At 44.7% G+C, this 121,896-nt stretch overlaps 6 protein-coding genes and 1 long non-coding RNA gene across 9 annotated transcripts; 5 read left to right on the top strand and 2 right to left on the bottom strand.

Annotated features, from left to right (window-relative positions):
- Positions 1-2,075: 2,075 nt before the first annotated feature.
- Positions 2,076-10,224, top strand: shisa7b (shisa family member 7; the record flags this gene model as incomplete). The annotated part of the gene is made up of 5 exons (XM_083680262.1): positions 2,076-2,809; positions 3,277-3,431; positions 3,768-3,833; positions 8,519-8,770; positions 9,362-10,224. The coding sequence occupies 5 exons, from the start codon at positions 2,076-2,078 to the stop codon at positions 10,222-10,224; spliced, it is 2,070 nt and encodes a 689-aa protein (XP_083536388.1).
- A 7,119-nt stretch (positions 10,225-17,343) lies between these two features.
- On the top strand, positions 17,344-31,284 carry znf865 (zinc finger protein 865). 2 transcript variants are annotated; one of them, XM_083680147.1, is made up of 3 exons: positions 17,344-18,144; positions 24,725-24,795; positions 24,947-31,284. In XM_083680147.1, the coding sequence occupies exon 3, from the start codon at positions 25,432-25,434 to the stop codon at positions 29,695-29,697; it is 4,266 nt and encodes a 1,421-aa protein (XP_083536273.1). In that variant the 5' UTR covers positions 17,344-18,144; positions 24,725-24,795; positions 24,947-25,431; the 3' UTR covers positions 29,698-31,284. The 2 variants fall into 2 exon arrangements, with proteins under 2 accessions (XP_083536273.1, XP_083536272.1); XM_083680146.1 differs by having other exon boundaries at positions 17,344-18,148.
- A 2,865-nt stretch (positions 31,285-34,149) lies between these two features.
- On the top strand, positions 34,150-40,944 carry dbpa (D site albumin promoter binding protein a; the record flags this gene model as incomplete). The annotated part of the gene is made up of 4 exons (XM_083680257.1): positions 34,150-35,177; positions 37,096-37,608; positions 39,880-40,139; positions 40,729-40,944. Exons 1-4 carry the CDS (start codon positions 34,988-34,990, stop codon positions 40,942-40,944), a joined length of 1,179 nt encoding a protein of 392 aa, XP_083536383.1. The 5' UTR covers positions 34,150-34,987.
- Positions 40,945-42,142: 1,198 nt separating this feature from the next.
- LOC310811807 lies at positions 42,143-43,849 on the bottom strand. The gene is made up of 2 exons (XR_014554485.1): positions 42,564-43,849; positions 42,143-42,492 (listed from the first exon to the last, which is right to left on the bottom strand). It is a non-coding gene; the product is annotated as an uncharacterized lncRNA (long non-coding RNA).
- Positions 43,850-54,238: 10,389 nt separating this feature from the next.
- depdc1a (DEP domain containing 1a) lies at positions 54,239-63,206 on the top strand (the record flags this gene model as incomplete). Its single annotated transcript, XM_083680560.1, has 13 exons — positions 54,239-54,376; positions 55,176-55,441; positions 55,679-55,811; positions 56,059-56,171; positions 56,301-56,431; positions 56,951-56,998; positions 57,146-57,283; positions 57,952-58,383; positions 58,519-58,956; positions 59,949-60,121; positions 61,795-61,971; positions 62,755-62,937; positions 63,063-63,206. The coding sequence occupies exons 1-13, from the start codon at positions 54,329-54,331 to the stop codon at positions 63,204-63,206; spliced, it is 2,424 nt and encodes an 807-aa protein (XP_083536686.1). The 5' UTR covers positions 54,239-54,328.
- A 2,503-nt stretch (positions 63,207-65,709) lies between these two features.
- Positions 65,710-74,516, top strand: LOC310811767 (retinal Mueller cells isomerohydrolase; the record flags this gene model as incomplete). 2 transcript variants are annotated; one of them, XM_083680063.1, is made up of 13 exons in its annotated part: positions 65,710-65,738; positions 66,453-66,603; positions 67,320-67,427; positions 70,593-70,734; positions 71,095-71,242; positions 71,527-71,608; positions 71,756-71,888; positions 72,928-73,067; positions 73,270-73,399; positions 73,483-73,597; positions 73,917-74,011; positions 74,147-74,258; positions 74,368-74,516. In XM_083680063.1, the coding sequence occupies exons 3-13, from the start codon at positions 67,351-67,353 to the stop codon at positions 74,514-74,516; spliced, it is 1,323 nt and encodes a 440-aa protein (XP_083536189.1). In that variant the 5' UTR covers positions 65,710-65,738; positions 66,453-66,603; positions 67,320-67,350. The 2 variants fall into 2 exon arrangements, with proteins under 2 accessions (XP_083536189.1, XP_083536188.1); XM_083680062.1 differs by lacking the exon at positions 65,710-65,738.
- Positions 74,517-74,966: 450 nt separating this feature from the next.
- LOC310811768 (dehydrogenase/reductase SDR family member 13-like) lies at positions 74,967-78,902 on the bottom strand. The gene is made up of 4 exons (XM_083680064.1): positions 78,746-78,902; positions 78,061-78,179; positions 76,179-76,226; positions 74,967-75,897 (listed from the first exon to the last, which is right to left on the bottom strand). The coding sequence occupies exons 1-3, from the start codon at positions 78,870-78,872 to the stop codon at positions 76,212-76,214; spliced, it is 261 nt and encodes an 86-aa protein (XP_083536190.1). The 5' UTR covers positions 78,873-78,902; the 3' UTR covers positions 74,967-75,897; positions 76,179-76,211.
- Between the last annotated feature and the right edge of the window lie 42,994 nt (positions 78,903-121,896).

The raw sequence follows: 121,896 nt of genomic DNA, 5'->3' as shown, positions 1-121,896 counted from the left end.
AAAGGCCCTCTTATCCTTTAACCCAAATTATATTCATCCCTTCTTCTTCTTTTCTTCCTCTCAAACCATGCAACACAACCCCGCCAGCGTATTCATGTTGTCTGTTGAAGTGGATCAAGTCTATGACAGAAACACCTAAGCCATATAACACTAGCCATAGACAGTATGATGACCAAACATTTAGCACCATCTCACTATGTTTAAGCTGTCTTTGCACAGACGATTTCTATCGTAGTGATCTTTGTATATACCAGAAGGTGCATACAGTACACGCATTCAGGGATTGTTGAGTTTGCATACAGAAAGAATTCCATTCCCCAGGTTTTGGATAAGTACAGTAGATAGCTTGTAAAGCCACATAATATGATGACTTTTACCACATATTTGTAATTATCAGCCCGCGTTCAGTTTGGCTGGAAAGGGACAATATTTTGTGCACTTTTCATCCTTATATTCTACATCGACGGATGAATCCAGACATTTTCATGTCTGTTCTGTGGGCTGAGCCGTGTTGTCCTGCAAGAACTGGGCCTAAGCCCATCTTTGTTCTGTTCTGTTGGGCCGAGTTAAACTCAGAGCAGAGACACTCGCGTAAGGGGATCAAACACATATAGATCCTGGGGCACTTTCTCCCTTTCTCTTCCTGACCCCCATCGCCAGCCTCTCCCTTACTCACCGACCTGCAACTTGTCTATCACATTTTGTACAATCTCTGGCTGCCTTTTTATAAATTTTCATTATCCATCTCCATTTCCCATTTATTGTTTACTTAGCTGTGAGCTGTGTTGTCCAGTCTGTCTCAAATACAGAAGCTGCTCGGTGCATTTCCGCTGTGCCCTCTTTCACCAGACCTTGTGATACGTTTTTGCGAGGACCTTTCTCTTAGTGCAACCCCCCTAATCACTGTATTTGGAACTCAGAATTCCAAATTTCTCTAAAGAATACTTCCTCTATTGACCCCCCCCCCCACTTGCTTTCCCTCTGAATATATTCAGATATCTTTTATTGAGTTTTCTTGTGAACAAATATAAATTGCAGTGCAGCAGAAATTACACTAGCATGCTAGTATAGTGAAACAGTGTCAAAATCAGATGAGCAATTCTCTACAATTTGTTTACAAGACTATGTAGAGATCCCTGAAGCTGCCAGCATAATCGTTTACAACTCACACAAAGAGCAAAAAATTTACTTAAAAGTTGGAATTGTTTGTATTTATAGTTTTTTCAGAAAGGTTTACAGGCCAAATATTTACAAAGGGTAACTGAAGTGCCAATTGTAAGTGATAGATACATAGGTGAAAACAAAGTACAGTACAAAAAAAAAAGTTTACATTGAACAATAAGTGTTTACAGACTATGTTTTCCCTCTAAAGACGATTTGCTACATCATTCATAAATGTGCCATACTTTGGATGAGTTTAAGACGCACACAAAGACTCTTGAGGTCTTTGTAGGGTTTTAAACGTTTACAGTTTTTAAACATTGATATTGTTTACAGGACAATACTGCCTAACAGAAAGAAAGGAAGCCCATAAGGAAACCCATACTTTTGGGTTGTGTGGTCTACACAGTGGAGACCACCGTTATTAAGAGGGTTTTAGTCTTTCTCTTATCATTCCATAGAACAACACTTTGGCTGGTGTTTACAATTTAACCCCTTATCCTTTATAAGCAAATCTAAATTGTTAAGTTGTACTTCAATTAGTCCTTTCACCAGTATAGCCATAGCACACGCAGTCAAAAAAGTAGAACTCTAGAAATATATAAACCTCAATGTTTACATAAGCTGCTTTCAAGGATGAATTTGTATTTATATTGAAAGCTTGTGAGATATGTTTACATTACGACACAACAGTTTAATACCAAACATGCATATCGCTTGAACAAACTAAAACTCCTCCGAGTGTGTATGTGTTTGTGCATGGAGCACTAATTAGTTCATTGTATTGAAGTTGAAACCTTGAGCAGAACCTTTTGATATTATTACCCTTTTACTCTTGGAAGAGGACATTGATGTTTTAACACCTCACAGGCCTTTTTAGTTTATTCTTATATCCACTGAGAAACTTTGAAAAAATGAGGCCTGCAACTTATAGACTGATGTTTTCCACCTCCCTGATATTCTTCCTGCTGTCTGACTTCGTCCTGTTCGCGGTGTCGACCGCCACGGACCGGCGCACATCCACCGGGGGCTCCAATGGGGGCACCACCATGTTCCTCCTCACCGGCTTCAGGAACACGCCCCTGCCGCCTCCCCCGGCGGGGCAGAAGGTGCCCCCCAAAGAGGCAGAGACAGAGGACAGTGTTCCCCGCGGGGCCGAGCTGCCCCCGAAGCCCCTGCCTCAGATAATGCTCCCCAGGAACCTGACATCCGACGCCCTGAAGCCTCCGCTGGGCGCGGCCCAGGTGGCGCCCCCGCCCCGGCGCCTGGTGGACGTGGACGTCTGCAGGGGCTACTATGACGTCATGGGCCAGTTCGACCACACCTTCAACTGCTCCAGAGGCACCTACATCTACTGCTGCGGGACGTGCCACTACCGCTTCTGCTGCGAGCACCAGCGTGACCGCCTGGACCAGGAGTCCTGTAACAACTACATCTCCCCCGTATGGGCCAACACCCAGATGCCCGGGACGGCCCCCCAAGGGAACCGGCCGGACCCCGATTTCGACCCCCTGCAGCAGCAGAGCAACAGCACGGCCTATGTCATCGGCGGGGTGATCTCCTTCACGCTGGTAGTGGCTGTGGGCATCAAGGTGGCCTTCCACAAGGTGTCACGTAGACCCAGGAACAGAGACATCAACATGCCCAGGTGAGGAGGGAGTTGGGGAGGAGTGAGAAGGGAGTTGAGAAGGAGTTTTTTTTTAGTTAGGAGTTCAAAGATGACTATTACTCTTATTTTCTTTACAAAAAAATAGAAAGGGACTAGAAATTATGCAATCAATGCTATGTGATAGAACTTCTATTCTATTGCCTAATTTCAAAGCTGATCTACCTAATAAGACGACTATTGCTAAGTGGTATGTGAGAAGGCGGTTTGTCCTCTGGCTCAGTATGGTCACAAGTCAGACCAACGGCTGCAGCCAAACGTATCAATCTTAAGATTTGCACATTTTTCTGTATAAGGAGCAATTTAGATGTTTGAGTAGGTTTAAAGCATTGCATGTAACAATAGTGATTACAGAAAAACTAGAGTATTGAACATTATAAACAAAGGTTTTATGGAGGGGTATGACTTATCTATGGCTCGTCTTTCCTCCAACCTTACATCTCTCTCAGAGCCCTGGTAGACATCTTGCGTCACCAGTCCAGCCCGGTCCAACCGGGCGAGAGAAACAACAGTACCGTCCTGACCACCTCCACCTCCGAAGCCGGACTGGGGCGACCGCCAAAGAATCTCTACACTCCAGTGCTCCAGAGCAAAGACAACCGCAGTGAGTGACTCACCAGGAATCTCGGGAGGACAGTTATAGCGTTATAACACCTGTTATAATGCAGCTTTTATTCAGAAACTAAATGAACCGTGTGGACAGGTGTGGTGGACATTGTAACAATGTTGACTGAACCCCAAGTCACATGCAACATAATCACACTCATAACAACATAACTCATTCATGTAATCCTACACACTCTCTCACACACACACACACACACACACACACTCATTCTCTCATACTCTCTCACTCACACACACACACACACACACACACACACACACACACACACACACACAATAGCTGTCCATCAGTGTTCGCTCTGCTCTTTTGCAGTTGGAAATTTGCACCACAATTTTGTCCAGGTGTCTGGTCCCAGCCCCAAACACACTGCTTCCATGGGTAAGCCTAACAGAGGCAACGGGGTGTGTGAGTGGCCTCATCACGCATCTGTTGTTGTGTTTCACTATCAGTGTTTTAACCTAGTCACTGAGTCAGTGCCCCCTCACACTGTGTGTGTTTCCCTCCAGTGGTGTGCTTCCTTTGTGTATCAGTGTATAAGGGCTCTATTTTCGTCAAACGCGAGCATGTTGGCTATTTCATCTTGTAAAAGTCGCTGTTGTAGTATTATCACATCATAACGCCACGATTGGCAATTAACCAGTCTCATATCCGCTGCTGTGCTTTGTGGGAGGGGTGGCATTATTTCAGGTGGGTCCTTCAAAACATTTTCCAAGGTGCCAGTTTCAGGCAACGCAAGTGGGGGCATTTAAGACCCACCAAAACCACGTCTTATCACAAATGCAGCTGTTTATGACAGGAATTTTGACAGCGGTGGTGCATAAAATGATGCTATTCATTTGAAAGGTAGGCTAGTCCAAAGGCTACCCTCTCCTATCGTGTTTCCTCTATGGCTAGTGGTATATTAGAAGAGTGATGCCACTGAAATTACTGGAGGCTTTACATAGTTCCAAAAAGTCCTTCCTGATTTACCCAATATTGATTTGATATTGATTTTATTTATTGGGACAAAGATATGTAAGTGGCGGAGCTAACAAGACTTCAGACGGGGGAAATGGCGGAAAAAAAAGAAGCAGTTTCAGCCCCAAAACGTCATGGCCACTGTCATGTAAAACAATAAGACTGCCATGGAAAATATCTATCTTGAATTGGTTTAACCACACAGGTTTTAGTATAACTAAGAAGTTTTGCAGTTAAAATTGCAGTATCTATTCAGTTGTAAAAAAAAACCTAACCTAGCAATATTTGTCAGACTGGCTACCCAGGCAAGCGGTTGCCTGGCAACTTGCTCCTTAGGTTTGCATGAAGGAACTATTTGAGTCTCCATAAGCGTTAGCCAATAGAAAATGGACCCCTTCATTGACGCCACTCTTCTAATAAACCACCCTGGCTAGAACCAGAGAAGGATGAGAAGCGAGAGACCCAACTCAGCCTCTTCTTCTGTCCCAGGTGAAATTTTACACTATGCAGACAAAGTTGTGTTTTATTGGACTGGAAGTCAATGACATTTGTCATATTTGGTCAACAAAATTATGTATTGTTCATTAATAACGTTGGGCTTAGCTAAGCGACCTCCACTTTAATGATGCCTAGTACTGGGATGAGTTAGCAAGTATGTCATGTCGCTAGCTAGCAAAACTACATTCCCTTATATCGGAGTTCTGCCTGTCAGTAGTTCATGAATATGCATATTGCTCTCGCCGTGGTGCTTACTCCCGCTCCTGAATGAAATCAATATTCATGAGCCTACCCTTCCATGTTGGCGGACAACGATTCCCATGTAAAATGAGCCCATGTACAGTATATACATATGGTCTTTGCTAGAACTTGTCAGCGGTAATTCTTGGGCTCGTTATTTACATAAATGTATGTACATTCACATTATGTGGTCCAGAACTTCTGAAAGCTGCATGTTTAAAGATGTTGAGTTGAGCCGCTTGGCCTCCTGAATATACGCCAGGTTTTTATGGTCTGTCCAAACAATGGAGGGATGCATGGTGCCCTCCAACCAATGCCTCCATTCTTCCAGTGCAAGCTTGACTGCCACACATCGTAGTTCTGTTCCGCTGGCGAGAGCCGGTGTGAAAAGAACGCACAAGGATGCGTCTTGTTATCCGTAGGTAATCGTTAAGACAGAACTGCCCCTACTGTTACGTCTGAGGCATCCACCTCCACCATGAAAGGTAGAGAAGGGTCAGGATGCACTAGAACAGGTGCTGAGGTGAAGCACCGCGTTAGCACATTGAATGTGTCCTCCGCCTCCTGAGACCAGGAAAAAGGAAGAGGGCTCTTCTGGGTGAGGGCTGTCAGTGGAGCGGCTAGGGCGCTAAAATTCCTAATGAATCGTCTATAGAAGTTCACAAATCCCAGAAAACATTCCACTTGCTTCACTGAAGAGGGTTGGGGCCAGTCCAGCACCGCACTTACCTTAGTGGGGTCCATCTGAAGATGTCCCTGGGTCACAATGAACCCCAGGAAAGCAAGTGTCGACATGAAATTTACATTTTTCAGCCTTAACGAAAAACTGATGTTCCAAAAGACGATGCTCACGTTGGCCGATGTCCTTAGAAAAGATGAGTATATCGTCTCATCTCTCTATTATTCAAAAATAAACGTTTCTTTACTTGAAGAAAGTTTCTGGTTAACACAGGATACAAAACACAAACTTTACATGGAAATCAAATGGGAGAAAGCAACATCTCCAAAACAGAAATAGTAGGTAACTAAAGGCAGCAGACTTAATTCAAAAAAATAAAGAAAAGAGAACAACGTCTGATTACTCGAACTCGATATATATCAAAGGCTTACTTCTCTTAGGTGAACGTACAAACGGTGCACACACTGTGAAGACTGAGCGGGGAGTGCGGGCACAAAAAGGCATAGATGACCATCAAACACAGGTGCAGGTAACAAGTCCATAATGATAGATGGAGTGAGTGAGTGAGAGGGGAGGTGGTCCAGTGAGCAGCTGAAGGGGGACACCTAGGGCTCACACTGGGAATAGCGACCGCATCCGTAACATTTAAAACAGTAACAAAAATAAATAATAATAATAATTGTGTGTGAGGTGGGACCTCGATCTCCGTGTGGCATACCGTGTACATAACTACGACTCTTGTGTCTCTCGATGTTCTCAGTGTGTTTTATCATATAGGAACTTGCTTGTTTTGCACATATTGCAAATCACTGAGACACCCCACGGTGACCTGTCTATCAGGCTGTGATCGTTGCTATAATCTCTGGTAGTTTACAGATGCACACTGACATTCAGCATATTTTGCTGAGATGAAAGTAATGCGATATTCATGTAAACAACATGTCAACTTGAGTATTCAAGTTATTTCAGTCAGAATAAGCTATGTCTCCCATGAGTCACCGACTGAAATGAACTGAACGCTTGGACATGTCAACAGTCTTAACAGTGGAAATATTATTTCGAAGTGTGATATTTGACTCGTGAAGACGACACACTAATGAACTTAAAGTTCGAGTGCATTTCTTGATTAGGCATTCCAACATCCGTGGTAGTATACAGATAGCTGATTGGCTATAGCACAAGTTATTTCAGCCGCATATGCACCGACAGATATCATCATAAAACTTATTTCTGAAACCCCCCCCCCCCCCCGGGCGATCACGGCATGCTATAGCAAGGTCAACAATCGCGTTTGGGTTGAAATAGAGCCCTCCGTGTGCTTCCACAGTGGCCTGTGTGTATGTGATTCCACTGTAGTCAATGTGTCAGTCATGATTGTGAATGGATATCATTGGCCATCATTGCTGATTATAGTGAATGGTCATTGGTCAGGGACATGTGTTAGACAGTAATCTTGAGTTATTCTATAGAATCACTTCAAGGGATGTTTATTTTGTACTCATTGTCTGACCGCAGTGCTACACTGGGAAGCAGCGTGTCAGAGCAGTAATTGAACCTGCTACACCAGAAATGTGAACAGTTGCAAGCGTGGACGCAGAATAAATTGCCCTCCCTTCTGTTTCTGCATGGAACTGGTGAAAATGTTTTCATTCCTGACATTGAACTTGTTGTTTTATGTTGAGAGTCTTGTCAAATCTGAATGTCTTCGAATTGGGTTTTGTCCTTTAAGTGTATATATAAATGTATATTACATATATATAATATAAATGAGGACTGTATTTCTCTTTATCAGCTTGTTTTTCAAACAGGTACTATTAGTAGTAAATTAATGTAAAGTACATGCATACAATACTACTCCTATTGTATGCATGTACTGCTAATATCAATGTTCAGTGACATTACCATACTATAAAACTGAGTGATAAAGTGTCCAAAAAAGCATTGAAAAATTATCATTTCAGACGCATTGATCAGAGAAAAATAGACTCCATGGCTAATTTGACGTTGCCGCTGCAGCATCCACACAACGTCTCTGCTTCACGCATGTGCGGGTGTAGCAGGTAACCTTGACGACAATAGGAGTCGATCAGCTCCATCTCATGCTCGTCTCATGGACGTGGATGTAGCAGGGCTGTTAGAATGACTTCTAAATGGCAAAAGGCAGCAAAAGTCTTGGGCTAATCTGTGAGGAATTGACATGTTTCGTGAATGTGAATTTCCTGTACATGTATGGTCTTTTAAATGTACCTATACATGTTAGGTTACTATAAATGTATCCCCTATTTATGTTATAAATGTGTTATAAATGTACTGTATGTTAGACTATTATAATGTACCACTTATAGATAGTTAGTTTTAAGTGTCACTCCACAATAATGCAACAATTGCACTTGTATACAAAAATACAGATTTAAAAATCACATTGTGGACCATTCAGAACAAGTTTTGAGAAACTGTGTAGAACTATAAATACAATACATAATCTATACGTAATTTATATCAATATATATCTATGTATACAGTATATATATTATACATTAAATCATCTATACATATGCATATAAAATAATAAAATATATATATATATATATAATATCTGAAATATAAACAGACTAAATGTAGGAATTTATAGAGAAAGATGTTCCTGTAGGTGTTGTCTTTGACGACATCCTGGTGTGTTTCTCTTCAGAGCGCGTCCCCCGTATGAACAACGCCCAGCTGGCCTCCACAGGGTCCCTCCTCTCCAGCAAACACAACAACAGCTCCGGCCCACACCCCCCCTTCTCTGCCCCACACCCCCCTTTCTCTGCCCCGCACCCCCTCTTCTCTGCCCCGCACCCCTCCTTCTCCCACTCCTTCCACAACCTGGCCCAGCTGCCCCCCTCCTACGAGGCCGCCATGAAACCCGAGATCAACCGCTACTCCTCCCTGAAGAGGCTCGGTGAGCAAGGGCCAGGGGTGGAGGGTGGGGGAGGGGTGATGGGGGAGGGGTGATGGGCGGTGGGGCCTGCGCCAGATACGGGAAGTGGGGGGGGCTTTCTGTCTGGGTGGCAGTCACTAGAAAGGGGAAGGGAACTGGAGGGGGGAAGGGACTGGTGGATGGGTGGATGATGGATAGATGCTAGATGGGGTGGATTGTGTGTGTGTGTGTGTGTGTGTGTGTGTGTGCGTGCACGCGTGTGTGTGATGACAGGCGAAACGCGGTGACCAACGAGTGCCAGACATGTTCCTTTAGAACTGAATGTAAAGAGAAAGGGCTTTGATAAAGGCTTCTTTGTCTCCTGTGCTAACCGAAGAAACCTAGAGATAATGTGGATGTATCGGGGGGTTGTAGAATAAACATGGGTGGGGAAAGGTCACATTTAAATTGGCTCTCAGGGAACTCAATCCAGGGAAAGGCTTTGAAGATTAAAAGACTCCTATGTCTAGGTACATGGAACGGTGTGTTTCAATAATAATGAATGTCACTAACTGTTATTTCTGCGATTTTGTTTCATCCTCTCCCTTTTCCCCTCAAACATTTGGACACCAGAGAAAGATCTGGATGAGTACACAGGCTACTACTCCTCCAAGCGACGGCCCAACAATGCTCCCCCCTCGTTCCACTCCTCCCAGCACCACCTCCACTGGGGCGGAGACTACACCCTGGGAGCCAGGGGCACCCTCCCACTCCAAACCTCCCGCCCCCGGATCCACGTGCCCACGTCCACCCCCAACCCTTACCCCCTCCCGGCCCAGTCCCAGCCCCATTACAGCACCACCTTCGACAAGCCTCCGCGGAGGGTGATGTCTCAGGACCAGCTCCTGGCGCTGGGGGAGGGCAACACCCTCTCCAGGCTGTCCAAGAACCAGCAGCACCAGTACTACAAAGCCATGACCACCAGCAAGAGCTCCAACTCTCAGGCGCTGCGCAAGTCCCATGAGCGCCTCCTGGTCTCCCCTGACCGCCTGGAGGAGAGGATGGGGGGGATGGGGGGCATGGGGAACTTTGGGGGGATGGTCCCCAGCATGCCGCACCTCACCCAGCACCAGAAGGCGCAGTCGCAGCAGAACATCTGTGTCACGCCCTCCCTGGACCGACATCACATGATCAAGATGAACTCCCACCCCGCCTCGGGGCACGAGCACGAGAGGAGCTCGGTGGTGCCGGGGGGGATGTGTGGCCACGGGGGGGGCTGGGGGGACCCCCACGGCCCGGGGGCCGGAGGAGCAGGCAGCGGTCCGGGGGGGGCCGGGGGTCACAGCGCCCGCAGGATGGCCTTCGCCAGCAAGAGGCAGAACACCATCGAGCAGCTACACTTCATCCCTGGTGGAGGAGGGGGTGGAGGGGGAGGAGGGGGAGGAGGAGGGGGACAGGGATTGAGGACGGCCAGTAAGAACGAGGTGACCGTGTGAGAAAGAAAAGGAGAGAGTGACAAAGGAGGAGAGATGAAGGTCAAGTTAAGAATGTTCAAGCAGAGGAAAGGAAGAGAGAAGAAAGGACCACACTGGGACATGAAGCCCAGAGAGAGACGTGAGAGAGGAAATGCTTGTCAACTCCCTGTTGCCAGTTAACACAGAAAAAGAAAAAGAAATTATTGGTGAGAAAGATTTTATTCAAGTTGCTGTGTTTTGAAAAAAGAGAATATTTGGCTATATAATTGAAGGAGAGTGGAAAAGGCCAACACTTTGAGATGTTTCTCCCAGTGAGGGCATTTGAAAAATAATACTGGAACTTTAGGACTTTGATGAGTGGCTCTTGAAGGGTCAATGTTGTTAAATAGTCACTAAGTTTGTGGCACCATCTTGTGAAGAAGCTTCTAGTGTTCTGACAGGGAGAACACGCCTGTCTTTGAATCCAAACAGAAAATGGAATGGAAATGGAAAACAGAGAAACGTTGTGGTTTGACTTTTGTAAAAAAAAAAAGAAAAAAAAGAAGAAGAAGATTAAAGACTGGAAAATATTGAAAATTGTTGTTCTTTTGATGGAATTAATATAATAAGCCCTGTTGGACAGAACGTCATGTCTTCTGGAACAAATCACATTGTCAGACAAATGACAAACACTGATTGGACGTTTGAGTTGCCCATAATCTCTTTCTTAGATTGTGAATGGACAATAAGAAAATAGCCACATTTGGAATACTGTTGCTCCAACTGATACTACAGCCATACCTTAGTCTGCAGGCGTTAATGTAAGGTCACGTATTAGGGTAATTAAATAGCTGGATTTACTCAGCTATCAGAATGGTTTGACATCATATCGCTGCATCACCTGTCCCCCCGCCTGACCTCTGCATGTGATGTCTGCAGTAGAGGCTGGTGGAAGTAGAAATCAGAGGACTGGCTCATTGTAATGCATGGAATGGAATGAAGAATGGTATCTTGAGAAATGGTGTTTGATACCATTCCTGATTCCATTCCATGCATTACAATGAGCCCGTCCTCCGATCTCTATTTCCACCAGCCTCCCCTGCAGACATCACATTACCCATAAGCCACTGTGGTCAGTACCATCACATTGCATTCAGTCTTAAAACTGGAAATGATTCTGATCATGTCTCTAGTCAACCAGAGCATGCTGGTAGTTGACACCGTGTCAGTCATTAGCCTTAGGGGTTTAAAATTAAAACAAAACTGGCAGTTGACCATATGAAGTGAAAATGAAAGCTCTGACGTTTAATTTGGAGTAGTGTACATAGAGCCACTGTCCCCTGGGGGAGACTGTTGACTGCTCTTCTTGGCTTATTCAAGGGGGCTAAACCCTAAAACCAGCGAGGCTCCACAGCCATTGGTCATCCTTTTCATCACAGGTTTGTGTTGTTCATCACAAGTTTGTGTTGTTCATCACAAGTTTGTGTTGTTCATCACAGGTTGGTGAGGTAACAAATGTATTGTTATGTATATGAATCACTCTATGTTCTGTCTTTTATGAATGCCACATATTATCTGAAACTGCAGCTGTTCACGATGTTTGGAGGGCGAGAAAAGGCGAGCAGCGGACAATGGACACTTCACACCAAGGGCTATTCTGAAAATTCTGTGTATGTCTGTGATATGTATTATGTCATCTTTTCATTTTTTATTTTTTATTTGTGTCAACATTGCAGACACAGCTGTGTGTAAACTGCAGAAATGACTGACACGTTGTGCTTTTGTGCGATTAACATTGAGTGTGACAAAAAGCCATCCTATAAATTATACATTGTAGGGGTGGCGGTGGACCTGGAGTCATATTTTGTAAATCGCAAGTTCCTTTTCTTTTTTCTGTGCGTTTTGACAGGTATCTAATTATATGATAAACAAAACGGTTGTAACTGACTGTTGTTGGAAGGGTTAGAGTCTCTGTGTTGGGGTATGATAAAAGGCCTAAACAGGCCACCGTACCTGTACAGTGAACTCTGCGTAGTATTTTCGCTTTCCCCTGGAACTGTGACTGGATTAAGACAAATTTGATGGATTATAGATGGAACCTTCAGCCATGATGTTTGTACTCAATGACATGTGTTTGTGTTTATAGTCATGATTCTGATTACTTAACTTGATTATTATTATTATTATCATGATTATTAGTTGCCGTATTTTTTTCCTCTGTGAATCTAAATGTTTCCTGAATTCACCTAATATTCAACCTTCTGGTGGATTTTAAACCTTTGTATTCTTGACTAAAAAAGCAGATGCAATCAGTGAATAGAACCGCATGAAGATGTCAAAGCCAGTGTTGATGATGTCATAGTGCTGACTTATGATGTCATGGCGTGTATGTGTAATGTACATGCGTCTGTATTTGTGTGCCTGTGTATGTATTTCAATGTCTTTTCAGGGATGCTGAATCTCATATTTGATCTAACTTCATTACAAGTAAGACAATGTGTTTTTCAGGGATTCCACAAATTTATTTAAAAACCCAAGCTATGATCTAACTGTTCATATTGGCTTTTTGAATTCAAAAGGCTTCTATCACAAAGGACCTCATCCATCAGACACAGCTTTTCTTGTTAAGCTATGTTCACCAAAGCAATTGTTACAAAAAACTTTTTCTCACTGTTCAAAGTGTAAAGTAAAGGCTACTCAAATTACATTGTTTCATTTTTGGCAGAAATGCGTGCATTCAGTTATAATATGACATTTGTGTGACCAGATTGCCACTTTTTCGAGAACCTATTTATTGTAAAGTTGGGGCTAGAATATACTGGAGAATGTATTGTGATTTGCCTTGTTTGACATGAATATGGAACACCAATCATGGGACTAGGATGGCCCAATGATTTTTACCATGAGAAAACAACGTCACGATTCTGAAACGGGAATCTTGTTAACTTTAAAATAGAGACAACAAATGTACATGCCACACGAAGATTCAGTTATATTTTCGATGTAGCCAGTTTTTCTTGTACTTTTGAAAGTGTGCTGATGTTGTGTTCATGTTCAGTTGAGTACGCCCTGACTTCTGTGTGCCTGTACATGTTATGTTGATTCATACTTTGTGTGTGCGTGCGTGCGTGCGTACGTGTGTGTGTGTGTGTGCGTGCGCGTGTGGAGATGTGTGTGTGGTTTGAGGAATTAATGTCAGAGGATGTGTGTGTGTGTGTTGGTTGGGTGGGGGGGGGGGGTCTTATGATGGTCACTGGGTTGCTGGGACTTGGTTGACATTGTGGCATAATGTTTTCATGATGAAGCAAAGTGAGAGTGCGAGCTTAATTGACCCATATCTGTTTGTGGGGGAGGTACATTTGTATTCTCCAAGTTACTTGGCATACCTCAGAAAACTGTATAGCGATTTGTTTAATACATAAACCCCATGTCTGTTTCCAAGAATATTAAGTGAAGATCTCACAAGCCTGCAACCCTTATTTTGATTATTGGTGATAAATTCTCGCATTTGTAGAATCATAATGGTCAATTGATAATAACAATAAAAAAAAAAAATCCCCACAATGATTTGTTTTTGTCCATTGCTGTGGTCATGATTCCATTTATATATTCATGAATATAACTGTCCCATGTAAAATCACTGTGGCTCTTATTTGTATGGATGGATTAAGTGACCAATTATGGAAAGACAGACAGACCAGACAGACAGACCAGACGTATGGACAGAAAGATAGATTGACTTTTGATGCTCTTTATTGAGACATCATCACTTTAGAAATTATAACAGCCTGCTGACTTAAATGAATACCTGGACCCCAAGATGAACAACCCAACAGAGAACACCTCCCCCAGCCTCAGACACAGTTGTTGCGGTAATCCAATGTATTAGATGTGCACATTCAGAAAAAAATAAACATGGGTCACATGTTCTAGCACAGCACAGAATGGACATCCACCTCTACCTCTTGGTCAAAGGGACACATGCTTATTTGTTGCCAGGGCAACGTGAATGATCCCCAGAACTCCTGGACACCCATCACCCACCACTAAAACCCCGCGCTACTCTGACCTCCCAAGGCCCCCTGCCACTGGTGCTCTCTTACACCCTGATCCTGGATGTTCCTGATCTGAACACACATACTGTAGAACGCCTGCCCCCCCCCCACCTGCTCTAAATCACCCAGGCTCAGAGAGGAGAAGGTTAGCAGGGGCCCCACACCCTCTTGCCAGTCCCTCACAGCAGCTGCCACCTGGGCAGGGTTACACTTTAGACTCTACCCCAGGCTGCTGTTCTAAAGACTCCTTGACAGAGGCCAACAGCACCTGCCTCACCTCTACATAGATAGATAGGTAGATAGATACATAGATAGATAGTTACAGTTAGGTCCATATATATTTGGACTCTGACACAATTTTTGTTATTTTAGCTGTTTACCAAAACATATTCAAGTTACAGTTATATAATGAATATGGGCTTAAAGTGCAGACTCTCAGCTTTAATTTGAGGGTATTCACATCCAAATTGGAGGAACGGTTTAGGTATTACAGCTCTTTTATATGTAGCCCCCTCTTTCTCAAGGGACCAAAGGTAATTGGACAATTGACTCAACAAAAAAAAAAATAGAAAGGCCAGATTAGACTTTGCCAAAATACATCTAAAAAAAGCCAGCTCTATTCTGGAACAGCATTCTTTGGACAAATGAAACTAAGATCAACCTGTACCAGAATTAAGGGAAGAAAAAAGTATGGAGAAGGCTTGGAACTGCTCATGATCTGAAGCATACCACATCATCTATAAAACACGGTGGAGGCAGTGTGATGGCATGGGCATGCATGGCTTCCAATGGCACTGGGTCACTTGTGTTTAATGATGATGTGACAGAGGACAGGAGCAGCCGGATGAATTCTGAAGTGTTTAGGGATATACTGTCTGCTCAGATTCAGCCAAATTCAGCAAAGTTGATTGGATAGCGCTTCACAGTACAGATGGACAATGACCCAAAATATACTGCAAAAGCAACCCAGGAGTTTTTTAAGGCAAAGAAGTGGAATATTCTGCAACAGCCGAGTCAGTCACCTGATCTCAACCCGATCGAGCATGCATTTCACTTACTGAAGACAAAACTAAAGGCAGAAAGACCCACGAACAAACAACAACTGAAGACAGTTGCAGTAAAGGCCTGGCAAAGCATCACAAAGGAGGAAACCCAGCATTTGGTGGTGTCCATGGGATCCATACTTCAGGCAGTCATTGCCTGCAAAGGATTCTCAACAAAGTATTAAAAATGAACATTTTATTTATGATTGTTAATTTGTCTGATTACATTTGAGCCACTGAAAATGGGGGACTGTGTATAAATATGGTTGCAATTCATAAACATTTCATACAATATTTTTGTTCAACCCCTTGAATTAAAGCTGAAAGTCTGCCCTTCAATTGCATCTTGATAGTTTCATTTCAAATCGATTGTGGTGGCGTACAGAGCCAAAATTATGAAAATTGTGTCACTGTCCAAATATTTCCGGACCGAACTGTATGTAGATAGACAGATGGATAGATATGTAGATAGTTAGATAATTAGATAGATAGATGGTTACGTAGTTAGAGAGATACTTCGATATATAGATACGTAGATAGATAGGTAGGTAGATAAGTAAATAGATACGCAAAGACATAAGAGAGGTAGATAGATAAGTAAATAGATAGATAAATAGATAGAGCATTCTCAAATTGGCCCCAGAATATATGATTGGTTATAATTCAGGGAACATAAATCATTTGGACTCGACTCTGAACTAATTATTTCAATTTGTTGTCAACATACTGTATGTTACGTATGGCTGTTAGAGTGGGTATTTGTGTGGGTTTCTCACAGTTATATTCCCGGACATATTCTGAAATGTTTCAATTAATGTTTTAGAATGTTACGCACAGGTTCATATACAGGTTAACAGTCCTAAAACATCTTTCATTTTCAGATTATATTTTAAAATAGTGTTGGCTAAAGTTGTTTCAAAGTTGTTGTTTTCATGAGAAGACAAAGACAATGTCGGTGTGGTAAGGCATACTCCGCTGATATCTCCTGAACATTTAAATTATTTGTTTCAGCAAAAAGTGAATTTCCATTTATTATACAAAGAAAACTGGCACAGTAAGAGAGACGATGATGAATTCCCTCACCTATACAGGTAATCCATCAAAATATTATTTAATTTATTTAAATTATGCAAGAAGTTAATTTCGTCCTTCAACCTCTCAAAGGAAAGACAGCATTACAACCTACTAACATATTTTTTCATAAGTGACAACATAACTAACACAAGTGTTTTTTCTAACACTTTAAAACAACTGAGCGACTCATCAACACGTAAGATAAAACATTCTAGGGACATCCGTAAGATGTTCCCGCTACATTCTTGGCACACAGAAAAATGGAACCTTCAAGTAACGTTCTGGGAACGAACATTTTATAACTGCCCCCCCAAAAATTAGACAGCAAATTGATTGTTTAATGAATATGTAATGGTCCACACCATGCTGTAAATGCATACAAGCACAAACACGCACAACATCTTCGAGACGGAGCATCTGCCTCTCCCTTTAGTTGTACAGTCAGAGAAAGATATGCAAAGCGAGAGACCCGACTCCGTCCCTTCTTCCGTCCAGACTGAAATTTGACGATATGCAGACAAAGCCATGTGTTTTTGGACTGGACAGTGGTCCAAACAAAAACAATGTAAGTCAATGATATGTCGCATTTGGTCAACAAAAATACATTTTGTTCATTAATAACGTTGGGTTTAGCTACGCTACATCCACTTTAACGATGCCTAGGTTGTTAAGAAGGTACTGGTATGAGTTAGCAAGTATGTCATGTCGCTCGCTTTGACAACAAACAACTTTATATCAGAGTTGTGCTTGTCAACATTCATGCCTATTGCTCTCGCCATGGTGCTCACTCACTAGCTCCCGCTCATGAATGCAATCAATATTCATTAGCCTACCCTTCGATGTTGGTGGATAACGATTCCTATTGAAAATGAGCCCACATGAGAATCTTGTCATATATATACGGTCTTTGATATAGTGGAGCAGGTCGGACTTTTTAAACTGTGACTCTTGCCGGAAGTACAATAAAGACAGGAAACTACCATTTTAAGGCGAACATAGCTGCCGTCGGGGACACCTAAAATTGACACGGGGCGGAAAATATTTGGCCGATGAAAAATAAAGAAAATACGATAAAAACTCAAGAAAAGGCTCTTTTCGGTTAGTTCGAAGAACACACGATTCAAACATTAAATCTACTGCTTAAAAAAGGGACATATCTGTGATTGCTGGCCAACCCAACGGAAATAGTTTTTGTTAACGAGTCGAAAACAGCCCTCCCGGGCCGATGGAGAGGCAGGCCTTTAAAAGTATTTTTCCCTGGATGAAGAAAAATGGCTTGCTAACATGAAATAGGAGGCCGTTACAGTCTGTTTCTATTTCTCCGCGCCCTTTTGTTTATTATTCTCAATCTTTTTCTATTTTCGTCCGGCGATCTTATGAGGTAAAACAGCCAAATCCACCGAACTGTTAGCTCGCTAGCTAGCTGGGTTAGCATAGAGGCTACCTAGTTATATTCCCGAACGTCGTCGTCATAAGACATTTTTATTTATTAGCTACCATTAAGCAGAAAGACACTTCCATTCGGAGTGAATTATTTCTGGCTTCCACTCCCCTCTATTTTTATATATAATCTCTCGTTGCCGCATGTGTAATCAAGGTAGCTAATAACAAAGAATGCCGCGCTGCTTATTTGGAGTTTTGCCACCACCACCTGCAATTTTTTGTTTTTAAAAGTCAGCGAGTCAACCTGAAGATGAATGGAAGTCGACCCACTCCCTTCTCCCGTTTCGATCTACAATCAAGCAGGCTGTGCTCAATAGCCTTTGGTCGATAGACAGTTCACCAAACCTGTGGGTAAGATGTTACTTAATGTAAACGTAATGTAAGAATAACTGTAGCTAGCTAAATTATACAAATAAAAAAATCTCTCTATATATATCTCTTTACAAGATCACATGCAGATAAGCAGGAAGTTTAATTTTATAGTGAGAATCTGCTGCAGATCTCTTTATGTACAATAATTTGAACTAGGCCTATTAGCTACCCATCATATGCAGCAATAGGCTTTTATGTTGGTAGATTTATAGTTGATTATGATGCCTGCATCATTGAAAATGCAATGTTGTGATAGGCTATAAATACAGCATCAATTTAGCTCACAAGCTCTTTTGTGACCATATTGTGATTCTGGGAATCCCAATTTATGTATTGATAAGACAGCACTTTTGTCTTCATGTAAGAGAATTTCAGCCTAAATGTAATAAAGCTATATGTATGTCATATGAAATAGGCTAATGTATGACCTTACATTGATTGACTCATTAAAGGACAACCATGCATACCTTAATTGTCATTTCCTCAGGAATCACAAGATGTGGGCTAGGAACATTCTAATTTTCATCCTAAATTAACCTTTTAATTTTTGGTATTTGATATTTATATTTGATAGTGATATTTTCCAGCAGCAAAATACTGTTTGTTACAGGCGTCTGTAACAACTTTGCTCTCAACATTTAGGCTATGGCATGTTTGGCCTTGATATTGAATTTCCTGACTTAGGTGGGGGGCATAGTGGGTGACACACCTGTGCCCCCAATTATGAATACAGGGTGGGCTTCAGACAAGAATAGCTACGCACAGGGAAGGAAATGAAAGCATAATTTTACCCTGTAATCCAGTGGATCTGTTGTTCTTGAGTCAATAGTAGACACATTGGCAACCAATCATGTTTTAAAACGATCTCTGAATCAAGATAGCTCTTATTGAATGCCCTGTTCAATCCTGATGTTCCAAATTGCCCATTTGAGTCTATTCCTACAACTCCAAAGATTCCCCTCTCCCTCCCACCTGAGGTCCTAGGTTCTGTAGCTGTGCCAAACTCAAATAAACGTAATTTCTTGATATAAAGAGAGGCAATAAAGCCAGGATTTTTGAACAAGGTGGATTGCGTTGTCATGTCATAATAAACTAAAATGCTCAATTAACTGACACACACAACTCTTTCACTTTTAACAACAGCGATCAAAGATAGTTACTATATCATTCCTAAATATCAGCTTCATTTGTGACAAGGTGGCGCTGCACCTCACTTCCATTCTTTGGGGAGAACTCTGGAGCCATGTTTCGAAACAAAGCAGTTTGACTTGACGCACTTTTGACGATAGTTCGAACACCAAGCCCCACTATCGACAGGCAGTAGCAAGATACATTAGTGAAATACATGGGCATTTACAACAATGAAATGCATAAAAGACATATCCAAAGCACATGGATAAAAAGGCACAGACATACGATACACAAATGTGTCACTACAAATCCCTATATAGCTTTCTGTGTGTGCACGGGGGACTGTGAGTTTGTGATTGTGTCTTGCAAGCCTTTTGGTGGAGGTTTCTCTGGATGGGGGCAGCCAGTGCCTGAATTGGGATGTAAGAAGTGAGTTTGCGAAAGCCTTGCAGGTGGTTAGTCATCTCAGGGTTCTCCCCAGGATTTTTGAACAAGGTGGTGCTGGATTGCATTATCAAAACCGACTTGTGTTTATTCATGTCAAAATGTGCAAAAAATACAGCTGAAACGCTGAATTAATTGAGGAAAATACCACTTTTGCTATCCAAAAAAATTCTATCATTTACATACAGCCACAAAACATTTGGCCAATCCGGATAGCGTCTGTGTAGTCATGAATATCTTTCAATCCGATACCGGCAGATACAAATAATAGATATATATTTAAATAAAACTCATTATTCATAACCACATTCCTTATATAGCCTAGAAATAGTGTAGTTATAAAGCAGGGGACGCTGGTGGAGGTAGAAATCGGAGGACGGGCTCATTGTAAAGCATGGAATAGGGAATAGAATCAAGAGAAATGGAATGTGGAATGGTACCATTACTTTCCATTAATTACGATGAGCCCATATTTCCACCTCCACCAGCCTCCCCTGATCTACCTCCACCAGCCTCCCCTGTATAAAGGACACATGTTTTACTGCATGATTGATGATGATGATTTAGCCAGGAATGATGCCCTGAGGGTAGTGTCAGTATCAGTCAATAGGGGTTGTTGTTTCACTGATATTGTTATGCTCTCTTCCAAATCATCTACCCTGCATCCCTATTCCCCCTTTTTTTTTTATTAGATTTATTTTTGCTACAGGTGACAATAGAAATTTGAGTATTTCATCACCGCCGTCCATGTTTTGTCTTATTGCCGTGCCTACTGCATGTCTGTGTTTTAGGTGCGTCTGTCTGAAACAAATTCCAATGTTGAAGGCTCTTTGCCACACCAGCCCGTTCTCAATTGCGTTTTAGTTCACCTCGTCACAGGTCGACCCCTGAACTTACTTAGTATTTTGGCTTGTGAAATGTGTACCAAACTAACAAACCTGCCAGACGAGTTGAAGTTATCAAGGATCAGTGAGTGTGAAAAATGTGTTGTTTCGCACTAATCTAAGCTTAGATTACATTACCTGCTACATTATGCCTCCTGCAGATGGGAAACAACACGGATACACATTTTTCAACATTTCGTTACCGATACAAGCCTAATATGATGCGGGCATACTTGTGTAGAAGACATTCATGGAGATGACATGGTAGAAGCAGCCACGCCCCTCGGAGGGGACAACGAAGCATTCCAACAATCTGCCTCAATGTAAAACAGCCTATTTTTGTCTACCTTACATTTTCGCTGTGATTACCTTTTTGTGTTTCAATGAACTTTGTAGAATGCCTGTGGTGCAGGGTTCCATAGTGCGACCATTTGAATTTGCGGTGCAAATTTTTTAAAAAAAAGAAAAAAGAATTGTAAAAGTGCGACCTGCAAAAACCGAGACGGCTCATTAGCCTACATAATGTTTTTTATAACGCAATGTTTGATATTCATTCAGCCCTCTCCTTCTAATAGCAACCTAATAGCCTATAGTGACGCATCATATATGATATTATATATTCAGCTATTTACCAGACCTCAGCCAAAGATCCTAGACCCTAGTCATATCGCCACTATTGCAAAGCTATTCTCCAGTAGTTTTCGTCTGCTAAAGTGAAAGCCAGAGGCCTACATGAAAACATCTGTTATCTGCTGATAAATGATTCACTATAGACTGAACAATCTGTCCAATCTTTGAAAACCGAGGGACTAAAATGATTAAGCTTGTGATGATGTCTCAACACACTGCCATTCACAAGTGGCAGGGGATCACTGTGAGATTTACCTGTCACAAGGAAAATGTAGACCAATCCGTATTTAGTGTTTGGCCGGTGTTTATTTCGGACCCTGCAAGTTGTGGCAATACAAGGATATTATATTATGCACCATTATCATTTGGCTTTCACCAAAGCAGCACAACATGTCCAGTAAGAAAATATATTTTATTTATCTCATGAGATCTCATGATCTGCGGTCATATGTATAGACACTCCTTAATTTTGTGTGGATGTTTGTAAGTCAGTGTTATACATGCTGCCTGGAAGGCAACAACTAAATTAGGCTTTTAAACAACTATCCACACAGAGTTATGGAGTGTCAGAAATACAAATTTATAAGGCACAGCAGATCATGAGATCTCATGAGAGACGAGATAAATATATTTTCTTACTGGACATTTCGTGCTGCTTTGGTGAAAGCCTCCGCTCTGTATACCTAATGTGCATAATACAGAGTGATGTAATGATCAAACAATGTTGTTTTTTATTATCAAAGAATAGGCGATGTAGTTATGTCATGCGTTTTTGTATTTTTGTTTGTAAGACCATTGTCATGAGAAGAGGAATGTTTAGCACACATGGCACAAGTTGTCTCTGAATGCAACAACAAGTTCATGAAATATTTATCAGTCGTTGTTGCCCAACAACTGCAAAATCATTGAAAGATGATTGGCCAGCAACCACAAAATGCTAGCTGGCTAACCGTCACGTCGAACTCAGTGGCAGTTTACAGTTTACCAGCTAGCATTTTGAGGTTGGCCAATCATCTTTTAATGAGTTTGCAGTTGTTGGACGACAATGACCGATAAATATGTTATTAATGATGTCACAGGCATGCTAGAAAGTTTATTGAAACACAATAAAAGCAATCACTTTTGAAAAACTCCCCGAAGGCCGTGTCTGCCGTCTGAAATGTCAGTCTGTGGATGTATATGAGGGGGGAGTAAAATTAATGATAGCAGACTAACAGAGAAGCAAATTGGATTTAATCCAACTTTAATCGTCTGATAATGACTCAATCTAAATGTGTGGCCATATGGGCTGTGTGATTGGTTACCCACATCACTTCTGTGTGCATGGTAACCCGCACTAAACTGATTGCCCGCCTGGATGCATCATTTTTAAACATGTTGTTTTTTTCTTTCCTACAATTGGATGGATTGTGTGTTTTACAGAGCCTGTATTGTGATTGTTTTCTAAATGTTGCGGCTTACAAGGACAGTTTGTCGTGGATGAGAAGTTGTGCAAAACATCTGATCAAAAAGTAATACTTTCAAAAGTATACAGAAAATAAATAGCTTGCTTACAACTGAAAAACATTTTGGAAATGGGTAAAACATTTCAAAAGCCTTTGCCCATTGATAAAACTTGGCCGGCTAGCTAGCTTAACCAATGGAGACCACATCAACAACAACAACATGCACAAATCCTAGCTAATACATCATTTCAATGTGGTTGCTGACTTTTGCCCCACTATCTACTCAACAATATATGCAATAATACATCCTTAAAGAAAATACAAATAAAAGTAGAACACTGCAGCTAGTTAGCTAACCAGCTATGTTATGTAAATGGTCAAGGCTAACAAGCTAGCATCAACAATGAAACGTAAAAACAAACTTCTGAAATGTTCTGCTCAGCTGGGTGGCTAAAACAGTTCACAAATTCTTTAGAGGTCATTGAACTGTTTTAAAAATCTAAGGCAAATGTAGCGACACTGTCTGATGCCATGTACTAGATAGAAGATGGAGCCTCAGCCTGGTCCCGCTGTCCAGGGCATTGCATTGTGGGATATGTAGTTGACTTGAGCTCCAACAGATACCCCACAGCAATTTCTCATGTTGCTTCCAACCTCATTATAACGACCAAATGCAACATTTGTTCACATATTATATATTGCTCTCATATATTAGTGTTATTTAATATTGAAAATCATAGGCGTTAGACATTTGGAGTGTGTTATTAATTTATGGGGCAGATAATGAGTCGCTGAACATTTTGGTCATACAATGTGAAACGATTTAACTCCAGAAAAGTCAAGGGTTTTATTAGAAGTTAGAATAAATGAAAGTTTCAACCTGCAAAAAACCCTCCCCTCTGTTAGGGTATTTTTTTTGGTAGCATTGTTTCACTGCTATTTAGCCTACCAAGTATTCACTTGGAAATTATGGCAGGGCACTATAGTGTGAGTGTTATGCTTACATTTGCACCTAGAATTGTGACGTATAATCTAGGAGCACAGAAAAGAATGCATAGCTTGGGCTACTTATTTGCTCCAAAAAGTGTCAGAAATGGTCATTGAAGCTGTTTACCTTTAACTAACTTAACTTTGACTGTTTTTAGTTGACTCGTTGCGCGCATAATTAATGACAATGCCACACCCAAGGAAAATAAGCTAACATTTGAGGCAGACCTTTCTAACTGCTGTCATAGTCAAGGGACAGGCATCACTAATTGCTGCCTGGACCAGACAGCTGGTTGACTAGGGTGGGACAACAGGCAGCCTACCTCTAATGTGGGCTGTTCACCTGTTATGCAAACAAATGTATAATTATAAACAACAATATAATACTGTGGTTTGTGTGAAATTCATGATGAATTACTTTAGATAGATATTTATATTTATAAAACGGGGGATATGTATGGACATTACAGTATAGGCCCAATGCCACAGTGAGTACAACCTGCTGTGTTGGCTATTTGATACTAGTTGTTTCAGCCCAACAATAGATTACGTTTGTGGTTTATTGAACACCAACATTGAAACACACTAATTGAACACTAGATGAAAACAAATTGCAATCAATTGGTGTAGTCATGTGTGTTAGTGTTGGGCTAGAACAATAGTGGGGTACACATCCACTGGCTCTCTAGGATTGGAGTTGCCTACCCCTGGGTTAGGGTATGTGTTAGGAATGCCAATAAAAACAGTAAAAGTCATGATGCATTATGTGTGCTACTGAATTTCATTATGTGCTCATAGATTTCTCAATTTAAGAGCGTTGGGATAAGGCTTAGCGCAGAGCTCTGGATGGGTGTTTTGAAACACAGTGAAACTCAAAGAATCAAACTCAATTGATATGTACCCGGTACTAAATTGTATGTAGTGATACTTGTGATAACTGAATCCCAAAGAAACAAGCATGTAATTATTCGTTTATTATCTATAATATCTGTAACATGACAGTGAAATAATATTGTTCTTTTTCTGATTTACAGATTGCACCGCCTCTTATGCTTCGCTGTGGTTATGATGAGGACAGTTCCTGGGATTTGTGAAAAATGAAGAGGTTTGTGTTACCATTAATGGTCTTCTAGGCTTGAGCTGTATTCAAATAAAATAATAAAAAATAAATGATAGCACTTGGTAAATTATCTCCGGCCTTGGTGCTATCAGACTCTATTTGACCAAGGCACTGTGTGTTTTTTCTTTTTCTTTAGACTCCTAGAGGTTGAGATCAACCGGCAGACAAAGAAGAGAAACAACGTTTTTACCTGCTCTACCCCTGCGACGGATGCTGACATCTGCACCTTTTAAGGAGTTCTATTTCACACCTGGACAAGTTACAAAAACAGATCTACAACTAGGGAAGGAGTCCCAAAACACTACAAACTATATACCTTTGTGCGTAGACCATTAGAATATTCCAAATATAGGAACAGTATTTATTGTATAAAAGAACGCCCAGGTGCCCTCCAGAACCATTGCTCGATCCCCTTGAATGGAGAGTGGTAGCAGTAAGCATTCATTTGTATCTGTAAGAGGGGAACAGTAACAGGGAAGTTGTAGTAGAAGTGGGAATCCTTCTGGAGGAAGTGTTTCTAGAACTACTAGAAACAGCAGCTGCTACTCATCAGGTAGGAGAGGTGGGATTATAACAACAGGGGAAGTCGCCCCGGGACAACCTCCCATCTGTGTGTGGGAGATGTTCCAGTTCAGTAAATACCCTATGGACATTCTAGAGATGCTGAGTGGACACCAAGCCCACCAGTTTAAAGGCCTGGGATTGGAGAGACAACTGCAACACCAACAACAAGTCCAACTTCAGCACCAGCAACAACTCCAGCAACAGAACCAACAGCCGGGGGAGTCCTCCGGGGCGCTTCTGTCTGGGCTTGGTCTAGGGTCTCTTCAAGGGTCTAGTCGGCAAGCATTTGCTGATTCCTCATCTATATTTGCCAAAATGAGCGCCCCACCTCCACCAATATCACACCAGTCCCAGTCCTCCTCACATAGTTCACGAAAATCCAGCAAGATGAGTAGCAGCAGTGGCAGTGGCAGCTCTTCTGCAGGATACCCACAGTTCTTACGTCCGTTTCACCCTGCAGAGGCAGCATTAGCCCAGGAGCAGTTGCACTCAGGAATGGGACGTTTTGACTTTGGGGGAAGTGGCAGTGGAGGGGGTGCAGGTGTTATTGGAGGAGTAGTTACATCTGCTCCCCCACCACCACCGTTACACCCGGGCCTCTCTGTTCCCCAACCCTCACCTGGACCCTCCTCCTCCCCCGCCCCCTCATCCTCTGCATCTGCCTCTAATAACCCCTCTGGCAGCAGTGCAGTCGCCTCATTAGGGCAACCACTTGTAGGGCCCCAGTCTGATCCACGTAGCTTACATCAGCAGTTTAGTTGCATGCTTGCTGCTAATCAGTACTTTCTCTCTGGTGTCCCGACTAACAGTAGTTTGGAGCAGTTTCTGGTTCAACAGGGGAGTCATAACCATCTAGGCTTGGGTTTGGGCCAAGGATCCAGTGATTCAAACTCAGCTCTTGCTCCACCACCAGCTCTTCACTCCTCTCACAGTCATAGCCACCCTGCTCCCCAGCCTCAACAGCAGCAGCAGCAACTGCCACCCCATGCCTTATCCCACCCTCACAGCCATGCCCACCCACACCATCCTCTTCATCCAGCACCCCAGCCGTCACCTCTGGGTGGCTTTGATTTCCAAGGTATTCCAGTTCTCTCCTCCAATCAGCTTGCTTCATTAATGCAACAAGAGGCTGGCCTGCCACTCCCTCTACCGCTCCATTTATCACTGTCTAAAGACGAGGGGAAAGGAGATAGTGGATCTGGGTCCGGTGGAAGTGGAGGCAGCAGGAGAAAGAAAGCAATGGCTGGTTACCTGCCTCAAAGAAAGTCGGATAGCAGCAGTCATAGCAGTAGCAGTGTAGTTAACTCACACAGCAGCTCAAGTGGTCACGCTCAAAATGCAACCTCAAGCCTTGTAGGAGGGTCTGGAGGTGTTGGCATAACCGGTATTAGTGGTGATCATTCATCTCTCCTCTCTCCCTCAACACAATCCTCAGTTTCCGCAGTTTCCTCTTCCTCAGCTCCCTCGTCATCTGCTGCCTCAGTGCTGGTAGCCAATGGTTCACAGCTATCCAAACCTGAGAACCTAAATCCTATGGCTTCCATTGCTAGTCAGCCTGAACCTGAACCAATCTACCACTGTGGGGAATGTGGCAAAACCTTCACTCATCTGTCAAGCCTTCGTAGGCATCTCCGTAGTCATGGTTTGTCTTCTGAAGATGCTGCTGCAAGCAGTGGCACACCTTCAAATTCCAACCATCAACCCCACTCTACTACCAACACCCACCGTCAACAGTCAGACCCAAGTTCATCATCATCTTGCCCAAGCCCAGATAAGACCTTTTTCTGCTCTGAATGTGGCAAAGGATTCAAGAAAAGGGGGCACCTCCTCCAGCATGGTGTTATCCATTCATCGGCTCGTCCATTTGGATGTGGTGTCTGTCAGCGATCTTTCAATCGTCGCGAGTCCCTCACCAGGCATGAGAAGATCCATGATGAAAAGCCTTTCCGCTGCCCTGCTTGTGGTCGCTGCTTTCGAGAGAGCACATCCTTGCTCAACCATGCAGCATCTGGCACCTGTGGCAAGCCTCCAAGGGGGTCCCGGCCCAGAAGCGCTGGTGATAATGGCTCAAGTGGTGGAAAACCTGTAATGGTGGCAGGAGGCAGTAGCGATTACAGAGGAGATGGATCAGGATTGTCTTGTGATGGCCTATATCAACAAGGTAGAGGAGGAAGTTCAAATGCTGACAGTAAAAGTGAAGGGAAATATAGCTCTGATTATTCAAGGAACCGCTATCAATCGTCCTACGCTGTGGATGACTACCGACGACAACCGGGTAACCAATGTTACTCTGGAGAGACCTCCTGTGGCAATGGGATGCCAAGTCAGACTCTTAGAAAGGCACCCTTAGCCCCCACTCTGCACCCACACCCTCAAAGCCAGCAGCAGCAACACCACCACCATCAACAGCAGCCTCATCTTCCTCTATCATCTTTACTGGATGACTCTGAGGACGAGGTCACTAGCAGTGCCATGTCTGCTATAGCTGCAGCTGCAGCTGCATCCTGTGAGATAAGTAGTGGCGAAGGCCGAGGAGAGGAGCGAAGAGATATCATTGGAGGATTGCTTGGAGGACTTGGCTTTGGGAATATGGGAGTCTCCCCAGGTGGTCCGTCGTCTACGTCAGAGATTGACAAGACTTACAGAGCAGGTAGCAGAGGGAATGAGGGAATCATTAGTGGCTCTACAATGCCTTTGACTCATCCAACGCAGCCAAACGCAAATTCTAAACCTAAAAAGCCGCGCAAGCCTCGGCAGAAGAGAGAACCAGGAACCACAGTAAGACGAAGAAGAAGTACTGGAGGATCAGATGGTGCAGAACGACCATTTGTATGCAACGTCTGTGGTAAAGGTTTCAGGCGAGGCGAGACCTTGCGTCGGCATGACCGTGTTCATACCGGTGAAAAGCCACACAGATGTGACGTTTGTGGCAAAACGTTCCGGGAATATTTCCATCTTACTAAACATTCCACTGTGCATTCTAAAGAGAAGAACTTCAAATGCAACCTGTGTGGGAAAGTGTTTGGTTATGCTCAGAGCCTGGTGAGACATGGAAGATTACACAGAAAGGGGGAATTAGAGGGTACTCCAGGAGGGAAAAATGTTAAGGGACATGTAGGAGCAATCAGCCATGGTGGTGATCAAGCAAACCCAGGATCCTATTATTCATATGGTCAAGATAAGTCTCAAGGGTCCGGCTCGTCTACCCAGCCCTCTCAAAGGCTCTACACATGCACAGTTTGCTGGAAATCTTTCCGCCATCACTTCCACTTGAGTGCCCATCAACAAACTGTCCATGGGGGAGGTGGAAAGGAAAAGCTTTTCTGCTGTGAGGTTTGTGGAAAGGCCTTTGCCTATTCCAACAGTTTGTCCAGGCACAGGTTATCACAGCACGGATTGGCTCGCTCTGTGGAAGGAAACCAGCCAGCTGGTGCAGGGAGATCTGGCTCTTCTGGAAGTGTTCAACATGGAGGACACCACCATGGTCAGCAACCATCTGGATTCTCCCCACTTTTCTATGAATCAGGCCATTCCTCCAGCTCAAATTCCACTTATCTGTCTGGCTCCAATATAATCCACTCTGGCTCTTCCCACATGTCATCCCACGGTCAACACAATCAACACTCTTTCCAGAATTACCAACACCATGGCCCCCAATCCCATGGTGGGAGAAAAAACAAGAAGAAAAGAAGAGTTGAATATCAAAGCATAATGAGAGGGGGGCAACTCGTGGGGGTTCCCTTGAGTAAAGAAAACCGCAAGAGACTCAAAATGATGAGGAGGAAAAGAGGAAGAATGCAGCAGCAGCTGAATAGAAAGAAGTTGCTTGTCCAGCTCATGAGAATCAGAGGTGGAGGGTTAAGAGTAAGAACATGGCGTGGAGGGGCAGTGAGGATCAGTGGGTTGTCTTCCATGGAAGTCCCCGTAAAACGTTTTCCATGCCCCATTTGTCCCAGCACTACATTCTCCAGACAGGCCTCTCTTTTAATCCACTTTGCTTTAAGGCACCCGCCAAGAAATACAGGCCACCAAGCCCGTCTGAAGTGCCCAGTCTGTGGGAAGCACTCTCGGACATTACGGGCAGCCCTTCGCCATCGGGGGCATCACCTTTCCCAGGGCTCTTTCTCGTGTCCCAAATGTCGCTCTCGCTTCTGGAACGGAACTCTGTTGGCGAGACACAGAGTCTCTTGCAGAGGTGTAACTGGAGGAGGGAGTGGCAACTGGGGCTTGAAGGTGAAATCGCCTACTCAAGAAGCTGTCCAGAAGAAAGAAGATGATGGCCAGATAGAGAGAACAACAGTTGTGACTGAATACAGCCACTAAATATTTTTTAGACTAGAATTTTTTTTATCCAAGAAGCAAGAAAGAACTAGCAACTTTTAAAGAAGTGGGGAGGTGGCTTAGTGTAACTACCATATAGCCCCTCTACACCCTTACTACAGCAGAGGTGTTTGAAGGTTAACATGGACTTATAAAGGCCCATATCAAAGGCACCATCCATCTCTGTCTTTGCTTCCCCAAAGGGGAAAGAGTATTCTAGATCATGTGACTGTTTTAGTAGCACCTCTGTCTTTTAAAATGCATTCAACCACAGTATCCTATTTTGTTAGCTGTGATTGCGCTGGAATTATGGATGCATACTAGTAGGAGTGGGGTACCAAAAGTACTGATGTTTTTTTAATTATGTTTTCTCATTATTCACAGTTAAACAGTATAGTCTTTGTCTGTTGTTCTGTACTATGTGTGTTTATTTGTTCCCAGTGGAGATTTTTTTGATACAGATGTTTGGCCTGAAGCTAAAAATGGCCTGTAAGAAATCTATTTCAACCAGTCACTCATGCTATTGAACTTGACTTTGTGAGTTGATTTATCACATTGAGTAACCGTACACACCTTGTCAAACAACTGGTTAAATTGTGCAAAACTGACTAGCAAAACAGGTTTGAATAGATCAGAGGGTTACAGACTATTTCCTGTACAATATTCTGTCATTTTAAGGGTGGAAAAAATAATGGGACATAAAATTGTTAAAGGGGTCTTCCACTTCTGTAACGTTTTTCCTGGTTTGCCCTGACCTTGGCTATAGTTGATGAGCCAAGGCAGGTGTTTTGTTACATATGTTGCTTCCTCAGATACTGAGTAGTCATAGTTTGGGCCCCATTTCATTCTGGAAATATGTCCGAAACACCTTGCAGACACTCCAATTCAACTAATATTGTGACAGAATCCCTCTGAAGATGTTTCTGACATGTCACTTTGTTATGCTGCATTGTCATTGTAACAGCATGCTAAAGTGGATTATAGTGTAGTTGAAGTGAATTTTCTAAAATATAAGTCTTCTGTCATCATATTAGTTGGGTTTTGGACATATTTCCAGACAAAATTGGCCCCAAAATGACTACTCAGAATCTAAGAAAGCAAAATATTTAACTAAAAACTGTCTGGGCCAATTAACTACAGACAAGGTCAGGGCCAAACCAGGAAAACATTTTTTAGTGTCAGGAATGGATAATGGGAACAACCGGAGTGTACTGTACAATTCGTATTATATTTTATTATATATTGATTATTTGCTGTTTTTTTACTCCAAGTATCATTTCTTTTATCATTGTTGCTATTGTATGGGTGGGTGGGAGTGAGTTGGGCCTTGGGACTATCGTTGTAAAACAGTGGGATGAGTATATGTATCGATGTGATTTTTCCCTCCCCCTTTTACCAACCCTATGCCACAGTTGAGCCCAATTCTGTAACACAAGCGTACACATAGTTCATTACTTAGGTCCTGTCCCTCAGTGTTTTTTTTCCTTTCAGTAACTAAAACATGAAATATTATTACTAAATAACTATCCTTTTCTTTGCCTATAGTGAATTGTTAAAACCCTCAGAAATCAAATAAAAATCTAAAATGTCTTCATGTCTTCCATTTGCTGTTATTTAATTTTAAATCAGTTAATTGTTTGCGAATGTTTAGACTGTTCATATTTGCTTTCATATAGGTTGATAATTTAAATCAACGGCTAAACTGGCATGTTCTCCACACCTGGTCCCCTGCACCTGGTACCCCACCGCACGGTCCTTCACGACGGAGATGTTTACCGCTCGCATGAGCTTGCACATGCCCTGCTCAGTGCCACACTCAATTAAAAACTGAGGGGAAAATGCCCAGAGGGGGAGTAGGGTTGTTTAGAGTCAACAGGCTCCCAACCGTCTGTCATGAGTTTTCTTCCATAGTGGAAGATTCACTTATGTTGCATTTGCAAAAATGTTTTCAGAATGTCCTGTATTTCTTACGTTTTCTGTATTCTCAGGTATGTATAATCACAACAGTCAGGTAATGGGTGTGTAGTTTGGGTCTCAATTTGCCAAACTAAGATGCATTTGAATCATATAACCTACAGCATATTCTCTTCAAACGGCATCCAGTAAGTCTCACCAGTGGTTTGGAAATTAATGGTAGTGCAATATCGTCAAGTCGCCTCTAGATGGCCACATTAGGCCCTTATTTGATAACTCATGTAGTTCCGTATGTGTGTATGCGCGCGCGCGCTCACTCCCAGGCACATTTCTCATAGTTTTATGTTTAATTGTGGCCCCCTATAGTTTTTCAGAATCAGTTGCTCTTTAAAAATAACATTGCCTTTATCCAGCTGTTCGAATGCCTTTGATGTATTCATTTCGTGCATCGTTTTATTCGATACATATAGAGCATTGAAATATCTAAAATGTAATTGCACAAGGAAAAATTGTATGTAGACTTTATGGTGTGCGCGCGTCCTCAACATACATACATTAGGTAGTACATTTGAGGCTTTGAGTCTTTCCTAGTAGATAACAGCCATTCTGAACTACACAAAGAGGTTACGCCTACACATTTTATGTTAAGATTTAGTTACTTTTAAACTTGATGTGGCCATTTTTGAAAACTGATTGGGCGTCATTCCATCTTAATTAATATCCGTAGACATGTCGAGAGACGGGCAACGTGCACCACAGCCATGGAGGATGACAGCAAAATGTTTTGTTTACACAAAATGTGTTGAAGCATCTATCTTCTTTAATGCGACATTCTTTTGACTACGTAGTTACAAAGCGAAGTGTTGTCCCACAATCTCAATTTGTAAACACAAAGTCCATACGATCTCTGGATCTTGCGAAGCAACACACTAATCCACACCAAATCTCTGGGCCGACTTGCCTGTTGTTTTACTTCGCCTGTGTCTCACGCGGCCCTAGCATGGGGAAATCTCTGGGCGGAGCGAGTGACCTAGTTTTGTCCAATCGTATTCAGCAAAGGACAGAGACTGACCTACTTTGAACCAATCGCAACAAAGCAAGTCTTCTGGTAGGCAGCACTCGCGCGTGTTGGGGCCATGTGCTCGCTTTGAGAGCAGGAATTGGTTTTCTGGTAGAAGGGAGAGAGATGTGGATTACAGGTATTCATATTGATATTGATAAGACAATAATGGTCATTTACAGTATGGTTTATATTTGCCTCATCTTCTCACATTTGTTGTGAAATCCTGCTAATAGATTAGGCCAACAATTTACACTCCATCTAAATTAAGAAGCAACTTTTCAGTCAGAACTTCACACATGGATATAGGCCATGGCAAATAGGCTATCTTTTGTTAGATTTAGGCCTGCATGCTGTCCAGACAGTTGTAGAGCCGGTATGTGCAGAAGCACAATGAGCAGAATACATTTTTCGAATAGGCTCTCCTATATCTCACAGTGCCTCCTATATCTCACAGTGCCTCCTATATATCTCACAGTGCCTCCTATATCTCACGGTGTCTCCTATTTTCTCACGGTGTCTCCTATTTCCTCGTGGTGCCTTCTAGCCCACCTCGGAAACTTGGTTGGTGATGTTAGTAAAGTCATAAATACAACTTGAGCGCGTTCAAGTGCTTCTGATGTCAGAATAACTATTCAACCATATGATTGCAGCTAGGAAGCTCACATACATTTCCTAATGTTCACAACATGGTGCTCCTTATTGCATCAGAGTGAAATCTAGCAATTACATTCTCAACCATGTTAAAACTGTAGAGAAATTATGACAACTGTTCATAATTTGGCAGCAATTGCTCCATGGAGAGGGTGAGGAACATCACAACTTGCAAATCATCCTTGTAGGCCTATTTTAAATGTTCTGTAGGATTTCACACACACACACACACACACACACACACACACACACACACACTCAAATGCAATTAGATCAAATTTTCATTCATTTCTAAATAAATGAAATGAAAATCATATAAAACTTTATTTATATAGCATAAGAGTAACAGCCATGGGCGTTCAAACAGTGAAAGCAGAGAGCAAGGGAGGACTGTAGAGACTAATGCATGGTAAATAATAAAAGCTCAAATGTAATAAAAAGAACAGACTAAAACACACACACACACACACACACACACACACACACACACATACCATTAACTTCATGGTTACAGTTGGTTGGCCTTATGACTGACAGTGTAAAACCACGTGTCTTCAGTGGGGCGTTGAAAATAAGACAGAAAGAAATGTTTAATGGGCGGGTCTCTTTCAGAATGATCTGGCTGTCATTGGTCTTAGTCGGAAGGGGCGGTGTTCAATTCTGATTTGGGGGGCGGTAGGAAAACTGTGGCTCATGAATATTGATGAGCCACGCCCCCCAGCGCCATTCCCCGTGAGAGGTGATGTCACAAGCACGGCCCGTGTTCGTTCCAGCTGACTCGCTGCTTCCGCGATGGCAGGGCACTGAAAGGCAGAGAAAGAGGGGGAGAGAGAGAGCGGGAGCGAAGGTGAACGGCAAAAATAACGAGGGAGGGAGAGAGTAGAGAGAGAGCGACAAAGTGGGGAATGAAAAATGAAAAAACAAGAGTCATCAACCTAGTTCTCATTTCATATCATTGGATATTTTCGGACGAAGCCTATATTTTTTTCATCCTTTTTTTTCTTGTAACTATTGAAGTTGATCAGTTCATGGACACCCGTCATTTGAATTTGTTTATATTTTTTGGGGAATATTTTTCGTTCAAGTCAGGAAGAAAACCAACCTAATGTGATGATTGTTATCTCCAGATAAGCGGATCAGCTAAGCAAGGGATTTTTTATTTCGAAAAACGAGCGTTATAGCTTTTACAGATCGGTCTGCAAGTCAATAAGTTTGTTTATCTGAGAGAGAGAGAGAGAGAGAGAGAGAGAGAGAGAGAGAGAGAGAGAGAGAGAGAGAGAGAGAGAGAGAGAGAGAGAGAGAGAGAGAGAGAGAGAGAGAGAGAGAGAGAGAGAGAGAGAGATTTACTCTTAAAGGGCCAACTCTCAAGATGAAGAGATAGAAAATGTTGGACAGTGGACATGGTTTCTTTTAGGACAACATTTCCACTTTTTTTTTCTTCATGGAAAGTTGAGCGGACAAGCACTATTGATGGAATCCATTGATTGCTCTCTACCAATTTTGGTTTCATAATTCATATTTTAAAAAGGTGTTCACATAGTCAGTAGAGTCGTGCTTAGCGAGCTGTCCGCGTCACTTCACTGTTGTGAATCAGTCAGTCGTTCGTGGATTAATTGGATTCCATTTTTTGCCTGATTCACCGTGGGAATCAACGGCCGTCCAGTCATGTCTAGGCCGCTCACACAGCTTCTGCCGCCTGACCTCCTGGCCGGAGCAAGCCCCCAGTACGGGACTGGCAACCCCGCGGGCAGTGCCCCGACCGGCGGACACTTGAAGTCCATGGCCAGCCTAAAGTCTCTCCTTCAGCTACCCATCAAAGACGACCAGCGGGGGAAAGACTGCTGTGAAATTAAAGGTATTGCTGGGTATGTGTGTGTGTGTTTATTTTTGCATATTAAAATAGTTGATGTGCTCCCTACTGTTCTCCACCACGCATGCACGCTTACACACACACACACACACACACACACACACACGCACGCACACACGCACGCACACACACGCACACAACCTCAGCTGCTGTCGACAAACAAAGATCACCAAATGTCTCCCCCTGGTGGCGGTGGAGGGTAACGGCTGATTTCCACCGTGGTCTTTGTGTGAGTGATGATGGTGACCAGGGCTGACAGCCCTTCCATGGGTTCAGAGCTCCAAAGGCCTGACACTACCCTGGAATGCTTAATATTGTTTTGTTTTGTGATGATGAAGCGTATGGCTATCAAATGAAATCTTAAGTTTCTTTGTGCACCCAATGTTGGTCGTAGCCAATGTTGACACATTTCTCTTTGGGTAGCCTGCGGCTGCTGCGATGCTTTCCCACAGAACAGGATATTTGTTCGACGCCCTCGCACTCTCCCACTCTTTTTGCACATCTCACTCCCAGGGGAGGCTGGTGGAGGCAGAAATCAGAGGACGGGGCTCATTGTAATGCATGGAACGGAATGTTTGATACCATGAGCCCGTCCTCTGATTTCTACCTCCACCAGCCTCCCCTGATTCCTCTCACACAACTACCGATCTTCTCCTTCACTCATCCTGCTCTTCTCTCACATCTCCCCATCACCATTTATTCCTCTCTTCTTTCTCAGTCTTTCTCAGTCTTCCTCATTTTATCTCGTCTCTCCCTCTCTCCTCAACTCTCATCTTCCCCTCTTCCCTCTCCCCTCCTCTGTCATCCCTCGTTCCTCTTATTTAAAATTCTCTTTTTTCTCTCTCATCTCTCTCCTCTCTTCCCAGTCTTCTCCCCTCACACTCTCTTTCTTCTCCTTTGCATCTCCTCTCTTTCCTCTCCTCTTGTTTTTTCTGTCATCCCTCTCTTCAACCTCCTGTCTGCTAATTTGCATCTCTCCTCTCCTCTCCTCTCCTCTCCTCTCCTCTCCTCTCCTCTCCTCTCCTCTCCTCTCCTCTCCTCTCCTCTCCTCTCTCCTCTCCCCTCTTCTCCTCTCCTCTCCTCTCCTCTCCTCTCCTCTCCTCTCCTCACCCCTCTCCCCTCCCCTCCTCCTCTCCTCCTCTGTGACCAGCTGAAGGCCTGGTGACAACACTTGCTCCTCCTCCTCTCTGGGATCTCCCCTCCTTCTGCTCCAGTCAGCAGTGCAACACTAAAAGTATTCCCCATTTAAAAAGAGTTTTAGCTCCCTCATGCACATTTCGGGGGACTGGCTTCCCCTCCTCTCCCCCTCCCTCGGCCAGCGGAGGCGGTGGAGGGATGAAACACCAGACAAAGACTTCCACCTTCGCTCGTGATGTTAGCTTGTTAGCTTAGCATCTCACCCCCCCCTCCTGGTGCTTGTGAAGCAGCCAGCCTGTGTGGGTGGGTGGGTGGGTGGGTGGGTGGGTGGGTGGGTAGGGGATCTCTCTCTGTACCCCCCTTGTGCAGTGGTGGTTGGTTGTGTGGGTGGATGGATGGATGTGTGTGTGTGTGTGTCTGTCTCTTCCTAGACTGCTGCTGCCTACACAGCCATGTAATGGTGGCTGGTTGATGCCAGTGGAGGCTGGTGAAGGTAGAAATCGGAGGACGGGCTTATTGTAATGCACAGAGCGAAATGAGGAACAGAATGAGCACGCACGTTTGATACCATTCCTCATTACGCATTACAAAGAGCCCCGTCCTCTGATCTCTACCTCCAGTAGCCTCCGGGAGGCCGGCTGTGGCGCAAGGCTCTGGGGGGCAGATAGTCACGGGACGCTGGGACGACATCTGTGATGAACATGATGCCGGATCTTTGCACTCAATAACCCTTCTCTCTCCCCCCCCCCTCCTCCTCCTCTCCAAGACAAACCCCAGGACTTTGACGAGGACTCCCAGGGCAGTGGTGGAGGAGTCCCGGGTGGTCAGGGTAACGGTGGCAGTGGCGGTGCTGGTGTTGGTGCTGGTGTTGGTGGAGGCGGCGGTGGCGGTGGCGCCCCCCTGCGGCCCTCGTCCCAGTCCGCCTTCCTGGGCCCCCTGCTGTGGGAGCGGACGCTGCCCTGCGACGGAGGCCTCTTCCAGCTGCAATACATGGACCTGGAGGAGTTCCTGATGGAGAACGGCATGGGTATGCACCCCAATGCCTCCAGCGCCCGCGCCAAGATCCCCTCCCAGAGCTCCCAGTCGGCGGTGCCCTCCCAGAGCTCCCAGTGCCCGCCCTCCTCCCCGCCGCCCTGCTCTTCCTCGTCCTCGTCCTCGTCCTCCTCTTCTTCTTCTTCTTCCTCCTCCTCCTCCTCTTCCTCGCTGCTGGGCCTGGAGGTGCAACAGCAGCCGCAGCAGCCGTCGCAAGGCATGGCGGGAGGGCCAGAGTGTTTACACAGTGAGTCTGGGGGGGTGGGGTGGAGGGTGGGTGTAGGTGTGTGGGTGCGTGTGTGTGTTTGTGTGCGTGTGGGTGTGCGCGTGCGTGTGTTTTTGTGTGTGTGTAGAGGAGGGTGCCATGAGTGTGTGTGTGTGTGTGTGTGCCTTCCAACAACCAGTTCTGTCTGAAAGCCAACCGGCTGTTCTTATTTAGACACTGGATTTGACTGAAATGAACATAAGAGAACGTGCCTGAAGACTGGTTAACCTCCTGACTGAGAGACACAGAGTTACAGTGTGTAGAAGGATGCCATTGCTGTAGAGAGATGAACAAAACATCGGAATCAATCATTGGAATTTTAAGACAGGAATGCTCAACTACTGTATTTGTCAAAAATATAGAGATGAAAGAGTTAATGAGCACACTGACTTTGCTGTACAGTAGAGAGAGAGAGAGAGAGACATGAAAGATGAGTGTTCTCCTTGCATGTTTGAAACCTCTCTCTCTCCCACTCCCACTCTCCCTCTCCCTCTCCCTCTCTCTCTCTCTCTGCTTGCCTCCCTCCCTCCAACCCCCTTGTCTTTCCCTCCGCCCCTCCCTTCCCTCTCCCTCTCTCCCTCCCTCACACGCTTGGGCCATGTGCAGGCGCCTTGTCACGTGCTGCTGCAGAGAGCAGTGGAGCGAGAGAGAGAGAGGGGGGGAGAGAGAGAGAGAGCGAAAGAGAGTGAGAGACAGAGAGACAGAGAGACAGACAGACAGATAGACAGAGAGACAGAGACAGACAGCTTTGAAGATCACTGGCATACCAGTGCATAGAGACTAGCAGAGAGAGAGAGAGAAAGTTGCTCTGCAGAGATATCACCACCACCGTCCACCATCTCCCCCTATCACTGTGACATCACATGGCAGAAGATTCCAACGTCAGAATGGCATGTTGACGTGAGCACTGTGAAACAAAATAATCTGGGGGGCTTTCATTTGGAATGTGTCTGTTTTTGTTTATACACGTGTGTGTGTGTGTGTGTGTGTGTGTGTGTGTGTGTGTTTGTGGCGGGGGGCAGGGGGTGCACTTTAGACAGCTGTGTTTTCTGAAGGAGGGAGCAGAGAGAAAGAATGTGGTGAGGGGTAGTATGTACCCTACAGATACCTTTGGGAAGGAAGGATGTTGTGGATTTTATAGAGGAGAGGACAGGTGACATTGTAAGGAACCATTTTTGTGGTGGCTATAGAGGGAGGGGAATGCATTTGATATATCACATTCTCTCTCAACAGTGTATTTCCTTTAAGTGTTTTCGACAGTCAGAGCATAAACATATTGCCCCCTCAGATAATATAGTAATGTAAATAAAAATTTGAAACAATTTAACTCACTAACTGCCGAATTCCGGAACACTCACCACCTAGAGTGCCAAGTGTTTTACGTGGTATTTACCTAGCAACAACACTTTGATTTGGTTACAAAATGAACCATCATAATTTATAAATTTTTGGTGAATAAAGTCACCCTTGGCACTCTAGAATGTTGACAATTTGGGTGACTTTATTCACCTTTGGCACTGAATGAGTTAAAACATGAACGCCAATCAAATTGTGCCGATGTAATACCTCGTTTCTGAATGCAGAGGAGGGTCAGTGTGTTGAGGAGCAGCTGGTGAGGAGATTATCCTGACGTAAAGCTGCAGTGAACGTGCAGTCGCTCACATGACTCCACAGGGACATTCAACGATGAACTGCAACCCGAGTTCATTTCATTGGTTGAAGTTAGATGTGATTGAATGCGGATCAGGGGAGGCTGGTGGAAGTAGAAATCGGAGGACGGGCTCATTGTAATGCACGGGACGGAATGAGGAATGGGATCAAAGCAACGCGTGCTATAGTTGTTACTAGGAACAGTAATATGTGTTGGAGGGTAATTGGGGTAATAGATAGATAGATAGGCGTGCCAGGGAGGAGCTGCATGGAGGACCCAAGGCTGAGCATCAGTGGTGAGTCTCCCAGACGACCCTGTCTCTGATCAGCTTCAGCTTTTTGCCCAAAATGGTTGTTATTCTGTTGGGCTTTGGGACGGCTTCCCCTGCCAGCTGAGTCCTGACTGTGGTAGCCTCTGATGCCCCCTGCTGGTGAACTAGTGTCACTGCCGGCCGCCGCACGGCCCCGAAAAAAACACGTTATGTGATGTCACATGCTATACCGTAAACCTCTTTACCGTGTCCTGGGCTGCGTGCGTTAGCCCCGACCACCGTGTGGATCACATGACCAACCCGTTTGTTGTTGTTGTTGGGTTCTCCACAGACGGCCAGGCGGTGCCTCCGGACCCGTCGTCATTGTCCTCCTCCTGCCCCCCCGGCCCTTCCGGCCCCCCCGGGCCTCCAGCCACCAATAGCACAGATGTGATGGTGAACTTTGACCCTGACCCGGCTGACCTGGCGCTGTCCAGCGTCCCAGGCCAGGAGGCCTTCGATCCCAGAAGGCACCGCTTCTCAGACGAGGAGCTCAAACCCCAGCCCATGATCAAGAAGGCCCGCAAGATGTTGGTGCCGGACGAGCAGAAGGTACTACATTTGGCATAATTACTTGCTGTCCCTGTAGTTCGCACCTGAGATGCGAGAGCATGTTTCTTTTGTAAACCATTTTGTCTTTTTTAAAACTATTATGATGTGTGTCAATCACTTCTGCACTTCAACAAATAGGTGTCTATGTCTTTGTAGTATAATACGTTTTTTCCAATCTAACACGTTGTGTATGTAATAATGATTCGAAGCAGGATGTAAGTAGCGTATTAGATGAGCACATTGCTACAATAGGCCACTAGTGTTGAGCCATCCAACAAGCTAACGCCATACGTCCATGTTCCACGTTCTTCCCGTTCCATCGATATGACACGAAAGACAACAAGTAGCACTGTCGGTTAGCTGGGAGCATATGCAACAGGGGAGGAGTACACGAGCACCTCACTAGACACAGCATCCCACTACGGCTGACAATGAACTTCTCTGTTTAGAATCCTTAAACCCAGAGAACATACAATGTTTTCAAGTGCAACTACATTCAAGTCTTTCTCTGGCTTTGATTGTTGTCTTGCTGTCTATTTTTAATGTCCCCCCCCTCCCCCCCACACACACAACACGGCGCCCCCTGCAGGACAACAAGTACTGGAGCCGGCGCTACAAGAACAACGAGGCGGCCAAGCGCTCGCGCGACGCCCGGCGTTTGAAGGAGAACCAGATCACGGTCCGCGCTGCCTTCCTGGAGCGGGAGAACGCTGCCCTGAGACAGGAAGTGGCCGACATGCGCAAGGAGCTGGGTCGCTGCCGGAACGTCCTCAACAAACACGAGAGTCGTCATGGAGACTTGTGAGGAGGAGGAGGAGGAGGAGGGGGGGGGTGGGGGAGGAAGTGGGGGAGGAGGTGGGTAGAGGGCAACCCAACATGGTTAGCACTTAAATTGAGGTGGTTCACATAAGGCCTACGCAGGCATGGCGTAAGCGTCGTTTGACACCTGGCATAAGCGGTCAGGTTGTGGGTTCATGTTGTTAAAGAATGGTGGTGTCGCGGTCGTGTCTGTTCCATGCTGTGTTCACTTGCTGTTAGAAAGTTTGTGTCGACACAGTGATGATGTCATTGAGTATTTACACCAGGTGTCATTGAATGCTTCTGCAGGTAGGTCGAAGGACGTATGCAGACCTGCTCCAATAGGCTGTTCAGATCACAGACCTGCTCCAATAGGCTGTTCAGATCACAGACCTGCTCTAGTAGGCTGTTCAGATCACACACCTGTTCTAATAGGCTGTTCAGATCACAGACCTGTTCTAATAGGCTGTTCAGATCACAGACCTGTTCTAATAGGGTGTTCAGTTCACAGTTGATGAGAATATTACAAGTGTTAAGCTAAAGACAAGGGGGCAAGCCAGGGGAGGACAGATGTGTAATTTTTTCTATGACAAAACGTGTATATTTTTGAACTGGGCAGCAAGGCAGACTAAGCTAGACTTCGAGGAGGTCAGAGGTTAGAGGTCAGACACCAGGAGCTGAAGAAGAAGAGGGTTGGAGGAGAAAAGAGAGCAATTAGATTTTGACATAGGATAACTGTATATTTTTATATTTGCAAAGACAGACAGGAGATAAGATTTTGGAAATAATCTTTTGTATATTTTCTATGTGGGCGGGCGGGGCACAGGGATTTGATAGAGAGATCGGGGCTTTACGGGGATGTTCTAAAAACGGTGATATATTTTGATCTTAGAAGCTGAGATGGAAGGGAAGTGGTGGAAATGAAGAATGTATAACGGTTGAATCCAGGTTTAAGATGGTGGGGGAGTGTTTTTGTCATGATCGTGGACATAAAAAGAAGAAGAAGAAACTAAAATGTTCTCGTTTAAATTTGGTTGTGGGCACTTAATTTGCTATCATCTCTTTGATTACTTTCTTGAATTTAATATTGAGAGAGAGAGAGAGAAAGAGAGAGAGAGAGAAAGAAAAACGAAGACACTACAGTAAATAGTTACTACAACACTTAAATATGCAGAGAATTTGTTGCCATATGGATATGTTTCACACACACACACACACACACACACACACACACACACACACACACACACACACACACACACACACACACACATACATGCATACACACGACCAAACATGACAAGCCACACATTCAATAAAAACTGGACCTTTGGACTGCATCAGCACATGTCAAACCCTATCCTAGATATTCGTCTCTCTCTCCATTTCATCCAATCCATTTTGGATCGTGAACCAATCGAATCTGGTTTGGAATGTATCGTCCAGGTGAAGTTGGCCGTGGTTAGCATGCCTGTCTGGGGACTCTGAGCATGCTGACACAGAACACATGAGTTTGATTATTACTACTATGGACTATATGGTGCTCATCATGTCCCTCCACCCCACACACACACACACACACACACACACACACACACACACACACACACACACACACACACACACACACACACACACACACACACACACACACACACACACACCCCAACACAGTACGGAACTGCCTATACCCTTTATTTGTTTTTATTTGTTATTTTTCGCGTATTGTATCGTAAAAGGAATCGTACACAGACTAACACACAGAATTATGTCTTTACCTCTCCTTAAACTTTACCCAATGAAACAATGCACCCCAATGCTACTGTACCATACAGATGTACTATTGAATATTAAAATATTCTCTCACTAGATATATGTGTGTATTTGATATATGCTTGAACATGTGACTATATATGTAATATACATAACTTTAATATATAATTATATATAATTATTTATATATAATTATATATATAAATTGATTGGAATCATTGGTAATTTCTCAGGTGTCTGGGAGATTTTTTCGGAGTTGTCCCATTTTGGCAGTACGATTCTGTAAAACTACAGAATTGAATCGTTCACTACCAACTCACCTAAGGATGGAGGGTCTATCAATACCAGTTCTGGATTTAAAGGTCTTTGTTGATTACACATAGGAATTCTATGTAATTTTTTATTCTTGTTACTATTACAATTATGATTGCTAGTATTATCATTATTGTTGTTGTTGTTGTTGTTGTGTTGTTGTTGTTGTTGTTGTTGTTATTATTACTACTCTTATATTTCTTTTCAGCATTTCTCGCAACAATTTTTCAGGAGGAGTGGAGTCCTCACTTATCTCCCTTGTATTTCAACAGACCATCTTTACTACATTCCCCATGAGCCTGTTCACTGTCAGCACCCTCCACTTAGACTGTACAAATCTCCAGGTGCATTGTGGGGGCTGTAGTCTTGTCCTTATATTTTGGGGAATTTGACAAAACCTGAAATAAACACAAACTTTGCACTATTCCCTGGAAGAATCTGAACTCCACCTCCCAATGGCATACTTCTCACACCCCCACCTGTTTGTGGGCAGAGAAGCTTTTTATTTATGGGAATTGTTTGCAAAGGCTTAGCAACTTTTTGACAGTGCTATTTTCTATGTTTCTGTGTAAGCGTACTACAATTCATTGGGCATTGGTAGCCCAACCTCACAGCAGTGATGGTATGCTACTTTACGGCATTGCGGGTCAAATGTACACAGCCTTTTCTCCTCCTAGATGTGGATAATAATAAACAACTTCCTGTTCTGTTATGAACTATGAGTGCATCACTACCCATTTGCACCAGTGATGTCATCTGATCCTTCCAACCAGGATGTTGGGGAATATGGTCTGGCTGTCCCCAAGCACCAATAAAGACTTATCCTTACCCACTGATGAAGCTGTTGTTGTGGCTTTGTGTTAACCCTATATTCATTCATGATTATGAGTTCCCTATTCATACATCTGTGGCAGGGGAGGCTGGTGGAGGTAGAAATCAGAGGACGGGCTCATTGTAATGCATGGAATGGAATGAGGAACAGTATCAAATGGTATCACGTATCATGCATTACAATGAGCCCGTCCCCCGATTCACAGGGCACCAGAAAGTATGACAGCAGACCTTTGGGATAGACCATACCGTCATCGGTTTGCCCGCAGAAAGAGAAAAAAGAATTCTGAAGTCTAATCACAATTCGGTAGTAAGGGTTAGGGCTAGGGTTAGGACTAGAGCTAGGGTTAGGGTTGGAGCTAGGGTTAAGGCTGGAGCCAGGGTTTGGGCTGGAGCTAGGGTTAGTGTTAGGCTTGGAGCTAGGGTTAGGGCTGGAGTTAGCTGTTTTGATAATTGCAGGGTTGATAATTGCAGGGGATGGTGCTACCTCTGGCAGGGTTCCTATACATTTTCCATTTCAAAATTCCACATTTTTCCAGGTGCAAATTCTTTTGTTGATTTGTGGGTTCTGTCAAAAATGTGCGTGTGTAGCATGATCTGCGTTATGACCTCTGTCAAACATAAAATAGAATTAATCAATTACAAAAAACGCAGCAACGTAGATCTGTGTCAATCATCTGTCTTCTAAAACGAATACTGAATACAAGTCTGAACTCTTCTGGTAAGAATTTGGCATAGGTCAATGTTTTTTTTGTTGTTTTTTTTTTCCATTAATTTCCAGGTCTGGAAATGGTCAATATTTGATTCCAGACCTGTGTAGGAACTGTGTTCTGAGATCATAATTAGACATGATAAATTGGTGTCTCAGAGCTCCCAGTACACCTACATCTCCTTGGTGGGTTCATCAGTTCATCAACATGGATGCTTCAACCCTCCCCTCATGATGCAATGCGACCTATCCAGTCAGTACCAACATGCCACCACCCAGGTATGGATTAAGACGGATAGAATTTATAGAGTCACGTGAGATACCACTATAGCAATTATAGATCCATGTTAGATACCACCATATAATTTAACCATGTTAGCCATTCCACTGTAGAGGCCTTGGTGTGTTAGCTGGTGTGAGATTACACAATACAGTACATTTAGTTTGCTGTTAGTCAAAATACAACAGTAGTGACTTTAGCCAATAGGAACGCAGAGTGAGGGGTCTCCCTTAGCTCCTTCAAAGAACCAGGGTCACATGTGTAACCCAAGGTTATGTCTTACTGTGAGGAGGGGTGAGTGTGAAGTGAGTGTGTGTGTGTGTGTGTGTGTGTGTGTGTGTGTGTGTTGTGTGTGTGTGTGTGTGTGTGTGTGTGTGTGTGTGTGTGTGTGTGTGTGTGTGTGTGTGTGGATGGATGTGTGTGTGTATGTGTGTCCCTCTGAGAAAACTGGTGCATTTATCTAATTTATGAGAGTGAGCAAGAGCAAGAGACGGACACAGAGAGAAAGAGACGGAGAGAGAGACAGAGAGACAGAGAGAGAGAGAGAGAGACAGAGAGACAGAGAGACAGAGAGAGACAGAGAGAGAGAGAGACACACACAGAGAGACAGAGAGACAGAGAGAGACAGAGAGAGAGAGAGAGAGAGAGAGACAGAGAGACAGAGAGAGAGAGAGAAACAGAGAGACAGAGAGACAGAGAGAGACAGAGAGAGAGAGAGAGAGAGAGAGAGAAACAGAGAGAAACAGAGACAGTATGTTTGAGAGTTTGGAGCATGAGTATCCTTGAGCATGTCCCTGTGGTCCCCCAGCTACAGCAGGGTGAGAGGTCCCTCCTTCATTACGGCTGTCTGACGGAAAACAGATGTGAGGCATTCTCACTGCCCCCCCCCCCGCCTTCTCCTCACCACCCTCCACTACTCTTCTCTCTCCCTGTACCATCTACAGTCTTTAACCCCAACTCTTCTCTCTGTTCTGTCTTGTGGTGTCCTTCTTACTTCCAATAGCCACCCTCTTTTTTTAGTTCTTCTTTCTCACTTTACCACCATCTCCTATGACTCCTCACCCCCCCCATGGGGGTTTTCTCTCCCCCCCCCCACTCCCTCTCTCTTTCTCCCCCCACCTCTCCCTCTCTCTTTTTAATAACCATCCTGACAGCTGAAAGATGGACTACAGTACTCTCTCCTCTTAGGACTTCTCTGTCTCCCTGACAACCAGCCTGCAACAGCATGTTGGGAGACTCCTGTGTGAATGGCATTATTTTCTCACCGGAGGGTGGGGGGGGGGGGTGGTGGTGGTGGCAGGGAGAGGTGGGGGGGCAGGGGTTCAAGCTGGGTCAGCTGTCACAACTCAAGCCCCAAGACTTTGCCGGCATACTGTTTCAACGCAGCATCGAGCTTCTATCCCCCTCCCTTCAAAGAGAGGCCCAGCTTTTTGTTTTAGGTCTGCAGTAAAGCCCTCTGATGTACAGCTGTGTATGTACATGGCCCTTATATATATATATGTATATATACTGTATATGTAATGTTATAATGCTAATATAACTGAATAGTTTGTTCATTATCATATGTGTGCGAGTGCGTGCGTGTGTGTTTCTCTGTGTGTGTGTGTGTGTGTGTGTGTGTGTTTCTGTGTGTGTGCATGCGTATGTGTGTGTGTGTGTGTGTGTGTGTGTGTGTGTGTTTCTCTGTGTGTATCAGGGGAGGCTGGTGGAGGCAAATGTGTGTTTGATACCATTCCTGATTCCATTCCATGCATTACAATGAACCCGTGCGATGTGTACCTCCACCAGCCTCCACTAGCCTCCACCAGCCTCCACTAGTCTCTTCTGCTGTACAGATGCATGTGGAGAGAGTTGACTGGGAATCATCAGGAGGGAGAAAAGATCTGCTTTATCCTCAAGCATGTTACCTCATGCAGTCACCTTTTACTCTTCTACCCCCATCCTTTCATCCCTCCTTTCCCTTTTTCTCCAGGTTTTACCTACGCTTTCTGATCACCACCCCTGAAACACTTCTCTCTCTCCATCTCTGTGCTTATTTCCTTTCATCTCTTCCTCCTTTTCTCCCCCCCAGCCCTCTCCTGGAATTCCACTGCCAGACCGGCTTTAAGGATGACAGACTCCCTCCTCCCTCCCTCCCTCCCTCCCCTCCTCCCCCCTCCCCCCATCTGTACTGGATTGGCTGTTGCTATGGAAACCGGTGCTGGAGTACTGTGGTGAGGGCTAGTCCCCCTGCAGGGTGGGTGAGGTGATGCTCTCTCATGTGTGATAATGTGTGTGTGTGTGTGGGGGTGTTTTATGTACAGGTATATGCTTGAGTGCATGTGCATGTCTACATACTGTTTATTAAGTCTTTACATGCGTGTGTGTGTGTGTGTGTGTGTGTGTGTGTGCATGTGTGCATGTGTGTGTGCGTGTGTCTGCGTGCATGTGTGAGTGCGTGTGTGTGTGTGTGTGTGCATGTGTGTGTGTGTGTGCATGCGTGTGTGAGTGGGTGGTGCGTGCAGGCGTCTGTTTCTACATATGTTTGTATGTACAGTGCATCTATATTTGCATCAGAGTACAAGAGTACAGTATATGCATGCCTTTTCCTCTATTTGATTCTCTGCAGGTGAGGATCTGCGTGTGTGTTTGTTTCTGTGTGTGTGTGTGTGTGTGTGTGTGTGTGTCTGCCCTGCGTGGGCGGGCATCAGCTGCAGCCTGGGTCGGCAGCGCTGCTCCTTCTCCTTCTCCTCTGGATCTCTGATGCCAGGCGTGGAGTCAACTGCTCTCTTGGAGGCTCTGGCCGTTGAGGAAACTCAGATGTTCTCTCTGCGTGGTGGGGGTCCCTGTCTGCCCTGGGCTGTAGAGGAGGGGGGGGGGGGGGGGGGGGTGTGTGTGTGGGGGGGTGTGGGGGGGGGGAGAGGCCTCCCGAGTGGTTACTATGTCCCAGCTGCAGTGGACAGAGCCCTGAAGATAATCAGTGCTTTGGATTAGTGGAGAGAGACTCTGATAGCAGTTGGGTGCAGGGGAGGTCAGGATATCTTATATGGATATAGATATGGATATGGGCTCATTGTCATGCATGGAATGGAATGTGGAATGGTATCAAACAACATGATTTCTACCTCCACCAGCCTCCCTTGTGGTACATTATCCTCTTTGTAGAGCTAATAGACTCAACATTTAGAAAACAGCATTGAAATATTATTCTCAAGAATCCACACAGAGAAAGACTACTTGTAAACCCTGTTCTATAGCCAGAGCCAATATACAGCATCTGAACACATCCGTATCTTGTTCATTTTCTCCTCCTTGTTTGATCTGCATGGCGGAGCAAGCTTCATTCATTTCATCTGTTAAGTGGCAGGCTTGGATTCTAAATTTAGATTTGTGTAACGTTGCGTATTTGAACTAAGCCTCAGTGAACCCATTCAACCCTCCCCCTCCCCCTTCCCCCTCCCCCCTCAGAGAATCAAATCATGATTTGAGCCATGTAGTATTTATTCATGTTTAACCATGTAGTATTTTGACAGAGGACAGGCTCATTGTAATGCATGGAATGGAATGAGGAATGGTATAAAATACACCCATTCCATTCCATAAATGACAATGGGCTCGTCCTCCAATTTCTACTTCTGCCAGCCTCCCCTGCAGCACGTAGCATCATCAGAACCCAGCTCCTGCTGCTGTTTAATTGGGATACGCTACGTTAGCTCCATTGGCCTCATTTGCTCTCCTCGTCATCTGTGTTTGTGCCTGGTTAGCTGGGCTTACTGGAGTGAACAGAGACTGACTGTAATATAGAACACATGCCAACAAAATGTCTGCTTTACACTGAGACCTTCTTAATGAAATAGCTTTATGGGAATAATATAAAATATGGAACCCGATATGGAGAGACTTTGCAATGGATGAGAGCTTGAGGTTGACTGTTTTGTCCCTCTCTCTGTCTCTCCATCTCTCTTCCCCTATCCCTCTCTCTCTCTCTCTCTCCCTCTCTCTTCCACTCTCTCTCTCTTACCCTCTTTCTCTCTTACCCTCTCTCTGTCTCTCCCTCTCTCTTCTCCTGTCCCTCTCTCTCTCTCTCTCTCCCTCTCTCTTCCACTCTCTCTCTTACCCTCTTTCTCTCTTACCCTCTCTCTGTCTCTCCCTCAAGCCCATCATGTGAGGTCTCTGTCAGTCTTGCTCCCTGATCTCTCTCTCACTCCCACCATCTGGTTCTTGCAGGGTGCAGGAGGCTTCGTCAGAGATGCAGAGAGAGGGAGAGAGAGAGAGAGAGAGAGAGAGAGAGAGAGAGAGAGAGAGAGAGAGAGAGAGAGAGAGAGAGAGAGCGAGCTCCTCAGATGGAGTAGCTGTGTGAGGGCCAACGTCTCCAGATGTTGGACACGTGTTTCAGACACTCATTACTGGTTAATTGCGTCTCTCTCTCCAACTCACACAGCTGTCCCATGGCATGCTCACAATCCCCCCAAACGCACGCACGCACGCACGCACGCACGCACGCACGCACGCACACACGACAGACAGACAGACAGACAGACAAACAGACAGACACACACACACACACACACACACACACAAACACACACACACACGCACGCACGCACACACGCACACACGCACACACGCACACACACACACGCACACACACACACACACACACACACACACACACACACCACACGTTCTCTCATTCTCTCATTCTCTCTGCCAGAGGATATCTTAAGCGGATTTCTCCCATGAGGAGAAGAGGAGAGGAGGGGAGGCTCACTGTAAGAGAGAGAGAGAGAGAGAAAGAGAGAGAGATTGAGATAGAGATTGAGATAGAGAGTCCAATCTGATTCAATGTGATGATTACCTTCACAATCCTTCCACTAACCCTGTAAATGCTCTCATGCAATCTCCTCCTCTCCTCACGTCTTTATACCTGATCCTTACATTCAATTGGATGTTACTCACAGTGAGACATGTAGTTGTATTTGAACTGTCTTTCATTACCCGGTATAGTCTGTGTGCCGTATAATGCTATTTTGCTTGGACAATAAACGTATTACTTGACTAAACGCTTTTGGAACTTATAACAAAAACATCTTATTCACAAGGGTGAAATTCCCAAAGTCCATTTCAATGGGTGCCAGGGCAGAAGGGACAAACTGGCCATAAAGACATTGGGAAAAAAAAGGGTAATGACGATATCTCTGGCTGATAAAGGAGGACCAACCTCCCTATTTCAATCTCCCTATTCAATCTCCTTCAATTCAAATGAATAGAGAATTCAATTAGGAAAATACAATTCACATGACTAATATGAACATAATGTTACGTTTTATTTCATAGTGGAAATACAGCCAAAATGACAAATTGAGTATTTTTTTACGACAAAAATGAATGCTCTACCAGTCTTCAGAACAATATCTACATCTCAATCAAAGTTGCCATAAAGTCTACCTTTTTCTTGTTCTCATAATTTCATGCTGCAACCTTTTTGCATTCATTTAGATGGATTCTCTCATTTATGGCTAATGCACGTTGACAGCCGGTGCATAATTATTATCGTTTTGGGCTTTTTAGGTACAGCAAAGCCTCACAGAAGTGCTCTTCAAACATTCATATTGCACCAGAACATTCTACACATAACTAGAACATATTAGCATATAAATTGTCCCTCCTCTCCCATTGATCTGCATAGCTAACTGCAGCAGATAAATGTGTCATGAATATGTCAACGAGGTTGTCATTTCAAAGCCATTAGCCACACACTAAACCAGAAAATGAGCAGAGATCAGACGCTTTCTCTTTCTCTCTCTCTCTCTCTCTCTCTCTCTCTCTCTCTGTCTCTCTCGCTCTATTCCTTTCCCTCTCTCTTTCTCTCTCCCTGTATCTCTCTCTCCCCACATCTACCTCGCTCTGTGGGTGTGTTAATGTGTCTGGGGTCTTCTGGGCCTTCTGTGTGTCATCCTCAGACACCATCCCTCCTTCCTCCTCTCTCTCAGAGATCAGACTGTTGGACTGGGATCTGGCAGGACCCTGGTCCCATCTGTTAGAGAGAGAGAGGGAGTGAGAGAGAGGAGGAGAGCATGTGTGAGTGTTTGACTGGGCTTAGCGATATGTGTGTGTGTGTGTGTGTGTGTGTGTGTGTGTGTGTGTGTGTGCATATATGAGTGTTTACACAAAGGAATGTGTTGTGTGCATGTGTATATGCTTACTTATGCGTTGGGTATAAGCTGGGAGATGGGGACGGAACTTTGCATTTGTCTTCAGTATGTGACTACCAGGGGAGGCTGGTGGAGGTAGAAATCGGAGGACAGGCTCATTGTAATGCATGGAATGGAATGAAGACTGGTATCAAACATGGACTCATGGTAATGCATGGAACGGAATGAGGAATGGTATCAATACCATTCTTCATTCCGTTCCATGCATTACAATGAGGCCGTCCTCCGATTTCTACCTCCACTAGCCTCCCCTGGTCTACTGCTTCACCAACACTCATCAGACAGTGGGATGACAGCCTTCAGAGTAAAATGTGTTTGCAGCATAGTGTTGCTACCTGCTGTTCATAAAGTGCAACTGCAGCCTTATAATTGCACTGGAGTCAGCAGACTGAGGACAGGGAAGGAACACACTGTCCCATTTACATTTACATTTACATTTACATTTTAGACATTTAGCAGACTTACAGCAAGTACATTTGGCTAAGTAAGTGAATCATCTATACAAGAGAAAAACTAATCTATGCTAGGACCAGGAGCCATTGCCAGTCACAATACTAGAAGAATGAAGAATTACTTTTTTTTTTTTTTTAGAGAGAAACTTTACAGGGGGGTAGAGGGGATGAAGAGGTCTTTAGAAGGGACAGTCAAGATGTAGCCTGAAGAGATGGTTCTTCAGTCTTTGGTGGAAGATAGGTAGTGACTGCAGTCCTGACAGCAGTGGGAAGCTTGTTCCAAGAACACTGACACCAGGGGAGGCTGGTGGAGGTAGAAATCGGAGGACGGGCTCATTGTAATGCATGGAATGGAATGAGGAATGGTATCAAACATGTATATTTGATACCATTCCTCATTCCATTCCATGCATTACAATAAGCCCGTCTTCAGAATTTCGACCTCTATCAGCCTCCACTACAACCATGGGAGACCAGTGCAACCATTGCCTACCACTGGGAAAGTAAGAAATAAAACAAAGATCCATATTTATGTTCCAAAAAACTATTGAATATGAGAAGGTGTTTCTGGGTGTTTGGGCTAAGGGGAATTGTAAGACCAACGTTGTATGCTGGAATTCACTCCAATTGGCCACATGATTATACACCAGTTGAGGCTAGTGGAGGTAGCCACCAGCCTCCACCGTTATACACTGATTAATATAAGGTAGTAAAGGGTTGATTGAATGTTGATTGTATACAGTATGGTTGCAATTTCCATCTCAGTTACATCAAATTATTGGTAAATATGAGTTATGGATGAGCTGGGAGTTGAAGATTAATGCATTTTTTACAACAACAATTTTCTAAGTTTCCATCTTGATAAATTCAGGTGCTTGGTTGATTAAAAAACAAATAAACAACAGCATGTGTACCAGGGGAGGCTGGTGGAGGCAGAAATGGAGGATGGGCTCGATGTCTCAGCTGATGTTGACACAACAGGGTCATACAGTAGAGCGGGACTGACAGACCCTCTTGGTTGGTGCTCTGAATACAAAACACTATCATTACCACACCACCAAGTCAACAACCAGCACAGAGGAGCCAGACAGCAAACAGAAATCTATACTCACCAAGCACTTTATTAAAAACACTATACTAATACTGGGTAGGGCCTCCCTTTGCTCTCAGCCTCAATTATTTGTGACATTGATTCCACAAGATGTTGGAAACATTCCTTTGAAATTCTGGTCCATGATGACATGTTTGTATCACGCAATTCCTGCAGATTTTTCAGGTGCACTTTCAAGCTGTGAATCTCCCGTTCTACCACATCCCAAAGGTGTTCTATTGGATTCAGATCCGGTGACTGCGAAGGCCACTGAAGAACACTGAACTCATTGTCATGTTCATGAAAGCAGTTTGAGACGACTTTTGCTTTGTGACATGGTGCATTATCATGCTGGAAGTAGCCATTAGAAGATGAGTAAATTGAGTAAATTTTACCTGCTTAATTGATAAAGAAATAACAAAGGAATACCCCACACATGTCCATGAAACAGCTTTTGAGTCAATTGTCCAATTACTTATGGTCCCTTGAAAAAGAGGGGTCTACATATAAAAGAGCTGTAATTCTTAAACCCTTCCTCCAATTTGGATGTGAATACCCTCAAATTAAAGCTGAGAGTCTGCACTTTAAGCCCATATTCATATATAACTGTAACTTGAACAGCTAAAATAACAAAAATTGTGTCAGAGTCCAAATATATATAGACCTAACTGTATACTGTATATGGCCTGGCCATGCTATGGTATGGAATGTATAGGAAGCTTTCTCTCCTATAAGTACTGCGCCAATTTCTTTGTTCTTTGACTACTCTGGTTATCTCTTAGAGAGAGACACTATTGTACCTCCTGCAAGCTTGTATTAAAACTTATTATTAATAATTGTATTTGATTTGTATACGTCTTCATTCACTGAATTTTGGAGTTCGATACCCAACCGAATGTATTCGGAAGAAAGGATTATTTTCATCCACACTCTCCTCCGAGGAGGGAGGTGGTGGTGCTTTTAAATAAAATGGTGGACCGTTAATTATATGAGTATTGAGAGAGTAACTCTCCAGTCAATACAGTAGTAAGGAGAGAGTAGCTGCACCATGGAGATGTAACACAAGGGGGCACTGTACTGCATGCTGCAGCAGCTGGACTACTGCCTATTTAACTCAATGTTCCCCAGGACCAATTACAATCATAACATTTACATGAATTACATTTGCAAGAATGTATCTCATACAGTAGATTACATAAACCCTACAAACTATAGTCACAGATACATATCCATCTTGTAAATGGTTGTTGTCTTTAACAATTTAATGTTGTTGTTGTTGTTGTTTTTAGTGTAATGAATTCCCTTGTATCCTTGATGTAATAGCTTATTAATGTACGCAGTGTTTCAGAGTGAATATCAGGGACTGTTATACAATTGTTTGTTCATTTATAATGCACATTATTTATGCACAAACTTGATGCACATTCTGTCATCGAATTCAGATGAGACGGGGGATGTTGATATCGGATATGTTGAACTCAAGTCAATGTAACTCGTAGCCGGCCTCCTTGCCGTAGTTTCATTGGTCCTCCAAGCTCATGGATAGTCACATGACAATAACGTCGTCCAATCGGTTGCCGGCGGAACGGGGCTCGTAATTTTGAACCGTGGAACCTTCGGAATGCAGTGTGGTGAGGCGACGACAGCTATCAAACAACGACAGCGATTATTTGTGTTTTGATGGGTCGATTTGGTACAAGTAACACCGGGGTATTGCACGTTGATTAGAGTTATTTCTAGATTTAATACAATGAGTTCTCATATCGTCACTCCGGGACCTTACAGGGCGACAAAACTGGTAAGTAAGACGATGCTAATTTTCGGAGCCAGGTCAGTGTAACGTTCGCTGTCCCAGCTAAAATAGGACATTACGAACTACCTAAACTCAGTTTTATACTGCCAGAATATGTTGCACGTTGAGTTGCCTTGCCTGTTTGCTAGATCTTAAAAATAACGAATTGTCTGTTGTTTATACCTAGCTCCATTTGGTAGCTCGTATTCATTTTATATTATTTTACACTTAGGTTTAGCTGACGAATTAATGTAGGCAAATATGCACTGTCTACATCCCATACAATTATTACGAGCCTCCAAATGGGGCCAATAAATACACCCATGATTTCTTGACAGTCGCATGTAACTAATTTGGCTGCTATTCCATGTGTCCTGCTATTGTTGTGCTGCCTGCTGGTGTCCTCTGGTGTCACACCACCAGTATCATTTCCACTGTATTCAAGCTGACTAACGTGTTAGATTGTTTCATTTCAGCAGGATATTCAAGCCCTCAAACACCACCACCACAGCACTGTTCATCATGTGTTGGTTGTTGTGGTGCCGCTCGGGCAATCAAACATTTTTATTCAGGGCCTATTTGTTGAAAAATTGTGGTTGTTTTTCTTGATTGTTTTCTAACGTTGTCATTTTGTATGATGTATGGTTGTAAACTGTGTGTATGCAGTGCTCCCTTGTAAAATAGACCTTGGACTCCCGGCCAAAATAAAGGTTAAATAAAGAAAGTAATACATGTTCTCATGTTACTGTACAGAAGCCTACAGCTAAATCTGACTGCTTAAGTGTTGTGTTTTGTGCATCTGCAGTGGAATGAAGTGACAAAGCTCTTCCGAGCGGGAATGCCTCTTCGCAAACACCGGCAGCATTTCAGAGTGCACGGGAGCTGTTTTACCGGCGCGGCCGCTGTCGACTGGCTGCACGAGCTCCTCCGGAACAATAGCAACTTCGGACCGGACGTCACGAGGCAACAGACCCTCCAGCTGTTGAAAAAGTTCCTGAAGAACCACGTGATCGAGGACGTGAAGGGCCGATGGGGGTCGGAGGAGCTGGAGGATAACGCGCAACTCTACAGGTAGCTAGGCCGAAGTCTCTCTCTCTCTCTCTCTCACTCACACACACACACACACACACACACACACACACATACTCTCTCTCTCTCAGGTGTTTATCACCTGAACAGTTGGATAGGTGTGGCGCGGTTCTGAAGAAATAAATAAGCTGTGTCTCCAACTCGCATACCAACGTCTGGGGAAGTGGTGATGTTTTAGTTGTGTGTGAAATAACTAGAATTCCTCCTGCCGTGTTTCAGGTTTGCATCGACCTCTCCCCTGAAGCCTCTCCCCGGGTGCGCTCCGTCCTCCATGAACAAGACGTTCTCCATGAGGGAGAAGGAGGGCTTCTTCAAGTTCAGGAGCTCCAAGAAGTTTGACAAGGAGACTCTTGTAAGCACTGTTGACGTTTTAGAAAGCATTCCCTGGTGGTGTGTCTGGTGGGGGTGCTGCTTCTACGTGGTTTATAGTAACCTTGCCTCAACAGGAGGGTGGGAGGTGATGCTTCTACATGATTTACAGTAACTGTCCCTCAAAAGGAGGATGGGAGGGGATGCTTCTGTGATTTAGGTAACTGTCCCTCAACAGGAGGGTGGGAGGTGATGCTTCTATGTGATTTACTGTGACTGTCCCTCAACAGGAGAATGTGGACCCATCAGCCAATCAGCTGGCTCCGGCTGTGGAGGCGGTCCAACCCAGAGAGCTGACGGAGGATTACGTGCAGGAGGTCTGGAGGGACATCACACTCACACAGTAAGACCACACACACACGCATGCACAGTAAGACCATCTACACACACTCCCTCACACTATACTCACTTAATTAAATATCTGAACATTCACATTAAAAATTATCATCAGATAGTTAATTGTGTGTGTCAGTCTGCAGAGAACGTTGGGTCTGACAGCGCTGGAGGATGTTCTGGACCCGCGTCACATCAACGCTCAAAACATTGTTTACAACATGACTAACGTCAACAAGCATGGCGTGGTCACTCTGGAGGACAAGACAGGTGTGTATGTGAGTGTGTGTGTCACACCTCTCTGAACACACCTCTTCTGCTCTCTGATGGTGTACAGTAGGCTACAGCACACATGATTGATATATACACTCACTAGGCACTTTATTAGGAACACTATACTAATACTGGGTAGGGCCTCCCTTTGCTCTCAAAACGGCCTCAATTCTTTGTGACATTGATTCCACAAGATGTTGGAAACATTCCTTTGAGATTCTGGTCCATGATGACATGATTGCATCACGCAATTCCTGCAGATTTTTCGGGTGCACTTTCAAGCTGTGAATCTCCCGTTCTACCACATCCCAAAGGTGTTCTATTGGATTCAGATCCGGTGACTGGGAAGGCCACTGAAGAACACTGAACTCATTGTCATGTTCATGAAACTAGTTTGAGATGACTTTTGCTTTGTGACATGGTGCATTATCATGCTGGAACCCTAGCCATTAGAAGACTATCTATTGTTCTATAGGAGACATTATGCTAACATGTTGCTAACTGCTACCTCCACAGATGACCTCCCACACTGGGTGCTGTCTGCTATGAAGTGTCTGGCCAACTGTGAGTATGAGATCATGTAGTCCAGGGTTTGAATGGAGGCAGTGCCTGGGTGTGTGGGTGGGGTAAGACAAGACCATCTTCCCCCACACACACACAGTAAGACATTTTGAGTATAATGAAGCGAGTGCGTCATGTTTCTCCACACAGGGCCCAAGTGTGACTCCAGCCAGCCGTCCTACCCCGGCTTTGAGAGGGACGTGTTTAAGTCGGTGTCTGACTACTTCCTCAGCCTCCCTCAGCCTCTTCTCACCTTCCAGTTCTACGAGCTGTTTGTCAACGTCCTGGGTAGGTGGTGTGTGTGCAGGGCATTCTGGGAGCTGTTGAGTGAAGACAGAGCTGTCATTGGACATCCTGAAGAAGAGGAACCATCAGTTATACTCACACACACACACACACACACACACACACACACACACTCTCCCCCCCCTAACCCAAGGTGTTAATAAAACCAGGATTCACCTCAGTGTCGTTTGTCTCCTGCCTTCTGAAACTTATCAGATGCACTCTGGTTGGTCACTTTGGTTGAGGACAAATAACACGTGGTCGTTGGGTTCAGACTAAAGTCCTGGTTTCAGACTCTTGTTCTGCGTTCAGACTATAGTTCTTGGTTCAGACTAGTTTAGGATGTGAACTGACTTTCTTACATGTAACTCTGATAAGCAGAGCTAAACTCCGACCCAATAATACCTTTGACCAAACCTGACCCCAGAAGCATGAAATGGCAGCATTTGTATTCAGTGTTAACAAAGTTGTTATTCCTGCACTCTGCTCTGTCTCTGCTGTGGCTGGTTTGAACTAACTGCTGTGTGTCCAGTTACCTGCCCCCCCCCCCCCCCCCCCCGCTCTCCCCCCCCCACTCTCTCCCGCCTGTCCTCCCTGCTTGTTGATACACTACCAGCTTCAAGACTGTTGTTGTTGTTGTTTTTGTTTCTCTCCAACCCGGCCCCTCCCAGTCCTCTGTGGCTATGTCGCGGCCCCTCAGACCCAGAGAGGGAAGAGGAAGTGTGAGGATGTGCCCGGCTGCTCCCAGCCCGCCAAGGCTGCCCTCCTGAGCCAGGCCAGGACCCCCCACGCTGGCGCCGCCCATCTGTTGAAGTCCACCGAGTGTCTGCTGCTCAGTCTGATCCGGAAGGAGGCGTACGAGGAGGTGGAGTCTCCCATGAGGGAGGTGCTGGAGGGGAGGTGGCTAGTGCGGCCCCCCCCCACGCGCAGGGCCAGCCAGGGAGACGCCCTCCTGGGAGTGGGCCAATCACAGAGCGGCGCCGTGGCGTGCCGGAGGTTGCGACCTCGGAGCTGCTCTCTGGAGAGGATCCTGGATGAGTCATGTGACGTGACGTCCCAGCAGCAGCTGTTCCAGTCCACAGAGAGTCTCGCCTCCTTCAGGAGTCACAGCAGCACCTCCTCCCCCCCCCCACCCACCACCTCCACCCCCCAGCCCCAGCCCAGCACCTCCACCCCCCCATCCCACAGTGCAACAAAGTCCGACAGCTCCTCTGTGTCCATGGAGACTCCCTCTGCAGCGTCCTGTTCGGGTGCGAATGTTCCAGAAGGAGGCAGCCTCTCGCTGGTCCCTGCGGCGACGCTGTCCGTCAGCCACAGAGCCCGCCCCCTGGGTTCCTGTCTTGACGTCCTGAGGCACCGAGAGATGACCGGCAGCCGCCTCAGCGTTAATGCCCCCGTGGCCGAGATCACCGTCCGACCGGATGGACAGATAAGGCCCGGCCTTATCAGCCTGAGGGCCAGCAGCTGTGACCTCCGGCCCCTAGGCAGCTGTGACCTCCGGCCCTTAGGCCCAGCTGTGAGAGCCAGCAGCTCTGACCTGCTCACAGGAGTCTGTAGTTCTGACCTCCTACCACTAGGAGCCGCCGTTGACAGACGCTGCCAGAGTTCTTTGGACCTTTCCAGTGCTCCCTTCTTTCAATCCACTGTGTCCTCTCGGACACGCCGCCCTGAACACAGTAAGGCCATGTCTGTGTCTTGTCTGACCTGTATGTCTGTCTGACCTGTCTGTCTGCATGCTGCATGCTGTGTGCTGTGATGTCTGGGCTCCTGCATGTCTAACATCACCTAACTAACTGATCTCAGAGAAGCTGGAATGTTGGGGCAGACATCCCAAATCCTTCAGCTGCTTTTCCACCAGTAATGTCAAGTTCACTCACACCCCATTCCTGCCTGTAGTGAGAAACTAACTTTTTTAAAGTTCGTTTACAATGTTGATTTAATGTTATAGTTGAGACCTGATTCTTCATTAGCCTCACTGGTTTCTGTGTGTGCGTGTCTAGGTGTGTGTGTGTGTGTTCGTATGATGTGTGTGTGTGTGTTCATATGGTGTGTATGCTCATATGGTGTGTGTGTGTCTTCATATGATGTGTGTGTGTTCCCATATGTGTGTGTGTGTGTGTGTGTTCATATGATGTGTGTGTGTCTTCATATGATGTGTGTGTGTGTGTGTGCACGCGTGTGTGTTCATATGATGTTTGTATGTGTGTGTATGTTCATATGATGTGTGTTCATATGGTGTGTGTCTGTCTTCATATGGTGTGTGTGTGTGTTCATATGATGTGTGTGTGTGTGTGTGTGTCTTCATATGATGTGTGTGTTCATATCATGTGTGTGTTCATATGATGTGTGTGTGTGTTCATATGATGTGTTCATATGGTGTGTGTGTGTTCATATGGTGTGTGTGTCTTCATATGGTGTGTGTGTTCACGTGTGTTCATATGACGTATGTGTGTGTCTGTCTGTCTGTCAGTCTGTCTGTCTTCATATGATGTGTGTTCAAATGATTGTGTGTTCATATAATGTGATGTGTGTGTGTGTGTGTCTGTCTGTTTGTCTTTATATGATGTGTGTGTGTGTCTTCATATGATGTGTGTGTCTGTCTGTCTGTCTTCATATGATGTCTGTGTTCATATGATGTTTGTATGTTTCATGACGTGTGTGTGTGCAGGTCTCCTTCAGCCTCAGATGGAGCGCGTGGCCATCGAGGCGTTGCAGCTGTGCAGTTTGCTCCTCCCCCCCGCCAGCCGCCGGAAGCTGCAGCTGCTCATGAGGATGATGTCACGCATGAGTCAGAACGTCGACATGCCCCGCCTCCACCACGTCATAGGCACACGCACGCTGGTGAGGTCATCGTAACACACAGGTTAACGTAGCAACATGGGTGGGGTGGTGGGCTTGTTCCTCCGTCTAGTGTGTTGTGCCTTTCTAAAGGACCTGGTCAACTTGTAGTTAAAGTGGAATTTTACTCTGTAATCCAGTGGATTTGTTGTTTTCATTCATTTTTCATTGTTGTCATTCGTAGACACATTCACAAAAAAAAATCATGTTGTAAAACAATCTCTGAGTCAAGATATCTTGCTTTAAATGCCCTGATTAGTCCTGATGTTCCAAATTGCCCATTTTAGTCAATTCCTACAACTCCCAAGATTCCCCTTTCCCTCCCACGCAAAGTCCTTCTGTTGAACAGCGCGAGAGCTAGCGGGTGCTGCTCTCTGGGAATCACTGGCAGAGTAGAGCAGGGTCAGAGTGCAAACAATCTCATTTGACATATTTTAACACAATATTTTTAGGAAGTAAACACAGACCTTGTGCTTCCAGAGCTATGATGCAGCTGCTAGTGTTGCACAATGTACTGGCTCTACAAAAGTATCACGAGAGAGATACCGTTTTTTTTATTTGAACATAACTGCCTGGCACAGTATTTTACTTTGGGCTGTGCGGAATATTATCTTATAAATGTAATTTGTCTATATACTCACGGGGGCGGGGGCATGCACTCTGCATGCGTAGTGGGCGTGTGGCTGGGAAAGACAACACTGAACAATCGCACACGTGGCGTTCACAAGGAGGAAAGAGAAGGATGGAAGCTGCAAGTGTCGATGCTGGCCCTCCCCAGCTTGTTGATCAAAAGGATGCCACAAATGAAATCTGGCATTACTTTGCTTATAAGACCCAATGATGACGGCGAGCTGACGGAAATCACAAAACCTATTTGTAAAAGTAAAGGCCATGCAGTCAAAAATGTACATTTCACATTTAGCCAAGAATTTTTCTGATAGAAGGCATCCCGACCTCTTCAAGGAGTTCAAATCATGACAGGTCAGCGAACAGGTCTGATCGCTAAAGAAATGAAAATAAGAATTTCCATGTTCTGTTATTAAATAGGATATTCTTTTACTTTGCCTGATGTTCTTTTGGTTGCCATGGTATCGTTTAAGATTCAGAATCGTGATACTTGAGGTGGTATCAGTATCAGTCAAAATGTTGGTATAGTGACAACACTAGCAGCTGCACGCAAAATGATGATAGCTCGAGCCAGTATGCATTGTGGATTGACCAGAAATACACATGAAAATGGGTTTAGGGTTAACCCTAACCTGAAACATCCCATCCTTTTTTGAATGTCCTGGTGCCGTTAGGCCTGGAGGTTGCACAATGTCAGCTGCTTTGCTTGTTTTAGATGATGTGTTAAGTTCCCTTGACTGAAAAAAAAATCACCTAGACTTCTCCAGGGCTTTCGATACGGTAAGCTGTTACCGACTCATCCAGAGGTTGTCTGAAATAGGCCAGGATCAGACTTCATGTAGATGGGTTGAAAACAACGTATGTCTTCTGATGGTGTTAAATCTGTTTTTTTTGGATATAACAAAAGATGTCCCACAAGGCTCGGTTCTTGGTCCGGTCGTCTTTAGTTTTCAATCCTGCTGGATCTAGAATGTTGTAACTCTATATTCTATACTAGAGTAGCTCGATATTCTATACTCGAGTAATTCAACATTCGATATCTATACTAGATGGTACACACGTTCTCTCGCTGCGTGCTCAGCTGTGAGGAGGAAGTGGATCTGGACGAGCTGCTGGCCACCCGCCTGGTCTCCTTCCTGCTGGACCACCATCACCAAGTCCTCCACGTCCCCCTCTACCTGCAGGACGCCGTTCACCACCACCTAGACTACCTCAGGAGGGTCCAGGTAACATACACACACACACAGGCTCAGCCCACCACCACCTAGACTACATCCGGAGGATCCAGGTAACACACACACACAGGCTCAGCCCATGACCACCTACACTACCTCGGGAGGGTCCAGGTAACACACACACACACAAACATACAGTGCCATCGGAAAGTATTCAGACCCCTTCACTTTTTCCACATTTTGTTGTGTTATAGACTCAATTTAAAATGGATTAAATTAAAAGAATTTGCCACTTTCAGAAGGCACTGTATCTATATCTAAATGTACAATATATCTGTATACTGTACATATACAAACACACACACCACTATCACCACGACCACGCCCCAACGTGTGTGTGTTTGTGTGTGTGTGTGTGTGTGTATATATATATATATATATATATATATATATATATATATATATATACACACACACACACACACACACACACACACAGAGGCTCTGCCCACGACCATCTAGACTACCTCAAGAGGGTCCTGGTAAAACGAACACACACACACAGTGTGTTGTGTTTACCTTTTCATCCAGATGTGTGTGTTGTTATTTACCTTATCTGTCTGTGTGTGTGTGTGGTGTTTACCTTCTCATCCAGATGTGTGTCTGTGTTGTTTACCTTATGTCTGTGTGTGTGTGTGGTGTTTACCTTCTCATCCAGATGTGTCTGTGTTGTTTACCTTATGTCTGTGTGTGTGTGGTGTTTACCTTCTCATCCAGATGTGTGTCTGTTGTTTACCTTACCATCCAGGCGTGTGTGTTGTCTCTCCTGCGTAGATCTCGTACCCGTGCGGAGGGGGCGTCCCAGTGCCCCTCTACTCGTTCTGCCGTCAGATCAGCAGCCAGGAGTTTGAACAGCAGAAGACCAGCGTCTCTCAGGCGGCCATCGCTGAGCTGCTGGAGAGTATTGTTAAAGACGGCCACATGTCGGCCAGGGAGAGGAGAAAGAAACTCAAACTGGTACCTTCACCCTCCATACCTCCCTTCATCCCTCCCTTCTTCCCTCCGGTCATACACCCTCCATTGTGTAGCATTGTTGTGTCCAGATATCTGACTGTAGATGAGTGTAATGTTGTTGTGTCCAGTTCCAGAAGCAGTACCCAGAGATCTACAGTCGCCGGTTCCCGACGCCGGAGAGCGAGGCACAACTGCTTGTAGACAAACCAAAGATCAAACCTCCCATGATGCTCAGCCTGAAGAAGACCAAAGCCTTCAGCATCAGGAACTAAACGACTCAAGTATGTGTGGCTGTGTGTGTGGTTGTGGGTGGGCGTGTGTGGTTGGGCGTGTGTGTGGTTGTGTGTGTGGTTGTGTGTGTGTGTGTGTGTCTGTGTCTGTGTGCGCACACGCACGTGTGTGCGTGTGTTGCCAGCTCAATGAAGGAAGGTTGACTAAAACCACAACAGAGACCGACCAGAGATCTCATTCAGAGTTGATTTTTCTTTTTCATGCAGTTTTGTTTTTAGAGTTTTGTGTCTTTTTGTAATTTTACTTCGTCAATTGTTTTTAGCAGTGTGAATATCTGGTGTCAGTCAGAAGAGTGTTTGGGACTGATGATGACGACTTCTACCAACAACAACAGAAACTGGGTCTGTGAGCTTGTGTTACGCCATCTGGTGGCCAGATGTGGACAGTTCGGGTGATTAAATCTGAATTGACATCAATGATGTTTGAATTGATTTATACACTCCTGTTGACATCAGACTAGCTTCATTATTATCTTGACCTTCCCAGCATGCTGTGTGTCTGTGTGTTACACAGCGTTATTTCAGTCCAGTTGAAGTCCTCATTGTGTGTTTTGGTACATTCTTGTCATCCCTTTTATCTGTGATGTTTCTAATTTATATTCCTCATTATTCTATCTCTCAATGTAACTCTCAAATCGCTTTATTTGGTATTTTGGGATTTTTTTGCATTTTCTTTTTTTGGCTGGTCCCGTTCAGCCGTTTAGAGGTTTTGCACTATGCTCTGACATGTTGAACGACTAGCTTAGACCAACCAATAGAACGGTTAATATATATATATTTGACAAATATCTGTCTGTTTACTGAGTGGCCTATGAAGTATTAAACCCTCTGTAAGAGGGAGGGGGGTCTGTGTTCTCTCCTTACCTCTGATTGGTCCGAAGAGCCAAGGCAACCATCACACAAAGGTGTTTTTTCTATGAACTGTCTACTATGCAACATCCTGGAAAATAAATTTGTTCAACTTTTGAAAAAGATCCTCTTTCTGTCTTTACTATGTTCGTGTGTTTGGTGTCGTATGAATTGCGGTCTTTTCTATTTCATATCTATGAGCGATGGTCTATTTCACACATATCGATCATAGCCTTGGTTGCCGCATAACTGGATGTAGCAGAGACATAAACCGCTAGAATTCTCAGAGCATCACAACCTTTACATACACATACACACACATACATACACACACACACACACACACACACACACATCCATCCAGATAAGGAGGAACAGAAGGATGATATTAATCACTCAGGACAAACAGCCTCTCTGGGCCGTGGTGCGTTTAGCTGCCCGACACATTTATATACACTCATGGGCACTTTATAAGGAACACCTGTACACCTTCTCATGGTGGGAGTGGTGTCATGGTGTGGGGAATGTTTTCTTGGCACACTTTGGGCCTGTTAATACCAATCAATCATCGCTTGAATGCCACAGCCAATTTGAGTATTGGTGCTGACCATGTGCATCCCTTCATGACCACAGTTTACCCATCTTCTAATGGCTATTACCAGCATGATAATGCACCATGTCACAAAGCAAAAGTCGTCTCAGTTGGTTTCATGAACATGACAATGACTTCAGTGTTCTTCAGTGGCCTTCCCAGTCACCGGATCTGAATCCAATAAAACACCTTCGGGATGTGGTAGAACAGGAGATTTACAGCTTGAAAGTGCACCTGAAAAATCTGGAATTGCGTGATGCAATCATGTCATCATGGACCAGAATCTCAAAGGAATGTTTCCAACATCTTGTGGAATCAATGCCACAAAGAATTGAGGCTCTTTTGAGAGCAAAGGGAGGCCCTACCCAGTATTAGTATAGAGTTCCTAAAAAGGTGCTCGTGAGTACATATATATTATTTGTGGAAATTTACTGAGTATTGTTGCTGGGCAAAACGGGATTTGAAGGTTGGAAGTAGACTGTGGGAATCATACTTGTGGCATACTTGTGGCAGTATGCTCCAACCGCCAACCTCCCTATCACTGTCCTTGGCTGGGGCACGGTGTGCTCCTACCCTCACTATAAGGGGGAAAAGTTGCTGTTATGTGCTGCTTTAGAGATTGTGTGGAGGTACAGTAGGTTGCAGACTGAAACACAATGTTATTGGTGGTCTGGATGGTGTTGAGCCCCTATAACCTGTGGGTTAGGGTTAAATGTGGTTCTGCTCAGGTTAAGATTAGGGTTAAATCTGGTTAGATTAGGGTTAGGGTTAAATGTGGTTAGGTTAGGGTTAAATGTGGTTGTGGTTAGGGTCTTAATTAGTAGCAACATTCCTGGAGGAGCTGTATTGTGCTGATGGCTAAACGTCGATGGAAACATGAATGGTCTTGAACACAAAGGCTGCTTGTCTCCCTGCCCTGAGGGAGGGTGGGGGGGGGCTGCCTGGGAAGGGAACGGGTTAGTATACGAGTATAAAAGGAACTCTGATCAGCCTCCAGCTCAGAGTGTGTGTGTCGACCGAGCCCTGTGAGTGTTAGTGTGTGTGTTTACCCTGCAAAGGAAAATGGTTAGTCGGTGAGTAACTGTCTCCTTTTTGCAAAACTTGAATTCCTTTTTCCTGTGGAGAAATAGATTTGTAACTTAGTGATGAACTGTCTTTGTAAGTTAGTGAGACTTAGTGAGGAACTTCTGTAAGTAAGTAACTTCATTTTGGTTGACAACAACCTTTTTACTGCCAGTCGATGTGAAACAGTTGGACCATACTTTTTCCAGTGGTCAGATTGAAAAAGCAGCCAGAAAGCTGTAGACAGCCAACTGGGTTTATGTTCAGGAAGGTTTTTAGTTATGTGTGTGTATGTGTATGTGTGTGTGTGTGTGTGTGTGTGTGTGTGTGTGTGTGTTTGGATCTACAGAGTTGAACACCCAGCCGGTGGCTACAAGAAGCTCTTTGAGACGTGTGAAGAGTTGAATGAACCGATCCTTGCTGTAGTCACAGGTCTGTCGCTAGCCTAACCCTAACCCTATCCATAGCTCTAACCCTAGCCCTAGCCCGAACTGCAGCCCTAACCCTAGCCCTAGCCCAAACCTAACTTCCCCAGTCTGTAGCTGGAATCCTCTGTTTAGTTCCTTCTGGTTTGTTTAGTACCAGAGGGGTAGAAGGTTTTAGAATGGTGGACAGACAGACAGCCAGACAGCCAGACAGCCAGACAGCCAGACAGACAGACAGACAGACAGGCAGGCAGGCAGACAGACAGACAGACAGATGTGTAATGTGTGTGTGCTATCCAGGGGGGATCCCGGCGTGGCTGGAGGGCAGTCTACTGCGTCTGGGCCCCGGTCTGTTTGAGGTGGGCGATGAGCCTTTCTACCACCTCTTTGATGGACAGGCTCTGTTGCACAAGTTTGACCTCCGGAACAGACACGTCACCTACTACAGGAAGTAAGACCCAGTGTGTGTGTGAGAGTGTGTGTGTGTGTGTGTGTGTGTGTGTGTGTGTGTGTGTGTGTGTGTGTGTGTGTGTGTGTGTGTGTGTGTGTGTGTGTGTGTGTGTGTGTGTGTGTGTGTGTGTGTGTGTGTGTGACACAAACACACGTATATCTCTCTCCTGATATGTACTGTATATGCAGGTTTCTGTGTCGAGCAGTATCCCGCTTGTGTGTGTGTGTGTGTGTGTGTGTGTGTGTGTGTGTGTGTGTTTGTAGTCAGAGCTGTTTTCTTCTCAGCCTGTAAAACTCATGGCTGGAATGTTTCGGGGAACCTCAAGAGGAGCTGGTTTTCATTAGTGAATACCAGAACACACACTCTCTCACACACATACACACATACACACACACACACACACACACACACACACACACACACACACACACACACACACACACACACACACACACACAACAACAACAACAACAACAACACACACACACACACACACGCACATGCACATGCACACACAGACGCAGACACACACTCACTCACACACACACACACACACACACACACACACACACACACACACACACACACAGACTCACTGGTGCTGCTCTGAAGTATGTTGTAGAGACAAAAGCATCTACTCCTGTTCTGTGATCATAACATCCAAGATGTGATGTACGTAGGTTTATGTTTAGCCGACTGTTCAACTTCCTGTGTAGGTTTGTGAAGACCGATGCATACGTGCGCGCCATGACGGAGAAGAGAATCGTGATCACAGAGTTTGGGACGGCTGCCTACCCCGACCCCTGCAAAAACATCTTCTCCAGGTCAGAGCTTTTACAACACAAAACAGAGGAGACACCCTTTCATTCTGAGTCGTCCTGTCCTTGTTATTGTTCAGGAGTGCGTGCGTGCGTGCGTGCGTGCGTGCGTGCGTGCGTGCGTGCGTGCGTGCGTGCGTGCGTGTCCTGTCCTTGGCATTTGTTCAGGCTGTTGTTCAGGCTGTATGTCCATGAGGAGTAGACAGCTCACACATGGTATTAATGAAGGGAACGGAGCCCACTAGAGCAGACTGGAGAAATACTTTTTGGAAAATGCCACGAGAGGAAAGTAGTGGTATTATACTGTGTCTTGAGAATGAAGCCGTTTATATTTGAAGTAAAAGCAGCAGTATGGATCACACACTAGCCAGTCAGTGGTTTGTCACTGTCACGCCCTCCACTTCCACCTAGCCTGTGTCAGTCCCTCTCCGTCTCCCCAGTCTGTGTGTTCCGTGTGTGGGCGTGGCTCCAGGCTCCTGCCGGCCCATTCATGTCATCATCACCACCTGCCGATCTACACACCTGCGGCTCGTCTGCTCATCACCCATCTGTGTTTTATGCCCTGGTTTTCTGTCCACTCTTTGCCAGTTCATCATAGTACTACCTGTACGTCCCAGCATTTCTAGTCTGTTGATTCCTGGTTTCGGATCTACGAGTGTTTTCAGGACTGTGCTTCTGAAACACCTGTTGGATATCTGCCTTCCCTAGAACTGCCTGCCTGTGTCTCGACCCCTGCCTGGATTCCCCTGTCGGATTATCGGCCTTTCATCATTTCATTTTCATTTATGACATTTAGCAGACGCCTTTATCCAAAGCGACTTACAACACATACATTTGTTTAAGTAAGTGAATCATCTATCCAACAGTCATCATAAGACAAAGTAATCAATGCTCACACCAGGGACCATTGGCAGTCGTAATGCCAGAAGGCATTATTTTTATTTTTTTAAATTATTTATTAACAGGAGAGAACTTGTACAGGGGGGAAGTGGGGGTGAAGAGGTCTCAATGGTTGGGGTTAGGGTTAGTACAGGGACGGTAGGAGGGGGAGAGAGGTCTTAGGAAGGACTGTTAAGATGTAGCCTGAAGAGATGGGTTTTCAATCTACAGCTGATGATCGGTAGTGACTCTGCAGTCCTGACAGTGGGGGGAAGCTCATTCCACCAGCGGGGCACCAGGACAGTGAAAAGCTGTGACCGAGTGGCGCGGCTGCTGCATCCACGTAGAGGTGGAAGAGCGGAGTGATTGTGCAGGGGTTTGGCAGCTGACCATTGCTTGCAAGTAGGGAGGGGCTGTTCCCTTTGCCGTCCGGTAGGCGAGCACCAGGGTCTTGAATCTGATGCGAGCTGCTACCGGGAGCCAGTGGAGGGTGTGGAGGAGGGGCGTGACATGGGAGAATTTGGGGAGGTACACCAGACAAGCGGCAGCGTTCTGGATGAGCTGCAGAGGTCTGATGGCGGACGCAGGGAGTCCGGCCAAGAGTGCGTTGCAGTAGTCAAGGCGGGAGATTACAAGTGTTTGGACCAAAAGTTGTGCTGCTTCTCTGGTGAGGAATGGGCGTATCCTTCTGATGTTGTAGAGGAAGAATCTACAGGAGCGTGCTGTCGCTGTGATGTTCGCCACACAGGATGGTGAAGGAAGAGCAGCTCAGTCTTGTCAAGGTTGAGTTTGAGGTGGTGGGCTAACATCCAAGCAGAAATGTCAAACCAGGAGAGTGCAGAGCCAGAGATGCCCAATTCTGAGAGGGTGGAGAGAAGGATCAAAAAGCAGTGTCAAAAGCAGCAGACAGGTCCAGAAGAATGAGAACAGAGGAGAGGTAGGAAGTGAGTGGAGGGCCTCTGTGTCAGCGAGAAGAGCAGTTTCAAACTGAGAAGGACATCCATCTCATCTAAGAAGTGGCCAAGCTGACCTGGAGGATGATAGATAACAACAATGTGAAGTTTGACAGGGGAGGTGACAGAAACAGCATGAAATTCAAAGGTGGAAATGGACAGGTGTAGCAGGGAAAGGACATTATGTGACCACTTACGCGAGATGAGGAGTCTTGTTCCTCCTCCTCGACCAGAGAGTCTAGAGGAATGAGTAAAGGAGTAGGCATCAGAGAGGGCTGCCGTAGTAGCTGTGTTATCCGGTGTAATCCATGTCTCTGTGAGAGCAAGGAAGTGGAGAGACATGAAGCAGGCATAGGCTGAGATTGCCTCTGCTTTCCGGACCACAGACTGGCAGTTCCAAAGTCCTCCCATGACAGTGAGGTCGAGGTCAGTTGAGCATGGTGGGTAAATTTGATTGGAAGGGTTGCGAGTGGAGGTGTAGCGTCGATGTGTCCTTCTGATGAATGAAATAACAGGAATGAGGAGAAAGCACATTGTGAATTTTTGCCGGTATTGAGAGAGAGGGTTAGTGGGAAAAGTAGGATATAGGTAGGCTCAATACACTCAGGGTAATGAAGAAATTATCAAAATAGAATAAAAATACTTAGTAGTATGGCCTTCCTCTCAGGCCTTCCTCGATGGACTCCACAGATAGACTGTCGCAGAGGCTGTCGCTCTGTGATCGTCACAATATAAATGCAGATTCTGTGATTGCTGATGACTAGCAGGGTAGCAACCCCTCCCACCTGACCAGACAGGTTTCACCACTCACTCAATCCCAAATGTATTAGTCCTGGTCCAGGGTGAGCAGGAGTTAAATACCTGGCAGGATAGTGTTTAGGCCCTCCCACTGGAGATTTCTTAGAACTGCCTCCCCGTGTATCAACGCCTGCTTGGACCACCTGCTATCCTGCACTGCCTGCCTACCCTGCCTGCCTGCCCTGCCTACCTGCGTGCCCAGTCTACCCTGCCTTCCCGTTCCCCCCAATTCCTTCATTAAATACTCCATTATTTTAGACCTGTCCAGACTCTGTGTTCTGCATTTGGGTTCACTAGCTCTGATTTGTAACAGTCACTAGCGTAGTGATGAGCTGTTCGCGAACGAATGAATCTTTTTTTGTGAACTGAGTGTACTGAATCACTTCTCTAAAAGATTTTGTTCAAGTGATCGCACAACAGAAAGCTGCGCAGATTTAGGCTGCCGGTGAAGTCAGAATCTAAACAGGTTCTAACACTGAGGTTCTTACAGGGTGTGTGTGTGTGTGTGTGTGTGTGTGTGTGTGTGCGTACGTGTGTGTAGGTTCTTCACCTATTTTAAAGGGATCGAGGTGACAGATAACTGCCTGGTGAACGTGTATCCGGTCGGAGAGGATTTCTACGCCTGCACGGAGACCAACTACATCACTAAGGTCGATCCTGACACTCTGGAGACGCTAAAGAAGGTGTGTGTGTGTGTGTGTGTGTGTGTGTGTGTGTGTGGAGGAGAATGGAAGTTGAATAGAACAACATGTTTCAGTAGCACAGCCTTCACATGAGCATCATACCCATCCCATTACCAGCTCTGACAGGCTGTGTTCCTCAGGTTTCCCCTTTGTGCGTGTATGTAGTATGTGTGTGTGAGAGTGTGTGTGTGTGTGTGTATCTGTGTGCGTGTGAGTGGGTGCGCGTGTGTGCGTGTGCAAGCACGTAGTATGTGTGTGTGTGCGTGCGAGCGTGTAGTGAGTGTGTACGTGCGTGCGCGTAGTATGTGTGTGTGTGTGTGTGTGTGTGTGTGTGCAACATTGACACCCTGTGTCCCCCAGGTGGACTTGTGTGACTACCTGTCCGTCAATGGAGTGACGGCCCACCCCCACGTCGAGAGCGACGGCACGGTTTTCAACATCGGAAACTGCTTTGGGAAGAACATGTCTCTGGCCTACAACATCATCAGCATCCCTCCCACACAGAAAGGTAACCCCTCCCCTTTACAGTAACCCCTCCCCTCATTAAACTGTTCCCGGTGGCTGTGTTTTATACATTAATATGTTCCCGGTGGTTGTTGTGTTTCAGACATTAAACTGTTCCCGGTGGTTGTTGTGTTTCAGACATTAAACTGTAACTGATGGTTATTGTGTTTCTTGTTGGTTGTGTTTCAGACATTAAACTGTTCCCGGTGGTTATGTTTCAGACATTAAACTGTTCCCAGTTGCTGTTGTGTTTCAGACATTAAACTGTAACTGATGGTTGTGTTTCAGATAAGTCAGACCCCATAGAGAAGTCCAAGGTCTTGGTGCAGCTGCCCTGCAGTGAGAGGTTCAAACCCTCCTACATACACAGGTTGGTGACACCCCCCCCCCCACACACACACACAGACACACACAAACACAGAAATGCCCACATCCTACATACACAGGCCAAGTATTGATTTTACTTTGAGTGTGTGTGTGTGTGTGTGTGTGTGTGTGTGTGTGTGTCCTGCTTTAGTTTCGGCATGACAGAGAAGTACTTTGTGTTGGTGGAGACCCCGGTGAAGATCAACCTTCTCAAGTTCTTGAGCTCATGGGCCATCAGAGGAACCAACTACATGGACTGTTTTGAGTCCAACGAGACGATGGGAGTAAGTGAGAGAACATCTACACTAGACCTCATACAACTGACTGGGTCATAACTAACTATGCTAACTAACTGTTAACTAGCTGCTAACTAACTGTTAACTAACTGTTAACTAGCCGCTAACTAATCGTTAACTAGCCACTAACTTGCTGCTAACTAGCTGTTAACTATCTGCTAACTAACTGTTAACTAGCTGCTAACTAGCTGCTAACCAGCTGCTAACTAACTGTTAACTAACTGTTAACTAGCCGCTAACTAATCGTTAACTAGCCACTAACTTGCTGCTAACTAGCTGTTAACTAACTGTATCATACACAGAAGAGATGTTGTCACCGAGTCAATCTCCTTGTGACCCGGGGAACCCAGAATCTAATCTCTGGAGTCTGATTTAGTGAGACTAATTTCAAATTTACAAACGTCTTCCCCCACCATCGTCTTATCTCTGATCTGGACAATATCAGTGGATGTTCCTCACCTTCCCCCGTCCTCCCCTGTCATGGTTCCATCTAACCAGCGGAGGGCGGCAGAGACCACCCAAGACACTAATTGACACACAGGTGTTTTACATCCTGACTAAGCTGGAGAGGCCCAAATACATCCCCAAATTCTGCTTTAATTTCTTTATTGATTACTTTATGTCCTTGTCAAGTGTAGTCTGTTCTGAACTATGATCTGAGCATATCCACACAAAACTTCAAGGTATTACCTATGAAATGGCATCCTGCTTTTGCATCTGATCATCATATTTCTAATGTCATAAGCAGTTTAGTTTGGGTCTGGTTTTTAGGCAGAAATTAGTTAAATAGGGCTTTCAGCAGAAGAGGTTTAGACTTCCATTAAAAGAGGTGTTTTCTGTTGATTCTTTGCAGTAGTACATCCCTAGTCAAAGACTTATTTTCTCAAGTGTTCCTTTGTACCATACTGTTGATACCTCTCCAGTAAAGTGACTAACTATTTTGACCTACACCATCGTTTCCTTGTCTTGCCTTATGTTGTCACATCCCCCTGTGTGTGTGTGTGTGTGTGTGTGTGTGTGTGTGTAGTCGTGGTTCCACCTGGCCCAGAAGGAGCCGGCAGAGTACATCAACCACCGGTTCAGGACGTCCTCCTTCAACCTCTTCCACCACATCAACACTTACGAAGAGGACGGCTTCATCGTGGTCGACCTCTGCACGTGGAAGGGGTATGCTTAGGGAGGGGGCGGGGGGGGCTGTGTGGTGTGTGTGTGTGTGTGTGTGTGTGTGTGTGTGTGTGTGTGTGTGTGTTGTATACATGGTTTGAGTTTGTGGTTAACTCCCTGTGTGTGTGTGTGCGTGCGTGTGTGGGTGCGTACATGTGTACGTGTGTGTGTGTGTGTGTTAACTCCCTGTAACTGTGTGTTCCAGATATGAGTTTGTATATAACTACCTGTACCTGGCCAACCTGAGGAAGAACTGGGAGGAGTTGAAGAAGGCGGCCCTGAGGGCTCCTCAGCCGGAAGTCCGCAGATACGTGCTGCCTATAGACATCCACAGGGTGAGATACCCTAACCATAACCCTAGCCCTAGCCCTAACACTAGCCCTGACCCCTGACCCCACCACTGTGTCCTGTCTCCTAGGAGGAGCAGGGGAAGAACCTGGTGTCCCTGCCCTACACCACTGCCACCGCTGTGATGCGGAGTGATGGAACCATTTGGCTGGAACCTGAGGTTCTGTTCTCTGGGCCACGTCAGGGTACGCAACCCCCCCCCCCCCCCACACACACACACACACACACACACACAGGCACACACGCATGGACACACACACACACACACACACACATACAGGCACGGACACAGACACAGACACCGACAGACGGACAGACAGAGACACACACACACACACACACAGGCAGACACACATGGACACACACAGACATACACAGGCACGGACACACACACAGACACGGACAGACAGACAGATAGACGTTAAAGAGGCATATGTAACATGTATCTTGACTTGATGATGATGAGGATGATGATGATGATGATGTTCATCTTCATCGCGGCAGCATTTGAGTTCCCTCAGATCAACTACAGCATGTGCAGTGGGAAGAGCTACAGCTATGCGTATGGACTGGGCCTCAACCACTTCATACCTGACAAGGTGAGCGTCATATCAATTCAGTCAGGACACTCTACGCCGGTTTAACAAGTTTAATGAAAATGGTAATACATTAGGTTTGGCGTAATTGGAAGGCTCCGCTCTGATATAGCTCCCCGTCTGAACCCGTTTCTGCAGATCTGTAAGCTGAACGTGCAGACCAAGCAGATGTGGGTGTGGCAGGAGGCGGAGTCCTATCCCTCCGAGCCGATCTTCGTCCAGACGCCGGACGCCACTGAGGAAGACGACGGTAAAAACACCATCTTCTCTGTGTGTCAGTACCAGCAGACACCCACCCACCCCCCCCCCCCCGACAGTTCTGCCATGTAATATTAATGCCCCCCCCCCTCCGACCCCAGGAGTGCTGCTGAGTATCGTGGTGAAGCCTGGTGCCGCCCAGAGACCGGGTTTCCTCCTCATCCTCAACGCCAGAGACCTGACGGAGGTGGCCCGCGCTGAGGTGGACACCATCATCCCAGTCACCTTCCATGGGATGTACAAGCCTTAGGACCGCCTCCAAGACCTGCACATTATACATTTACACAGCTGTACATTTATGGGAAATAATAATTGTGTAGTAGGTCAGATATTTGCTTAAAATTATATTTGTTATCTATTCTGTACCTTTGTTTCCTAAGGCATCAATGGCGCGTACATGTATGTTCTTAGACATGTACACTCACCGGCCACTTTATTAGGTACACCTGTTCAACTGCTCGGTAACGCAAATATCTAATCAGCCAATCACATGGCAGCAACTCAATGCATTTAGGCATGTAGACATGGGCAAGACGACCTGCTGAAGTTCAAACCGAGAATCAGAATGTGGAAGAAAGGTGATTTAAGTGACTTTGAACGTGGCATGGTTGTTGGTGCCAGACAGGCTGGTCTGAGTATTCCAGAAACTGCTGATCTACTGTGATTTTCACGCACAACCATCTCTAGGGTTTACAGAGAATGGTCCGAAAAAGAGAAAATATCCAGTGAGCGGCAGTTCTTTGGGCGAAAATGCCTTGTTGATGCCAGAGGTCAGAGGAGAATGGCCAGACTGGTTCGAGATGATAGAAAAGCAACAGTTACTCAAATAACCACTTGTTACAACCAAGGTATGCAGAAGACTATCTCTGAATGCACAACACGTCGAACCTTGAAGCAGATGGGCTACAAAAGGGGGTCCAACCCAGTACTAGCAAGGTGTACCTAATAAAGTGGCTGGTGAATGTATATAGTTGTACTAAGACGTGTTTATACTCAGTGCTCATGTATTGATGTAGCTGGTCATGTGTTTACTCTGAGTGTCGCCACATAGCTGCACTTCAGACAGTGTCCCAGGCAGGAACCATGTATGTAGCATTAGCATTAACATAGCATAGCATACACAGAATGAAGACGCATAACATGCTGGTGTCCCAGACTGGAACCATGTATGTAGCATTAGGATTAGCATAGCATTAGCATAACATTAGTACAGGCAGAATGAAAACACATGACGTGGTGGTGTCCCAGACAGGAACAATGCACCTGTATGTAGCATTAGCACTGCATAGGCAGGACGAAGACACATTTTAAACTTCTGTAAATCTTGCTTTATTTACATTTTCATTTTCTGCTACTTTTATACAAATACAATTTTATAGAAATACAATTTTATAAAAAGATAGATGAATTATGAAGGTGATTTGTTCCTCCAAAAACACTATTTGTCAAAAGACGTTCCTCTCTGGCGATTGAAGGCATTCATACATAATATCGCCAGTAAGACAGATAGGCAGTTAGCTTTGGAGAGTGGGGGTGTGGTAGTTGTTAGATCAGGGTAGAAGGGAGCGGAGCATCTCTGTGGACAGCTGGTACTGCTGCTGTTGGATGATCTTCAGACAATCACTCAGTACCTGGAGGGAGAGAACACACACACACACACACACACACACACACACACACACACACACACACACACACACACACACATACACAGGGGCGGACTGAGCGTGTGCAGATTGGTGGAGGGTGTCGCCAGGGAAAGGACCAGCAACATGGACTTTATAACAGTTACATTCAATAAATCTGTATATTCTTTAGGCCAGGTGTGTGTGTCTCTGTGTCTGTATGTGTGTGTGTGTGTGTGTCCATGCATTTATGTGTTTAGTGATGATTGTTTTTTTTGTGAATTTACTTCTTTAGCAGCTGTGGTGTTACCCAGACCTCTTCATTGTGATCCACACTGTGGGAGAGAGAGAGATGCAGAGGAACAGAGAGACAAAGAGAAAGAGAGAGAGAGAGAGAGGCAGAGGAACAGAGAGACAAAGAGAAAGAGAGAGACAGAGAGAGAGGCAGAGGAACAGACAGACAAAGAGATCATCATGATTTGACAACAGGACTGCTGCTGCCCTCTGGCGGTCAGACCTGAAGATTAACTCATCTTTTTTCACGTACAAAGACAAGTATGCACTCGTACACTCCCTCTCACGGATTGAAATGGAACGGACCGGTGTAAGGAATAAGGTGGAAACTGCCGCCCTCTGGCAGTGAAACTTTACGTTGGACCCCACGCCAATGAGTGAATACATCTTCTTCATAAAAAATCACTGTAGTGCCGTGAATTAAGAAGAAACAAGAAGAAACACTAAAATTGTATCCTGTAACCCTATAAGTAATTGTGTGATGGGACTCCTCTCCTGTTCACTAGTTACCTTTGCACTGTGATTGGATGTTTTGCTTTGCGCTCTTGTTTTCTCCATGTCCTTTCATTCTTTCACCTGCTCCTCCTTTTCACAGTATATATTTTTTTTTCTTGGTTTGTACTGGTTGGTTTGAGTCTCACTTCTATTTTTGGCATAATTCTTCATCAGTCTGGGGGACCTCTTTCTTTTCATGATACTATATTTCAGTTGTTTTCTGGGTCTTTTAAAGCCATAGTCCACCCATTCCATCATTATTGTATCTTTTTCTTATTTTGGAAGAAGACTGTGGGCCAGGAGCATCTGTAACCTTTGATAAGCCTTTATCACTTTGTTACAGTAGAGGTTGAGGTTGTTGAGGTTACTTTTGATTGATGTTAGCATGGGCCAATGTGGGCAACATTGATTTCCATTGTAGTGGCAGTGAATGCCAATGTCAGCCTGTGATGGCTGTAGCAAAGTAAAGAAGGCTTATTGTAGGTTGCAGTCCCCCCTGACGCAAGATGAAAGAATGACAACATTTGGATGAACTATCAACCAATATAAAAAATAATATAAATATAATATAAAAATAGCTGCCTTATACTCCCCACACAGTTTTTCCTCTCCATGTTTTGGTTTTCTTTTGCTAGTATCTTCCTCATCTACCCGTGTTTCATCAGTGTGGAGATCCACTTTCATCTCCTCATACCCCTTTTTTCACTGTCATCAATTTCTTGTGGTTTCTGTCTTTTTCCCTATCACTCTGGTGGTCCTCTCTTTTCCTCATTCCTGTCTTTCTTCTCATCCTTTTGGTATATTTGCTCGCTCATGCAATTCTCATTATCTTTGCATTCCTCTGCACTTTTGTCATTCCTCTTATTAGCACTAGTTTTGTCAACTAGTCAACTTCGCCATCCTCATCATCATCCTCACTTTGGTCACTCTCACTATAGTCGGTCTCTGACCATTCTTCATCACTTTCCAGCTTCTCCTCCTCCTCGCCCTCAACTTTCTCCTTTTTCTGTATTTCCTCTTCTTGTCTTCTCATTTTGTCTTCTGTTCTTCTCCTTCTATCCTCCTCAATCTTGTCATTCCACTGTGAAGCATTTATGTGGGCTCTAATCTGAGGTGCTGTTAATTTGCGGTATTAGTATTAGTGTTCCTAATAGTGCTTGGTGAGTGTATGTATGTATGTATGTATGTATGTATGTATGTATGTATGTATGTATGTATGTATGTATGTATCTATCTATCTATCTATCTATCTATCTATCTATCTAAACATTACACAAGACCTATCTTCCATCAACACATATTGGATGAATGCATTTGTATCACATATCATATGTATCACATAAATCAACAAATAGGTCCTCCAGCGTTATTTCTCCTCACCCTCTTGATGTCAGCGAGGGCAGCCTCAGCTCTCTGTTTACTGCGGCAGGCCAGGATGACTCTGGCACCCCTACTGGCCAGATCTATGGCTGTCATCTTCCCAATGCCCGTGTTACTTCCTGGAGTTGAGGAGGCAAGAATAGGCAAACAGAGCTGCATTGTGATTGATTTGTTGGTTAATCATTGACATAATAGTAGATATTGTAGTAGATATTTTTTTTTAACCATTTTGGTTATGTCAACAGATCTATAAAGAATGCCAGAAACTACCCCTTTAAATCAATGAACTGCATTTATGTTGTCTACTGAGTGATTAAGTATGATTGATTTCTTGCCTGGTTTAACGTTTACCTAAATTACCATAAGTTGCCCCCGTCACTCAGAGGGAGCAGTGGCTTTCTTTCGCTATATGTTATGCGTTAGGGAGTGTTATGCAGTGTTAGGCTGGTGGAGATAGAAATCAGAGGACGGGCTCATTGTAATGCATGGAATGGATTGTTCCAATAAAACCAATAAAAGCATAGTCTGTGAAAATGGGTGGCAACACCGTGCAGACGTCGTGCAGAAGTTGGCACTTAGTTCATGAAGGAAAACAGCATGATGTAGATACAACTAAATTCCTAAGTTGATGCTGGAAGATCCTGGCACACACGCACACTTAGAAAAACACTAGAAAAGGACTTACCAGTCACAATGACGGTTTTACCGTGTAGTTTCGCTTTACTGGTGCATATCTTTCCTTTAACAAAAACATTATGAAAAATATAACCAATACCGATGACCACACCAACAACCATCAATATGGTAGACATTGCTGTAGTCCTAATGGGGCACCAATCTTCTTGTTTTGTCTTTGCTTGTTATTAGAACAGGACAGGCAAACTACTCTTATAACTTTGTCATAGATACTGGGTGAACCTCCTTCATGATCTGGGTATTCCCAGGCGATCTCCCATCCATGGTCTGAAAGTAAAATGCAGGTGAAAACCATGACAAGATTGCTGTATCTTTGGTGATCAATTTCTGTCCTGTAATTGTTCATATTAGAGCCAATAATCCAGTGTAGTGTGTAATTCAGGGCTGTGAGTGTAGGCAGGTAATTTAGGTGAGAGCCATACTGTAGCTGGCTAGGTAGCTAATGTTTTCATCTGTAGATTTTTCACCAAATTAGTTTTATATTAACTGGCAAATCAATTGGTATCAATAATGACTAGTCTGCCAGGTTTATTTCTTGTCTTCTTTTAGTTGTAATGAGTTGTATTGCTGTCCCAATGATACCATACCATCTGATAGTGTGGTTAGGATTTATGAGAAATTGTGAAGGAGATTCTAATATGAAAATTAAGTTTAGCCTCTCATCTTTAAAAGTAAATTAACTTGTATTTGACATTTATCCTTAGATGTTGAATTATTCACCATTATTTCAGACATAGAATAATTTAAGGCAAAAACCCAGTAAACTGCAGGTATGTTCTAGAATTATATTCAGATCTAAAGGGTTAAACAGTGTTACAAAGTGTTTTACAAATGTGCAGATAAAACAGATGCAAATAAAAACATATAAAAACATATAACTCGGAACAAATCTATCAGAAACAGCCCAAACCTTAGGCTTATGTAACCCAGACAAATAGAGCCTATTAATAATGCACTTCAATTATGAAGTATTATGAAGTGAGTTAAATAAATAGTAAGAACTTGGAAAGGTGATTTGTGGATGACATCATTATTATTTAACAGTATTTCATTCGTTTTGCATAATTGAGAAACTATTCAGTCAACCAATGAGAACCCTAGTCTTGTTGTAAGTTAACCAATCAAAAGTGTAGATCCGCCATACATCATTGGATCATGGAAAAATCATATCGCTCTGTCTTTTCCGTGTTAGGTCCCGTACTGATCGGCCGTGTATGTACTATGCGCTGAAGATTCCTGCCAGTGTGTCAAGACATGCTTTAAAAGTAATTTTCCTTAGAACTGCTTCCTTCCATTATTGAGAATATGAAAGACTAGTGTTACTTTGACCAGCGTCGAGTGAACTAGAGTGTGGAGTAGCATAGCTCCGCTAGCAGATAGCCTCATAGCTAACAAAGTTATCTATGGAGTTCAGTTTTCAAAGACATACGAGCCTTCCACGAACCCACAATCTCCGAATCACCCTTCCACAGTTCCTGTTCCAAGCTCCTGTAACCATGGAAATATTTCCTTTGGTGAGTCAGCATGTTTATTATATTAGCAGCGCTAGTCACAAACTAACGTGACAACAGCAATAGCATTCAATGGTTAGCACCACCAACATACACTCGCCGGCCACTTTATTAAGTACACCCGTTCAACTGCTCGTTAACGCAAATATCTAATGGTTTGGGGGATATTTTCTTGGCACACTTTGGGCCCCTTAGTACCAATTGAGCATCGTTTAAACGCCACAGCCTACCTGAGTGTTGATGCTGACCATGTCCATCCCTTTATGACCACAGTGTACCCATCTCCTGATGGCTACTTCCAGCAGGATAACACGCCATGTCACAAAGCTCAAATCATCTCAAACTGGTTTCTTGAACATGACAATGAGTTCACTGTACTCCAGTGGTCTCCACAGTCACCAGATCTCAATCCAATAGAGCGCCTTTGGGATGTGGTGGAACAGGAAATTTGCATCATGGATGTGCAGCCGACAAATCTGCAGCAATGATGCTATCATGTCAATATGGACCAAAATCTCTGAGGAATGTTTCCAGCACCTTGTTGAATCTATGCCACAAAGAATTAAGACAGTTCTGAAGGCAAAATGGGGTCCAACCCAGTACTAGTAAGGTGTACCTAATAAAGTGGCAGGTGAGTGTATATGCCTTACTAATGTGGAGTTAAATGAGCTAACTCCAGCTAATGATACAGTATCTCCGGTTTAAACTAAGCTAAGCTAAAGCATTGGAATAAAATGAATATTCGGGTGAGTGAATACTAGTATTCAGTGGAAAGAATTGACACTTGAATTGATATGGAATTCAAATATCTTTATTGAATACATTAGAAAGGAGATTACAATGAAACAAGCATGTTGAAAGTTGAAATTAAGAGGTCAATTCAGAGAAAGGGTATAAATTATTTCTTGTGGCTTTGTTCTGCAAGGCCGGGTTTTTTGGTTGAGTTGAGTTCATTCCCTTTGGATCCTGGATTTCGTCCTCGTCCTGCTACGCTTCTGTTGGAGGAGTTGTGTGGAGCGTGGACTGGCGAGCCATTCCCAATGTTCCTTTTGTTAATTTGATCTGAGTGAAAAAAGGAGAGACACTGCATTGTGCCTTCTGGATTTCGGTAGAACAGATCCTTTGCATCCACACACACTTGAACCACTGGACGGACCCTGGTCCATGGACTGAGACTAAGTCATCACAAATCTCCTCATCCACTCATGTGGAGTGTGGTACTGTTTTTGTAATGTTACTTATTTAAGTTTATTGATGTTTGAATCCAGAGTATTCATGTATTATCACTGATATTTGATTTTGGGATGTGAATATTTGATTTTGGTACTTTACAATCTTGTGGTTGAATCCATGTCAGAATAAGTTCTGGTTAAAATATGTTCTAGGTTTAATAACTACAAAGAGGTAAATTATAACTAAAAGACCTACTGGGTAATACCAAAATAGATTAAAGTAAAAAAAATAAAAATAAAAATAAAACTAATATATTAAACTAAAATACTTAGTATTAATACAAAAGCAAGGTGTTAAATAACATAGTAAATCCCTGTTTAGAACCAGGGATGAGGTTCTAAAAGTAACTAGCCATATGGGAAAATGAATAATTAGTCATAATTCTCTCACAAGAATTGAAAAGCCTTGGGTTGTACTGTTAAAGAAAAGGGTGTTGATTGTTGGCATTTAAGAGTTACTGATATTCTCATTGAATCATTAAAAATGTTATTGTTATGTGTTGATTTTCTACTTTTCTAAAAAAAAACTAAGAACATTTGAAGGAAGAGAAAAGAAAAGAAAAACAAAGAAGAAAGGAACAAAACATTCTCTGTGTGATTAATTCTTGCTTGTGCATCCCACCCTCTCCTGAACAAATCTTTATCTTCTGATATCTGGTCCATACCCGAATTAAATATACATATTCTAGTCACCGGTGTTCATACCGAAACACAGGTTACACTTACCAAAATCAACGGTTTGGTACATCATTAAAAAGAAAAGCACTGGTGAGCTCAGAAATTGCAAATGGCCTAGTAGGCCAAAAAAGAACTACGGTGGATGGCCGAAGAATGCTCACCATGATTGAGAAAACCCCCAAACTGTCCCACAGATCAGGAACACTCTCCAGGTCGGCGTGGATGTCTCAGAGACAACCATCCGCAGAAGACTTCACCAGCAGAACTACAGAGGCTACAATTCAAACCACTAGTTAGCCCCAAAAACAGTATTAGGTTTGCAGTTTTCTAAAAAGTACCTAAAAGAGCCCGCAGTGTTCTGGAAAAAGGTCTTGTGGACAAATACAGAAAAATATTAACATGTACCAGAGTGATGGCAAGAGTAAAGTGTGGAGAAAAAAAGAACTGCCCAAGATCCACAGCATACCAACCGACACAAATTGCGATCTGTGATATCTAGGAATATTAGGTGTGTGATGCCCCCAGCAGAATGCCCCTGAATTATGTCACTGCAATGGAAATACTGTGGAAATAATGCAATGGGTAATAATACCTGTTAGTACTGTATACGTATGGAAATGTATTTTCCCATTCACTGATACTAACTGAAATCTACACACAGCTCTCATGTTCAGTTTGCAATTTAGACATTTGACTATTGGAGGTTACTCTGGCTCTATGATACAGGTAGTCAAAGTGCTATAGCAGCTAGTGCTCAACCAGAGTAGTTTCTATTGTTTTATCTTAAACAAAATAAACATCTTTATTATGTCCAAGAAGCACACTGTAACCACACCCATAAACCATAACAATCATAATAGCAGAATGTTGGTCTCTGCTGCAACTGCATTTCACATTAGAGAACTGGAGGAGAAAGATGGCCAGCTTCTTCTGAATAATTAAAGAACTTAATAGCTCTATGCTGCAGTTAAATTCTGAAGGGATAAATCATTAATGTCTTAGTTCTGCTGGATGTGGCCTCCTCTCCCGCGTCTCCCTGGCATTGTGGCCCGGCGTATTTATGTGACATTGATGATGGCCCAAGACTTGTGTCCTCAATGAAAAATCTTACATAATGCATATCGGTCTTACATAATGCATATCGGAATATCGGCAGACTATTCTTTGGCAAACTCGTCTGTGCTAGTTTTAAAGGCAGAGCCATTTGCTCTAGGCTGTTTTCTGTTTGGTTAAATGTTTTGCTATATTATGGTACATATTGAAATGTTCTTTTATTGAGATTCTACATTTTCATTACAAGAAATGCATTTCAATGAATAGACATTACATTACATTAAATCTTATGGCTCAATATTAATTACAAACACTCACGAACGGCACCAAAATATGGATGTAAAGACAATCAATTTTTCTCGATGTGTCTGAACCGGCTTCGTTGTACAATCATTTGGGGTAAAGTAATTTGCCTGTCGCTTGCCTTGGGATATCAGACATGCATTCAAGGATGTAGAAATGACTGATTTAAAAAAAAAAAAAAAGTGAATTATTTATACCGCACTGTGTATGATGGGAAACCGGAAGGGCACATATTTCAATCAAGTAATATACAATTAAGCGCTTTTCCGCAGTTCTATCCGCAGCTCAACAAACATTTTCTTTATGCGCTCTTCAATTGCAAGCGCTATTCCCAGTCGCTACAGTGACCGCACCGTCCACCCAAAGCGTATGCACTAGAGTGACTTCCTCACCTCCGACATGTACAACTCATACTTACCTGGCAAGGGAGACACCATGATCAAGAAGGTGGTTCACCCAGGGCGAGGCTCAGCCATTGCACTCCGGTTGTGCTGACCCCTGCGAATTCCCCAAATGTGGGAATCTCGATTGCATAATTTCTGGTAGTGGGGGACTGCGTTCGCGCTCTCCCCTGATAACTTGTTTCAAGGAAATATTGGGTGACTCATCGAAGCATACATGCTTGCAAGAGCTTTATGGGATAAAACGACACTGTACTTTCCGGTGCGTAATTTGACGAGGAGAAAGTGTACCTGTCTCGTTCCAGCTTTCTCCCATTCGCTCATACCGTCCCCGTTATTTAGGCTTCAGCCCTGATAACTTGCCCCGCGAACGGCACCAATATATGGATGTAAAGATAATCCATTTTTCTCGATGTGTCTGAACCGGCTTCGTTGTACAATCATTTGGGGTAAAGTAATTTGCCTGTCGCTTGCCTTGGGATATCAGACATGCATTCAAGGATGTAGAAATGACTGATTTAAAAAAAAAAAAAAAGTGAATTATTTATACCGCACTGTGTATGATGGGAAACCGGAAGGGCACATATTTCAATCAAGTAATATACAATTAAGCGCTTTTCCGCAGTTCTATCCGCAGCTCAACAAACATTTTCTTTATGCGCTCTTCAATTGCAAGCGCTATTCCCAGTCGCTACAGTGACCGCACCGTCCACCCAAAGCGTATGCACTAGAGTGACTTCCTCACCTCCGACATGTACAACTCATACTTACCTGGCAAGGGAGACACCATGATCAAGAAGGTGGTTCACCCAGGGCGAGGCTCAGCCATTGCACTCCGGTTGTGCTGACCCCTGCGAATTCCCCAAATGTGGGAATCTCGATTGCATAATTTCTGGTAGTGGGGGACTGCGTTCGTGCTCTCCCCTGATAACTTGTTTCAAGGAAATATTGGGTGACTCATCGAAGCATACATGCTTGCAAGAGCTTTATGGGATAAAACGACACTGTACTTTCCGGTGCGTAATTTGACGAGGAGAAAGTGTACCTGTCTCGTTCCAGCTTTCTCCCATTCGCTCATACCGTCCCCGTTATTTAGGCTTCAGCCCTGATAACTTGCCCCGCGAACGGCACCAATATATGGATGTAAAGATAATCCATTTTTCTCGATGTGTCTGAACCGGCTTCGTTGTACAATCATTTGGGGTAAAGTAATTTGCCTGTCGCTTGCCTTGGGATATCAGACATGCATTCAAGGATGTAGAAATGACTGATTTAAAAAAAAAAAAAAAATGAATTATTTATACCGCACTGTGTATGATGGGAAACCGGAAGGGCACATATTTCAATCAAGTAATATACAATTAAGCGCTTTTCCGCAGTTCTATCCGCAGCTCAACAAACATTTTCTTTATGCGCTCTTCAATTGCAAGCGCTATTCCCAGTCGCTACAGTGACCGCACCGTCCACCCAAAGCGTATGCACTAGAGTGACTTCCTCACCTCCGACATGTACAACTCATACTTACCTGGCAAGGGAGACACCATGATCAAGAAGGTGGTTCACCCAGGGCGAGGCTCAGCCATTGCACTCCGGTTGTGCTGACCCCTGCGAATTCCCCAAATGTGGGAATCTCGATTGCATAATTTCTGGTAGTGGGGGACTGCGTTCGCGCTCTCCCCTGATAACTTGTTTCAAGGAAATATTGGGTGACTCATCGAAGCATACATGCTTGCAAGAGCTTTATGGGATAAAACGACACTGTACATTCCGGTGCGTAATTTGACGAGGAGAAAGTGTACATGTCTCGTTCCAGCTTTCTCCCATTCGCTCATACCGTCCCCGTTATTTAGGCTTCAGCCCTGATAACTTGCCCCGCGAACGGCACCAATATATGGATGTAAAGATAATCCATTTTTCTCGATGTGTCTGAACCGGCTTCGTTGTACAATCATTTGGGGTAAAGTAATTTGCCTGTCGCTTGCCTTGGAATATCAGACATGCATTCAAGGATGTAGAATTGACTGATTTAAAAAAAAAAAGAAAAAAAAGAATTATTTATACCGCACTGTGTATGATGGGAAACCGGAAGGGCACATATTTCAATCAAGTAATATACAATTAAGCGCTTTTCTGCAGTTCTATCCGCAGCTCAACAAACATTTTCTTTATGCGCTCTTCAATTGCAAGCGCTATTCCCAGTCGCTACAGTGACCGCACCGTCCACCCAAAGCGTATGCACTAGAGTGACTTCCTCACCTCCGACATGTACAACTCATACTTACCTGGCAAGGGAGACACCATGATCAAGAAGGTGGTTCACCCAGGGCGAGGCTCAGCCATTGCACTCCGGTTGTGCTGACCCCTGCGAATTCCCCAAATGTGGGAATCTCGATTGCATAATTTCTGGTAGTGGGGGACTGCGTTCGCGCTCTCCCCTGATAACTTGTTTCAAGGAAATATTGGGTGACTCATCGAAGCATACATGCTTGCAAGAGCTTTATGGGATAAAACTACACTGTACTTTCCGGTGCGTAATTTGACGAGGAGAAAGTGTACCTGTCTCGTTCCAGCTTTCTCCCATTCGCTCATACCGTCCCCGTTATTTAGGCTTCAGCCCTGATAACTTGCCCCGCGAACGGCACCAATATATGGATGTAAAGATAATCCATTTTTCTCGATGTGTCTGAACCGGCTTCGTTGTACAATCATTTGGGGTAAAGTAATTTGCCTGTCGCTTGCCTTGGGATATCAGACATGCATTCAAGGATGTAGAAATGACTGATTTAAAAAAAAAAAAAAAGTGAATTATTTATACCGCACTGTGTATGATGGGAAACCGGAAGGGCACATATTTCAATCAAGTAATATACAATTAAGCGCTTTTCCGCAGTTCTATCCGCAGCTCAACAAACATTTTCTTTATGCGCTCTTCAATTGCAAGCGCTATTCCCAGTCGCTACAGTGACCGCACCGTCCACCCAAAGCGTATGCACTAGAGTGACTTCCTCACCTCCGACATGTACAACTCATACTTACCTGGCAAGGGAGACACCATGATCAAGAAGGTGGTTCACCCAGGGCGAGGCTCAGCCATTGCACTCCGGTTGTGCTGACCCCTGCGAATTCCCCAAATGTGGGAATCTCGATTGCATAATTTCTGGTAGTGGGGGACTGCGTTCGCGCTCTCCCCTGATAACTTGTTTCAAGGAAATATTGGGTGACTCATCGAAGCATACATGCTTGCAAGAGCTTTATGGGATAAAACGACACTGTACTTTCCGGTGCGTAATTTGACGAGGAGAAAGTGTACCTGTCTCGTTCCAGCTTTCTCCCATTCGCTCATACCGTCCCCGTTATTTAGGCTTCAGCCCTGATAACTTGCCCCGCGAACGGCACCAATATTTGGATGTAAAGATAATCCATTTTTCTCGATGTGTCTGAACCGGCTTCGTTGTACAATCATTTGGGGTAAAGTAATTTGCCTGTCGCTTGCCTTGGGATATCAGACATGCATTCAAGGATGTAGAAATGACTGATTTAAAAAAAAAAAAAAAATGAATTATTTATACCGCACTGTGTATGATGGGAAACCGGAAGGGCACATATTTCAATCAAGTAATATACAATTAAGCGCTTTTCCGCAGTTCTATCCGCAGCTCAACAAACATTTTCTATATGCGCTCTTCAATTGCAAGCGCTATTCCCAGTCGCTACAGTGACCGCACCGTCCACCCAAAGCGTATGCACTAGAGTGACTTCCTCACCTCTGACATGTACAACTTATACTTACCTGGCAAGGGAGACACCATGATCAAGAAGGTGGTTCACCCAGGGCGAGGCTCAGCCATTGCACTCCGGTTGTGCTGACCCCTGCGAATTCCCCAAATGTGGGAATCTCGATTGCATAATTTCTGGTAGTGGGGGACTGCGTTCGCGCTCTCCCCTGATAACTTGTTTCAAGGAAATATTGGGTGACTCATCGAAGCATACATGCTTGCAAGAGCTTTATGGGATAAAACGACACTGTACTTTCCGGTGCGTAATTTGACGAGGAGAAAGTGTACCTGTCTCGTTCCAGCTTTCTCCCATTCGCTCATACCGTCCCCGTTATTTAGGCTTCAGCCCTGATAACTTGCCCCGCGAACGGCACCAATATATGGATGTAAAGATAATCCATTTTTCTCGATGTGTCTGAACCGGCTTCGTTGTACAATCATTTGGGGTAAAGTAATTTGCCTGTCGCTTGCCTTGGGATATCAGACATGCATTCAAGGATGTAGAAATGACTGATTTAAAAAAAAAAAAAAATGAATTATTTATACCGCACTGTGTATGATGGGAAACCGGAAGGGCACATATTTCAATCAAGTAATATACAATTAAGCGCTTTTCCGCAGTTCTATCCGCAGCTCAACAAACATTTTCTTTATGCGCTCTTCAATTGCAAGCGCTATTCCCAGTCGCTACAGTGACCGCACCGTCCACCCAAAGCGTATGCACTAGAGTGACTTCCTCATCTCCGACATGTACAACTCATACTTACCTGGCAAGGGAGACACCATGATCAAGAAGGTGGTTCACCCAGGGCGAGGCTCAGCCATTGCACTCCGGTTGTGCTGACCCCTGCGAATTCCCCAAATGTGGGAATCTCGATTGCATAATTTCTGGTAGTGGGGGACTGTGTTCGCGCTCTCCCCTGATAACTTGTTTCAAGGAAATATTGGGTGACTCATCGAAGCATACATGCTTGCAAGAGCTTTATGGGATAAAACTACACTGTACTTTCCGGTGCGTAATTTGACGAGGAGAAAGTGTACCTGTCTCGTTCCAGCTTTCTCCCATTCGCTCATACCGTCCCCGTTATTTAGGCTTCAGCCCTGATAACTTGCCCCGCGAACGGCACCAATATATGGATGTAAAGATAATCCATTTTTCTCGATGTGTCTGAACTGGCTTCGTTGTACAATCATTTGGGGTAAAGTAATTTGCCTGTCGCTTGCCTTGGGATATCAGACATGCATTCAAGGATGTAGAAATGACTGATTTAAAAAAAAAAAAAAAATGAATTATTTATACCGCACTGTGTATGATGGGAAACCGGAAGGGCACATATTTCAATCAAGTAATATACAATTAAGCGCTTTTCTGCAGTTCTATCCGCAGCTCAACAAACATTTTCTTTATGCGCTCTTCAATTGCAAGCGCTATTCCCAGTCGCTACAGTGACCGCACCGTCCACCCAAAGCGTATGCACTAGAGTGACTTCCTCACCTCCGACATGTACAACTCATACTTACCTGGCAAGGGAGACACCATGATCAAGAAGGTGGTTCACCCAGGGCGAGGCTCAGCCATTGCACTCCGGTTGTGCTGACCCCTGCGAATTCCCCAAATGTGGGAATCTCGATTGCATAATTTCTGGTAGTGGGGGACTGCGTTCGCGCTCTCCCCTGATAACTTGTTTCAAGGAAATATTGGGTGACTCATCGAAGCATACATGCTTGCAAGAGCTTTATGGGATAAAACGACACTGTACTTTCCGGTGCGTAATTTGACGAGGAGAAAGTGTACATGTCTCGTTCCAGCTTTCTCCCATTCGCTCATACCGTCCCCGTTATTTAGGCTTCAGCCCTGATAACTTGCCCCGCGAACGGCACCAATATATGGATGTAAAGATAATCCATTTTTCTCGATGTGTCTGAACCGGCTTCGTTGTACAATCATTTGGGGTAAAGTAATTTGCCTGTCGCTTGCCTTGGGATATCAGACATGCATTCAAGGATGTAGAATTGACTGATTTAAAAAAAAAAAGAAAAAAAAGAATTATTTATACCGCACTGTGTATGATGGGAAACCGGAAGGGCACATATTTCAATCAAGTAATATACAATTAAGCGCTTTTCTGCAGTTCTATCCGCAGCTCAACAAACATTTTCTTTATGCGCTCTTCAATTGCAAGCGCTATTCCCAGTCGCTACAGTGACCGCACCGTCCACCCAAAGCGTATGCACTAGAGTGACTTCCTCACCTCCGACATGTACAACTCATACTTACCTGGCAAGGGAGACACCATGATCAAGAAGGTGGTTCACCCAGGGCGAGGCTCAGCCATTGCACTCCGGTTGTGCTGACCCCTGCGAATTCCCCAAATGTGGGAATCTCGATTGCATAATTTCTGGTAGTGGGGGACTGTGTTCGCGCTCTCCCCTGATAACTTGTTTCAAGGAAATATTGGGTGACTCATCGAAGCATACATGCTTGCAAGAGCTTTATGGGATAAAACGACACTGTACTTTCCGGTGCGTAATTTGACGAGGAGAAAGTGTACCTGTCTCGTTCCAGCTTTCTCCCATTCGCTCATACCGTCCCCGTTATTTAGGCTTCAGCCCTGATAACTTGCCCCGCGAACGGCACCAATATATGGATGTAAAGATAATCCATTTTTCTCGATGTGTCTGAACCGGCTTCGTTGTACAATCATTTGGGGTAAAGTAATTTGCCTGTCGCTTGCCTTGGGATATCAGACATGCATTCAAGGATGTAGAAATGACTGATTTAAAAAAAAAAAAAAAATGAATTATTTATACCGCACTGTGTATGATGGGAAACCGGAAGGGCACATATTTCAATCAAGTAATATACAATTAAGCGCTTTTCTGCAGTTCTATCCGCAGCTCAACAAACATTTTCTTTATGCGCTCTTCAATTGCAAGCGCTATTCCCAGTCGCTACAGTGACCGCACCGTCCACCCAAAGCGTATGCACTAGAGTGACTTCCTCACCTCCGACATGTACAACTCATACTTACCTGGCAAGGGAGACACCATGATCAAGAAGGTGGTTCACCCAGGGCGAGGCTCAGCCATTGCACTCCGGTTGTGCTGACCCCTGCGAATTCCCCAAATGTGGGAATCTCGATTGCATAATTTCTGGTAGTGGGGGACTGCGTTCGCGCTCTCCCCTGATAACTTGTTTCAAGGAAATATTGGGTGACTCATCGAAGCATACATGCTTGCAAGAGCTTTATGGGATAAAACGACACTGTACTTTCCGGTGCGTAATTTGACGAGGAGAAAGTGTACATGTCTCGTTCCAGCTTTCTCCCATTCGCTCATACCGTCCCCGTTATTTAGGCTTCAGCCCTGATAACTTGCCCCGCGAACGGCACCAATATATGGATGTAAAGATAATCCATTTTTCTCGATGTGTCTGAACCGGCTTCGTTGTACAATCATTTGGGGTAAAGTAATTTGCCTGTCGCTTGCCTTGGGATATCAGACATGCATTCAAGGATGTAGAATTGACTGATTTAAAAAAAAAAAGAAAAAAAAGAATTATTTATACCGCACTGTGTATGATGGGAAACCGGAAGGGCACATATTTCAATCAAGTAATATACAATTAAGCGCTTTTCTGCAGTTCTATCCGCAGCTCAACAAACATTTTCTTTATGCGCTCTTCAATTGCAAGCGCTATTCCCAGTCGCTACAGTGACCGCACCGTCCACCCAAAGCGTATGCACTAGAGTGACTTCCTCACCTCCGACATGTACAACTCATACTTACCTGGCAAGGGAGACACCATGATCAAGAAGGTGGTTCACCCAGGGCGAGGCTCAGCCATTGCACTCCGGTTGTGCTGACCCCTGCGAATTCCCCAAATGTGGGAATCTCGATTGCATAATTTCTGGTAGTGGGGGACTGCGTTCGCGCTCTCCCCTGATAACTTGTTTCAAGGAAATATTGGGTGACTCATCGAAGCATACATGCTTGCAAGAGCTTTATGGGATAAAACGACACTGTACTTTCCGGTGCGTAATTTGACGAGGAGAAAGTGTACCTGTCTCGTTCCAGCTTTCTCCCATTCGCTCATACCGTCCCCGTTATTTAGGCTTCAGCCCTGATAACTTGCCCCGCGAACGGCACCAATATATGGATGTAAAGATAATCCATTTTTCTCGATGTGTCTGAACCGGCTTCGTTGTACAATCATTTGGGGTAAAGTAATTTGCCTGTCGCTTGCCTTGGGATATCAGACATGCATTCAAGGATGTAGAAATGACTGATTTAAAAAAAAAAAAAAATGAATTATTTATACCGCACTGTGTATGATGGGAAACCGGAAGGGCACATATTTCAATCAAGTAATATACAATTAAGCGCTTTTCCGCAGTTCTATCCGCAGCTCAACAAACATTTTCTTTATGCGCTCTTCAATTGCAAGCGCTATTCCCAGTCGCTACAGTGACCGCACCGTCCACCCAAAGCGTATGCACTAGAGTGACTTCCTCACCTCCGACATGTACAACTCATACTTACCTGGCAAGGGAGACACCATGATCAAGAAGGTGGTTCACCCAGGGCGAGGCTCAGCCATTGCACTCCGGTTGTGCTGACCCCTGCGAATTCCCCAAATGTGGGAATCTCGATTGCATAATTTCTGGTAGTGGGGGACTGCGTTCGCGCTCTCCCCTGATAACTTGTTTCAAGGAAATATTGGGTGACTCATCGAAGCATACATGCTTGCAAGAGCTTTATGGGATAAAAAGACACTGTACTTTCTGGTGCGTAATTTGACGAGGAGAAAGTGTACCTGTCTCGTTCCAGCTTTCTCCCATTCGCTCATACCGTCCCCGTTATTTAGGCTTCAGCCCTGATAACTTGCCCCGCGAACGGCACCAATATATGGATGTAAAGATAATCCATTTTTCTCGATGTGTCTGAACCGGCTTCGTTGTACAATCATTTGGGGTAAAGTAATTTGCCTGTCGCTTGCCTTGGGATATCAGACATGCATTCAAGGATGTAGAAATGACTGATTTAAAAAAAAAAAAAAATGAATTATTTATACCGCACTGTGTATGATGGGAAACCGGAAGGGCACATATTTCAATCAAGTAATATACAATTAAGCGCTTTTCTGCAGTTCTATCCGCAGCTCAACAAACATTTTCTTTATGCGCTCTTCAATTGCAAGCGCTATTCCCAGTCGCTACAGTGACCGCACCGTCCACCCAAAGCGTATGCACTAGAGTGACTTCCTCACCTCCGACATGTACAACTCATACTTACCTGGCAAGGGAGACACCATGATCAAGAAGGTGGTTCACCCAGGGCGAGGCTCAGCCATTGCACTCCGGTTGTGCTGACCCCTGCGAATTCCCCAAATGTGGGAATCTCGATTGCATAATTTCTGGTAGTGGGGGACTGCGTTCGCGCTCTCCCCTGATAACTTGTTTCAAGGAAATATTGGGTGACTCATCGAAGCATACATGCTTGCAAGAGCTTTATGGGATAAAACGACACTGTACATTCCGGTGCGTAATTTGACGAGGAGAAAGTGTACATGTCTCGTTCCAGCTTTCTCCCATTCGCTCATACCGTCCCCGTTATTTAGGCTTCAGCCCTGATAACTTGCCCCGCGAACGGCACCAATATATGGATGTAAAGATAATCCATTTTTCTCGATGTGTCTGAACCGGCTTCGTTGTACAATCATTTGGGGTAAAGTAATTTGCCTGTCGCTTGCCTTGGGATATCAGACATGCATTCAAGGATGTAGAATTGACTGATTTAAAAAAAAAAAGAAAAAAATGAATTATTTATACCGCACTGTGTATGATGGGAAACCGGAAGGGCACATATTTCAATCAAGTAATATACAATTAAGCGCTTTTCTGCAGTTCTATCCGCAGCTCAACAAACATTTTCTTTATGCGCTCTTCAATTGCAAGCGCTATTCCCAGTCGCTACAGTGACCGCACCGTCCACCCAAAGCGTATGCACTAGAGTGACTTCCTCACCTCCGACATGTACAACTCATACTTACCTGGCAAGGGAGACACCATGATCAAGAAGGTGGTTCACCCAGGGCGAGGCTCAGCCATTGCACTCCGGTTGTGCTGACCCCTGCGAATTCCCCAAATGTGGGAATCTCGATTGCATAATTTCTGGTAGTGGGGGACTGCGTTCGCGCTCTCCCCTGATAACTTGTTTCAAGGAAATATTGGGTGACTCATCGAAGCATACATGCTTGCAAGAGCTTTATGGGATAAAACGACACTGTACATTCCGGTGCGTAATTTGACGAGGAGAAAGTGTACATGTCTCGTTCCAGCTTTCTCCCATTCGCTCATACCGTCCCCGTTATTTAGGCTTCAGCCCTGATAACTTGCCCCGCGAACGGCACCAATATATGGATGTAAAGATAATCCATTTTTCTCGATGTGTCTGAACCGGCTTCGTTGTACAATCATTTGGGGTAAAGTAATTTGCCTGTCGCTTGCCTTGGGATATCAGACATGCATTCAAGGATGTAGAATTGACTGATTTAAAAAAAAAAAGAAAAAAAAGAATTATTTATACCGCACTGTGTATGATGGGAAACCGGAAGGGCACATATTTCAATCAAGTAATATACAATTAAGCGCTTTTCTGCAGTTCTATCCGCAGCTCAACAAACATTTTCTTTATGCGCTCTTCAATTGCAAGCGCTATTCCCAGTCGCTACAGTGACCGCACCGTCCACCCAAAGCGTATGCACTAGAGTGACTTCCTCACCTCCGACATGTACAACTCATACTTACCTGGCAAGGGAGACACCATGATCAAGAAGGTGGTTCACCCAGGGCGAGGCTCAGCCATTGCACTCCGGTTGTGCTGACCCCTGCGAATTCCCCAAATGTGGGAATCTCGATTGCATAATTTCTGGTAGTGGGGGACTGCGTTCGCGCTCTCCCCTGATAACTTGTTTCAAGGAAATATTGGGTGACTCATCGAAGCATACATGCTTGCAAGAGCTTTATGGGATAAAACGACACTGTACTTTCCGGTGCGTAATTTGACGAGGAGAAAGTGTACATGTCTCGTTCCAGCTTTCTCCCATTCGCTCATACCGTCCCCGTTATTTAGGCTTCAGCCCTGATAACTTGCCCCGCGAACGGCACCAATATATGGATGTAAAGATAATCCATTTTTCTCGATGTGTCTGAACCGGCTTCGTTGTACAATCATTTGGGGTAAAGTAATTTGCCTGTCGCTTGCCTTGGGATATCAGACATGCATTCAAGGATGTAGAAATGACTGATTTAAAAAAAAAAAAAAAGTGAATTATTTATACCGCACTGTGTATGATGGGAAACCGGAAGGGCACATATTTCAATCAAGTAATATACAATTAAGCGCTTTTCCGCAGTTCTATCCGCAGCTCAACAAACATTTTCTTTATGCGCTCTTCAATTGCAAGCGCTATTCCCAGTCGCTACAGTGACCGCACCGTCCACCCAAAGCGTATGCACTAGAGTGACTTCCTCACCTCCGACATGTACAACTCATACTTACCTGGCAAGGGAGACACCATGATCAAGAAGGTGGTTCACCCAGGGCGAGGCTCAGCCATTGCACTCCGGTTGTGCTGACCCCTGCGAATTCCCCAAATGTGGGAATCTCGATTGCATAATTTCTGGTAGTGGGGGACTGCGTTCGCGCTCTCCCCTGATAACTTGTTTCAAGGAAATATTGGGTGACTCATCGAAGCATACATGCTTGCAAGAGCTTTATGGGATAAAATGACACTGTACTTTCCGGTGCGTAATTTGACGAGGAGAAAGTGTACCTGTCTCGTTCCAGCTTTCTCCCATTCGCTCATACCGTCCCCGTTATTTAGGCTTCAGCCCTGATAACTTGCCCCGCGAACGGCACCAATATATGGATGTAAAGATAATCCATTTTTCTCTATGTGTCTGAACCGGCTTCGTTGTACAATCATTTGGGGTAAAGTAATTTGCCTGTCGCTTGCCTTGGGATATCAGACATGCATTCAAGGATGTAGAAATGACTGATTTAAAAAAAAAAAAAAAGTGAATTATTTATACCGCACTGTGTATGATGGGAAACCGGAAGGGCACATATTTCAATCAAGTAATATACAATTAAGCGCTTTTCCGCAGTTCTATCCGCAGCTCAACAAACATTTTCTTTATGCGCTCTTCAATTGCAAGCGCTATTCCCAGTCGCTACAGTGACCGCACCGTCCACCCAAAGCGTATGCACTAGAGTGACTTCCTCACCTCCGACATGTACAACTCATACTTACCTGGCAAGGGAGACACCATGATCAAGAAGGTGGTTCACCCAGGGCGAGGCTCAGCCATTGCACTCCGGTTGTGCTGACCCCTGCGAATTCCCCAAATGTGGGAATCTCGATTGCATAATTTCTGGTAGTGGGGGACTGCGTTCGCGCTCTCCCCTGATAACTTGTTTCAAGGAAATATTGGGTGACTCATCGAAGCATACATGCTTGCAAGAGCTTTATGGGATAAAATGACACTGTACTTTCCGGTGCGTAATTTGACGAGGAGAAAGTGTACCTGTCTCGTTCCAGCTTTCTCCCATTCGCTCATACCGTCCCCGTTATTTAGGCTTTAGCCCTGATAACTTGCCCCGCGAACGGCACCAATATATGGATGTAAAGATAATCCATTTTTCTCGATGTGTCTGAACCGGCTTCGTTGTACAATCATTTGGGGTAAAGTAATTTGCCTGTCGCTTGCCTTGGGATATCAGACATGCATTCAAGGATGTAGAAATGACTGATTTAAAAAAAAAAAAAAAAGTGAATTATTTATACCGCACTGTGTATGATGGGAAACCGGAAGGGCACATATTTCAATCAAGTAATATACAATTAAGCGCTTTTCCGCAGTTCTATCCGCAGCTCAACAAACATTTTCTTTATGCGCTCTTCAATTGCAAGCGCTATTCCCAGTCGCTACAGTGACCGCACCGTCCACCCAAAGCGTATGCACTAGAGTGACTTCCTCACCTCCGACATGTACAACTCATACTTACCTGGCAAGGGAGACACCATGATCAAGAAGGTGGTTCACCCAGGGCGAGGCTCAGCCATTGCACTCCGGTTGTGCTGACCCCTGCGAATTCCCCAAATGTGGGAATCTCGATTGCATAATTTCTGGTAGTGGGGGACTGCGTTCGCGCTCTCCCCTGATAACTTGTTTCAAGGAAATATTGGGTGACTCATCGAAGCATACATGCTTGCAAGAGCTTTATGGGATAAAACGACACTGTACTTTCCGGTGCGTAATTTGACGAGGAGAAAGTGTACATGTCTCGTTCCAGCTTTCTCCCATTCGCTCATACCGTCCCCGTTATTTAGGCTTCAGCCCTGATAACTTGCCCCGTGAACGGCACCAATATATGGATGTAAAGATAATCCATTTTTCTCGATGTGTCTGAACCGGCTTCGTTGTACAATCATTTGGGGTAAAGTAATTTGCCTGTCGCTTGCCTTGGGATATCAGACATGCATTCAAGGATGTAGAAATGACTGATTTAAAAAAAAAAAAAAATGAATTATTTATACCGCACTGTGTATGATGGGAAACCGGAAGGGCACATATTTCAATCAAGTAATATACAATTAAGCGCTTTTCCGCAGTTCTATCCGCAGCTCAACAAACATTTTCTTTATGCGCTCTTCAATTGCAAGCGCTATTCCCAGTCGCTACAGTGACCGCACCGTCCACCCAAAGCGTATGCACTAGAGTGACTTCCTCACCTCCGACATGTACAACTCATACTTACCTGGCAAGGGAGACACCATGATCAAGAAGGTGGTTCACCCAGGGCGAGGCTCAGCCATTGCACTCCGGTTGTGCTGACCCCTGCGAATTCCCCAAATGTGGGAATCTCGATTGCATAATTTCTGGTAGTGGGGGACTGCGTTCGCGCTCTCCCCTGATAACTTGTTTCAAGGAAATATTGGGTGACTCATCGAAGCATACATGCTTGCAAGAGCTTTATGGGATAAAACGACACTGTACTTTCTGGTGCGTAATTTGACGAGGAGAAAGTGTACCTGTCTCGTTCCAGCTTTCTCCCATTCGCTCATACCGTCCCCGTTATTTAGGCTTCAGCCCTGATAACTTGCCCCGCGAACGGCACCAATATATGGATGTAAAGATAATCCATTTTTCTCGATGTGTCTGAACCGGCTTCGTTGTACAATCATTTGGGGTAAAGTAATTTGCCTGTCGCTTGCCTTGGGATATCAGACATGCATTCAAGGATGTAGAAATGACTGATTTAAAAAAAAAAAAAAAAGAATTATTTATACCGCACTGTGTATGATGGGAAACCGGAAGGGCACATATTTCAATCAAGTAATATACAATTAAGCGCTTTTCTGCAGTTCTATCCGCAGCTCAACAAACATTTTCTTTATGCGCTCTTCAATTGCAAGCGCTATTCCCAGTCGCTACAGTGACCGCACCGTCCACCCAAAGCGTATGCACTAGAGTGACTTCCTCACCTCCGACATGTACAACTCATACTTACCTGGCAAGGGAGACACCATGATCAAGAAGGTGGTTCACCCAGGGCGAGGCTCAGCCATTGCACTCCGGTTGTGCTGACCCCTGCGAATTCCCCAAATGTGGGAATCTCGATTGCATAATTTCTGGTAGTGGGGGACTGCGTTCGCGCTCTCCCCTGATAACTTGTTTCAAGGAAATATTGGGTGACTCATCGAAGCATACATGCTTGCAAGCGCTTTATGGGATAAAACGACACTGTACATTCCGGTGCGTAATTTGACGAGGAGAAAGTGTACATGTCTCGTTCCAGCTTTCTCCCATTCGCTCATACCGTCCCCGTTATTTAGGCTTCAGCCCTGATAACTTGCCCCGCGAACGGCACCAATATATGGATGTAAAGATAATCCATTTTTCTCGATGTGTCTGAACCGGCTTCGTTGTACAATCATTTGGGGTAAAGTAATTTGCCTGTCGCTTGCCTTGGGATATCAGACATGCATTCAAGGATGTAGAATTGACTGATTTAAAAAAAAAGAAAAAAAAGAATTATTTATACCGCACTGTGTATGATGGGAAACCGGAAGGGCACATATTTCAATCAAGTAATATACAATTAAGCGCTTTTCTGCAGTTCTATCCGCAGCTCAACAAACATTTTCTTTATGCGCTCTTCAATTGCAAGCGCTATTCCCAGTCGCTACAGTGACCGCACCGTCCACCCAAAGCGTATGCACTAGAGTGACTTCCTCACCTCCGACATGTACAACTCATACTTACCTGGCAAGGGAGACACCATGATCAAGAAGGTGGTTCACCCAGGGCGAGGCTCAGCCATTGCACTCCGGTTGTGCTGACCCCTGCGAATTCCCCAAATGTGGGAATCTCGATTGCATAATTTCTGGTAGTGGGGGACTGCGTTCGCGCTCTCCCCTGATAACTTGTTTCAAGGAAATATTGGGTGACTCATCGAAGCATACATGCTTGCAAGAGCTTTATGGGATAAAACGACACTGTACTTTCCGGTGCGTAATTTGACGAGGAGAAAGTGTACCTGTCTCGTTCCAGCTTTCTCCCATTCGCTCATACCGTCCCCGTTATTTAGGCTTCAGCCCTGATAACTTGCCCCGCGAACGGCACCAATATATGGATGTAAAGATAATCCATTTTTCTCGATGTGTCTGAACCGGCTTCGTTGTACAATCATTTGGGGTAAAGTAATTTGCCTGTCGCTTGCCTTGGGATATCAGACATGCATTCAAGGATGTAGAATTGACTGATTTAAAAAAAAAGAAAAAAAAGAATTATTTATACCGCACTGTGTATGATGGGAAACCGGAAGGGCACATATTTCAATCAAGTAATATACAATTAAGCGCTTTTCTGCAGTTCTATCCGCAGCTCAACAAACATTTTCTTTATGCGCTCTTCAATTGCAAGCGCTATTCCCAGTCGCTACAGTGACCGCACCGTCCACCCAAAGCGTATGCACTAGAGTGACTTCCTCACCTCCGACATGTACAACTCATACTTACCTGGCAAGGGAGACACCATGATCAAGAAGGTGGTTCACCCAGGGCGAGGCTCAGCCATTGCACTCCGGTTGTGCTGACCCCTGCGAATTCCCCAAATGTGGGAATCTCGATTGCATAATTTCTAGTAGTGGGGGACTGCGTTCGCGCTCTCCCCTGATAACTTGTTTCAAGGAAATATTGGGTGACTCATCGAAGCATACATGCTTGCAAGAGCTTTATGGGATAAAACGACACTGTACTTTCCGGTGCGTAATTTGACGAGGAGAAAGTGTACATGTCTCGTTCCAGCTTTCTCCCATTCGCTCATACCGTCCCCGTTATTTAGGCTTCAGCCCTGATAACTTGCCCCGCGAACGGCACCAATATATGGATGTAAAGATAATCCATTTTTCTCGATGTGTCTGAACCGGCTTCGTTGTACAATCATTTGGGGTAAAGTAATTTGCCTGTCGCTTGCCTTGGGATATCAGACATGCATTCAAGGATGTAGAAATGACTGATTTAAAAAAAAAAAAAAAAAAGAATTATTTATACCGCACTGTGTATGATGGGAAACCGGAAGGGCACATATTTCAATCAAGTAATATACAATTAAGCGCTTTTCTGCAGTTCTATCCGCAGCTCAACAAACATTTTCTTTATGCGCTCTTCAATTGCAAGCGCTATTCCCAGTCGCTACAGTGACCGCACCGTCCACCCAAAGCGTATGCACTAGAGTGACTTCCTCACCTCCGACATGTACAACTCATACTTACCTGGCAAGGGAGACACCATGATCAAGAAGGTGGTTCACCCAGGGCGAGGCTCAGCCATTGCACTCCGGTTGTGCTGACCCCTGCGAATTCCCCAAATGTGGGAATCTCGATTGCATAATTTCTGGTAGTGGGGGACTGCGTTCGCGCTCTCCCCTGATAACTTGTTTCAAGGAAATATTGGGTGACTCATCGAAGCATACATGCTTGCAAGAGCTTTATGGGATAAAACGACACTGTACTTTCCGGTGCGTAATTTGACGAGGAGAAAGTGTACCTGTCTCGTTCCAGCTTTCTCCCATTCGCTCATACCGTCCCCGTTATTTAGGCTTCAGCCCTGATAACTTGCCCCGCGAACGGCACCAATATATGGATGTAAAGATAATCCATTTTTCTCGATGTGTCTGAACCGGCTTCGTTGTACAATCATTTGGGGTAAAGTAATTTGCCTGTCGCTTGCCTTGGGATATCAGACATGCATTCAAGGATGTAGAATTGACTGATTTAAAAAAAAAGAAAAAAAAGAATTATTTATACCGCACTGTGTATGATGGGAAACCGGAAGGGCACATATTTCAATCAAGTAATATACAATTAAGCGCTTTTCTGCAGTTCTATCCGCAGCTCAACAAACATTTTCTTTATGCGCTCTTCAATTGCAAGCGCTATTCCCAGTCGCTACAGTGACCGCACCGTCCACCCAAAGCGTATGCACTAGAGTGACTTCCTCACCTCCGACATGTACAACTCATACTTACCTGGCAAGGGAGACACCATGATCAAGAAGGTGGTTCACCCAGGGCGAGGCTCAGCCATTGCACTCCGGTTGTGCTGACCCCTGCGAATTCCCCAAATGTGGGAATCTCGATTGCATAATTTCTGGTAGTGGGGGACTGCGTTCGCGCTCTCCCCTGATAACTTGTTTCAAGGAAATATTGGGTGACTCATCGAAGCATACATGCTTGCAAGAGCTTTATGGGATAAAACGACACTGTACTTTCCGGTGCGTAATTTGACGAGGAGAAAGTGTACATGTCTCGTTCCAGCTTTCTCCCATTCGCTCATACCGTCCCCGTTATTTAGGCTTCAGCCCTGATAACTTGCCCCGTGAACGGCACCAATATATGGATGTAAAGATAATCCATTTTTCTCGATGTGTCTGAACCGGCTTCGTTGTACAATCATTTGGGGTAAAGTAATTTGCCTGTCGCTTGCCTTGGGATATCAGACATGCATTCAAGGATGTAGAATTGACTGATTTAAAAAAAAAGAAAAAAAAGAATTATTTATACCGCACTGTGTATGATGGGAAACCGGAAGGGCACATATTTCAATCAAGTAATATACAATTAAGCGCTTTTCTGCAGTTCTATCCGCAGCTCAACAAACATTTTCTTTATGCGCTCTTCAATTGCAAGCGCTATTCCCAGTCGCTACAGTGACCGCACCGTCCACCCAAAGCGTATGCACTAGAGTGACTTCCTCACCTCCGACATGTACAACTCATACTTACCTGGCAAGGGAGACACCATGATCAAGAAGGTGGTTCACCCAGGGCGAGGCTCAGCCATTGCACTCCGGTTGTGCTGACCCCTGCGAATTCCCCAAATGTGGGAATCTCGATTGCATAATTTCTGGTAGTGGGGGACTGCGTTCGCGCTCTCCCCTGATAACTTGTTTCAAGGAAATATTGGGTGACTCATCGAAGCATACATGCTTGCAAGAGCTTTATGGGATAAAACGACACTGTACTTTCCGGTGCGTAATTTGACGAGGAGAAAGTGTACATGTCTCGTTCCAGCTTTCTCCCATTCGCTCATACCGTCCCCGTTATTTAGGCTTCAGCCCTGATAACTTGCCCCGCGAACGGCACCAATATATGGATGTAAAGATAATCCATTTTTCTCGATGTGTCTGAACCGGCTTCGTTGTACAATCATTTGGGGTAAAGTAATTTGCCTGTCGCTTGCCTTGGGATATCAGACATGCATTCAAGGATGTAGAATTGACTGATTTAAAAAAAAAGAAAAAAAAGAATTATTTATACCGCACTGTGTATGATGGGAAACCGGAAGGGCACATATTTCAATCAAGTAATATACAATTAAGCGCTTTTCTGCAGTTCTATCCGCAGCTCAACAAACATTTTCTTTATGCGCTCTTCAATTGCAAGCGCTATTCCCAGTCGCTACAGTGACCGCACCGTCCACCCAAAGCGTATGCACTAGAGTGACTTCCTCACCTCCGACATGTACAACTCATACTTACCTGGCAAGGGAGACACCATGATCAAGAAGGTGGTTCACCCAGGGCGAGGCTCAGCCATTGCACTCCGGTTGTGCTGACCCCTGCGAATTCCCCAAATGTGGGAATCTCGATTGCATAATTTCTGGTAGTGGGGGACTGCGTTCGCGCTCTCCCCTGATAACTTGTTTCAAGGAAATATTGGGTGACTCATCGAAGCATACATGCTTGCAAGAGCTTTATGGGATAAAACGACACTGTACATTCCGGTGCGTAATTTGACGAGGAGAAAGTGTACCTGTCTCGTTCCAGCTTTCTCCCATTCGCTCATACCGTCCCCGTTATTTAGGCTTCAGCCCTGATAACTTGCCCCGCGAACGGCACCAATATATGGATGTAAAGATAATCCATTTTTCTCGATGTGTCTGAACCGGCTTCGTTGTACAATCATTTGGGGTAAAGTAATTTGCCTGTCGCTTGCCTTGGGATATCAGACATGCATTCAAGGATGTAGAATTGACTGATTTAAAAAAAAAGAAAAAAAAGAATTATTTATACCGCACTGTGTATGATGGGAAACCGGAAGGGCACATATTTCAATCAAGTAATATACAATTAAGCGCTTTTCTGCAGTTCTATCCGCAGCTCAACAAACATTTTCTTTATGCGCTCTTCAATTGCAAGCGCTATTCCCAGTCGCTACAGTGACCGCACCGTCCACCCAAAGCGTATGCACTAGAGTGACTTCCTCACCTCCGACATGTACAACTCATACTTACCTGGCAAGGGAGACACCATGATCAAGAAGGTGGTTCACCCAGGGCGAGGCTCAGCCATTGCACTCCGGTTGTGCTGACCCCTGCGAATTCCCCAAATGTGGGAATCTCGATTGCATAATTTCTGGTAGTGGGGGACTGCGTTCGCGCTCTCCCCTGATAACTTGTTTCAAGGAAATATTGGGTGACTCATCGAAGCATACATGCTTGCAAGAGCTTTATGGGATAAAACGACACTGTACATTCCGGTGCGTAATTTGACGAGGAGAAAGTGTACCTGTCTCGTTCCAGCTTTCTCCCATTCGCTCATACCGTCCCCGTTATTTAGGCTTCAGCCCTGATAACTTGCCCCGCGAACGGCACCAATATATGGATGTAAAGATAATCCATTTTTCTCGATGTGTCTGAACCGGCTTCGTTGTACAATCATTTGGGGTAAAGTAATTTGCCTGTCGCTTGCCTTGGGATATCAGACATGCATTCAAGGATGTAGAATTGACTGATTTAAAAAAAAAGAAAAAAAAGAATTATTTATACCGCACTGTGTATGATGGGAAACCGGAAGGGCACATATTTCAATCAAGTAATATACAATTAAGCGCTTTTCTGCAGTTCTATCCGCAGCTCAACAAACATTTTCTTTATGCGCTCTTCAATTGCAAGCGCTATTCCCAGTCGCTACAGTGACCGCACCGTCCACCCAAAGCGTATGCACTAGAGTGACTTCCTCACCTCCGACATGTACAACTCATACTTACCTGGCAAGGGAGACACCATGATCAAGAAGGTGGTTCACCCAGGGCGAGGCTCAGCCATTGCACTCCGGTTGTGCTGACCCCTGCGAATTCCCCAAATGTGGGAATCTCGATTGCATAATTTCTGGTAGTGGGGGACTGCGTTCGCGCTCTCCCCTGATAACTTGTTTCAAGGAAATATTGGGTGACTCATCGAAGCATACATGCTTGCAAGAGCTTTATGGGATAAAACGACACTGTACATTCCGGTGCGTAATTTGACGAGGAGAAAGTGTACCTGTCTCGTTCCAGCTTTCTCCCATTCGCTCATACCGTCCCCGTTATTTAGGCTTCAGCCCTGATAACTTGCCCCGCGAACGGCACCAATATATGGATGTAAAGATAATCCATTTTTCTCGATGTGTCTGAACCGGCTTCGTTGTACAATCATTTGGGGTAAAGTAATTTGCCTGTCGCTTGCCTTGGGATATCAGACATGCATTCAAGGATGTAGAATTGACTGATTTAAAAAAAAAAAGAAAAAAAAGAATTATTTATACCGCACTGTGTATGATGGGAAACCGGAAGGGCACATATTTCAATCAAGTAATATACAATTAAGCGCTTTTCTGCAGTTCTATCCGCAGCTCAACAAACATTTTCTTTATGCGCTCTTCAATTGCAAGCGCTATTCCCAGTCGCTACAGTGACCGCACCGTCCACCCAAAGCGTATGCACTAGAGTGACTTCCTCACCTCCGACATGTACAACTCATACTTACCTGGCAAGGGAGACACCATGATCAAGAAGGTGGTTCACCCAGGGCGAGGCTCAGCCATTGCACTCCGGTTGTGCTGACCCCTGCGAATTCCCCAAATGTGGGAATCTCGATTGCATAATTTCTGGTAGTGGGGGACTGCGTTCGCGCTCTCCCCTGATAACTTGTTTCAAGGAAATATTGGGTGACTCATCGAAGCATACATGCTTGCAAGAGCTTTATGGGATAAAATGACACTGTACTTTCCGGTGCGTAATTTGACGAGGAGAAAGTGTACCTGTCTCGTTCCAGCTTTCTCCCATTCGCTCATACCGTCCCCGTTATTTAGGCTTCAGCCCTGATAACTTGCCCCGCGAACGGCACCAATATATGGATGTAAAGATAATCCATTTTTCTCGATGTGTCTGAACCGGCTTCGTTGTACAATCATTTGGGGTAAAGTAATTTGCCTGTCGCTTGCCTTGGGATATCAGACATGCATTCAAGGATGTAGAAATGACTGATTTAAAAAAAAAAAAAAAGTGAATTATTTATACCGCACTGTGTATGATGGGAAACCGGAAGGGCACATATTTCAATCAAGTAATATACAATTAAGCGCTTTTCTGCAGTTCTATCCGCAGCTCAACAAACATTTTCTTTATGCGCTCTTCAATTGCAAGCGCTATTCCCAGTCGCTACAGTGACCGCACCGTCCACCCAAAGCGTATGCACTAGAGTGACTTCCTCACCTCCGACATGTACAACTCATACTTACCTGGCAAGGGAGACACCATGATCAAGAAGGTGGTTCACCCAGGGCGAGGCTCAGCCATTGCACTCCGGTTGTGCTGACCCCTGCGAATTCCCCAAATGTGGGAATCTCGATTGCATAATTTCTGGTAGTGGGGGACTGCGTTCGCGCTCTCCCCTGATAACTTGTTTCAAGGAAATATTGGGTGACTCATCGAAGCATACATGCTTGCAAGAGCTTTATGGGATAAAATGACACTGTACTTTCCGGTGCGTAATTTGACGAGGAGAAAGTGTACCTGTCTCGTTCCAGCTTTCTCCCATTCGCTCATACCGTCCCCGTTATTTAGGCTTCAGCCCTGATAACTTGCCCCGCGAACGGCACCAATATATGGATGTAAAGATAATCCATTTTTCTCGATGTGTCTGAACCGGCTTCGTTGTACAATCATTTGGGGTAAAGTAATTTGCCTGTCGCTTGCCTTGGGATATCAGACATGCATTCAAGGATGTAGAAATGACTGATTTAAAAAAAAAAAAAAAAAAGTGAATTATTTATACCGCACTGTGTATGATGGGAAACCGGAAGGGCACATATTTCAATCAAGTAATATACAATTAAGCGCTTTTCTGCAGTTCTATCCGCAGCTCAACAAACATTTTCTTTATGCGCTCTTCAATTGCAAGCGCTATTCCCAGTCGCTACAGTGACCGCACCGTCCACCCAAAGCGTATGCACTAGAGTGACTTCCTCACCTCCGACATGTACAACTCATACTTACCTGGCAAGGGAGACACCATGATCAAGAAGGTGGTTCACCCAGGGCGAGGCTCAGCCATTGCACTCCGGTTGTGCTGACCCCTGCGAATTCCCCAAATGTGGGAATCTCGATTGCATAATTTCTGGTAGTGGGGGACTGCGTTCGCGCTCTCCCCTGATAACTTGTTTCAAGGAAATATTGGGTGACTCATCGAAGCATACATGCTTGCAAGAGCTTTATGGGATAAAACGACACTGTACTTTCCGGTGCGTAATTTGACGAGGAGAAAGTGTACATGTCTCGTTCCAGCTTTCTCCCATTCGCTCATACCGTCCCCGTTATTTAGGCTTCAGCCCTGATAACTTGCCCCGCGAACGGCACCAATATATGGATGTAAAGATAATCCATTTTTCTCGATGTGTCTGAACCGGCTTCGTTGTACAATCATTTGGGGTAAAGTAATTTGCCTGTCGCTTGCCTTGGGATATCAGACATGCATTCAAGGATGTAGAAATGACTGATTTAAAAAAAAAAAAAAAATGAATTATTTATACCGCACTGTGTATGATGGGAAACCGGAAGGGCACATATTTCAATCAAGTAATATACAATTAAGCGCTTTTCTGCAGTTCTATCCGCAGCTCAACAAACATTTTCTTTATGCGCTCTTCAATTGCAAGCGCTATTCCCAGTCGCTACAGTGACCGCACCGTCCACCCAAAGCGTATGCACTAGAGTGACTTCCTCACCTCCGACATGTACAACTCATACTTACCTGGCAAGGGAGACACCATGATCAAGAAGGTGGTTCACCCAGGGCGAGGCTCAGCCATTGCACTCCGGTTGTGCTGACCCCTGCGAATTCCCCAAATGTGGGAATCTCGATTGCATAATTTCTGGTAGTGGGGGACTGCGTTCGCGCTCTCCCCTGATAACTTGTTTCAAGGAAATATTGGGTGACTCATCGAAGCATACATGCTTGCAAGAGCTTTATGGGATAAAATGACACTGTACTTTCCGGTGCGTAATTTGACGAGGAGAAAGTGTACCTGTCTCGTTCCAGCTTTCTCCCATTCGCTCATACCGTCCCCGTTATTTAGGCTTCAGCCCTGATAACTTGCCCCGCGAACGGCACCAATATATGGATGTAAAGATAATCCATTTTTCTCGATGTGTCTGAACCGGCTTCGTTGTACAATCATTTGGGGTAAAGTAATTTGCCTGTCGCTTGCCTTGGGATATCAGACATGCATTCAAGGATGTAGAAATGACTGATTTAAAAAAAAAAAAAAAAAAGTGAATTATTTATACCGCACTGTGTATGATGGGAAACCGGAAGGGCACATATTTCAATCAAGTAATATACAATTAAGCGCTTTTCTGCAGTTCTATCCGCAGCTCAACAAACATTTTCTTTATGCGCTCTTCAATTGCAAGCGCTATTCCCAGTCGCTACAGTGACCGCACCGTCCACCCAAAGCGTATGCACTAGAGTGACTTCCTCACCTCCGACATGTACAACTCATACTTACCTGGCAAGGGAGACACCATGATCAAGAAGGTGGTTCACCCAGGGCGAGGCTCAGCCATTGCACTCCGGTTGTGCTGACCCCTGCGAATTCCCCAAATGTGGGAATCTCGATTGCATAATTTCTGGTAGTGGGGGACTGCGTTCGCGCTCTCCCCTGATAACTTGTTTCAAGGAAATATTGGGTGACTCATCGAAGCATACATGCTTGCAAGAGCTTTATGGGATAAAACGACACTGTACTTTCCGGTGCGTAATTTGACGAGGAGAAAGTGTACATGTCTCGTTCCAGCTTTCTCCCATTCGCTCATACCGTCCCCGTTATTTAGGCTTCAGCCCTGATAACTTGCCCCGCGAACGGCACCAATATATGGATGTAAAGATAATCCATTTTTCTCGATGTGTCTGAACCGGCTTCGTTGTACAATCATTTGGGGTAAAGTAATTTGCCTGTCGCTTGCCTTGGGATATCAGACATGCATTCAAGGATGTAGAAATGACTGATTTAAAAAAAAAAAAAAAATGAATTATTTATACCGCACTGTGTATGATGGGAAACCGGAAGGGCACATATTTCAATCAAGTAATATACAATTAAGCGCTTTTCTGCAGTTCTATCCGCAGCTCAACAAACATTTTCTTTATGCGCTCTTCAATTGCAAGCGCTATTCCCAGTCGCTACAGTGACCGCACCGTCCACCCAAAGCGTATGCACTAGAGTGACTTCCTCACCTCCGACATGTACAACTCATACTTACCTGGCAAGGGAGACACCATGATCAAGAAGGTGGTTCACCCAGGGCGAGGCTCAGCCATTGCACTCCGGTTGTGCTGACCCCTGCGAATTCCCCAAATGTGGGAATCTCGATTGCATAATTTCTGGTAGTGGGGGACTGCGTTCGCGCTCTCCCCTGATAACTTGTTTCAAGGAAATATTGGGTGACTCATCGAAGCATACATGCTTGCAAGAGCTTTATGGGATAAAACGACACTGTACATTCCGGTGCGTAATTTGACGAGGAGAAAGTGTACCTGTCTCGTTCCAGCTTTCTCCCATTCGCTCATACCGTCCCCGTTATTTAGGCTTCAGCCCTGATAACTTGCCCCGCGAACGGCACCAATATATGGATGTAAAGATAATCCATTTTTCTCGATGTGTCTGAACCGGCTTCGTTGTACAATCATTTGGGGTAAAGTAATTTGCCTGTCGCTTGCCTTGGGATATCAGACATGCATTCAAGGATGTAGAATTGACTGATTTAAAAAAAAAAAGAAAAAAAAGAATTATTTATACCGCACTGTGTATGATGGGAAACCGGAAGGGCACATATTTCAATCAAGTAATATACAATTAAGCGCTTTTCTGCAGTTCTATCCGCAGCTCAACAAACATTTTCTTTATGCGCTCTTCAATTGCAAGCGCTATTCCCAGTCGCTACAGTGACCGCACCGTCCACCCAAAGCGTATGCACTAGAGTGACTTCCTCACCTCCGACATGTACAACTCATACTTACCTGGCAAGGGAGACACCATGATCAAGAAGGTGGTTCACCCAGGGCGAGGCTCAGCCATTGCACTCCGGTTGTGCTGACCCCTGCGAATTCCCCAAATGTGGGAATCTCGATTGCATAATTTCTGGTAGTGGGGGACTGCGTTCGCGCTCTCCCCTGATAACTTGTTTCAAGGAAATATTGGGTGACTCATCGAAGCATACATGCTTGCAAGAGCTTTATGGGATAAAATGACACTGTACTTTCCGGTGCGTAATTTGACGAGGAGAAAGTGTACCTGTCTCGTTCCAGCTTTCTCCCATTCGCTCATACCGTCCCCGTTATTTAGGCTTCAGCCCTGATAACTTGCCCCGCGAACGGCACCAATATATGGATGTAAAGATAATCCATTTTTCTCGATGTGTCTGAACCGGCTTCGTTGTACAATCATTTGGGGTAAAGTAATTTGCCTGTCGCTTGCCTTGGGATATCAGACATGCATTCAAGGATGTAGAAATGACTGATTTAAAAAAAAAAAAAAGAGTGAATTATTTATACCGCACTGTGTATGATGGGAAACCGGAAGGGCACATATTTCAATCAAGTAATATACAATTAAGCGCTTTTCCGCAGTTCTATCCGCAGCTCAACAAACATTTTCTTTATGCGCTCTTCAATTGCAAGCGCTATTCCCAGTCGCTACAGTGACCGCACCGTCCACCCAAAGCGTATGCACTAGAGTGACTTCCTCACCTCCGACATGTACAACTAATACTTACCTGGCAAGGGAGACACCATGATCAAGAAGGTGGTTCACCCAGGGCGAGGCTCAGCCATTGCACTCCGGTTGTGCTGACCCCTGCGAATTCCCCAAATGTGGGAATCTCGATTGCATAATTTCTGGTAGTGGGGGACTGCGTTCGCGCTCTCCCCTGATAACTTGTTTCAAGGAAATATTGGGTGACTCATCGAAGCATACATGCTTGCAAGAGCTTTATGGGATAAAATGACACTGTACTTTCCGGTGCGTAATTTGACGAGGAGAAAGTGTACCTGTCTCGTTCCAGCTTTCTCCCATTCGCTCATACCGTCCCCGTTATTTAGGCTTCAGCCCTGATAACTTGCCCCGCGAACGGCACCAATATATGGATGTAAAGATAATCCATTTTTCTCGATGTGTCTGAACCGGCTTCGTTGTACAATCATTTGGGGTAAAGTAATTTGCCTGTCGCTTGCCTTGGGATATCAGACATGCATTCAAGGATGTAGAAATGACTGATTTAAAAAAAAAAAAAAAAAGTGAATTATTTATACCGCACTGTGTATGATGGGAAACCGGAAGGGCACATATTTCAATCAAGTAATATACAATTAAGCGCTTTTCCGCAGTTCTATCCGCAGCTCAACAAACATTTTCTTTATGCGCTCTTCAATTGCAAGCGCTATTCCCAGTCGCTACAGTGACCGCACCGTCCACCCAAAGCGTATGCACTAGAGTGACTTCCTCACCTCCGACATGTACAACTCATACTTACCTGGCAAGGGAGACACCATGATCAAGAAGGTGGTTCACCCAGGGCGAGGCTCAGCCATTGCACTCCGGTTGTGCTGACCCCTGCGAATTCCCCAAATGTGGGAATCTCGATTGCATAATTTCTGGTAGTGGGGGACTGCGTTCGCGCTCTCCCCTGATAACGTGTTTCAAGGAAATATTGGGTGACTCATCGAAGCATACATGCTTGCAAGAGCTTTATGGGATAAAACGACACTGTACTTTCCGGTGCGTAATTTGACGAGGAGAAAGTGTACCTGTCTCGTTCCAGCTTTCTCCCATTCGCTCATACCGTCCCCGTTATTTAGGCTTCAGCCCTGATAACTTGCCCCGCGAACGGCACCAATATATGGATGTAAAGATAATCCATTTTTCTCGATGTGTCTGAACCGGCTTCGTTGTACAATCATTTGGGGTAAAGTAATTTGCCTGTCGCTTGCCTTGGGATATCAGACATGCATTCAAGGATGTAGAAATGACTGATTTAAAATAAAAAAAAAATGAATTATTTATACCGCACTGTGTATGATGGGAAACCGGAAGGGCACATATTTCAATCAAGTAATATACAATTAAGCGCTTTTCCGCAGTTCTATCCGCAGCTCAACAAACATTTTCTATATGCGCTCTTCAATTGCAAGCGCTATTCCCAGTCGCTACAGTGACCGCACCGTCCACCCAAAGCGTATGCACTAGAGTGACTTCCTCACCTCTGACATGTACAACTTATACTTACCTGGCAAGGGAGACACCATGATCAAGAAGGTGGTTCACCCAGGGCGAGGCTCAGCCATTGCACTCCGGTTGTGCTGACCCCTGCGAATTCCCCAAATGTGGGAATCTCGATTGCATAATTTCTGGTAGTGGGGGACTGCGTTCGCGCTCTCCCCTGATAACTTGTTTCAAGGAAATATTGGGTGACTCATCGAAGCATACATGCTTGCAAGAGCTTTATGGGATAAAACGACACTGTACTTTCCGGTGCGTAATTTGACGAGGAGAAAGTGTACCTGTCTCGTTCCAGCTTTCTCCCATTCGCTCATACCGTCCCCGTTATTTAGGCTTCAGCCCTGATAACTTGCCCCGCGAACGGCACCAATATATGGATGTAAAGATAATCCATTTTTCTCGATGTGTCTGAACCGGCTTCGTTGTACAATCATTTGGGGTAAAGTAATTTGCCTGTCGCTTGCCTTGGGATATCAGACATGCATTCAAGGATGTAGAAATGACTGATTTAAAAAAAAAAAAAAAAAAAAAAAAAAAAAAAATATATATTTATACCGCACTGTGTATGATGGGAAACCGGAAGGGCACATATTTCAATCAAGTAATATACAATTAAGCGCTTTTCCGCAGTTCTATCCGCAGCTCAACAAACATTTTCTTTATGCGCTCTTCAATTGCAAGCGCTATTCCCAGTCGCTACAGTGACCGCACCGTCCACCCAAAGCGTATGCACTAGAGTGACTTCCTCACCTCCGACATGTACAACTCATACTTACCTGGCAAGGGAGACACCATGATCAAGAAGGTGGTTCACCCAGGGCGAGGCTCAGCCATTGCACTCCGGTTGTGCTGACCCCTGCGAATTCCCCAAATGTGGGAATCTCGATTGCATAATTTCTGGTAGTGGGGGACTGCGTTCGCGCTCTCCCCTGATAACTTGTTTCAAGGAAATATTGGGTGACTCATCGAAGCATACATGCTTGCAAGAGCTTTATGGGATAAAACGACACTGTACATTCCGGTGCGTAATTTGACGAGGAGAAAGTGTACCTGTCTCGTTCCAGCTTTCTCCCATTCGCTCATACCGTCCCCGTTATTTAGGCTTCAGCCCTGATAACTTGCCCCGCGAACGGCACCAATATATGGATGTAAAGATAATCCATTTTTCTCGATGTGTCTGAACCGGCTTCGTTGTACAATCATTTGGGGTAAAGTAATTTGCCTGTCGCTTGCCTTGGGATATCAGACATGCATTCAAGGATGTAGAATTGACTGATTTAAAAAAAAAAAGAAAAAAAAGAATTATTTATACCGCACTGTGTATGATGGGAAACCGGAAGGGCACATATTTCAATCAAGTAATATACAATTAAGCGCTTTTCTGCAGTTCTATCCGCAGCTCAACAAACATTTTCTTTATGCGCTCTTCAATTGCAAGCGCTATTCCCAGTCGCTACAGTGACCGCACCGTCCACCCAAAGCGTATGCACTAGAGTGACTTCCTCACCTCCGACATGTACAACTCATACTTACCTGGCAAGGGAGACACCATGATCAAGAAGGTGGTTCACCCAGGGCGAGGCTCAGCCATTGCACTCCGGTTGTGCTGACCCCTGCGAATTCCCCAAATGTGGGAATCTCGATTGCATAATTTCTGGTAGTGGGGGACTGCGTTCGCGCTCTCCCCTGATAACTTGTTTCAAGGAAATATTGGGTGACTCATCGAAGCATACATGCTTGCAAGAGCTTTATGGGATAAAATGACACTGTACTTTCCGGTGCGTAATTTGACGAGGAGAAAGTGTACCTGTCTCGTTCCAGCTTTCTCCCATTCGCTCATACCGTCCCCGTTATTTAGGCTTCAGCCCTGATAACTTGCCCCGCGAACGGCACCAATATATGGATGTAAAGATAATCCATTTTTCTCGATGTGTCTGAACCGGCTTCGTTGTACAATCATTTGGGGTAAAGTAATTTGCCTGTCGCTTGCCTTGGGATATCAGACATGCATTCAAGGATGTAGAAATGACTGATTTAAAAAAAAAAAAAAGAGTGAATTATTTATACCGCACTGTGTATGATGGGAAACCGGAAGGGCACATATTTCAATCAAGTAATATACAATTAAGCGCTTTTCCGCAGTTCTATCCGCAGCTCAACAAACATTTTCTTTATGCGCTCTTCAATTGCAAGCGCTATTCCCAGTCGCTACAGTGACCGCACCGTCCACCCAAAGCGTATGCACTAGAGTGACTTCCTCACCTCCGACATGTACAACTAATACTTACCTGGCAAGGGAGACACCATGATCAAGAAGGTGGTTCACCCAGGGCGAGGCTCAGCCATTGCACTCCGGTTGTGCTGACCCCTGCGAATTCCCCAAATGTGGGAATCTCGATTGCATAATTTCTGGTAGTGGGGGACTGCGTTCGCGCTCTCCCCTGATAACTTGTTTCAAGGAAATATTGGGTGACTCATCGAAGCATACATGCTTGCAAGAGCTTTATGGGATAAAATGACACTGTACTTTCCGGTGCGTAATTTGACGAGGAGAAAGTGTACCTGTCTCGTTCCAGCTTTCTCCCATTCGCTCATACCGTCCCCGTTATTTAGGCTTCAGCCCTGATAACTTGCCCCGCGAACGGCACCAATATATGGATGTAAAGATAATCCATTTTTCTCGATGTGTCTGAACCGGCTTCGTTGTACAATCATTTGGGGTAAAGTAATTTGCCTGTCGCTTGCCTTGGGATATCAGACATGCATTCAAGGATGTAGAAATGACTGATTTAAAAAAAAAAAAAAAAAGTGAATTATTTATACCGCACTGTGTATGATGGGAAACCGGAAGGGCACATATTTCAATCAAGTAATATACAATTAAGCGCTTTTCCGCAGTTCTATCCGCAGCTCAACAAACATTTTCTTTATGCGCTCTTCAATTGCAAGCGCTATTCCCAGTCGCTACAGTGACCGCACCGTCCACCCAAAGCGTATGCACTAGAGTGACTTCCTCACCTCCGACATGTACAACTCATACTTACCTGGCAAGGGAGACACCATGATCAAGAAGGTGGTTCACCCAGGGCGAGGCTCAGCCATTGCACTCCGGTTGTGCTGACCCCTGCGAATTCCCCAAATGTGGGAATCTCGATTGCATAATTTCTGGTAGTGGGGGACTGCGTTCGCGCTCTCCCCTGATAACGTGTTTCAAGGAAATATTGGGTGACTCATCGAAGCATACATGCTTGCAAGAGCTTTATGGGATAAAACGACACTGTACTTTCCGGTGCGTAATTTGACGAGGAGAAAGTGTACCTGTCTCGTTCCAGCTTTCTCCCATTCGCTCATACCGTCCCCGTTATTTAGGCTTCAGCCCTGATAACTTGCCCCGCGAACGGCACCAATATATGGATGTAAAGATAATCCATTTTTCTCGATGTGTCTGAACCGGCTTCGTTGTACAATCATTTGGGGTAAAGTAATTTGCCTGTCGCTTGCCTTGGGATATCAGACATGCATTCAAGGATGTAGAAATGACTGATTTAAAATAAAAAAAAAATGAATTATTTATACCGCACTGTGTATGATGGGAAACCGGAAGGGCACATATTTCAATCAAGTAATATACAATTAAGCGCTTTTCCGCAGTTCTATCCGCAGCTCAACAAACATTTTCTATATGCGCTCTTCAATTGCAAGCGCTATTCCCAGTCGCTACAGTGACCGCACCGTCCACCCAAAGCGTATGCACTAGAGTGACTTCCTCACCTCTGACATGTACAACTTATACTTACCTGGCAAGGGAGACACCATGATCAAGAAGGTGGTTCACCCAGGGCGAGGCTCAGCCATTGCACTCCGGTTGTGCTGACCCCTGCGAATTCCCCAAATGTGGGAATCTCGATTGCATAATTTCTGGTAGTGGGGGACTGCGTTCGCGCTCTCCCCTGATAACTTGTTTCAAGGAAATATTGGGTGACTCATCGAAGCATACATGCTTGCAAGAGCTTTATGGGATAAAACGACACTGTACTTTCCGGTGCGTAATTTGACGAGGAGAAAGTGTACCTGTCTCGTTCCAGCTTTCTCCCATTCGCTCATACCGTCCCCGTTATTTAGGCTTCAGCCCTGATAACTTGCCCCGCGAACGGCACCAATATATGGATGTAAAGATAATCCATTTTTCTCGATGTGTCTGAACCGGCTTCGTTGTACAATCATTTGGGGTAAAGTAATTTGCCTGTCGCTTGCCTTGGGATATCAGACATGCATTCAAGGATGTAGAAATGACTGATTTAAAAAAAAAAAAAAAAAAAAAAAAAAAAAAATATATATATTTATACCGCACTGTGTATGATGGGAAACCGGAAGGGCACATATTTCAATCAAGTAATATACAATTAAGCGCTTTTCCGCAGTTCTATCCGCAGCTCAACAAACATTTTCTTTATGCGCTCTTCAATTGCAAGCGCTATTCCCAGTCGCTACAGTGACCGCACCGTCCACCCAAAGCGTATGCACTAGAGTGACTTCCTCACCTCCGACATGTACAACTCATACTTACCTGGCAAGGGAGACACCATGATCAAGAAGGTGGTTCACCCAGGGCGAGGCTCAGCCATTGCACTCCGGTTGTGCTGACCCCTGCGAATTCCCCAAATGTGGGAATCTCGATTGCATAATTTCTGGTAGTGGGGGACTGCGTTCGCGCTCTCCCCTGATAACTTGTTTCAAGGAAATATTGGATGACTCATCGAAGCATACATGCTTGCAAGAGCTTTATGGGATAAAACGACACTGTACTTTCCGGTGCGTAATTTGACGAGGAGAAAGTGTACCTGTCTCGTTCCAGCTTTCTCCCATTCGCTCATACCGTCCCCGTTATTTAGGCTTCAGCCCTGATAACTTGCCCCGCGAACGGCACCAATATATGGATGTAAAGATAATCCATTTTTCTCGATGTGTCTGAACCGGCTTCGTTGTACAATCATTTGGGGTAAAGTAATTTGCCTGTCGCTTGCCTTGGGATATCAGACATGCATTCAAGGATGTAGAAATGACTGATTTAAAAAAAAAAAAAAAAAAAAAAAAAAAAAAAATATATTTATACCGCACTGTGTATGATGGGAAACCGGAAGGGCACATATTTCAATCAAGTAATATACAATTAAGCGCTTTTCCACAGTTCTATCCGCAGCTCAACAAACATTTTCTTTATGCGCTCTTCAATTGCAAGCGCTATTCCCAGTCGCTACAGTGACCGCACCGTCCACCCAAAGCGTATGCACTAGAGTGACTTCCTCACCTCCGACATGTACAACTCATACTTACCTGGCAAGGGAGACACCATGATCAAGAAGGTGGTTCACCCAGGGCGAGGCTCAGCCATTGCACTCCGGTTGTGCTGACCCCTGCGAATTCCCCAAATGTGGGAATCTCGATTGCATAATTTCTGGTAGTGGGGGACTGCGTTCGCGCTCTCCCCTGATAACTTGTTTCAAGGAAATATTGGGTGACTCATCGAAGCATACATGCTTGCAAGAGCTTTATGGGATAAAACGACACTGTACTTTCCGGTGCGTAATTTGACGAGGAGAAAGTGTACCTGTCTCGTTCCAGCTTTCTCCCATTCGCTCATACCGTCCCCGTTATTTAGGCTTCAGCCCTGATAACTTGCCCCGCGAACGGCACCAATATATGGATGTAAAGATAATCCATTTTTCTCGATGTGTCTGAACCGGCTTCGTTGTACAATCATTTGGGGTAAAGTAATTTGCCTGTCGCTTGCCTTGGGATATCAGACATGCATTCAAGGATGTAGAAATGACTGATTTAAAATAAAAAAAAAATGAATTATTTATACCGCACTGTGTATGATGGGAAACCGGAAGGGCACATATTTCAATCAAGTAATATACAATTAAGCGCTTTTCCGCAGTTCTATCCGCAGCTCAACAAACATTTTCTATATGCGCTCTTCAATTGCAAGCGCTATTCCCAGTCGCTACAGTGACCGCACCGTCCACCCAAAGCGTATGCACTAGAGTGACTTCCTCACCTCTGACATGTACAACTTATACTTACCTGGCAAGGGAGACACCATGATCAAGAAGGTGGTTCACCCAGGGCGAGGCTCAGCCATTGCACTCCGGTTGTGCTGACCCCTGCGAATTCCCCAAATGTGGGAATCTCGATTGCATAATTTCTGGTAGTGGGGGACTGCGTTCGCGCTCTCCCCTGATAACTTGTTTCAAGGAAATATTGGGTGACTCATCGAAGCATACATGCTTGCAAGAGCTTTATGGGATAAAACGACACTGTACTTTCCGGTGCGTAATTTGACGAGGAGAAAGTGTACCTGTCTCGTTCCAGCTTTCTCCCATTCGCTCATACCGTCCCCGTTATTTAGGCTTCAGCCCTGATAACTTGCCCCGCGAACGGCACCAATATATGGATGTAAAGATAATCCATTTTTCTCGATGTGTCTGAACCGGCTTCGTTGTACAATCATTTGGGGTAAAGTAATTTGCCTGTCGCTTGCCTTGGGATATCAGACATGCATTCAAGGATGTAGAAATGACTGATTTAAAAAAAAAAAAAAAAGAATTATTTATACCGCACTGTGTATGATGGGAAACCGGAAGGGCACATATTTCAATCAAGTAATATACAATTAAGCGCTTTTCCGCAGTTCTATCCGCAGCTCAACAAACATTTTCTTTATGCGCTCTTCAATTGCAAGCGCTATTCCCAGTCGCTACAGTGACCGCACCGTCCACCCAAAGCGTATGCACTAGAGTGACTTCCTCACCTCCGACATGTACAACTCATACTTACCTGGCAAGGGAGACACCATGATCAAGAAGGTGGTTCACCCAGGGCGAGGCTCAGCCATTGCACTCCGGTTGTGCTGACCCCTGCGAATTCCCCAAATGTGGGAATCTCGATTGCATAATTTCTGGTAGTGGGGGACTGCGTTCGCGCTCTCCCCTGATAACTTGTTTCAAGGAAATATTGGGTGACTCATCGAAGCATACATGCTTGCAAGAGCTTTATGGGATAAAACGACACTGTACTTTCTGGTGCGTAATTTGACGAGGAGAAAGTGTACCTGTCTCGTTCCAGCTTTCTCCCATTCGCTCATACCGTCCCCGTTATTTAGGCTTCAGCCCTGATAACTTGCCCTGCGAACGGCACCAATATATGGATGTAAAGATAATCCATTTTTCTCGATGTGTCTGAACCGGCTTCGTTGTACAATCATTTGGGGTAAAGTAATTTGCCTGTCGCTTGCCTTGGGATATCAGACATGCATTCAAGGATGTAGAAATGACTGATTTAAAAAAAAAAAAAAAAGAATGATTTATACCGCACTGTGTATGATGGGAAACCGGAAGGGCACATATTTCAATCAAGTAATATACAATTAAGCGCTTTTCTGCAGTTCTATCCGCAGCTCAACAAACATTTTCTTTATGCGCTCTTCAATTGCAAGCGCTATTCCCAGTCGCTACAGTGACCGCACCGTCCACCCAAAGCGTATGCACTAGAGTGACTTCCTCACCTCCGACATGTACAACTCATACTTACCTGGCAAGGGAGACACCATGATCAAGAAGGTGGTTCACCCAGGGCGAGGCTCAGCCATTGCACTCCGGTTGTGCTGACCCCTGCGAATTCCCCAAATGTGGGAATCTCGATTGCATAATTTCTGGTAGTGGGGGACTGCGTTCGCGCTCTCCCCTGATAACTTGTTTCAAGGAAATATTGGGTGACTCATCGAAGCATACATGCTTGCAAGCGCTTTATGGGATAAAACGACACTGTACATTCCGGTGCGTAATTTGACGAGGAGAAAGTGTACATGTCTCGTTCCAGCTTTCTCCCATTCGCTCATACCGTCCCCGTTATTTAGGCTTCAGCCCTGATAACTTGCCCCGCGAACGGCACCAATATATGGATGTAAAGATAATCCATTTTTCTCGATGTGTCTGAACCGGCTTCGTTGTACAATCATTTGGGGTAAAGTAATTTGCCTGTCGCTTGCCTTGGGATATCAGACATGCATTCAAGGATGTAGAAATGACTGATTTAAAAAAAAAAAGAAAAAAAAGAATTATTTATACCGCACTGTGTATGATGGGAAACCGGAAGGGCACATATTTCAATCAAGTAATATACAATTAAGCGCTTTTCTGCAGTTCTATCCGCAGCTCAACAAACATTTTCTTTATGCGCTCTTCAATTGCAAGCGCTATTCCCAGTCGCTACAGTGACCGCACCGTCCACCCAAAGCGTATGCACTAGAGTGACTTCCTCACCTCCGACATGTACAACTCATACTTACCTGGCAAGGGAGACACCATGATCAAGAAGGTGGTTCACCCAGGGCGAGGCTCAGCCATTGCACTCCGGTTGTGCTGACCCCTGCGAATTCCCCAAATGTGGGAATCTCGATTGCATAATTTCTGGTAGTGGGGGACTGCGTTCGCGCTCTCCCCTGATAACTTGTTTCAAGGAAATATTGGGTGACTCATCGAAGCATACATGCTTGCAAGAGCTTTATGGGATAAAACGACACTGTACTTTCCGGTGCGTAATTTGACGAGGAGAAAGTGTACCTGTCTCGTTCCAGCTTTCTCCCATTCGCTCATACCGTCCCCGTTATTTAGGCTTCAGCCCTGATAACTTGCCCCGCGAACGGCACCAATATATGGATGTAAAGATAATCAATTTTTCTCGATGTGTCTGAACCGGCTTCGTTGTACAATCATTTGGGGTAAAGTAATTTGCCTGTCGCTTGCCTTGGGATATCAGACATGCATTCAAGGATGTAGAATTGACTGATTTAAAAAAAAAGAAAAAAAAGAATTATTTATACCGCACTGTGTATGATGGGAAACCGGAAGGGCACATATTTCAATCAAGTAATATACAATTAAGCGCTTTTCTGCAGTTCTATCCGCAGCTCAACAAACATTTTCTTTATGCGCTCTTCAATTGCAAGCGCTATTCCCAGTCGCTACAGTGACCGCACCGTCCACCCAAAGCGTATGCACTAGAGTGACTTCCTCACCTCCGACATGTACAACTCATACTTACCTGGCAAGGGAGACACCATGATCAAGAAGGTGGTTCACCCAGGGCGAGGCTCAGCCATTGCACTCCGGTTGTGCTGACCCCTGCGAATTCCCCAAATGTGGGAATCTCGATTGCATAATTTCTGGTAGTGGGGGACTGCGTTCGCGCTCTCCCCTGATAACTTGTTTCAAGGAAATATTGGGTGACTCATCGAAGCATACATGCTTGCAAGAGCTTTATGGGATAAAACGACACTGTACTTTCCGGTGCGTAATTTGACGAGGAGAAAGTGTACCTGTCTCGTTCCAGCTTTCTCCCATTCGCTCATACCGTCCCCGTTATTTAGGCTTCAGCCCTGATAACTTGCCCCGCGAACGGCACCAATATATGGATGTAAAGATAATCCATTTTTCTCGATGTGTCTGAACCGGCTTCGTTGTACAATCATTTGGGGTAAAGTAATTTGCCTGTCGCTTGCCTTGGGATATCAGACATGCATTCAAGGATGTAGAATTGACTGATTTAAAAAAAAAGAAAAAAAAGAATTATTTATACCGCACTGTGTATGATGGGAAACCGGAAGGGCACATATTTCAATCAAGTAATATACAATTAAGCGCTTTTCTGCAGTTCTATCCGCAGCTCAACAAACATTTTCTTTATGCGCTCTTCAATTGCAAGCGCTATTCCCAGTCGCTACAGTGACCGCACCGTCCACCCAAAGCGTATGCACTAGAGTGACTTCCTCACCTCCGACATGTACAACTCATACTTACCTGGCAAGGGAGACACCATGATCAAGAAGGTGGTTTACCCAGGGCGAGGCTCAGCCATTGCACTCCGGTTGTGCTGACCCCTGCGAATTCCCCAAATGTGGGAATCTCGATTGCATAATTTCTAGTAGTGGGGGACTGCGTTCGCGCTCTCCCCTGATAAC

Source organism: Argentina silus, assembly GCF_951799395.1.
Source record: "Argentina silus genome assembly, chromosome: 11".
NCBI lineage: Eukaryota > Metazoa > Chordata > Actinopteri > Argentiniformes > Argentinidae > Argentina > Argentina silus.
This window is presented reverse-complemented; position numbering and strand designations above follow the sequence as displayed.

Coding starts and splice junctions, on each gene's coding strand:
- znf865 (XM_083680147.1), top strand. CDS start 25,432: ATGTTCCAGTTCAGTAAATACCCTATGGACATTCTAGAGATGCTGAGT.
- LOC310811768 (XM_083680064.1), bottom strand. CDS start 78,872: ATGTCTACCATATTGATGGTTGTTGGTGTGGTCATCGGTATTGGTTAT. Junction 78,180..78,745: donor TAAAACCGTCATTGTGACTG/GTAAGTCCTTTT, acceptor CCTCAACTCCAG/GAAGTAACACGGGCATTGGG.